General features: G+C 35.7%; 1 protein-coding gene and 1 pseudogene across 1 annotated transcript; both read right to left on the reverse strand.

The window, feature by feature from the left end:
• Positions 1 to 30,707: 30,707 nt before the first annotated feature.
• On the reverse strand, positions 30,708 to 88,771 carry RFX6 (regulatory factor X6). Its single transcript, XM_003938628.4, has 19 exons — positions 88,521 to 88,771; positions 88,058 to 88,214; positions 85,115 to 85,238; positions 83,183 to 83,244; positions 71,482 to 71,559; positions 70,338 to 70,365; positions 52,024 to 52,131; positions 46,473 to 46,550; positions 46,245 to 46,358; positions 44,486 to 44,535; positions 43,284 to 43,443; positions 42,248 to 42,392; positions 40,557 to 40,666; positions 39,487 to 39,604; positions 37,909 to 38,031; positions 37,042 to 37,248; positions 35,414 to 35,926; positions 34,019 to 34,231; positions 30,708 to 31,538 (listed from the first exon to the last, which is right to left on the reverse strand). The coding sequence occupies exons 1-19, from the start codon at positions 88,738 to 88,740 to the stop codon at positions 31,363 to 31,365; spliced, it is 2,784 nt and encodes a 927-aa protein (XP_003938677.1). The 5' UTR covers positions 88,741 to 88,771; the 3' UTR covers positions 30,708 to 31,362.
• Positions 88,772 to 108,194: 19,423 nt separating this feature from the next.
• Positions 108,195 to 109,519, reverse strand: LOC101030684 (26S proteasome regulatory subunit 4 pseudogene; annotated as a pseudogene).
• Positions 109,520 to 127,553: the final 18,034 nt, after the last annotated feature.

Below are 127,553 nucleotides of genomic sequence, written 5' to 3' on the forward strand. Positions count from 1 at the left end.
TTATTTTTAGAACAGGCCATCTATTTCTTTTTACTTTTCTCCACATTTTAAACTCAACATCAACCTTTCCAAGTTTTGTTGAATATGATTCTATACACTTCCTGCTGGAATGAGGCATTTTTTTCCTTTTGAGCAACATAAACAGATTAGAAATCACAAAACGCTTCTGATTTTAATTCCCTGCAGAGTTGCCAAAGAGTTGTTTTAAATTATTCTGGTGACATTTATTAAGATCAGAAGACTCAGAGATAAGACCATCAGAAATGTTTATTTTACTTAACTATTTAGAACCTCCCACACCTGCTTAGTCCAATGACCCAAACTATCTCGTAATTGCCTGTATTAAATGTTTAGTGGATGTGAGGCAAGAATATGCCACCTTAAGGAGAATGCATGCACTTTTCTTTTACATCAGTGTTCATGAATGGTTTTCATTCTATTTAATGGATAAATAAAATGATAAATAAATAAAATGAAAAAAATCACTAACTGGGTCATTTGATATAAAAGTATATTGTAATTAAGCATGTAGGGAAATTTTCACGAGGCACTCAAAGTGATTTTTCAGTATTATAAGTTTAATAAGAATTAGGGTTTAATCCACGAATAATTTTTGTATCCATCTACCTTCTATTTTGGAAAAAGATGATAATTTTTATTTAGAAAGCAAATAGCTTTTTTTCCTCGTGTGTTTCTAAAACATCTTTACAAACATCTGGCAATTGAACCATTTTCTCCTATGTCACTAATTTTCCTTTGGGTTTTAAGCAAAAACGGACAATTTAGTGTTTAGAAATCATATTTGCTAGCATAAAATTTCAGAATAATGTTCTTTTTAAATGAACTGAAAATGTATCCCTGTGTCAAATTCCTTTTTTGTGAATCGTTAATTTTTTCTTATCACTCATTTTTGCTGAAATTGAACCCTGTCTCATACTGTTGGTGTCCAGGTTCCAGGAGTAGACCCCGTCAGACTTGTGTCTGCACATGAGTATATTTCATAGTGAAATATATACACACGCATATGATTCTTCACCTTGAGATAATTCAACGAATAGAAACCCAGAATCGTGAGCTCTGTAGTTTACTAAAGCCCCATGGAAAGCTCTACTGCAGTAGCTATGCAAAGTTCTGGTTAAACATTGTCCCAGCGTTTGCACTGCTCCGTCTGTTGTTTTCACGCTAAAGACTCAGCCCAGGTTGGAGGCAGTATTGACTTTGTAATTAAACCATTTTACCTTCAGAATTTTGTAATCACTGCATTTAAAACCATCTGTTATAGTGAGAATGTAAACTATTTTTTCCTTCAAAGTACAGGGGAAAAAACTACAGTGGCCTTTTTTTTTTTTTTTTTCCTTAAACATCAGAGTTCTGATTTTTAGGGCCTTGATTTGTTTAACGTATTATTTAAAAAAAAAAAAAAAAGGAAAAGGAAAAAATTATCTCTGAGAGATGGAAAAGAAAAACTGTCATAGAATTCAAAATAAATGGAGGTGAAAGTGCCTTCTTACCTGCTGCTGTTTTTCAAAGGCACTTTGTTTCCTCTTGTACATGCAGAGTTATTATTAATTGATTGGAGAATGAATGTGATGTTAAAGGCAAGTTTTGGTTTGTGTGCATGTGTGTTTTGGTCAAAATGGATGTTTTATTGCTTACATAACAGGAAGGTTGGAAATGTGCATCCCCAGGCTAGTTCAGAAGCTCAATGCAATTAGTTAACTGGATTGCCTTCTCTAGAATTCTCTTGGCCTCTTCTTTATAGTCCCAAAATAGCTGCAGTAGTCCTATATGGTGTGTCCTGACATCAAACATACCAAGCAGGGTGGAAGGAAGGATAGGTCCTCTCTTCACCCATCTCTTTTTAAAAGGAACATTATTTCCTAGACACTGTCTAGCAGAGGTCTCTCTAAATTAGTCAGCACTGCGTAAAGACGGGTTTTTATTATACAGCTGAACTCATGGAGATAGAGAGTAGAAGGAGGGTTACCAGAGGCTAGGATAAGTAGTGGGGAGTGGTGAAGGGGAGATAGACATGGTTAATGGGTACAAAAAAAATAGCCTGAAAGAATTAATAAGACCCAGTATCTGATAGCACAACAGAGCAACTATAGTAAGATAGTTTAATTGCCCATTTAAAAATAACTAAAAGAGTATAATTGGATGGTAAATGCTTGAGGAGGTGGATACTCCATTGTGATTATTATGCATTGCATGCCTGTATCAAATATCTTATGATGTGATTATTATGCATTTATGCCTGTATCAAAATATCTTATGTACTCCATAAATATGTATATATAGTATGTTCCCACACTTTAAACTTATTTTTTAAAGAGACAAGTTTTCATATGACCCATGGTATTGGAAACATTTCTTGCTAACTTGTCTTGATGTTGTCAGGTATCAAAGAGTACTGTAGTGCATATTACAGAGCAGAGTCATGGAGAACAAGTAGCATGCTCAGGGAAAGGTAAAATGTTTTTGAAACAAGTGGCTTTTGAAGTATATTGACTTACATTGATGTAAAAACTGTAGGCCCTGCCTTTCATTCCCAGAAAGAAGAGGCAGAAGAGTTGCCAAATTTGCACCTGTTAAATCTTCTTAAAACACAGAATCAGTCCCATCACCCATCCACATGCTGTAGACATGGGGATGTAGAATGCTGAACTACCATAAATTGTACCTTTTGCATTTAGGGGATGCAGCAAAGAGTTTGAAAATATAAACTTTGGAGTTATACCAGGGCCCAAGTCATGGCCCTGCCACTTTTTAGTTCATGGACTTTGGGGAGTCACTTAATCTTCATAAGCTGAGGTCCCGTTATCTATAAGGTAGTGAAAATAAAATTATTTCCCTAGCAGGGTTGCTGTGTGTTCTTTATGAGATAATGTATTAAAGTAATTTGTACAGTTAAGAAGTATAACAAAACTTTTACTTCTATCACAATCAGTTGCTCTATCTGAAAACAAATTCTTGAGACATTTTATCTTTAAATCCAGTATAGTTCATCAATAAAAAATAACTGAATATGTGGTTTAATCGTGGATTTAAATCACTTCCTAGCTCTCTTTGGCTGACATCTATTATATTATACATGTCTATTCAGGTAGAGGAAAAAAACTGGGAAATCATTGCCAACTATCACAAAATTCATTATTAGTTAAAACGTTTTCTTTCTCTCTCTCTCTTTCTTTCTTTTTCTTTCTTCCTTTCCCTCCCTCCCTCCCTTCGTCTCTTCCTCCCTCCCTCTCTCCCTCCCTCTCTCCCTCCCTTCCTTCCTTGCTTCTTTCTCTTTTTTAAAAATAATTTGAAGACTTCGAGCAAAAGGTGAAATTCAGAGATTCCTCCAAAACAGCTCATGGAAAGCCAACAATAACTGACCATAAAACTGAATAGGATGTAATGGGGGTGAGGAGTAGAGAGGCCACAATGTCTATCTAAAGCAGAATTGTCACAGCTCAGAATGCAACCTTTATTCAAGGTGCCTAGCTTTAACTTTTAGCTTTCACTACCTACTAGCTATGGAGCCTGGGGAAACCTGTCTGTCTTCCATACACCGTTTCATCATCTGTAAAATGAAGATAGCAATAGCACTTACCTCATAAGGCTGATGGGAAGGTTTACTCTGGTAATATATATAGCACACTTAGCACAGTGCCTGGTGCATAGCCGACACATGTAGATTTATTATTTATTACAAGAGTTCTATAATTAATATATGATGACTGCTTATTGCATATTGGAATTCAAGAGAGGAGAGTTGCTATATGTTATGAAGGTACAGAAATAGTTAAAAGAGGCTGGACCCAGTGGCTCACACCTGTAATCCCAGCATTTTGGGAGGCCGAGGTGGGTGGATCAACTGAGGTTAGGAATTCAAGACCAGCCTGGCCAAAATGGTGAAACACCATCTCTACTAAAAATACAAAAATTAGCGAGGTTTGGTGGCAGGCACCTGTAATCTTAGCTGTTCAGGAGGCTGAGGCAGGAGAATTGCTTGAACGCGGGAGGTGGAGGTTGCAGTGAGCTGAGATCGCACCACTGCACTCCAGCTTGGGCAACAGAGCAAGACTCCTTTTCAAAAAGAAAACAAACAAACAAACAAAGAAATAGTTAAAAGCATCCAGTGTCTCCTACAACTTTACTGATCCTCTGCCAAACTCAAGGGTTTTTTTGTTTATCTTTTATGGAGTTAGTATGACCATATTAATAGAAACTAGTATTAAAACCATGTTTATGCTGGAAAACCCATAGGTAAACAATCAATTTTATCCTGTGTTGGAAGATGAAGAATAATTTACCTTGAAAAGCACACTGCTGGGTTCGTACAAGTTACTAAAAATGTATTCATGCAGTTGAGTTGCATCAGTGAGGTATGTTACCTTGAAACCATGGATATGACAGAATATTTATGAAGTGGTTCTGATTAAATTGATATGAAAAGGCAAACAAACACTTCATAAAGTTTCATCTTATTTATATTTAGGAAAACTATATGTATATATAATTTTATTTTTAATAAAATGAGCTTATAAGTGTTTATAATAATTCCAAAAATTCTGTATAAAAAGCATCATATAAACTCACAAATTAGGGACAAAGTAGGATATATAACTATCCTAATTGGTATACAATTTGTAGAAAATCAATAAAAAAATATAAAACATGTAGGCTTGAAAAGGGACTAAAGCTAGCATGAGAAAAAGAATTCCAAAGTAATGAAAATTATTTTGGCAATGCAGGTATTCCTATTCACTAGTTACACAATAACAAATTCTGCTGGGTGCTGTGGCTAACGCCTGTAATTCTATCTACTGGGAAGGCTAAGGCAAGAAGGTTGCTTGAGTCCAAGAGTTCAAGACCAGCTTGGGCAACACAGCAAGATCCCATCTGTACCAAAATAATAATTTTAAAAATCCTGCTTAACATTCCATAATCAATGACATGGGAGGTGAAAAGTCTTAAAATCCCTCAGGAGAAAAAACTGTGGCCAACCCAATTCATAGTTAAAAAGTCAACCTGACACTGGTCAGAAAGTTCTAAATATTCTTTTAGATGTTTATGTGAATGCATTAATAATATTCTATTATTAGCCTTTGTTCAGTTCAAGTAGTTTTCTTTCTCTTATCAGCATTGATAAGATGAAGTAAATCTGATGTAAGAGAAAGCATGGGAACGCATCATCTGTGCCTTCTCCTCTGCTGTGCTCATCTTGCCAGTCTGCTGGCTCACAAAGGCCCCAGCTTTGATGTCAGTCTGTTTGACAAAGCCAGTTGCAGATGCTCTTCATGGAGACAGCAGATTACAGACAATACCATGCTAAAGAAATGCTATCATCTAGCCATGTATACACTGAAAGCTATCTTAATGTATACATAGGATATGGTTCTTTCAAGAAGTCACAGAAATGAAGCAACTATGGAATGAATGAAAGACATCTATTTATCTAAGTTACAAAATCTCCCTGAGAAAGACCAAATTTATCAGCAACAGCGAAGTAACAATTGTATATGATGTGAAAGTCTTCTTGATTTCTGTTTCAGGTGTAGCTAGAGAGACTAATGATGCATTGCATCAGCTAAATATGCTCCACTTTCCCCCAAAACACTTTCAGCCTTTGAAGGTGAGCAAATATAATATAATAACATTGTTAACTTTCAGTGATGCAATACAAATCTTAAAAACACATTCTGACCTTTGCTATCCCTGTGACTGATGAAAGAGATTTTGATTTCACTTTTGTGAGTACCTATGGCCATTAATGCCATTTTAACAAATTTATCTTAATGTTTCTACTAGACACATATGGCTTCAGGTTACCGTGAAGTACAAAGTCTTTCTCTTTACAATTTGAAATTATACTATCAGAATTCCACAAATTACTTTGTGGATATCAGAATAATAGACTTTGAGTTTTATCCTCCTGTCTCTGTCGGGGAACCGAACAGTAGTCAAGTCTCTCTGCCTTGGCAGCCCTGGAAACATCAAATAAAATGACATTGCTGTCTAGTCACATTTTTTTCATGCTTAGACTTGAAAATCTGTCTTTGTCTCTTAAAGTTAATGAATAAAATGCAATCTCTTACTCAGGTTTACTTTCCTTTATAAACTAAAAGAAAATATACTTATCTTTGAGACCCACACAATCTCATACTCAGAGTGACATCATTCTAGGGCTGTCTTGAGGCTTCTCATGCCCTTTCATCATTTCAAACACTCTTCTTATCATTCAGACTTGAGAGCTTCCCACATTCCAAGTTTATTTATTTACCTCCATTAGATATAGTCTCCAAAACTCTTTAGTAGTCCAAATTAAACCGCTATGGTATTAATCCTGGTTTGGAAAAGTACAAATAGTCTGCTATATTTTGACTTTCATCTTGCATTCGGCAATTACAACAATAATTCTAAAATTGACTGAGTGTGTATCTGTCACCATTCAATATAGGTCTATCATATCCTGCTTCATTTAGAGCCAATAAAATGGGATAATGCAAAGAAGTTCCTTAAAAATAAGGTAAATATTCAGGTTAGATCTGTTCTCAGATCTGATTCACCAAATTCAAACAGAGCCTCCTCAGTAGCAGAATTCTCCAGAAAATACAGATTAGACCCTAGTCCCTAGCAAATTATCCAACACTGATTAGGATAGACACTGTAATTACACTTTAATTACCAACTCCTAATACAACTTACAAGACAAAATGTTTTAGTTTTTTTTTCAAATTATAATAGTAGTCAACAGAATTTAATGATTACAGGAAGTCATTACACAGAAAGTCCCCTGTAATTTTACCACCTCGGAAAATTATTATCAAAAATTTGAGACCAAATCACCCCCTCAACATATTCTTAATTAAATTTATCCCAAGGAAAAAAAGTACATACATTATTTTTAAGAAAATTATAATACCACATATTCTAATTTGTAATCTGTCTCCTCATAGTCTATGACATTTAAATATCTTTCTATGTGTTTCAGATGAGAACTCAGTTCTAAAATTCATTTTGGGAAAACAAAGAAAAACTCATACTCATATTTTGAAAGTTTGCTTTCAGAAATATCTTGTGTAAACCCAAACATCTACCAACCATAGTAAGCTCAAATGGAAAACAAGAAGATATTGTTGAGTATCTAATTATCTTTAAAGCATAGGGTCGGGAGCGGTGGCTCACGCCTGTAATCCCAGTACTTTGGGAGGCTGAGGGGGGCAGATCACGAGGTCAAGAGATCGAGACCATCCTGGACAACATGGTGAAACCCCGTCTCTAGTAAAAATACAAAAAAAAAAAAAAATTAGCTGGACATGGTAGTGCATGCCTGTAGTCCCAGCTACTCGGGAGGCTGAGGCAGAAGAATTGCTTGAACCAGAGAGGTGGAGGTTGCAGTGAGCCGAGATCGTGCCACTGCACTCCAGCTTGGCACCTGGCAACAGAGCGAGACTCTGTCTCAAAAAATAAATTTAAGGGAATGCTGGGAAGATGGCCGCCTAAGAACAGCTCAGGACTTCAGCTCCCAGTGAAAGTGCAGAGGGTGAGTGGACGCCGCATTTCCAGACGAACTCTTATTGCCCACAGACCAGGAGATACCCAGGCAGAGGGGTCGCCAGTGTCACAGTCCCAGCTGGTGCGGCTGTTTTGGCCCCCATGGGGCTGATTCCTCCCGCGCAGTTGCTGTGACCACGCCCTGTTGCTGCGGTTCTCCGTACAAAAGCCACTGGTCTGGGAGCCCTCTTAGCTGGCGATCAGAGCCCTGAGACGGCAGAGTTGCCCATTCATCTGAAATAGTGAGCCAGGCCAGGAGATTCCTAGGCAAAAAATCCACCAGGAGCCGGCGCCGCAGTTCGAGCCGACTCAGTGAGTCGCAGCACGGGAGATCCCAGCGCCTTTTCAACAAGTGACTGGAACGCGGGGTCGTTCAACGTAAAAGAAAAGACTGAGTCAGGGAGCCAGGTGATCAGGCTCGGTTGGTCCCAGCCCTCCACCCCCAACAACAACGAAAACAAAAACAGTAATTGGAAACCCTCTGGGTTGAACCCTACAAACCAAGCACAGCTGAACCAGGACAGTCGGGCTCGGTGGGGGAGGGGCTTCCCCCATTACTGAGACTCTCCACCGCTACAGAGGCAGGCCCCCGTTGCCAAGGCAACCCACCATTGCCAAGGCAACCTGCCACAACAGAGAGAGTCCGCCATAACAGAGACGGGGCCACCGTTGCAGAGACAGTTCTAACTACCCCCATATAAACAGGACTGCAGGGAAGAGTTCAGGGCAGCTGGGCAGAGCCCACAGCAGCTCAGCAAAGCCCCTGCGGGCAGACAGTGGCTAGGCATGCTGCTAGCTGGGCGGGTCAGACCTGAAAGAAAAATCAAAAAAGGCAGTAGTGCAACAGAAACTCGTAAAGTTCCAACTCCCTAGAACAGAGCACCTGGGAACAAAAAGTGCTTTATGAGTTCGGCTGCAGCAGACCTAAACATACCTGCCCAGCAGCTCTGAATGAACAACGGAGCTCACAACTCAGGACTTAAGCCCCAATAAAAGATAGACTGTCTCCTCAAGTAGCTCCCTGACCCCCATAGATCCAAAGACGTACCTCATAAAGGAGAGAACGGACTGACAGTAGGCGAACATCCTTCTGGGACAAAGATAGCAGAAGAGGAAACTGGCAGCAACCCTTACTGTTCTGCAGCTGCTGCAGGTGACCCCCAGGCAAGCAGGGCCTGGAGAGGACCTCAGCAGTCCTACAGCAGAGGGGCCAGACTGTTAGAAGGAAAGCTTAAAAAAAAAAAAAGAAGTAACTTCAGCATCCACGAACTAGAAGCTCACTCAGAGACCCAATCTGAAAGTCAGTAATTACAAAGACAACAGGTGGATAAACCCACAAAAATGGGAAGAAACCAGCGCAAAAAAGGATGAAAACTCCCGAAACCAGAACACCTCTCCCCCTAAAAGGGATCACAACTCCTCACCAGCAAGGGAACCAGACTGGATAGAGAAGGAGGGTGATGAAATTACAGAATCGGACTTCAGAAGGTGGGTAGTAAGAAACTACAGTGAGCTAAAAGAACATGTTCTAACCCAAAGTAAAGAAAATCGGAACCTTGAAAAAAGATTGGACGAACTGCTAACGAGAATGGACAGCATACACAGGATTATAAGTGAATTGATGGAGCTGAAAAACACAACACGAGAACTTCGTGAAGCATGCACAAGCTTCAACAGCCGAATTGACCAAGCAGAAGAAAGCATATCAGAGGTCGAAGATCAACTCAATGAAATAAAAAGAGAAGGCAAGAACAGAGAAAAAAGTGCAAAAAGGTATGAACAAAATCTTCAAGAAATGTGGGACTATGTGAAAAGACCCAATCTACATCTGATAGGTGTACCTGAATGTGATGAAGAGAATGAATCCAAGCTGGAAAATACTCTTCAGGATATTATCCAGGAAAACTTCCCCAACCTAGCAAGGCAGACCAATATTCAAATACAGGAAATACAGAGAACACCACAAAGATATTCCTCAAGAAGAGCAACCCCAAGGCACATAATCGTCAGATTCACCAGGGTTGAAATGAAAGAGAAAATGCTAAGGGCAGCCAGGGAGAAAGGTCGGGTTACCCACAAAGGGAAGCCCATTAGACTCACAGCAGATCTCTCAGCAGAAACCCTACAAGCCAGAAGATATTGGGGGCCAATATTCAACATCCTTATAGAAAAGAACTTTCAACCCAGAATCTCCTATCCAGCCAAACTAAGCTTCATAAGTGATGGAAAAATAAAATCCTTTGTGAACAAGCAAGCACTCAGAGATTTCATCACCACCAAACCTGCTCTACAAGAACTCCTGAAAGAGGCTCTACACATATAAAGGAACAACCAGTACCAGCCACTCCAAAAACACACCAAATGGTAAAAGAGCATCAACACAATCAAGAAGCTGCATCAACTAACCAACAAAACAGCCAGGTAGCATCAAAATGACAGCATCAAATTCACACATAACAATACTATCCCTAAATGTCAATGGACTAAATGCCCCAATCAAAAGACACAGACTGGCAAATTGGATAAAAAGACAAAACCCATCAGTGTGCTGTATCCAGGAAACCCATCTTACATGCAAAGATACATAAAGGCTCAAAATAAAGGGATGGAGGAAGATCTACCAAGCAAATGGAGAGCAAAAAAAAGCAGGAGTTGCAATTCTCATCTCTGATAAAATAGACTTTAAAGCAACAAAGATCAAAAGAGACAAAGAAAGATATTACATAATGGTAAAAGGATCACTGCAACAAGAAGAGCTAATGATCCTAAATATATATGCACCCAATATAGGAGCACCCAGATATATAAGGCAAGTTCTTAATGACCTACAAAGAGACTTAGACTCCCACACAATAATAGTGGGAGACTTTAACACCCCATTGTCAATATTAGACAGATCAACCAGACAGAAAATCAACAAGGATATCCAGGACCTGAACTCAGACCTGGAACGAGCAAACCTAATAGACATTTACAGAACTCTCCACCCCAAATCCACAGAATATATATTTCTTCTCAGCACCACATCACACCTACTCTAAAATTGACCACATAATTGGCAATAAATCACTCCTCAACAAATGCAAAAGAATGGAAATCATAACAAACAGTCTCTCAGACCACAGTGCAATCGAGTTAGAACTCAAAATGCAGAAACTAACACAACCGCACAGCTTCATGGAAACTGAACAACTTGCTCTTGAATGTTGACTGGATAAACAATGAAATGAAGGCAGAAATAAAGATGTTCTTTGAAACCAATGAGAAGGAAGACACAACATACCAGAATCTCTGGGGCACATTTAAAGCAGTCTCTAGAGGAAAATATATAGCAATGAGTGCCCACATGAGAAGAAAGGAGAGATCTACAATTGACACCCTATCATCAAAATTGAAAGAGCTAGAGGAGCAAGATCAAAAAAACTCAAAACCTAGCAGAAAACAGGAAATAACTAAGATCAGAGCAGAACTGAAGGAAATAGAGACACAAAAAACTCTTCAAAAAATCAATAAATCCAGGAGCTGGTTTTTTGAAAAGATCAACAAAATAGACAGACCACTAGCCAGATTAATAAAAAAGAAAAGAGAGAATAACCAAATTGATGCAATAAAAAAACGATAAAGGGGATATCACCACAGATTCCACAGAAATCCAAACCATCATCAGAGATTATTACAAACAACTCTATGCACATAAACTAGTAAACCTGGAAGAAATGGATAAATTCCTGGACACCTGCATCCTCCCAAGCCTAAACCTGGAAGAAGCCGAAACCCTGAATAGACCAATAACATGGTCTGAAGTTGAGGCAGCAATAAAGAGCCTACAACCCAAAAAAAGCCCAGGTCCAGATGGGTTCACAGCCGAATTCTACCAGACATACAAAGAGGAGCTGGTACCATTCCTTCTGAAACTATTCCAGACAATTCAAAAAGAGAGAATCCTTCCCAAATCATTTTACGAGACAAACATCATCCTGATACCAAAACCCGGCAGAGACTCAACAAGAAAAGAAAATTTCAGGCCAATATCCATGATGAACATAGATGCAAAAATCTTCAATAAAATACTGGCAAGCAGATTGCAACAGCATATCAAAAAGCTCATCCACCATGATCAAGTAGGATTCATCCCGGGGATGCAAGGCTGGTTCAGCATACGCAAGTCCATAAACGTAATTCACCACATAAACAGAACCAAAGAAAAAAACCACATGATTATCTCAATTGATGCAGAGAAGGCTTTTGACAAAATTCAACAACTCTTTATGCTAAAAACCCTCAATAAACTAGGTATTGACGGAACGTATCTCAAAACAATAAAAGCTATTTACGACAAACCAACAGCCAATATCATACTGAATGGGCAAAAACTGGAAGCATTCCCTCTGAAATCTGGCAATAGACAAGGATGCCCTCTCTCACCACTCCTATTCAATATAGTACTGGAAGTTCTAGCCAGAGCAATCAGGCAAGAAAAAGAAATTAAGGGTATCCAAATTGGAAAGGAGGAAATCAAATTGTCTCTATTTGCAGATGACATGATTGTATATCTGGAAGACCCCATCATCTCAGCCCAAAGTCTCCTGAAACTGATAAACAACTTCAGCAAAGTCTCAGGATACAAAATCAATGTGCAAAAATCACAAGCATTCCTATACACCAGTAATAGACTTAAAGAGAGCCAAATCAAGAACGAACTGCCATTGACAATTGCTACAAAGAGAATAAAATACCTAGGAATACAACTAACAAGGAACGTAAAGGACCTCTTCAAGGAGAACTACAAGCCATTGCTCAATGAAATAAGAGAGGATACAAACAGATGGAGAAACATTCCATGTTCATGGTTAGGAAGAATCAACATCGTGAAAATGTCCATACTGCCCAAAGTAATTTACAGATTCAACGCTATTCCCATCAAGCTACCAATGACCTTCTTCACAGAACTGGAAAAAAACACCTTAAACTTCATATGGAACCAAAAGAGAGCCCACATAGCCAAGTCAATTCTAAGCAAAAAGAACAAAGCAGGAGGCATCACACTACCGGACTTCAAACTATACTACAAGGCTGCAGTAATCAAAGCAGCATGGTACTGGTACCAAAACAGAGATATAGACCAATGGAACAGAACAGAGGCCTCAGAGGAAATACAACATACCCACAACCATCTGATCTTCGACAAACCTGACAAAAACAAGCAATGGGGAAAGGACTCCCTGTTTAATAAATGGTGTTGGGAAAACTGGCTAGCCATGTGCAGAAAGCAGAAACAGGACCCCTTCCTGACACCTTACACCAAAATTAACTTCAGATGGATTAAAGAATTAAACATCAGACCTAACACCATAAAAACCTTAGAAGAAAATCTAGGCAAAACCATTCAGGACATAGGTGTAGGCAAGGACTTCATGACCAAAACGCCAAAAGCAATGGCAACAAAAGCCAAAATAGACAAATGGGACCTAATCAAACTCCACAGCTTCTGCACGGCAAAAGAAACAGTCAGTAGAGTGAATCGGCAACCAACAGAATGGGAAAAAATTTTTGCAGTCTACCCATCTGACAAGGGGCTGATATCCAGAATTTACGAAGAACTAAAGCAGATCTACAAGAAAAAAACAAACAAGCCCATTCAAAAATGGGCGAAGGATATGAACAGATACTTTACAAAAGAAGACATACAGGAGGCCAACAAACATATGAAAAAATGCTCATCATCACTGGTCATCAGAGAAATGCAAATCAAAACCACATTGAGATACCATCTCACACTAGTTAGAATGGCAATCATTAATAAATCTGGAAACAACAGATGCTGGAGAGGATGTGGAGAAATAGGAACACTTTTACACTGTTGGTGGGAATGTAAATTAATTCAACCATTGTGGAAGACAGTGTGGCGATTCCTCAAGGACCTAAAAATAGAAATCCCATTTGACCCAGCAATCCCATTACTCGGTATATATCCAAAGGATTATAAATCATTCTACTACAAGGACACGTGCACACGAATGTTCATTGCAGCACTGTTTACAATAGCAAAGACCTGGAACCAACCCAAATGCCCAACGATGATAGACTAGATAGGGAAAATGTGGTACATATACACCATGGAATATTATGCAGCCATCAAAAACGATGAGTTCACGTCCTTTGTAGGGACATGGATGAACCTGGAAACCATCATTCTCAGCAAACTGACACAAGAGCAGAAAATCAAACACCGTATATTCTCACTCATAGGTAGGTGTTGAACAATGAGAACACATGGACACAGGGAGGGGAACACTACACACTGGGGTCCGTTGAGGGGAAATGGGGGAGGGACGGGGGAGTGGGGAGGTGAGAAGACATAGCATGGGGAGAAATGACAGATACAGGTGAGGGGACGGAAGACAGCAAACCACACTGCCATGTGTGTACCTATGCAACAATCTTGCATGTTCTTCACATGTACCCCAAAACCTAAAATGCAATAAAAAAAGAGAAATTAAAAAAAAAATTTTAATATAAAGAAATAAAAATAAAGCATAGCATTTTCCAAGTCTCAAAGAACATCAAGAAAGCCGTGCATTCTATCAGTACTACACCTGACCAGACAGCAGAGTGTTTGTATGGATCTCTGCATATCTGTATTCTCAAGATTTCAGTATGAAGTCATGAAGAATAATTGTTCTCTGGATCTCTTTCTATATCCATTCTTTTCACCCCTCACTCTTTTCTTCCTCATGCCTATCTTAACATCCAATTTTTTTTCTATGAACATATTGCTTGACTTTTTAATTCAGAAGTTTCAATTTGTTGCAAGAGATTATCATTTACTCTACAGCAAGAGTAAACAATTTATTGTGAGCTGTTTTCTTCCCATTTAAATATATTTTTTAATAAAGAACGTGGACACATGGAACATGCTTGCATTCAGATGATATGCAAATATCTATATTACTTAATATCTATCTTGTCTTAAGTCTTCCTTCAATTTCTCTGTCTTTCTCTCCCTTCTTTCTCTCACTGCAGTAACCAGGGCATAAGGGCAGCTGGAACATGTGGTCTTTTATTTGATCAAAGGTAATGATCAACCAAGCCAGAGGAAGGTAGGTCAGCTTTTCTAGTTCACCTGCTAAACAGAATCTTTTTACATTCTCTTCAGTTGTGAGTCCATCTGTGCCACCATCAATAAAAAAAAATCTACAGAAATAAAGGGACTAGTTAAAATAGGAACTGATCATTTAAAGTTGCTTTGAATATTGAATATGCATGTGTAAGAACTGCCATTCTGTGAATGGAAATGTGTGCTTAGCTCATTTCTTTTCATCTAAAGAGCCATAGATTGTCTTTATGTTGTTTGCTTATTTTTTATTTTCTTGTCCTACTACATTATCTTTGCCTTTTTACTTCTCTCTTCTATAAATTTTAAGAGAGAACACAAATCTCAATTTTATGCCAATGAACTTCAAAACATGCATTAATGCTTATATATATATAGTAATCATAGTTTCCAGCACAAGTGTTCATTTGTGAAGAAAAATGGCAAAGAAGGAAATTCATTTCAGGGTTCCACAGGTATTTGCTACACTAATATGCTTCTTTTTGTACCTGAAGAAAATTTTTATAGGGTCTCAGAGTCTCTATGAATCCTATTTTTCAAATACAAGTCATTCAAATGATGTTAAATACATCAGATCCAAGTTTCTGATGTGAAAACCTACAAACAGCACTGAACTTCCAGGTCATTTTGATGCTACAAACACCTTTCTTGCCCATGTCTCATTATTTGCACTGTTTGTGAGGCTCAAGACTCAGGTTTTAAATGTCAGTAATGCTCTCTGTACAGAAAAGTGCCAGAAAATAAAATGAAGCAAAGCTGCCAGTTTCTGTTGGTCCTAGAAACTATGGTCCCACCCCTCAGGATAAAGGTATAAGTCCCTAGTGCTTAACAATACTTATTGGGTGGTATTTTGATGGATCATTTCAGAAAAGACTTCTAGAATCACTGTTGAAAGGTAGTGATAGGTGGCTGTGGGGTGGGGGCAGAGGATAAAGAATTGTCGTTATCAGCCATAAACTTCAAGATGGAAACATGGGAAAAGACAAAAACGAAGTGATCTTTGATAGAAAGTGTGATTATTTGAAGAATGAGGAAAAGCCAGAACAGAGTAGTCTAAGGAAGTTGCATGTCCTTCTGACAAAGCTGTTTTCATGCAGTTTTCACATTGTGACCATTTTAAATTTCACATACATTAATGAAATTAAATGACAAAGCATTAAACGTTCAGCTTATTAAAACTATCATGTAATATCAGGACACTTTCATGCATTTCTAAACCTCACTTAGTCCTCCAGGTCACACCTGGGGGTGTAGGAATGAATCTGAGAGGTGGGCTGGGGGTGAGCAATGGAATAAGTGTATCTACTGTGCATTTCACTAGGTAGTTAAAAAGCCAAAAAATTAAGGTCTACCTTTAGACTAACCTAAATGTGTCTGCACCTTGTTATTGCTATAGCAGAACTTCCTGCTTCACCAGAAAAGTAATATATCTTTGTGTGTTCTCTGTATATGTGTGTATAGTATAGTGGCCTTAAACCTACTTTAATTCAATGCAGGCAGTCAGAAAATTTTATGAGATGTGTGCATAACTTGAATTTTGAAGAAATATGTGGCTATGTCACTTTAATAACAGGTCTTGCTTTTGGACAAGGTATACCAAATCAAAAGAGGGATACACAACTGATTAGGTCATTTGATTGCTGATGCAGCAATTTAGAAGTACACAACCAAACAGGGAAATAGTTCTGGTGTAGATTCTGCTTTCACTCACCAATCACCAAGGCTATCCCATTTTTCTTCTTGAAGAATTTTGAAGGAAAACTTGGAAGAATAAGGCTCATAAATGGATAAGTCATGTTTCAGATGCTGCCAAGGAATCTGATGGAATAGATGGTGAATAGCATGTGAATACAAAGTGCCATGGGAGGGCAGTGAGAAGATAAATAATTGCAAGTCCCACTGATGCAACTAAGGATACTTCTTCCTGTCTGTCACTCCATCCACTACCTCTATCTCTCTGCTACCTTCAATGACTTCCTCTGTAAGTTGTTTCTCTGTAGTTCATAAGCATGCTTAAATTTCTTCCAGTCAAATGAAATAAAACATCCCTCTCTTAACCCTGTAGCCCCATGTTCTCAAGTGCAAGAAGTTCAGAAAGGGTTTTTAATGAGTGTTCTATATTCATTTGTCTACCTTTTCTCACTTCCTATTTACCTTTATATTTGCATACATTTGGATTGAGTAATTCAAACTCACACAAACTGACTTTTGCTCAAAATGTCCTAGCAAAGCCCATTAATCATTATATTGCCAAGCCCAATAGATATTTTTCAAATCTTTTATGGATCATCTATGCTTTATTGCTATTGACCAGCATGTATTTTTGAAACTCTCTACATTGTTGAATTCAAGTCACAACTGTCCTCTTTTTCTTCTCCCAGTTCTGACCCTCAGTCTCTATAAGGATGCCTTTTCTGTGTCTCCTCTTTAAAGAGGGAAGTTTCTCAGGGATCTTCTTTTTTCCACTGCTCTGGCTAGTCCATGTACTCTTCCTAGGCAAAGAACTTTACAACTTTATCACTAATAGTTTTAACTAACACTTTATCTTAATGACCATCAAGTGAATACTTTCAGTCTTTATAGTTCCCCTGAGTTTCAGACTGGAAATAAGCCAGGCCAGGCATGACCTCAAGGAAACCACAAAACTGTATGAAATCATTATGTCTCTTGTCACTCGTCACTAGAATGCCTCCCACAGATGTACTACACTTCCTCCTGCAGTTCTTACTCAATTTTTGGCTTCACCACATACCTAGTCTCCAGATCAGCCCTTTCCTCTCCCATGTCTCTTGCTACCATTTCCCTCCAGCATTCAATTATCAAGTATTTTTTTAACCTACTAAATTCATCACAAAAGATGACACCTTAACCATCTTTTTTTTTTTTTTTTTTTTTTTTTTTTTTTGAGACGGAGTTTCGCTCTTGTTACCCAGGCTGGAGTGCAATGGCGCCATCTCGGCTCACAGCAACCTCCGCCTCCTGGGTTCAGGCAATTCTCCTGCCTCAGCCTCCTGAGTAGCTGGGATTACAGGCACGCGCCACCATGCCCAGCTAATTTTTTGTATTTTTAGTAGAGACGGGGTTTCACCATGTTGACCAGGATGGTCTCGATCTCTCGACCTCGTGATCCACCCGCCTCGGCCTCCCAAAGTGCTGGGATTACAGGCATGAGCCACCGCGCCCGGCCCCTTAACCATCTTTTATCTGCAATATTGCAGTACCATCATCACTAATTATAAACACTGTTATAGCCCAAGAAGTTCCAGACAATAAATACAGATTTTGTGTGTCACATAGGGTTTCCTCCCACGAGTTATTTGTACTTCAGCAGAAACACAAACACGAGAACCTACCTCAGAAAAAACAATTCAAGTAGGTTTTTCTGTGGATTTTCTCCTTAATATAACTTAGAAAAGTATTTGCTTGTTGGAGGTTATTTGCACTGACCTTGAGTGGAAATTTGGATTTTATACCTTGGGAAGGGATGTTGAAGATGTCTGAACCATTCCTTTTATCTAAGGGAATGCATGATAAATCTAGCTTTGAAAGCATAGAGCAGATAAGTTGCTAGGCTATTGAGAGGTGTGTTTACATGGAGAAATAATTTCAAAGGAGGAAGCCATGTGTTTATGCCTCATCAATATTAACTGAACTTGAAAGAATGAATTGTGACATTGCCATTGATAGTGGATCAAATCATGACCTCCATAGTGCCTGAATTTCACTAAGCATGGCTGCCTAATGGTATTTACCTTCATTTACATTTTACTTGCTCATGTTCTCCTCTGTGCATTGTGTTCATCATCTTTTACCTGCACTGTTGCCATATTGTCATGCATCTCCCTGTCTCCAAAGATATACCCATAGTTAATCTGAGTGCAAATGGATGTTCATCTTTCAAGTTTTTGTTTGTTTGTTTGTGTTTTAGAATTTAGGCCAGTAAGGTTTTTTGCTATACCTACCCTAAACTATATTACAAAAGCAGGTTCTCCTGACATTCATCATGAATAGAAATATATTAATAGAGTTGTTGTGAGGATTAAAAGAATACATCCATTGATCAATATGATTAATATTTTGGAAAGAATTTCCATTTAAGAATATTTAAACAACTTAATCATCCCCTAAGAATTTCACTTTGAACAGTTTTAGTGTGGCAACTCTTTTCCATGTCTCCAAAGTAGGCAGATAGAACTCACTGTTGGGATGTAGTCACACCCTAGGGATGCCAACTTCCAGATATGCTAATAGCTGGCCAGAGTGTTGTAGTGGTTTTGTCTCCTGGACATAATGCATGCTGAAAATACATGAAAATTTAGTTCATCATCTTGATGGCTCCTTATGTTAAAAAAAAAAAAAAAAACAGCTCTGTATATATGTTGGTGCTCAATAAATACAGTGCTGAGATTAAAGGATCTTCTAGACCATATTATTTCCAATGAACCAGGAAATCACTACATTTACATTTTTTTAAGTCTAGAAAACACTTAAATATCCAACAGTAGAGAATTGGTTGATTAAGTTATAAATATCCATATTTAGAAACCCTACACAGCTACCAACATTTTCTGTGAAAGGAAGTAGTTAACATAGAAAAAAAAGGTTCACATATAATGCATAAATGTAAATCAATATGCAAAGAATTATATTATTAAATCATATGTAACAGGCTTATACATGTATGTATGTAAAATTATGTTTTATCGTTTTTATTCGTGAGAGGTCAGTTTATGCATTTCTGAGCATCTTTTGCTTTTGTATTGTGGTTAGAAAAGAATATTTAGTTTGTCAAAGGAAAAACAGTCTTCTCCATCTTCTCTAACGAAACATTTTTACTGCCTAATTAGCCTCCCTGGAGATACAAATATTTGCTAATGAAAGTTAAATAATCCTTTAACTCTTAATAGCATATATTTTACTCCACTCACTGCTGTACTGTTCAACTAATATCAATGGGTAAATTGCGTTTGAATTTTTGAAACTGAATAGGATCTCTTTTCTTATGGATTATTTTTATTTTACCTTAATAAATAATTATGAAATATTTTAAGTTACCAAAAGTACATAGAAAAATATAATAGACATCAATGTATCCGTCATTGTACTTGAACAAATATGTAACATTTTGTCATATTTGCTTTGCATATTTTTAAAAATGAAACCAAGTCTTTCACATACAAACGGACCCTCGTCCAATCTCATCCCCCTGCCTCCTTTCCCAAAGTTAATCACTATACTGGAAATAATACATATACCTATACATACCTCCCAATCACATATTTATATTTTCACCATATATGTATATTTATAAATAATACTTTTATGGTTTTATTTTTTAATTTATGTAAATATTAGAGTTTATTCTTTAGAACTTGACTTCCATTCAATATAATCTTTTCAAAATTTATTCATAATATGTAGAGATTTCATTAATTTTGCCTCACATATAGAATTCCATTGTATGGATACTTACTCATTTTAAAAAATCCATCCATCTGTTGATGGTCATTTAAGATGTTCTAATTTTTTGCTATTATAAATAATGATACAATGAACATTCTATCATCTGTCTCCTTGAGCAAAAATAGAAGCATTTATTTAGGATATACACCTGGGTCAACTTTATCCCCCAAGGAAAGTTTTAGATTGGTAACTATGCCATGGCAAGTGCAGCCTCTGTAAGTTTCTGTACTTTGTGCAATTCTGGTCCTGTTAGATGACAATGGATGTTGTCCAGACTGTCTCTGGCCTCAAGATGTTAATAGTGACACCATCTTGAGAAATGAACCCAAAAGTGACTACTCTTATTCTGAGTTTAAAGGTGTTTACTTGCAATTTTAATTAATCACGTATTTATTGTAGGATTATATCAATAAACCTGATAATTTCCTTAACCATCTCAGAGCATACAGTCTAGTTCAGGATACAGAAAAATCGCATAAGTGCCATGTTGGGGAAGGACCTAATGGGAGCTTATGGGGGGGACACTAGCCTGGACTTTAGAGTTTAGGAGAGACTTCTTTGGGAAGAAGACACCTATATTGGAAGATTAAAACTCAGCCAAGCCCAAAAGGGGCAGAAGAGAGAGTTTATTACATTCATGTGTATTAACTTTCTTATCTCAGCCTTTGCCTTCTGTTAGATCTTGGTATGCCTTTATGTCATAGGGGTCTATCAAGGTAGTTCCTCAGCTTTTCAGTATCACTTTGTCGCACATTAAAGAGACTGAGAATTGAGCTAAAAACGTCCATTAAATAAAGTTTCTTTCAATGTTGTTTGTGTCAAATGCTAATGTCCTGAAATATTTTAAAGCCATTAAAGCTATTGATTTTTATAAGCAATCTTATCTCTATTGATCCTTTATCACTTATATTCCTACACTTTCTACTCTGACTACAAAACATAAAGGAAATCCCAGTACCTACAGTGATTATTTTTGCCATCTAAAAATTCTATAAGCCTTTCAATTGCAGACATAGTTCTCAAAAGCATATACATGATAATGATTAATACTAGCTCCAAGCAGGAAAAGTGAAAAAGCCTTAGACTCATGCAGAGGAGAGTGGGCCTTGTTCTAAGGACAGAGAGGAGCAGGTGAGGAATCTTCAGCAGAGGTGTAGTTTGTGTTTAAGAAAGATCTCTCCGGAAATGATGGAGAAACTGATTGAATTGGGCTACTACCATAATCCTGACAAGAGGAGTTTGCACTAGATTGTACATGAAGATAAAGAGAATGAGAGGGCTCAGGAACATAATTAGAAGAAAAAGACTGACCAGAAGAGGGGGTAATGAGGGAGAGTTTAGGATAATTCCCAGGTTTCTGGCTTTTGTAGAGCTGTAACAAAGAGAGAAAGACATGGTCAGAATGTAATGAGAATGAAGCAAATAGCTCCATATCTATACACACTGAGCCTCATGAGCCTGGGAGACATTTTGGGGGAGATTTTCAATTGACAGTTGGATATACAGCTTAGTGGCTTGGGAGACTGGCCTTTTGACTAGGGTAAAGGTTTTCCTTACAATAATAACGAAGGGATCAGAAAGCACCTTGTCCCTAAGCAATTATGAAGGCTTTAGAAATATGCAATTCATTAATAACACTTTATTATAAATTTAATAACATACTTATAGAACTGTTAATTTAAATGACTTTTAAGGAAGAAAAATTAATCCACGAAAAAATACTTTTTTTATAATAGAAATTTTCACAGACAAATTTCCTATTTTTATGACTTTATTGCAGGTCTATGAAAAGACAATTATCCTCCAAGAATTACTGATTAATAGAGAAAGAATTTATATGATTGTATGAAACCAGTAATACATGTATAAAAACAAATTGTTTTAAAATATTGTTTGTAATCTTATTTTCATATCTAACAATTCAGACCATATTGTTATCCCATGAGTATCACCTCTATGAAACCACATTGGAGTAGTTAATGATTTACTACATTTTCCTTTTTTTCCCTTTATTTTTATATAATAAATTCTTATTTAATTGGCACTGGCGTATGTTATCTTACTAGACAACTCTAGCAATAGAGCAATTTATGTTACACATAAAGACATAAAAGAAGAGTTCGCATTGCTTTTAATACTACTACTAATTTCATGGGATTTGAATAACAATAATGGTAATTAGCAACAGTTACTATTTATTGAGCCTGTACAACATGTCAAGAACCTTCGTGCTATATGGCTCAATTAATTCTCACAAAAACCTTCTGTGATAAATACTATTATTAAACCATTTTACAGATGAGAAAAACGGGTCTCTGAGAGGTTATCTAAATTGTCACACAACTAATGTGGTTAAAAACACAGATCTGTCTGACTCTGTGTTAAGAGTTTTAAAATGAAACATATTTGGTCTCTACTTTGAAATCATATTTTAGCTAATTCTGTCTTTATATTTTAGTAGAACTTGAATAGCCACTTACGCTATGACATAGAGGTAAGTGTGGGAATCTTGGAGAGATGTCTCTCCAGGGAAAGCTTGAGTCTTTCCCACATCATCCTGACACATCTTAGTGTCTGCTGCACCCCCATCTGACTCTAAAATCAATAGCCCAAGAAAAGCTATACTGGACTTTCATTAGGTCAAGCCATGTAGCACTGAAGCATGTACCAAAGATAAGCGATTCTTTCTGGTTTCTAGGGTTCGTTAGTTAGTTCTTGGCCACTGTTCCCTTATACTCCCTGGGGAACAACAGCATGTAAGAGAATCACTGATATGCTAAGGGGTTATCTTTCATCCAAGGTTCAATGTACCCTCAGAAGGCTTTGTTCTGCTGGTTTGATGTCCAAGTGTCTCCGATTCACCAGGCAACTGAATATCCCGCTTCCTAAAAAATGCTGACATCGGGTATCACCTTCAGGCACATTTTCTAGGTGAAGCTTCCTTTGGGGAGTAGAAAGTCAAAATGGGCGCAATACATTGTACAGGTGTCCAGACAATAAGAAATGAGTGGAAAACAGCGTGTGTGTGGCAGGGAGGAGTAGCACACAGTGCAAATATATTAATCCCATAATTCACAGGCAAGAAATGTTGCCATTTTTAATATAAAAATATTATATAAAAAGTTTCATTTTTTCATAGAGATCATGTGTAAAGCATTAATAAGCTAAAGTACACAAAGCCAAATGACAAAGCTTGATTAACAAACTACCCACAAAACTCACATTTGCCTCGGTGTGTTTAAAGATGCTTGCAGGCTGTAAATCTCTGACCCTCATTCTGACTATTGATTAGTAAGAACTCCACCCTTGTTTTTAACTAACAAAAACAATGGTCTCTCTTTACTTTAGAGCAGTTATCATGTTGGGTAGTTAATTTTTCACTTTTGTAAATGTGTTTCTCACCCAAATCTTACTTGGAGTCTCTACAACATCTCTTTTGAGAAAGGAGGTCAAGTCACCACATCACACTGAGAAATCTTGGGTTTGACCTCTTCACCTTTAGTTCTCTTCAATTTTAAGGTTAAAATCAATCATGCCAGAAATACAGGAAAACATCACTTAAAAGAATTCACATATTTTTCCCTTTTCTTGTTATCTAAGTGTATTTTTCAAGAAAGGATGTCTGGGATTAAGTCTGTGGGGGAAAATAATAGAAAATTCTGCTATAAATTGTTTATATTGGCTGAAATTATTTTTAAAAGAGATCCAATTTGAAACCTCCACCAAAAAAAAACTCATGAGATTAATTTTCTAGATTGTGTGTCTTCGGACACATAAAAAGGACTTACAAGCTGTTAAATAATTTTCAACTTTGACATCTAGGAGAGCAAGGGTGTTCTCATCATGAAAATGTTTCGGCATTTCAGAGTTTATAAAAATCTCAGTTAGGCACTCTTACCAGCCTCTTCTAATTATTTACAGATCTTCACAACCACACAAGTTTCTCCCATTTAACAATAAATCGCTAAGATCACTTTTTACTCATGCTTCTGATTTCAGATTGGCTATCACTTCTTCCAAGAAGCTTCCCTAGTCAGCTATCCCCACCCTGTATTCTGCCTTGCACACACCTCCATGAGCCTAACTCTTGCTATGATTTCTCTGACCAGCCTTCACTTTTCACACTTTCAATTAATTGTTTCTTAATTGTAATCAATTGTGTAAATATTTAGCTTAATGTCTGCCCTCCCTCATAACTATTAGCTTCATGAGGGGAGAATCTTGTCTGTTCTTGTTACCACCAGTGTGAGCAGACATATTCATTAAAATGTGGAATAAAAAGGACTATTTGTTAGAACTTTCAACACAATAATTTCTTAGCAAAACTTAACCAAGCCTGCAATCACTACAATGTTATCTCATTAGAAGAAAGCTCAAGCATTGGTTTTTCTAATTCTGTTGTTTATTCATTATTTTTTGAGACAGTTTCACTCTTGCCCAGGCTGGAGTGCAGTAGTACAATCCCGGCTCACTGCAACCTCTGCCTCCTGGGCTCAAGCAAAACTCCCACCTCAGCCTCCCAAGTAGCTGGGATTGCAGGTGCCACCGGGCCCAGCTAAGCTTTGTATTTTTAGTGGGGACCATGTTTCACCATGTTTGCCAGGCTGGTCTGGAACTCCTAACCTCAAGTCATCCACCTGCTTCAGCCTCCCAAAGTGCTAGAAGTACAGGTGTGAACAACCACACCTGGCTATTCAGTTCTGAGAGGGAGTCTTGCTCTGTCATCCAAGCTGGAGTGCCATGGCATAATGTTGGCTCACTGCAGCCTTGACCTCCTGGGCTCAAGTGATCATCCTGCCTCATCCTCCTAAGTAGCTCAACTACAGGTATGCATGTGGCCGTTTTTTTTTTGTTTGTTTGTTTGTTTTGAGACGGAGTTTCGCTCTTGTTACCCAGGCTGGAGTGCAATGGCGCGATCTCGGCTCACCGCAACCTCCGCCTCCTGGGCTCAGGCAATTCTCCTGCCTCAGCCTCCTAAGTAGCTGGGATTACAGGCACACAGCATGTGGCTGTTTTTTTTATTATTATTATTTTTTATAGAGACAAGGCCTCACCATGTTGTCCAGGCTGGTCTCAAACTCCTGGGCTCAAGTAATCCTCCTGCGTCACAATATGATGGGATTATAGGTATGAGCCACTGTGCCCAGCCTAATTCAGTTTTTTAAAAAGAAAGAAAATAATACTAAAGCAATTGATAGATTTTAAATATTGATATCAAATAAAATATTTGTAAATAGCAAAATAATGTTTTTAATAGAAACAAGAATCTAGAGTTATTTTACAGGTATCAGTCCAAAGCTTTCCATGCCATTGGATGGACATAAGTCTTCTACTACAACTTCATCATATCACAATTAAAAGATCAAAATAAGAAGGGGTCAATTTTATCCTCATAAACTTTGCATGAATGTTTTTGAAAATATAGATTTTTAAAGAGAGATTTGGGGAAAATCAGAGCTCTCTCCAGCTGGATAAGTTTCTTTACAAAAGGATTTTACTTCTTCTGGAAAATAAATTGTTTTTATAACAGAAAACATTTCTATGATGATATTATATAGCCAAGATCAGTAAAAAGCAAACTCTATTTATAGAATTTTGATATTAGAGAACTAATTAAAACCTTTTATCAGTAAGAACAGAGAGACCTTATTTTGTGGTTAAATGTCTCAATGTTGGTGAATAGATCATTTTTCAGAGTCTGCTTACAACTACCAATCTTTTCCAGCCATTGCTAATGCTTATAATAAAGGATAACTACTATTTATTTTCTTTTCATTTAATCAGTGTGCTTTTGGAACAGACAGGTTGTGTTCTCTGCCATTTACAAACTCAATTCAAGGATTTAATTTAAAATTCAATAATTGAATGAGACGGTATAATAACCTTTTGTATAAATTCATCATTTCTTATCTTTCCCAAAGAACAAAATGTGCTGTGTGCCATAATCACTACTGTTTACTTTTCTGGAAGGTTTTTGTATAAATTTCTGTATCTCACCCTGGATTGTAAATCCACCCTTAAAATATAGCATGAACAGTTTACTACTCCAGGCCTTATAAGTGCTCATAGCTGCTATTGTGACATTTGTATGGCAATTAATTTCACTCCCTGTTATAAAGAAACTTAAGTCCCTGTAATATCCCCTTCCAGATAGTTCAGACGTAACACTCTCAGTTGCCTCCTGCTTTTTAAAAAGGTTGGAACTTTGGGTGAGTGTTTCACAGTATGTATCTCAAAGCTTTTCTTTCCTTCCTGCCTCCGTCCCCTCCATTCCCCTCCCCTCCTCTCCACTCCCCTCCCTCCTTCTCTTGCCTCCTCTCTCCTCTCTCTCCTCTCCTCTTATCTCCTTTTTGGAGGGGTAAGGAATTAAAATGCATTACCTAGGCTGACTTTCAAGAATTGGCAGTATTTTTTGTCCTATTTTAATGGTTTGCATTTATGTGAAAAAATATTTTTTTGTTGAAAAATAAAATCAGTGAACCACTAATGTATTGTTTATCAAGATTTTCTGCAGAAGAGGAAACATACTGTGGTATACCTGGTAGTACAGTTAAAGCAGCTGTACTTTGAGTGACTATATGAAGATCACATCCACTTAAGGTTCCAGGGGCAAACTCAAGTGGACAAGAGAACTGGGCATTATCACTGGTCAAGATGTCACAGCTGCAGCTCTGGTTTCTACTGCAGGTCTGGGAACCTGTCATTTCAGTGTTCCGTTAGAGGGGGCCAACCATTGCTGCCCATGGCCCTACTCACAACTCAGCTTCTTTCTACCTCTGCTTTTCTCTGTCTTCCCCTCCCAGCCCTACTCTTCTGCCTGTTTATTTTCTCTAGGCTGTGTGTGTGAGTTTTGCAGTCACAGTTCCTAAGGATATTTTTCTTTATAATGATTTTTTTTATGTTCTGGGGTACATTTGCAGGATATACAGGTTTGCTACATAGGTAAACATGTACCATGGTAGTTTGCTGCACCTATCACGTAGGTATTAAGCCCAGCCTGCATTAGCTATTTTCCCTAATGCTCTCCCCTCCTTGCCCTCCATCAACAGGTCAGAGCAAGTGTTGTTCCCCTCCCTGTGTCCATGCGTTCTCATTGTTCAGTTCCCACTTATAAGTGAGAACATTCAGTGTGTGGTTTTCTCTTCCTGCATTAGTTTGCTACATGTAATGGCTTCCAGCTTCAATCATGTCCCTGCAAAGGACATTATCTCATTCCTTTTTATGGCTGCATAGTATTACATGGTGTATATGTACATTTTCTTCGACCACTCTCTCAGTGATGGGCATTTGGGTTGATTCCATGTCTTTGCTATTGTGAATAGTGCTGCAATGAACATAAGAATGCATGTATCTTTATAATAGAATGATTTATATTCCTTTGGCTATATACCCAGTAATAGGATTGCTGGGTCAAATGGTATTTCTGGTTCTATGTCTCTGAGGAATCACCACACTGTCTCCCACAATGGTCGAACTTCTCAACAGTATAAAAGCATTACTATTTTTCTGCAACCTTCATCAGCATCTGAGATTATCTGACTGGATTAGTTGGAGATTAGATAATATGAAGTGTCATTATTGGGCAAAGTTTTGTGGCAACCACCTCATAGCCTACTGGTCTGCCTTCATTTCCTTATACTAGAAGTTGGCTTTTGAGGTAGGATAATTCCTCATTGTGCAAATCTGACCCACACATTGCAGGACATTCACATCTGTCGTCCTGGCACTAAATGCCAGTGTGCCTTCCCTGTTTAGACATTGTCATAATCATCCCTTATTCGTTTCCAAAATAGACTCTGGGCATGTTAGACCTTCAGGGTCTCCTGGATTCTTCTTTGAAAGGGGAAAAAAGAGAAAGCCTTTTACATCACAACTATAATGGGAATTTAGCTTAAATTTTTCTTTAAACATTCTGACCTGAAAGCATACTTTGGAACATATAACTGAGGAGAGCTCTAATTTTTCTTAGTGCAATACTACTGCAGAGAGGAAAATAAACCAAGTCCATTGTGATATGTGATTCTATGTTAATAACATACCCGTGTTTTAAATTGTTGTAAAACAGGTTCTTGGTCTCTAAATTCTATTAAGAATCTACTGAAGCCAGGAGCAGTAGCTCATTCCTGTAATCCCAGAACTTTAGGAGGCTAAGGCAGGGGTTCACTTAAGCTCAGGAGTTTGGGGAGGATCATGTGAGGCCTAGAAATCCTATTTAGGCTGCAGTGAGCTGTGATCACCCACTGCACTCGAGCTGGGCAACAGTGAGACCCCGTCTTAAAAAAAAATTCCACTGACTTAATTGGAGCGTTTATCTGTCAGTAGGTCTGTAATCTATAGCAGCCACCACACCACAATGTAAGATTTGAAAAATACTACTCAAGAATTGAGTTATAGTACTGGTCAAGTGGCTTATCCCTGTAATCCCAGCACTTTGTGAGACAGGAGGATTGCTTGAGCCCAGGAGTTCAGGACCCATCTAGGTCACATAGAGATATCCCACCTCTACAAATATTGAAAAATAAAATAAAATTATTGAGTTATAAACCAAGCATTTTTTGAATTCTGATTTCTAACCTTGATATTGCATTTCACATAAGCATTAGCTGAAACAGGCCACTTTAAAATTGATACTTCACAACTTCTAAAAACTACTTGAGTAATAATGTACTTACTTTTGAAACAGGAACACTAAAACCTAGGCAAGATCCTTTAGCCATATTAAAATTAACAAGAATATCAGAAAACGCCTTGAACACCCAGGCTTGGATCTATGAAGGAAACCATTTTAAATGATGAGTGTAACTGAAGGGCAGAGAGTTATTACATTGTTCCATGCTCCTTCTGAGTAAAATTAAAGATACTGTCACCTTTAATTCATGCAGAACTAGCACTACCTCTCCAGAGGCATTTAAAAAAAAAAAGTGAGGTGTTTTTGGTTGTCACAATGACTGGGAAAAAGAGTTCTATTGAGATTAGTGTTTGAGAGCCAGGGATACTAAATCTTGTTCAATATGCAGAACATGAGATAAAAGAACAGTCCTGCCTGAAAGCCAATAGTGCCTGCATGAAGAAACACTGTTATGCATTTGGGGAAAAGAGCAAGTTAGTCATCTGTCTCTTGACACCAAGATTGAGCACCTCGTTATCAGCCAGGTGCAAATGAGACCCAGAGATGCTGTTCACATGTCTTGTAAGCTTCTCCCTGCTCTGGGTCATTATCTCTCATTTACAAAGAGGGTATCAACATATGGTAAATTATTTACACAGCAATACCTCACGAATAGGATAGAAATCCTTTGCAAACAGGGTTAGGGAAAATCTTTAAATATATTCTTTTGAAATGATGCTTTTTTCTCTCTCCCTGATCTCATTCCCTCTGCTTCCAAGTATTCTCTGTATTTAACCACTGGACATCTAGATGAGAGTAACAACCTCCAAATAGCTACTTTTTCAGGCTAATTTCTCCCCTATCCAATTCAGTCCCTCTCTCCAACTAGTGTTAGGCATTCCCTAAACATCGCTTTCCCCACGTTGCTTTTCTACTCAAAAATCTTCTAGGAGCTTCTATGTCATCTCACATTACACTTTCATTGTTATACCGAAATGTATAAGGTACAACAGTGTCTTTTCCGTCTTTGTATCTTCCATGTTGTTATATAACAAAGTGTCTGACACATAGATGCTGAATGTGTATTTACTTAATTACTACACATTAAAATCTTGGTTAACTTTCAAGACCTACAGCCAAATGTTTTTTAAAGCTGTTTTGTTTACTACTTAATTCCAAGTCTTTATTAATTTTCTCCTTTGTATTTCTATACTATTTCTAGAGCAAAGAATAGACTATTTAATTTGCTATTTTCATGACTTGTTACTGTTGCAATCTTTTTCTGCTCAATTAATTAGATTATAAACTGCATACTGTTGAACATAAAGCTAAGCAAATAGTAGCAACACTCCAACAGGTCCACAGATAATTGTTTATTGCTTGCTGAAAAGAATTCCACAGTTGTTTTTACCAAATTCCATCATAATGTATAATGAGTATTTGGGGCTTATAGGTCCTTTTATGATATACCTGGAGTTATAGTATAACCTAATCCTTAATACAAATAATATGAGGCTTGTCATAGACTATAGGAGAAGACTGTAGAGTTAACGGAAGTCTCCTACCACAGGCCAGGAACTTTACAACAGACCTTTCAGTGAAGAAATATGGAAAAGATAAAGAAGCAGAGCTAGAAAGATAGTGTTATCAAATTGTATTAATTTATATGTAATGAATCCTTCACTTCCGAATTAGCCTTTGCATCTAGCTAATCCCTGAACATTCATTTATTCTCAACGTACAAGAAAGTACTTGGTAAAATACTGCTTCTAAATCTGAACAGCTTCAAATGGTCCACAGTTCACAATTTCTTTATATTTATAGGTATAGATATGACATGCAAATGTTTTTACATAGTATTTAATCAAACACCTTTACTCCTTAATCTCATATCCAAAGGAGCTGAGATTAAAGAGTAAATCCCCAGCATTTTTCAGAAACAGTACCAGCCCCAAGAGCACGAAGCCTTTAAAAATATTTCCAAACATTATTTCTTTTATTCCTCTTAATCCTTTTTAAATAAAGAGGGGAAAGCACTTATCATCTCCATTCAGTTACACCAATTGGAATGCTGCTATGTGACAGAAATCATCACACTAATGCACAGGTATTGAAAGTCAAGCAACTTTGGTCTAGGCTGAATTGAATTAAGTCTTGACCTTGTAAACATTTCCATTGGAGGTAGAACATACACATTTGACTTTTTGTCAAATAGGGGGTAGTAAACAATGATTCTGAGATCCTAATAAATTAAAGGTATTGTAAAGACATTAAATATACTTTTTTAAAGAAACCAAAGACAAAAGGGCACACAGATGTTTAATAAATTAGAAAGTGAAATGTAAATCTTCATAGTTGAAATGTTTGCATCTTCAAATCTTCACTGGTTATATTTGATAATTTTTGAAACCATGATTAATAATGAGCTCACATTTTAAACTCTTAGTATGCATGGGAAACTCTGCAAGTATCTCCATTCACTATGGAGTTGTCCATAGTACTAATGACTTAAAAACAATGTCAGTCATTGCATATTCATTTTTCTTTACTCTCATGGAAGTCTGAATGAATAAGGATATTTGCACAGCAGAGATATTTTTTAAAGTTTCAGCACCCCTTCCACACTGGTGGTTTAAGTGCCTCCAGCTGCTGTTCCCATGAACACGGTGTTGATAGGTGGTAAAGAGGACACCATTTCTCTACCGCTTATTCCATGGGAGTCCAGGGTTTCTTGAGCTGGATACTGGTTGGAAGTTCCATACATACATTGGGATGAGGAAGAAGGAATTGGGTTTTGCAAACTGGAAGCTGTAAGGGAAAATATAATCAGCAATTGAAAATTTATTGACATTTTCTTTTCTCTGCAAATGCCATTCATTTTAGTTCTCTGTATTTATTTATGCACATAGCACACACACCTATTCTAAATTTGAGTTTGTATGGTTTACCAGAGCAATCATCTTTTCTTCCATTTTTTCCCCACTTGCTAGTCTCCCGGAAATTATTTCCTCTACATATTTCACAAAGAAAATTCAATTTCAACTTAAGTGATACCACCTAAAAATATACCCCAAGCTACCTCCTCTTTCCATCTGCACTTCCACAGTTGTAGTTCAAACCACTATCTTCTCTTTCCTCGACCAACACACCAGCCTCCTGACTGGTCCCATGATCTCCACCTTTGTCTCACCCACTCACCCTCCCGAGAGCAGCCAGAATGATGTTGCTGAAGTGTATATCAAACTTTCACTCATCTCAAATGCCAAAGTGGCTTCCCTTGGAATATGTTCCAAGCTTCTTACCTTATGTAGATGAGTCCCTGCCTTTTGATTTATTTGGCTCTACTCTCTCCTTCATTCAACTTGCTTAAAACACACTGGCCAGGTCTCTGCCCATTGATCTTTTAAAATTTATTCTGATTTCAGTGATTCTGCATCTACTGCTCTTCTGCCTGGAACTCCTCCCTCAGATCTTCACATCTCTGCCTCTTTCTCATCACTCAGCTTTCAACTCAAATGTTTCTGCCTCAGGATTCCTTTCTCAGCTATCCTACTGAAAGCAGCTCCTCCTTTACTGTCTGTCATTTTATCCTATTTAATCAAGTTCAGAGTACTTGGCATTATCTTTTTAAGGCATTTGCTCATGTATTTATTGCCTTACTGTCCCTCTACTAGAATGTAAACTTCTTACAGGTGAGAACTATGGCTTGATCACCACCATATCCTCACATCCAGAATGAAGGCTAGCTCCTAGTAGGGTCTCAATAAAATTCACTACCTGGCTCAATAGCTCTATTTCCCTCATATATGGTTGCTGCCTTCTAACTGCTGACATGACATGCTCTCTGCCACTAAGAACCAGGCTTTATAATTAAGAAAACCTACAGATGAACTCAGTTCTCCTTGCACTACTTACCTACTTATTCTATCCCCTCATTTTACCCTGCAGCACACTTTGCAATCTACTTGTTTAAGCCAGCTCTGATAAACTAAAGCTTAGAATCCACCCTACTCTTAACCTATGTTTCTTCAAAGCTTTCACTATCTCTTCAAGTAAACAGAACTAATAGTACCAATAGCAACGCAGTATATTTTAGTCCCATGGTGAGAAAACTTCCTGAAGTGGAATTTTCTGCTTCATTAGAGTAACCTAGAAGCAATGACCATTTGCAGATAGCAGGAGATGAGCTGCTAGATTCTGCTCAGGGAGCATGTGTGACAGTGACAGGAAGAGAAGGAGTACTTCCTATTGAATTATTGGAAAAGTACACTGAGTGAGAGAGATGGAATTGATTTCATTTTCCCTCAGGCTCTGGTTGTGTGTCAATGCCCTTTACTTTTGCTAGTCTGAAATCAATTTCATTGGAAGATTTTAACCATCTCATATAAACATTAACACTCTACCTTGATACTTAGTGAGTATATACTTGCCCTGTGAAACATTATTAGTAATTTTAGAAACTAAATATATAGTGACCAAATCTATGTTATTAGTAATAACATACTAATTAATTATTTATAGACTAAATGTATGTATAGATTTAGTTTTTACTCCATTTTCCACTCACTGATTTGTTGAGTTCCTACTATGTGGCAGACATTTTGCTAGGTGCTGATGATGCATCTAGCACAAGTTGCAGAATTTCCTCATAGATGAGGATTAAGGAAAGTAACCTGGTTGGAAGAAGATTCCAGGAGGCTTCATGGCAAGCACACCATTTTTCTTATTTTTACTTAAATGGTGTGTTAGAGACCAATAAAAATAGCAACATTTTCTAAAGAGGTGTTGAATCACATTTTACATAATGAGAAAGTGATAGTAGCACCCATCACAGGACACCAGCTGTTTTTTAAACATGGAGTGAATTTTGGATACTGATGGAGATCATGAGGCCCAAAGATGTTTATTGGCACTACAACTGGGTCCAACACTACTCAAGAGTGAGAAAAAGATATTATTGCTGCCCTTTCAAAACTTACAGTTTTTAGACTGCATTTGACAGGTCAGATTAATTTTTTGCATACTTAATAGATACCAGCTATTTTTTTTTGTAAAAAATAACAGATCTAGCAGTCGGTTTCATAATAGAGATATACAGAATAAGAAATGAAAAACTGTTATTAACTGTGTAGTCAGATGCAAAAAGTATAACTTTAGATCCAAAGTAATAAATCAACTGTGGGAACATGTTTGCTCAGTTCACCTCAGCATATCTCCCTCAAGTAATGCTGCATACCTGAGGTCAATGACTTCTTAAAATGTTTTCAAGAACTACTAAAATAATTCACCTAGGACTGGAGTTCGACATGCAACTGGAGATGATGTATCTGCATAAAACGAGCTGGTCTGTTTTCTACCACTGTCATCTAAAATGTTAAGTGGATCGTGGATGTCACTGTAGGGGGGCAGTGAGCGAACACTGCTGATGACAGAAACGTGCTGATTCACCATTGATCCGAGCCTATGAGACTCTGGGTAGTTTATGTTACTTCCATAGTATCCTGTAACAGAAAATGTTGAAAATTTGCTGTTAACTTATCACAAAGAACTTTCAAGGAAAAAAAAAAGTGACAAAATAATTAAGTGATGTCCTAAAGATATCAGACTGCAAGTATTACATGTGTCTCTACATAGGCTACAGAATTGGATTTGTGCTTGCCTATGGATAAGGTTTAATGTGCTGTTTTTTGTGTTTTTTAATACATAAGTGTTGTAGCATAATACATAATTTAATACATAAGAATTGTATTAACTTTAAGACCAGATTATACCTCTGTCAGATTTCCCTTATCTACATGAACAAGCTCTGCCTCTGAAGAAAGAAAAAAGCACTATTAGCCTGTCACAAAAAAATGCTACTTTCATGTATAGATGCATGATTTTTGGAGACAAAGCCTGGGCTACACTTAGGAGAAAGGCACCAAAGAAACCTACATGCAAAGCCTATTTTGGTGACTCAAGGTCACAGGTCTCCCTACTTCCCTTACCTTCCAATTTTTATTGGCCTAACTGTTCTGGCCCCAATCTTTAAAATCTGCTTTTAGTTAGCAGGAAGAAATATTATCCACTAAAAATGTTTTCAAAAGACGGAACATTCTTCTTTGGGGCTATTACGGTAGGTCTCAAACATATGACTTAACCTATTTTTTTTTAGCATGTGTGGTATTTAGGAGGGCAATTTTAGGACAGAGGTGGTGTCTCACGCCTTTAGAAGGCAACCTCAGCACTTTGGGAAGCCAAGGAGAGAAGACTGGTTAAGTAAGTAGTTTAAGACCAGCTTGGGCAAACATAGCAAGACTCTGTCTCTAGAAAAAAATTAAAATTTAGCCAGGAATGGTGGTACATGCTTGTAGTTCCAGCTACTTGGGAAGCTGAGATAGAAGGATTTCTTGAACTCAGTAGTTTGAGACTGCAGTGAATCATAATTCTGCCAATGCACTCCAGCCTGGGCTACAGAGCAAGACCCTGTCTCAAAAAATGAAGAAAGGCAACTTTAATAAAGCCACAAAAATTAGGAAATATATGTGTATGTAATAGAAATCATCTCCAAATATCTAAGACTCCGTGATCATTGGAAGCCATAAATGAAAGGACATGCTACTTAGCAGAGGTGGAACTCAATGTCTGATTTTACCTCATTGCCATCTCAAAAACTAGGAAAAATTCTTTTAAAATGTTAATACCATTTGGTGAATTAGGAGGCAGTGTTGCTCCTTGGCAGCTGGCAGCCCCTGTGTTGCTCAGGAAATTGAAGCTTCCCGTATTTAAAAACTGCATATTTTGTGAATCCTGGGCTTGCAGGGATGGGCCATAGCTGGATGGCGGCCGGGAGTTATATGGAGAGCCTGCACAACTGCCACTGAAGAATTCTCTTGAAAGCTGCTGTTCAGTCCAAGCCATGCATCGACCATGCTCGGTGTGATGAGGATAGAGTCCTGATGGCGGGTGGGGCTGTGCCCGAAACACAGTCTGGTAGTTAGAGCTGGTGCTATAAAAGTCATGGTTGGCTTGAGGGAGAGTAGGAAAAATGGGCTCTGGGTATGTGGAGCAGTGTGATGGAGCTGACAGTACTGGGCCCACACTTGGGGGTCTCCCTGCCATTGGTCCTTGGTTAATGACACTTCCTCGGCTTGTCATGGCTGGAGAAATGGGTGGTGTCATCAGATGACCAGTATTCTGTGAAAACTCCATTTGACCTAGAAAAAATTATCATAAATTCTTTTAGTGTCATATCACAGTAGATGGGCTCACGTCTTTAAACAATATTCAAAAGATATATTAATATATTGTTTTCCTCACATCTTTAAACAATATTCAAAAGATGTGTTAATATATCATTTTCCGTCTTGCTTCATTTCTACCCTCCAAAAACAACTAGACTGGAAAGTACCAAAAATCCAATAATTTTAAAAATATTATCACAACACACATATGTATCACAACAGTGGAGAGTTGGAGTTGTTGACTATAGAGGAGAGTCTGGCTTCATGGTTCCTCCACAGGTAGCATGGTGAGAGCATGGGTGTCTGCTGCTCATATTTCCCATTAATTAAAAATTGGCTGATTGTTAAACCATTTGATTTTTAGGGTAAAAAGAAAACATCACTAATGTCAAAATGGCCATGGCTTAGAAGCAGTCAATTCAAAATGTCATGCAAATACCTCTGAAAAGTAATGTGATTTATGAATGCCAAACTCTCTGGGCCTCCAGTGTTCCTTTGGTAGAATTGGACCCCTGAACTATAAGGCTCTTCTAGGTTTAAAATTCTGTAAATCAAATAAAGTAATGTATATAAAAAGATTTCAAAAAAGACACAAGGCAATAAGCAGATTTAAAATACTCCCAAGTAGCTTGTTCAAGCTGCCAAATATTCATTTTGACACAAAGAGAACCTTAAACCAAAAGGGAGAATTATTGTAATGATTATCCTAAAATGGCCAAATCCACTTTTTAATGGAGGAAAAATAAAGCCTCCTCAAAATCCAAAATTAAGCAACCCCTTTTTTTGAACTTCAAAGCATCTTAAGGATTTTATGTATACTTCATCTAATTATTTCTTCCACTTAATTAACTAATTATTCATACTTCTGAAATAACTTATGGAGTGTGTCAAAACATGGTACCTGTGTTTATAATAGTATTAGTATGGCTGAAAATCATAAAAATATTATAAATCTTTATTAAAACTCAGCTAAAATCATCCTTTTTTATTGTTGGAATTCCTGGAGTGGAGGTTATGAGTTTTAAGAAAAATGAAGGAATAGGCTTCTCTGAGATGTGTTGAAGTCTAAGCAGTTCTCTTTAGCATACTTGTGAGTGGCATGTTGTCTGTATTCCCAGCAGGCAACGGGTGCAGAGCAGGGCCTATGCCTCCAGGTTGACTGGATGGCAGAGGGAGATAGGTTGTCTCCACATGGCTTTCATTCTTTACAGGATCACTGGAAACCAAGCTCCCTTTATTACGGTTGGCCAGAAAGCATGAACTCGGAGAAGCAGTGAAGGCAGCTTTACTCGCATCTGGAAAAAGTTTTTTTAAATGGGAAATTTGAGATTGCTTTCTTTTCTCATATTCCTGTTAGATAAACCAAGTAAAAGAAAATGGAAATGATTCATTGTTGAGTATTTAATTGGGAAACTCCTAAGCAATGTTTTTCATGGGAAGTGAGGCTGGCAGAACTTTGCTCTTGGCAGTGATGCTGGGACTTTTTTAGCTGCATATTTGTGAATGTAGATGCAGATGAGGAGCATGAAATAATCTACTTTGGAGTGAAGTCTTCAAAATGCAGGTTGCCCCATCCCAAATAGATGTGTTTCCTTCCTTCTCTAAACTCCTATAGAACATATCTTTACACCACTTATCTATGTAGTATACCACATGTATCCTGAATTATAGTTATTTTTTGTATTATGGTCACTCTCCAACTTCACCTAAACTTCCAGAAATTAAGATTATCAATTTTGTATCCTTCAGAGTTTCCTGTAAAGTACTTTTGACTACTCTACATATCAATGAATGAAAGAAAAATAGTGCTCCAATAGTGTGAGCTTATGGTAAGAATTAGCAATGACATGTTTGAAGAAAAACTCTGAGATTATGACAAGCCTACTTAATATCTCCACTTACAAATTCTTGAACTTAAGATTTAAACAAAGAATATGCAAAACAAAATAAGTTACCTGAATTCTTCATGTACTTGTCCAGTAAATTCTGTAACTCCTGCTCTTTGTCATTATTAAACTGAGTCTCCATGGCCAAGAGAATATATTCATCGAGAAGCATTCGAATCAAATGAAAAGAACCTTGTTTATGGATGGAGAATGGGGAGAGGACAGTGTGAAATGTAAAAAAAAGGAGAGAAAGAGAAGGAAAAGGAAAGAGAAGTCAGTTATCTTTGTGACCATCTCGCAACACTTTACAAGGAGCAACTGAAATAAACAAATACTTGTTGGACTTTAAATGACCTGCTAAGACCAACATGCTTAACTTGGGTCTCTAATCTTTCTGTGTATTGCCTGCCCTGCTCACTGTGTATACTGTCCTGCCAGCTCTTTGGCCACTAATTACATCAAAGGAAAATACGGATGAAAGTGAGACATGCTTTATGCTTTAAGAGGGCACACATTGGAGTGTGATAAGCTTTAACTTGGGGAAAATGAGCTCTACTCTTCTCTATTTCTGTTTACTTTGTACTAAATAATTAGACAATGGCCAACATAGTCTGAAAAAAGGCAAATAAAGAGATGTCTTTCTAGTCTGAAACAAAATATTCTTAGATTTGGCAAAAACTAAAAGAGTAATTTTCAAGTGAAATATGTTCTGGAAAACCTAAAACTTCTTTTAAATATTCAATAGATTTCCAACAAAGGATTTTTTTTGTAGGAAGGCCAGGCATCAATGCTGTACATTTTACAAAACCTTAAATATGGACAATTCTATTTCAAATAATTGACAATGCATTTTGTTTATTCTTCAATAGAAGTTCACTGAATTTGTTTAATTCTATAGAACATTAAATAAAACAATTTAGTTAATTGTAATCTCTTTCATAATATAAAGATTTCCTGAAATGCAGCTACCAAATGCAAAGTTACTACCCATGAGTTTAACATTATAACTACAACAGAGGAATTTCTGGAATTTTAACAAAAAAGAAGGTATTCAATTTTTTAAAAAGCTAACTTGACCCTGTTTGTCTCCCAAGTCATATAGAACAGGAAAAATGGGTCAGAAACATGAGATTGTGTCTTCTAAGCTGCTTGTTGATTCCTGGAGTGCAGCTATATGTGTTTTCACAAAAGATGCAGAAATGTTCTATATTGCAATGAATAATAACTTTGGAAAATAATGTCTTCATTATTGTTGGTTTGTTTGTTTAACAGAAAAAATTTATCCAAGCACTGATGAAATGTAATGATAATAGCTTCTATGCATTAAGCATTTCCTGAGTGCTAGCCAATTTGTTTTTATATGCATCATCTCAACAAAGTACCTATACAACCTTTTGAAGAGAATATTCTTCCCCTTTTTCAATGAGCAGATTGGCCTGCCGCCAGAGAGAAGCAGTGTTAGGATTTAATCCTGCATATGGTCTGACTCGAAAACCCAGGCTCATAACTACCATTTTCTCATAGTTCAATATTCAGATACAGTTTAAGAAGTGACAATGTAACATGTTTAAAAGCTGATAGGAGATGTGACTGGGGAGCAAATGATATAATTCATTTAAGAAGAGTTTTATAAAGCACATATGTTACCAAAACTGGATGCGTTGTTCAAGGTGAGATTATGCATTACTCGAGCACCAAAAAAACTCCACTTTAACAGAAAGTCTTGAGCTCTCTTCTTTAATGACCTTCCATTTTGTTTGCTGGTCTAAAAGTAAAGAACAAAATAAAACTATAAAATCTGTCCTCTCATTACTGCATGAATCCTATGTTAGATCAAGAGGTAAATAGACTGTCTAACAAATGGACAGATGGCATGGCATTTATTTCATCAAATAAAACTATCTGTCCAGGGATTTTAATGCTAGCCTATCTTTGCTAATGTTTTAAGGGTAATACATCTTTATTCAACATGGCTTTGTTTCCTGATAGAGTTAGACAACAAAATGAAATAATTTTCAAAGTATTTTTATTTTTTAATTTTTCTTTGACAGAGCTTTAAAAAGAACAGAAGGTGAGGTGTGAAGGAAGGGCTGTATATTTTTGTGAATGATTAACTTTGACTTCTTTGGTACTGAATAATCATGTTTTCCTTCCAGAAGAAAAAAAGTCTCAAAAGTATAACTAGTTTCATTGATATGAAATGGTTAACACCAACTAGTGATGGATATATTTGTTCTAATTGCTTGTTTCATGATGGATGACTAGGTTAACCAAAGAAAATGAAGAAATCCCAGAGAAAACACAAAATATTGAGCTTTTGGAATTCAGAAATGCAAATGCTGAAAACCATGTTTTCTGTCAGCATTTATGAAATCTTCCTTTTTAGAAACGGGCCAGATAGTTCCAGTTTCTAAGTTTATCTTTATCTACTGATGTTACTCAGCTGTAACTTTATTGACTGATAGGGAAGGCAGGGCATCTTGTAGTCTTTGGGCAAAAAAGGAGAAATATAATGGAATCTATGTCCAATGCTCTCAAATCTCGACATATTTCTAATTTCAATAACTGGCTTACCTTATTTATACAGAATCAAAAGCTTTTCAAAGCCTTTACGCGCACAGCCTGTCACCCCTCTCCCCCTAGTCAAAAAATTATAGCCAGTTTAGCATTTACTCTTAACAAGAAATTTATTTCCTGGATCTGTCATTAAAAAGTACCTTAATAACTCTCTGTTCTACCACAGTATCCAGCCATTCAATAAAAGCCTCCACGGTGGCATTCTTCTTAAGGAGATCCTTCAGTTCTTGGAACACAGTGATAGAGTCATCTACCCAGGGGGAAAAAAAAAAAAGAAAAGAAAAGAAAGAAGAATATTTTACTCTACTTACAATCCAAGAGAAAACCTAAAAACTAGGAATTATCAATACTTTGATAGCATAGAAAGGAAAGACAGAAAAATGTGTGAAAAAAATTAATTTCATATCTCAAAAACAGTAACAAAAAATCCTTAATACTGTACTCTTCAATGTTTTTGTTTGTTTTTGAGACAGGATCTTGCTTTATTGCCTAGGCTGGAGTGCAATGACATGCATGACTTACTGCAGCCTCAAACTGGGCTCGAGTGATCCTCCTGCCTCAGTCTCCCAAGCAGCTGGGACTCCAGGCACTCACCAACAAGCCTGACTAAATTTTTTTTTTTAATTTGTAGAGATAGGCTCTTGCTACATTGCCCAGGCTGATCTTGAACTCTTGGGCTCAAGTGATCCTCCCACTTCAGCCTCTTGGAGTGTGCCCAAAATTTTAACAAGTGTATATATCTTGGTATATATTGAAATATAGGTTTAAATATTATATTTATATATATGCATATACTAGGAAAGATTAAGTTGTTAATGTAGTTGAATATTCACTTTGAGTCCGGTGTTTTCATTAAATGGAACAGATTAGTTAAAAGCTAATGAATGAACCTAAGCTTGGTGATTTCCTGCTTTCCAAAATATCCTTTATCTTTAGTAAAAGATAAGTTATTCACTACAGAATTCAGTTATTCACCTGAATAACCTTTATCATGTAATATTTAAAAGGACAGTTTAAGACTATCCTTTTACTAACAAGTTTAAGGTTTACTGAATCTCAAAAAGTAATACTATTTTATGTTAGGAAATAAAAAGTGGGGTTCAGATTGTTCCCCAGAGAGCAGTCCATAGTTTGTGTTCCAGTGTATAGGAGGCTGCAGATTTTGTCTTTTCAAAGACAGCGAGAGGAAAAAATAGTGGCTGTTATCCCTTAGTAATCAAGCCTAGCTGTCTAGCCACACATATTAGTTTGGTAAGCTCTGTCAGATGGTCCAAATCTGAGTAGAGAGTCTGCTTTGAAAACCCGCATTGTGCTGAGATACCATTTTGATATGTATTACATACCACAGGATGACAAGATTATAAAACACATGCAAATTTGTATACATGTAACGTAAAACTGAAAGAAAACTTACAAAACTCAAAACCATTTTGATTATTTTCAGATTATTTCCATTTCATTTATTTCTAGGTAATGAGATTATAGATGACTTTTTGTTTTCCTCTATATTTTCTGTATTTTCCACAATTAGTAATTATAATTATTTTTGATTAGAGGATAAATTTTTTAAATTAAAAATATTTTTATAAACCAGCTTATTTTATAATCAGATGTGATTTTTAGCCCAGAACACTTTTGACAATGCAGAGAAACATTTTTGGTTGTCTCTACTTGGGGGAAGCTGCTACTGTCATCTAATGGTTAGAGGTCAGGGTTGCTGTTAAACATCCTACAACACACTGGACAGGCTTCTCCAACAGAGTTACCCAGCTCAAGATGTCAATTTGCTGAGCTTGGGAAACCTTGTTCTAAACAAAGAGAATGGACTTACGTTCAGTGTAGATACCAGATTCAGTGTCCGTGCTGCCTGAAATAGTAAGAAGGGCTTGAGAGCCAATGCTGTTCAAGTCAACCCTTTCAATATCAGATACCATAGAATTAACCACATGCTGGTCAAAGAGGGCTGGTCTGGCAATCTGCATAGAGAAAGTAAAGAAGACACTATGCTGTATCATTTCTAATGTATCTAGAAGAAATTTTTTAGCTTTAAGAAAAAATAATTCCTTGGGAGGAATGTATCATAAATAACTTTTTTTAATTTTAAAGCTAAAAGCAGTAGCAGAGACTCATGATCATCTCTGTTAAAAGTTTGAAAAATATTTTAAACTTAAAAAACAAAAATGGATTTTCTTTGTCCATAATCACAAAATAAGAATTTTTACATGTTACACATCCTATCTGAAATTATCTCGTTTGTCTTTTAAAATTTAGAAGGCAAGAAAATTTCATAAAGCAAATAATCATTTTGAGGAAGGAGAAGTATATTTTAACAATACACAAATGCAGCGTTCTTAATTTATGAATTACTGTTGTTCTCCTTATTTAAGAGAGCCATGATTAGTAGGCATTTTTAAATGTGTTGAGTTTATGATTTCACAATATTTAATATCACATAGGTTCATTTCTTACAACCTTAATTTGTACCACTTAGATTCACATGGCAAATAAATGTGATTGCATTCAAGTTCTTTAAATTTCAAATAACAGAGAAGTTGCAAAGATAGTGCAGAGTATTTCCATATACTCTCCATCCAGCTTCTTATCATCTTCCATAACTATTGTATATGACCCAAATCAGGAAATGAACATTGGTACGATACTTTTAACTACAGACATAATTCAAATTTCGCCAGCTTTCCCACCAATATCCTTTTTCTTTTATAGCATTCGCTTTTTGGTCTCATATTGCATTTAATTGTTGTCTACTTAGCTTCCTTCAATCTATGAAAGTTCTTCAATCTGTCCTTATCAGAAGATTTATTTTTTATTTGGTGACTCAAATGCTGTCAGCTTAGCAACCAACATACCTGAGCAAGATGTAAGAAAGACGTTTGTCGTTTCAGAGAAGACACAAATCTTCGCACAATAGGTATTTTCTTGTCAGTCAGCGCTTCTGGCAAGTTTTCCAAGGATGAAACAACCCACTGTTCCCAATTTTTAGCAAAATTTCTTATGTCTGCTAATAAGCTACAAAGAAAGCTATGTGTTAAATACTTCATTGTTAAAAAATGCATTAAACAATTATATTTTAATTGAGGTATGCTATTATTCTATGATTTCAAGAGCAGTACTTTTGAAGTCAGACAACCTAGGTCTACCATTTATCGTATTTTCTTATGATATATTTTTAAATGCTTGTGGCTATGGAGTAGGCGTATATATTTATGGGGTACATGAGATGTTTGTTATCATCTTGGTCAAAACACTCAAGCTTTTCAAACCCCACTTCAAATACCCAATTCAGAGTACAGAATAGATATACTTAAAGACTGCAATTGATAATTACAAGATATTATTAACCAGTCTTATACCAAATATTATATAAATAAAATAATATAGAGGAAAAAGTAAATAAAAAGTAAAATTTGTTTTATAAAGCAATATCTATTTATGGAGCACCAACTATGTCCAGTCCTATATGAATTTGTACTCCCAAAATACTAAAATAAATTTTATTAGTTAATTAGACTTTGTTTTTGGAGAAAAAATTGGCTTTTTTTTTCAGAATTCTATTGTTCTTACATTGGAAAGTTTTTTTGAAAAATCTTCAGGTATTGTTTCAATAAACTATTTGAGATTTTATTCCGTTGTTAAAAGAAGGCAATAATTTTATCATACCACTTTCCGATTTTGCAATTAAGACTAAAGTTAATAATAAAATATAATAATTTCTCCTATAGTTTTTATTATTGTGGTTATTTTCCATCAATTATCTTTTTTATCATAATCAAGCTAGTTTCCATTAAAACATTTCTTGAAGGTCAAAGGTGCTTAATTATCTATTTTTCACTTTAGCAGCTCTCAAAGGTATTGAAGGATTGTTTCATCCATTTTGTTTATTGAGGCCCAACTATAAGACACATCTCTTCTATCAAATACAGAGGGACAAAAGTAGAAAAATAGACTTCCTGATAAATGAATAAATGGCTACTTAATATTTTCTTATAGTATAACATACAAAGTTAAATCCTATACTAGAAAATGTTCATGTTTTATTAACTAAACGTACCTTTCAGGCATTTCTTGCATTGTTGCAGGAATGAGTACATCTGTAAGAACCTTAATCATAGGAAAAGAGGTTAATACAAAGCTTTACTTACTATTTCTATAGAAAGACATATTATTGCTGGACTACTTTTTATTCCTAGCTTGCTAGAGAATCATATGTTAACTCCTGAGAGTTATAATTTTATCTCTAAAATGAATGTATGTATGAGTTGTGAGTATGACAATAAAACAAGAAATAGTATTGTATATGTATGTGTTCAGTATGTTAATTACCAATAGATTGGTCCATTGTAATCATATACTGTTTTATGATGAAAAGTTAACCACTTTCAGAGGTAAGAGGAAGATTTTGCAGAACTGCATTTCACACTGTTCTACTTACAGAGCTCACTGTGACTCTCCAGGTCCACCATGAGGAGGAGAAACCAGGTTCATTTAAAAATACTTTAAAAGTCAGGATTTAGTGTTAGACTAAAAAACATATATGATTTAGAGGGAAAAGTATGTTTTAAAATTATTTCTTGGACAAGCTGAATGATGGTCCAAAAAGCTTTTCTCTGATGGAAACGTGTGCGTGAGCCCAGGTCTTTTCTTATACTCACTCATGGAGCTGTTTCCTCTCCTGGTTTGGGAGCTTTGTCTAATGTTAAGCAATACAGACAATTCATGCAAATTAAACCATTTTTCTCTAAATGGTGGCATTCATATTCAATCCAGAAAAAAAAAAAAAAAAAAAAAAAAAGAAGATAATCCTTATTCTCCTTTGAACCTTCTTCAACTTTAACTTGAAGTAAAGGCAGAAAATATATTGTATTTTATTCCTTCTTTCTTCCATCCTGTGATGAGGAAGTACTAGACAGAGGATTAAAATGTGAGCTCTCTTATTCAAGCTGTCTCATTAGTTCTTGGTCTGCATAGGGGTTTGTGGACTTAATTTACCTGTAAATAGTTTCTGCTTTACTTTTCTGCAAAGCTGAGAATCTGATAGTGACAACTAACTTAGAAGGATTTTATTTCCTAAATGTTTAACAGGGTCCAGCTTGGGTTTTCTTACCAACTCAGATTATTTTTTAAAAGGAAAGCTTTTGTTTTTCCTTACGATAAGTTAACAGATAAATGTAAGCAAACTCACTTTGAAGTACATACGTTGCAATATAGTTTTATCCGTCAGCTTAGACCTTGTAGCCGCCAGAGAAGAGACTGTCAGGAATTAGTCTCTTTCTGTCTCCCATTAAATGTTTGGCTAGAAGGACAATCCATTTGTCTTTATTTAGGATGTCTTCAATATCCTTCTGTAGATACTTATGAACTCTTATTTGGTTTGAGAATAGATTTAGACATTAATGCATTAAAGTCAGAGGTTTTTGAGATTTTCAAGTTATTAATCTCAGGAGGGTGCCTAACTCTGCTTTTTGCCAAAACACTGGCATTGTGGGAAATAAATCCATTGCATTATTTTAATATGAAAACATCTTAGAGACTTAATAAAATTTAACTAAGTTTTCACATATTCATAACTGTATCACATATAGATTCATTATTAGCTGTAAAAAGAAATTGTTTCACTTAACATAAACTACAATTAAAACATATACACTATTAAATATGCACTGTCAAATTGCTTGCTTTCTCATCAGAAAAAAATTGATAGTGTATCTCCACTATGAATAACACATTTACTGAAAATATATGACAAGAATTTAGATAGAATGCTATGTAAAGAAATAAATGGATTATTTAAAGACATCCAAAGTGCTTACCTTATATAGAATTGAGTCACAAACACAGAAAATATCAATGATAACAGGATTTTCAAGTAGGGGAAGAAGATGGTCAGGCATTCCTTGCCAAAAGTGTAATAAAAAATGCTGGATCTAGTTGCAGAGTAAAAAGTATGTTAAGATTTTTTTCTTTAACATGAACTTGTTAAGAACAGAACATGAAAGTATGTATAATAGGGTCAACAAAGCATTCTTTGTTATTCTTACCTCTTCAAAGTTTCCATTAATTGCATTGTCCAGGATACACTGGCAGTGAGTTTTGTACATCATTATGAGTGTATCAACCTATTTCGAGGAAGAAAAAGCTTAACCAAAGCAACATTTTAACACTGCCTTTACTTGTTAACTTGTTCAACACACACTTTTTTAAAGATCCTATTATTATCAAGCAGTATGCTCAATGCTAAAGACTCAAATATTAAGGCAAAATCCTTATTTCAAGGACCTTACTGCCTTTGAAGGAAGAAAAGCAAACAAGTGGACAACTACAGTCTAGTATGATAAGAACAATGAAAAAGGTAATTGTTCTACTATGGGCCAAAATAACATCCTAGTTTTATGCCTACTAAAAAATTAAATTTTTAAATGAATTTTTTTAATTTAATTTTTGGGTAAATAAACAAAGTAGTAAAAGTAGTAAAAATGATTTGGGTGAATAAACATAAAGTAGTAAAATACAGCAAATCTTCATACAGTTTTCTGAAGTGAATGCTTGGAGCAGTATGGCATAATGGTTTCCAATTTTGGTTCTGGAGTCAGCTCAACCTGGGTGCCACCTTCACTGCACTACTTACCAGGTATGAGTGCAAAAGTTGCTTTGTCTCTGATCCTCAAGCTTTTTAAGTAGGTAGTAATAACATATTATATGGTGTTAAGAAAATAAAATAAAATAAGATGTGATACATATGGAACAGTGCCTGGCACCCAGTAAGACCATACTAAACATTATCTGGAATTAGTAATAAAAATGATGCATTTTCCCAAAAAAAAGTTCGAACATTGAATGTCTGTTATGAAAAGTCTCTATTTCCAAGTTACCATGGATATTTGCATAGCATAGTTTAAAAAGTTTTAAGCATATTCTAAAATTTGCAATGGGTAATATTCTGGCAACTTAATGACATTCAAACTAAAACTTTTATTTTACGTGCTAGAAATTTCCCTACCTGTTGCCGGTTACATGTTCTATGTGAAAAGAAACAATGTTTAGAGGTTCAGTGTGTGAGCTTTGCTTTCAGATTACCTGGATTTCAATCTCAGCTCTAATTTGACACTTACTAGTTATTACTAGTTATATAACATTAGGCATGCTACTTGATATTTATGTGCTTTAATTTCCTCATGTCTAAAATTGACATGATAATAACAGTAGCTATAAAATAGGTTGCTAGGAAGACTAAATGAATTAACAAATATAAAGTGTTTGGAATAATCCATAATACATATTAAGAAATTGATGGATGGCAGCTATTTTGATTCCAATAGCGTCTAGAGCAGTGGTGGTGATGGAGGTGTCCTATCCTAACCCTTTGCATTTCCCTTTATTCCTATAACCCAATGCACATATCTTTGTGGTTTAGCTTACAGCAGTATAACAATGACATGAACATTACTGATCCATTTGGAGGACCTGTGCTGACTATAGAATACCTCTAGCAGGATATGTCACCATCAATGTAAATGAGACTTACTCTATACTTCAGGCAATGCTATTATATTTTCAGATTACTCCAAGTCGTATTTTTAAAATGAGGATGAGTATGACATGAAAGATGGAAGTGAAGTCTTGTTGTCAAAAATTAACCCTTTCTGTATACATCAAAAAAAAGGCGATATCAATATATCAAGGAGAGATATCTGCTCTTCCATGTTTATGGCAGCACTATTCACATTAGCCAACATATGGAATCAACCTAAGTGCTCATCAATGGATGAATGGAAAAAGAAAACGTGGCATATACACAAAGGAATATTATTCATTCATAAAAAATAAAATCCTCTCATTTTCAGCAACATGGATGGAACTGGAGGACATTATGTTAAGTAAAATAAGCCAAGCATAGAAAGACAAATATCACATGCTCTCACTCATATGTGGGACCTAAACAAGTGGATCTTATGAAGGTAGAGAGTAGACTCATGGTTACCAGAGGTCAGGAAGAGGAGGGGGAGAGGAAAATAAATACAAATTGATTAATGGGTACAAATATACAGTTTCATAGAAGAAATAAGATCTAGTGTTTGATAGATCGATAGGATGATAATAGCTTACAATAATCTATCACATATTCAAAGTAATTAGAAGAGAACAATTCAAATGTTCCTAGCAAAAATAAAAGACAAATATTTAAGGTGATCAAAAACCCATTTACGCTGATTTATCCATACAAATTATATGAGCATATTAAATTATCACATGTGCCCCAAACTATGTACATCTATTCTGTATCAATTAATTCATTTAAAATTAGTCCTTTGAGTCCTGAAATCTATTAAAGTAGAAGTAAGCCTTTATCTTCACAAGTCTTTCTGTTGTTATAAAATTTGTTGCTTTATATACAAATCATCAAAAATTTTTAATCTTTTTTTTATTATTATACTTTAAGTTCTAGGGTACATGTGCAGAAAGTGCAGGTTTGTTACACAGGTATACACAAATGGTGGTTTGCTGCACACATCAACCCATCATCTACATTAGCTCTTTCTCCTAATGCTATCCCTCCTGTTGCTCTCCACCCCCAGCAGGCCCCCATGTGTGACGTCCCCCTCCCTCTGTCCATGTGTTCTCATTGTTCAGCTCCCACTTATGAGTGAGAACATGCAGTGTTTGGTTTTCTTTTCTTGTGTTAGTTTGCTGAGAATGATAGTTTCCAGCTTCATCCATGTCCCTCCTGCAAAGGACATGAACTCATCCTTTATTATGGCTGTATAGTATTCCATGGTGTATATGTGCCACATTTGCTTTATCCAGTCTGTCACTGACGGGCATTTGGGTTGGTTTCAAGTCTTTGTGCCACAATAAACATACAAGTCCATATGTCTTTATAGTAGAATGACTTATAATCCTTTGGGTATATACCAAGTAATGGGATTGCTGGGTCAAATGGTATTTCTAGTTCTAGATCCTTGAGAAATTGCCACATTCTATTCCACAATAGTTGAACTAACTTCATTTGTTTATTTAATACTTACATAGTCTTAGGGCAATAAATTTTAGTTCTATTGTACTTTGCATTCTTTGTAAACAAAATCTTAGTCAATTTTCTGAGAATAGGCATTGTATTAGAGAGGGCAGGAGCAGAGACAATCTTAGCTCCACTAAAGACAGTGAGCACATTGTGGGGGAGACAATTGCCTCGAGAGACACTACAAGTAGCAGGCCCCAGGATTCAGTCAATACCTTTACGGGGGTTAGCTTTTCACTGGGCAGTGTCTATTCCTTCTGTCTTAAAGAAGCAGGTGCTGGCTGGGCACGATGGCTCACGCCTGTAATCCCAATACTTTGGGAGGCCAAGGCAGGTGGATCACTTGAGGTCAGGAGTTTGAGACCAGCCTGGTCAATGTGAAGAAATCCTGTCTCTACTAAAAACACAAAAATTAGCCAGTCATGATGGCAGGCACCTATAATCCCAGCTACAGAGGCTGAAGCAGGAGAATCACTTAACCTCTGGAGGCAAAGGTTGCCGTGAGCCAAGATCACGCTGCTGCACTCTAGCCTGGGCAACAAAGTGAGACTCTTCTCAAAAGAAGAAAAAAAACAAGTGCTTTACGTGCTTAATTTTAGTCCCACCACACTTTCTAGGAACTGACAAATTACTTGAAAAACTTGGCTAGTGGCAAAGAAGGTGAAAGAGCTAAATTGTCCTCAAAGAAGGGTGTCAGTCCCTGGCTTTCATGATGGAGTCCACTGGGAACGAACTTAGAAACCAAGAGTTATGAAAGCACCTTGATACCTGAGTGATAAATGATCTACAGACCAGTCTTTCAAATTGGCAGGTATGAACTTCCTTGAAGGACAGGAGAGAAACTGAAGTAAACTATTGGAGCCTGTTTTTTACTTCTCCTTTCTTCTTTGTTGCTCCCCTTTTTGGTACCCCCACCACCACCACCACCAGGTATATTTAAACCATAAACATCTTCACGATAAGTTTGCATGAAAGCAATCCTCTCCACAAAAGTAACCCAATAATACCCTCCCTCAAAAGACTGAGATCCCCCTGATTTCCACAGGAATCCTCACAAACTGCCACATGTTAACATTCACTGGGGGGTTCTCAAATATGAAGTCATCACATCACACATTACATCTACAAGGTAAAAATTATGTAATAACCTTGAGAAATGTAATGGGAGAGACCAGTGAGAAGTGAACATAGTTCGAGAGACTCCCTTGGATTTGGCATCTGAGAATTACCTTCAATACTTTGCTCATTCTTTTTTTAAGGATATGTTTTCCTTTTTTTATTCAACTTTTATTTTAGATTTAGAGGGTACATATGCATGTTTGTTACGTAAGTACACTGAGAGATGCTGAGGTTTGGAATACAAATGATTACCCAGATACTGAGCATAGTACCCAATAGTTTGTCAACCCATTTCCCCCTCCCCCTTCCCCAGCAGTAGTCCCCAGTGTCTACTGTTGCCATTTTATGACTAGAAATACCCAATGTTTAGCTCTCAATTATATGTGAGAACATGCAGTATTTAGTTTTCTTCTCCTGCATTAATTTGCTCATGTTAATTGCCTCCAGCCGCATCCACATTGCTGCAAGACATGATTTCACTCTTTTTAAAGAATGTTTTGCCTATTCGTAACTAACAGAGTATGAGTGTCATCAAAAATGAACCCTGTAAGTTACTATGCATCTCTACTTATATGCCAATAAATTTTTTTAAAATCAATCTACTATCTTGACTTTCTTTCTACAAAAAGCCCATTACTAAAGTAATGCATCTGGACATTAGTTAATCAAATTCCTCTATCTTTGCACCTCAGAAATATGAACTGACTGAATATACTATAAAAGACATCTTCTTCAAATGCTAATGAAATATATACTTTGGTTGAAACAAAAATGTATAAATAATTATGCTGTAATTTAATAATGATCCCTCCTACAAAACAGCCAACAGATCCCCAACAAATGATTCTAGAAGAACAGAAATAGAAGATTTAGCTTACACACTGTTACATAAACCTTGAAAAGTCATATTGAGAATTATTTATAAACTGAATCCCAATGAAAAGGATTCTTTCTTAACATTGAAAAATGCAAATGTAAGAGAACATAGAATTTTAGAATTAAGGAAAGTTTGTGCTCACCTAGCATAGTCCTTGCATTCATCTAGATACCTCCCCCTCAGTGCTAGGAACAGAGTCTGTCCTAGAAAAGTGCTTGATGACTACTTACTTAAATAAAATGAAGATAATTGAAAACATAAAACTTTTAGTTGAGGACAGCATAAGTGACAGACACATTCTATGATTTTCTTCCTCAGTAGAGCTTTAAATAAAAAATAGTGTTTAGTCTTTTAAGGTTTATTTTACCACCCTCTAATTACACACTATCATGGAGATGGTAAATAATTAATTGAAAGTGTTAATGTTAACAAAAGTTTGTCCCTCCTATAAATCAGTCAATTATGTTTAATTATGCAGATTTCTTATTGCTTCCTGCAGTGCCTTGAAATTCCCAGCAAACTGACATATGGAGCCAACATATCAGAAAATCAATAGAGAAATATCTGCAATTGATACCTTGTCCTTAGAAATGCATCCTTGGTATACAAGGTGTTGAGCGCTGGGGAATTCTGGAAGAAGTGTTCCAGTTTTTGAGCTAAGCGAATATTTACGAGTGAAGCCACCCTGTAATTTAGAAAAATGAAAACAAATACATCGTTATCAACTATATGCCTCCAAAATACTATTCTAGTAAAATACAAATCCATAAAATTTCATTCTTCATCACCCTGTAAACCATGAGGAATTAGGAGATTTGAGTAGACTGTTTAGATTGCATAACTGAATAAACTAGACATGTCAGCCAAATGGCTTTCAAACCTTCAATAAATAGTTCCATAGTTAGGATATTTTTCTTATCAGTTTGAATTTTAGTTTTGAATATTTGTCAGTTTTCACAACTTTAAAAATTTAAGTACACATTTGCTAATGGCATACATTTAGGAAGATCTGCCTTTGGAACTATTGAAATTATTTTACTTATAAGAGGATCAGGAATTGTCAAATTCAATCTCCTTCTTCACAAATTAAGTAAATGAGATGATTAAAAGTAAATTAATTTATTCAGTCTCAGAGGTAATTACTAGCATAATTTTCATTGGAGTCTATCTTTTGATTCTCAAGCTAATTCACTGGACTCTTCCACATCAAGGTTCCTCTACCCTAAATTCAGGTGTGTGTTATTCATTCACATCTCTTGGGGAAAGCATACCTCTAGCCATTTTCAGAAATTTAGAAAAGTGACAAATGACTTATAATGCTACTGTGCTAGTTTACTTAAAGAAACCCATATGGAAAGAACAAATGCATATTCACGACAGAACTGGAGCCTCAGCAAATCTGTCTCCCAGGACATAACTGATTGTTTCTCCACTCCAAACAAAATTTTAGCAAACTGGGTTGTAATCAAAAGTTTGGAGAAAGAATGAAATTATGAATATAACAAAGGGCACGAGGTGTCCTTGACAAGGGAAAATTTTTGTTCTTTCTCACGATTTTCTCGCCTTTATTTCTAGACTGCATTTCTTTATCACTGTCACATTAAAGATGTTTAGTAGACAAAAACTTAAGTACTGTCATAGATAGGTTGGGTTCCCATCCTGTCTTTCTAGAATGTATGATGGTAGAGCCAAAGAAACTGGGAGGATTTTGAGTCCTTAAACACCAGATATTTTAGAAGCCCTGATTTCTTGTTGACTTATTTAATATAAGATTTAAACAAGGTTTATATTTAAAATATAGTAGAAATTTATTTTTTAATTAGGTTTAAATTTTTAGCTTTATTAATCTCTTTTCAAGTATAGTTATTCTTAATTTGTTTTAATTAATAACTATTACTTAATAATTATCATAAACTTATATAATAGCACAGTTAATCCCAATCCACTCTATTTATTAATCTATCTGAATTTAAGAAATGCTTCAAAGACTTTCAATGCTTTGGGCTTTCCATTTATGAGTACCAATTACCATTGTACTGTCAAAGATTATCAATAAATACAGAAAAAAATGTAGAATACAAGAAAATAAATAATTTGATCTTTAGAGGAAGGAAGTTATATGACAAAATATAAAACTAACACTTGTTGGATAAGCATAATAAAAATTAACCTAAATCTTAATTTTAGAAAGGTTTGTACTTTTCACATATTTTTTTTCTCTTGTGTGGAAAGTCATGTTTATTCTTCCCAATGTGTGATTTGGTGATATGTGAAAAGAGAAACAAAGAAATATAAACCCCTCAAAATGACAATACATAGTATTATATTAAATTGAAGTTAGGAATAAAAGAATAGTCTTATTTCCATTAAGAATATATAATTAGTAATCAAAAATCTTTTTACAAAGAAAAAAATAGGCTCAAAATATTTTAACAAGTGATCTTTTATCAAGCATCCAAAAAACAGACAAGTTCACGCTTAATAGATTTTTTTCTGATGATAGCAAAAAAGGATAACTTTCCAATTCACTTGAAAATATATATGTCAAAGCTAAATAAGAACAGAAAAAGAAAAATTATGTTTCAATCTCACTTATCACTACACTTAAAACAGTATTAAACAAAATACTAACAAACAAAATTCAGTACTGTATAAGATGATCATGCTTGTTAGGTTTAAATTCATCATATTAACAACAAATAGAGAAAATGATGTATATTATACAATCATTTCAAATGATGCAGAAAAAAAAGTTTGTTTAAAATGTAACTACCATTCATTACTCTCTCTCTCTCTCTCTCTCTCTCTCTCTCTCTGTGTGTGTGTGTGTGTGTGTGTGTGTGTGTGTGTGTGTGCATGCTAGAAACAGAAGAAAACATAATTATTATACAAAGACTATCAGAAGCCCACACAAATGTCTTATTTAGTGGTAAAATACTATAAAAAATTCCCTTGAAAATCACAAGCAAGATAAAGTTGCCTGCTGTCACCTTTTTTACTCAACACTATACCAGTTTTTATAACCAGAATAATAATAAACTCAAAAAAGTAATAAAAGATTAAGTACTGAAAAGGAAGAGACAATATTAGCATTATTTGCCACTGATGTAATTGATTTCATTGAAAAGCTAAAACAAATTACACAAAAATTATGATGAACAATAAAGATTTTTTAGCAAAATTGCTGAATAAAACATCAATTTAAAAGTCAATTGCAACAATATGGATAAAACTAGAAAACATTATGGTAAGTGAAATAAGCCAGACACAGAAAAACAAATATCACATGTTCTCACTCATATACAGGAGATTAAAAAAATTGATCACATGAGGTTAGAGAATAGAATAGTAGTTACAAGATGCTGGGAAGTGTAGTGGGTAATGGGGAATAATGAGGAGTTGATTAATGGTAATTATTTTAAATGTAAATGAATCAAACTCTCCAATCAAAAGATAGATATTGGCAGAATGAAGTTAGACAAAATAGCCTCTAAATTTAAAAAAATTGTATGTGAGACAAAGAAGGACATTATATATTAATAAAAATTCAATAAAGCAAAAAAGATCTAACAATCATAATCCTTTATGTACCTAATAACAGATAGGTACAGGTAACAGATAATAACAGATAATCAAAATATATGAAGAAAAATTGACAAAATTAAAGGGAGAAATGAAAAGTTTCACAACAATATTGAAGACTTCAATACCTCATTCTTATTAATGGACAGAACAACCAGGCAGAAGATAAGTAAGAATATAGAGGATGTAACGGCACAATAAACCAACTAGATTGACCAAACATATGCAGAATACTCTACCCAACAACATGATACACATTCTTCTCAAGGGCACATGGGACATCTTCCAGGGTAGACCATATACTAGGCCACAAGCTAAGTCTCAATGAATTCAAAGAGACAGATGTCATACAATGTATCTTCTTCAACCAACAAAGGATGAACTTGGAAATAAATAATAGCAAAAAACTGGAAAATTTACATATTTGTGGTAATTAACCAACACACTCAAAGTAATGCCCCAGAGTTGGCTTCACCAGTGAATTTTACTAAACATTTAAAAAGGAACTAACATCAATATATCTCAAAGTTTTCCAAGGAATTGAAGAGGAAGGAGTACTTTGTAACTTATTCTATAAGACCAATAATGAACTGATACCAAAGTTTGACAGAGACATTGTAAAGCAAGAAAACTACAGATCAATATCCCTTATGAACTTTGATGCAAAAACTCTCCACAAAATATTAGTAAGCCAAATTCCACACCTTAATAATAGGATTATACATCAAAGTGAGATTTATTTCTGGAAAGCAAGGATAGTTCAATATATAAAAATCAATAAATGCATTACATCGCATTTATGGAATTTTAAAAATGATAATCTCATTAGATATAGAAAAAGTATTTGAAAAAATTCCACATCCTTTCATTATAATAATACTCAACAAAGTAGCCATATAGGAAAACCACCTCAACATAATAAAATTCTTTATGAAAAACCCATACTTCATATGAGTTTTTCAAACAACCCAAAAGTTGTTTATGAAAACATCATACTTAATGGTAAAAGACTGAAAGATTTTCCTCTGAAATGAGGAACAAAGCAAGGATGTTTGCTTTCATCACTTCTACTCAACATGATACTGAAAGTCTTAGCCACAGTAGTTAGGCAAAAAGAAAGGTATCCAAAACAAAAAGGCACAAGTAAAAAAATCTCTGTTCATAGCTGATATAATCATATATGTACAAAACCCTAAAAATTACACACACAACACACACACACAACACACACACACGCACGCACACAAACTAATAAATGGATTCAACAAAGTAGCAGGATTCAAAGCCAGCATGCAAAAATTAGTTGCAGTTCTATTCACTAATAATGAATAGCCTGAAAAAAAAATCAAGAAAACAATTTCATCTACAATAGCATCAAAAAGAATAAAATACTTAAAAACTAATTTAACCAAGGAAGTGAAAGACTTGTACAATGAAAACTACAAAAAAAAGAGCTGAAAGAAATAAAAGAAGACATAAATAAATAAAAGGACATTCTATGCTCATGGATTAGAATTAATATTTGAAATAGCAATACTGCCTAGAGGGATACAATGCAAAATCCTAGTGACAGTTTTTCAGAAACAAAAAAATCCATCCTAAAAAATCTCTATGGAATCTCAAGGGACCCTAGGTAGCCAAACAATCTTGAAAAAGAAGACCAAAATCATAGAAGACTTCATGATTTCAAATGTACTATAAGTTTACAGTAATCAAAATAATATGGTCCTGTCATGAAGACAGACACATAGACCAATTGAATAGAACAGAGAGGCCGGTAGTAAACCCTTACACATATGGTAAACTAATTTTTGATAGGGATGCCAAAACCTTTCAATAGGGAAAGGACAGTCCTATCAGCAAAAGTGCTGTGAAAACTGGATGTCCACATTCAAAGGAATAAAATCAGATCTTTACCTAACACCATATATAGAAATTAACCCAAAATGAGTCAAATATCTTTGTAGGAGCTAAAACTATAAAAATTTTGGAAGGAAACAGAGTGAAAGATTCATGACATGTGATTTGGCAAAACATTTTTATATGTGACATTAAAACACAGGCAACAACAAAACATAGATAAATTGTACTTCATAGAAGTGAAAGACTTGCTCATAAGTTATATATATATACATATAACTGTATATGACACTATGATCAGAGTAGAAAGGCAATATATGGAATGAGAGAAAATATTTGCAAATCATGTTTCATAAGGAATTAATATGCAAAATATATTGAGAACTCCTAAAACTTAAAACATAAAAATAAACAATATGATTCATATTGGGCAAAGGACTTGATATACACTTCTACAGAGAAAATGTATGAATGGCTAGTAAATTCATTAAAAGATGCTCAATGTTACAATAATTAAGGAAATGTGAATCAAACCCTGATTGAGATACCACATCACACCCACTGGGATGGCTGCTATTGACACATAAACATACAAACACACACAGCAAAAATAACAAGTGTCAAGGATGTGAAAGAATTGGAATCCTTGTTCATTGTCGGGGAGAATGTAAAATAGTACAGCTGCTATGTAAAACAGTTTGGTGGTCCCCCAAAATTAAAAATAGAATTACTATATAACCCAGTAATTCTACTTCTGGGTATATACCTAAAAGAATTATAGGAGGATCTCAGAGATATTTATACATCCACATTGACAGCGGCATTAGTCACTATAGCTTAAATGTAGAAGTAACACACATGTCCATCAACAGATGCCTGGATTGCAAAATATGTAGGTACTGTACATACATACGATGAAATATCATTCAGCCTTAAAAGAGAAGGGTGTTCTGACATATGGTACAACATGGATGAACCTTGGGGCCATTATGGTAAATGAAATAAGTCAGTCACCAGAAGACAAATACTGTATGGTTTCACTTAAAGAGGAACTTAGAGTATTAAAAATCACAGAGACAGGAAGTAGAATGGTAGTGACCAGGGACTTGGTAGAAGGAAGATGGAGAGTTATTGTTCAATGAATATAGAGTTTCAGTCTTGTAAAATGAAAGAGTTCTGAGAGTGGATGGTGGTGATGGTTACACAATGATACCAATGTACTTAATACCACAAAACTGGCACCCTCAAAAATGACTGAGAAAGTATATTTTATATGTAGTTTACCACAATAAAAAATAAAAACAAAAACCAATTACAAATGAAATAACTCAAATGTCCAGAGCAACTTGATGCTTTCAAAGTAATTTATAGAGAATATTGTTATAATCTTGTAATATGTGCATTTTTAAAAAAGATATAAAAAGCATTAACTGTAAAATAAAAATTATCTTCATCAAAAGATTCAATAGATTATTGAGTCATACCACTAACAGGAAGAAGTTATTTACAACACATAACTTACAGAATATTAGTATCCAGAATATATTAAAAAAACCTCTTAAGCATTAAAATTTCAACATAAAAAATTATGTGATCTGAACAAACATCTCACAGAAGAGAATTGGCCAGTAAAAATCCAAAAATGTATTCTAGCTCATTGATTGTTAAAAACAATTTTCAAGTAAAAACTAGACACCATTTTACACCCACAAGACTGGCAAAAACTAAAATGTCATTTAATACTAAGCATAAGAATAAGGTACAAAAGTAACTATCACACACAGCTGGAGACACAGAAGTTGATACAACCACTCAGGAAAATAATTTTGCCTTTACTAGTAAAGTTAAAGATGAGTATATTTTAGGACCTGGAATTCTACTCCTATAGATGTGTACCTGGAGAATTGTTTGTGTCAATATTGTTTTTCAGGCAAAAAAAAAAAAAAATCCCATCCACAATGGAATGAATAAATGCATGGTGATAGTTCCCTACAAGGGAATATTATACTGCAGTACAAATAAATTAGAACTTCAAGTATCAGCATTAAAGAATCACAAAACCTAACATTGAATGAAAACAGAAAATCACAGGGAAAACAAGGAAACTATTTTTGTGTAGGATACAACTGGGCAAATAATAAACAACACATTGTTGAGAGATTTATTTGTAAGTGGTAAACTTTAGGGAAAAAACAGTGAGTAACACCGTATTGAAGAGAGTGGTAACTTTTGATGCGTAGGAATGAAAAAGTGATTGAAGTGGGTGCACAGTGGAATTCTCTCTTTTAAGTTATGAGAAAGGGCTTGAGTTTTCATAGTATGATTATTTTTAAAATCTATGCATGTGCTATGTGTTTGAGAGGGTATGAGTGTTATGAATAATACATTTCTCAGTAAAAAAAAAAGTTAGCATGCTAAAGAAACACATATTAAGAAACAAAGTATATAACTTTTATTCAAATACCTTTTTAAAATTCTCATAATGGTAAATAATCATTTTGTGAAATCAAAACTAGCAATACGCACAGCATCAAGAGGCAAAAGAGCAAAAAAAAAAAAAAAAAAAAAAAAAAACCTTAAAATTAATTTTGTTTTGGATATGTTAGTAACTGGGTACAAAGATGATATAAGTTCCATAAATCAAACAATATCCAGTAAGTGTAACACAAAAAGAAAGGAAGGAGTGATCATCTTTAAAATAGTAAAATATACTCATTTTAATTCCACTAATATGTTTGCGATTACAATTGTATTGAAAGAGGTGCCAGATCATAGGCCAGCTACAGAGATCTGGGTTTGTTTTTTTCCTTCCTCAGCTGATGACTTTGGTACTCTTGGGTGAACTATTAAGAACCGTATTTCTAAAAGAAAACAAGAAGGACCATACAGAAAAGAAACAAATATGACTAGAAAGCAAGAGGGTCTGATTTATGAGGAAAGATTAAAGGAGTTAAGCTGCACAGCTTGGCTGAGTGATGACAAAGGAGAGTATGATAACAGTCTACAAATATTTGAGAAGCATATACCAAGGAGAGAGGATTTGATATTTATCTTAGTACAAAGTTGTTCAACTGACTGTGAATGGTTGATGTTAAGGAGAAGAAAACTCAGGCTATCAAGGAAACTTCCTGGTAGAAATGTAGGAAATCAATGGACCTATTCCCTAAGAAATAATGTCAACTTCGTTAGCTGCTTGAAACAAAAATTTCGCCCACACTAGAAGATTCAAGGGAAAAGAAAAGCTTTCTTTGATGGGAGAAAATATTATAATTAAGTTTTGTTCATTTGTTTTATTCCTGTGAATTAACAGATTCCCAGACAATCTCTAAGACATTTCTGAAATTTAAACCACTCTATTTATGAATAAGACATTTAAAACAATGAAAATTATTTCTACTAAGTAGTAATCACTCTTACCACCCTTTTCCTGTTTTTCTAATTTGCTTTTGTTGGTGGTGGTTTTGTTTGCTTTTATAATTTGAACTATTTAAAACTTTTTAAGAGATATAGAGAAAAAATAATAAAATACCCACTTACCAACCTGATTAAGACATGAGACACTTCCAATACTAAAGCAACCTTGCCTAATCTTGTTCCCTTCTTCCCCAACAAGAAATAATGTTCTGGGCTTGGTGTAGATCGTTTCTACTCAAACATTAAAAAAAGTACCTAGTTTGCAAATGTTCTTAATATTACACTGTTCTTTAAAACTGGTATCCTTACAGTATGTATCCCTCTACTTTCAATGTGCTTTTTTCACTCAACTTTAGGTTTTTGAGATAACATTAGTTGGATTTTTTTTTTTTTTTTTTTTTTTTGAGACAGTCTTGCTCTGTCCTCCAGGCTGGAGTACAATGGTGCAATCTTGGTTCACTGCAACCTCTGCCTCCAGGGTTCAAGCAATTCTCCTGCCTCAGCCTCCTGTGTATCTGGGATTACGGGCACTTGCTACCATGCCCAGATAATTTTTGTATTTTTTAGTAGAGACAGAGTTTTGCCATGTTGGCCAGGCTGGTCTCGAACTCCTGACCTCAGGTGATCCACCTGCCTTGGCCTCCCAAAAAGCTGGAATTGCACAGATGAGCCACCACACCCAGCCCTAATTTGATTATTATAACCATTGTTCATTTGCTTGTACCCAAAGCAGTATAGTACTCCACTGTATAAATGTATAAAAACTTATTTCCCATTATACCATAATAAACGTTTAGATTATTTTTTAGTATTCTGCAATTATAAACTATGTTGCAGTGAACATCCTCATACACATCTCCTTATGCACAATGTGAAGATTTCTTTAGGAATTCAGTCATAAAGTGTGTAAATCTTTCAACTTCACTAGATATTGTCCTTTCTACTCTATATGAGAGTTCCTTTGGTCCATATTCCTATCAACAATGTGTCTTTAGACATTTTAACTGTTGCCAGCATAATATTTGTGAGACAACCACACATTAAGGTTTTAATTTTCATTTCCCTCACTAATATTTAGATTGAGCACTTTTGATTGGCAAGGAATGGTATTCAACATATGTGGCAGACACCGGTCAACCACAATGTCAACTAGCACTATTATTCATTCTTTGTTTACCCTGAATTAATTGCTTGTTCATATAATTTGCTATATTTCTGTTGGGCTGCCTTTCATTATTGACTTGAATTCTATACATGATCTGTATCAGTGCTGTCCAATAGAACTTTCTGTTACAATGAAAATGTTCTGTATCTTTCCTGTCCAATACAGTAGCCACTAGCCACATATGACTCTTAAGCACTTGGTAGCTAATGTGACTGAAAACCTAAATTTTTTATTTTACTTGTTACATGTGGCTAGTGGCTACCATATTTTACAACATAGTTGTAGATATTAATTCTCTGTCATACCGTACTTCTCAACTTACAGTTGGGTTGCATCCCAATAAAACTATTGCAATTGGAAAATAATGTAAGTCAAAAATTCATTTAATATACCTAACTCACTGAACATTATAGCTTAGCCTAGCCTACCTTAAAAGTGCTTGGAACATTTACATTAGCTTACAGTAGGGCAAAATCACCTAACACAAAGCTTATTTTATAATGAAGTATTAAATAACTCAGGTAATTTATTAAACACTGTATTGAAAGTGAGAAGCAGAATGGTTGTATGGGTACTCAGAGAACAGTCTATACTGAATGCATATCCCTTTCACACTATCTTTTTTTTTTTGCATTTTAGGTTTTGGGGTACATATGAATAACATGCAAGATTGTTGCATAGGTACACACATGGCAGTGTGATTTGCTGCCTTCCTCCCGTTCACCTACATCTGGCATTTCTCCCCATGCTATCTCTCCCCACCTCCCCACCCCCTCGTATCTCCCCCATTTCCCCCCAACAGACCCCAGTGTGTAGTGCTCCCCTCCCTGTGTCCATGTGTTCTCATTGTTCAACACCCGCCTATGAGTGAGAACATGCACTGTTTGATTTTCTGTTCTTGTGACACCATCTTAAAGTCAAAAAATTGTAAGTCAAACCATTTTAAGCCAGGGACCATTTGCATATAATTTATAAATATCCAGTTATGTTTTACATATTTTACATATATTTGCTTTTACGTCCTTTTTTCATAATTAACACTTCTCTATATCATTAGCAGAGCCTTTTAATAAATAATATTTAGCCACACAAAAGTACAATAAATTATGTAATCATTTCTTTGATATTAGTCACTTAAATTGCATACAGCTTCTTACTATAGTCAATAAAAATTTTATGCATAATTTTCTGTCTGCATTTTCATAGTGAAATACTATGAAATATTTCATAGTGAAATAAAAATAAATTCAAGGCCGGACATGGTGGCTCACGCTGGTAATCCCTTTGGAAGACCAAGGTGGGCAGATCACCTGAGGTCAGTAGTTCAAGATCAACCTGGCCAACATGGCAAAACCCCGTCTCTACTAAAAATACAAATATTAGCCAGGTGTGGTAGTACACGCCTATAATCCCAGCTACTCAGGAGGCTAAGGCATGAGAATCATTTGAGCCCCTGAGGTGCAGGTTGCAATGAGCCAAGATCACACCACTGCACTCCAACCTGGTCAACAGAGCAAGACTCCATCTCAAAAAAAAAAAAAAAAAAAAAAGAGAGAGAGAGAAAAATTCATACAAAATACATACAAAACCAGAATTAGTAGGAAAAAGGTGAAAATACTTTAAAGACTCTTGATGCAGATCTTCCAACCATTTTCCAAAAATTCATTCTGCCTTCAGTAAGATATGAGTTTATCTCATCCTACCTTCACCAACTTCACAATAATTTTTAAATATTTAACAGTTTCATATCATAAAATGTTATCTTAATTTTTGTTTATTTGGTAGTCCTTTTTTCATTCATTTATTAGCTTTTTCTTTCTCATGTGAATCATCTATTCACATCTTCTACTATTTATTGTGGTCTTCACATTTTTTGTATAAATTATAGGATTTTTATGTACTATGGATATAATTTTATTGTCATATTTGCCAAAGATATTTCCCTCAGTTCTTCGTTTGACTCCAAATTTTATGTATGATGCTTTTGATATGAAGAAATTTTCAAGTTCTGTGTTTTTCTTTTTTCTATGAAATTTCTTAAATTGCTTTTTTTTTTCTTTTATTGCATTTTAGGTTTTGGGGTACATGTGAAGAACATGCAAGATTGTTGCATAGGTACACACATGGCAATGTGGTTTGCTGCCTTCCGTCCCCTCACCTGTATCTGTCATTTCTCCCCATGCTATCTCTTCCCACCTCCCCACCCCCGTCCCTCCCCCATTTCCCCCCAACGGACCCCAGTGTGTAGTGCTCCCCTCCCTGTGTCCATGTGTTCTCCTTGTTCAACACCCGCCTATGAGTGAGAATATACGGTGTTTGATTTTCTGCTCTTGTGTCAGTTTGCTGAGAATGATGGTTTCCAGGTTCATCCATGTCCCCACAAAGGACGTGAACTCATCGTTTTTGATGGCTGCGTAATATTCCATGGTGTATATGTACCACATTTTCCCTATCCAGTCTATCGTCATTGGGCATTTGGGTTGGTTCCAGGTCTTTGCTATTGTAAACAGTGCTGCAATGAACATTCGTGTGCACGTGTCCTTGTAGTAGAATGATTTATAATCCTTTGGATATATACCCAGTAATGGGATTGCTGGGTCAAATGGGATTTCTATTTTTAGGTCCTTGAGGAATCGCCACACTGTCTTCCACAATGGTTGAATTAATTTACATTCCCACCAACAGTGTAAAAGTGTTCCTATTTCTCCACATCCTCTCCAGCATCTGTTGTTTCCCGATTTTTTAATGATTGCCATTCTAACAGGTGTGAGATGGTATCTCAATGTGGTTTTGATTTGCATTTCTCTGATGACCAGTGATGATGAGCATTTTTTCATATGTTTGTTGGCCTCCTGTATGTCTTCTTTTGTAAAGTATCTGTTCATATCCTTCGCCCATTTTTGAATGGGCTTGTTTGTTTTTTTCTTGTAGATCTGCTTTAGTTCTTTGTAAATTCTGGGTATCAGCCCCTTGTCAGATGGGTAGACTGCAAAATTTTTTCCCATTCTGTTGGTTGCCGATTCACTCTACTGACTGTTTCTTTTGCCGTGCAGAAGCCGTGGAGTTTGATTAGGTCCCATTTGTCTATTTTGTCTTTTGTTGCCATTGCTTTTGGCGTTTTGGTCATGAAGTCCTTGCCTACACCTATGTCCTGAATGGTTTTGCCTAGATTTTCTTCTAGGGTTTTTATGGTGTTAGGTCTGATGTCTAGGTATTGACGGAAGGTATCTCTGTTTTATTGTTTTATAAAAGCTATTTACGACAAACCAACAGCCAATATCATACTGAATGGGCAAAAACTGGAAGCATTGCCTTTGAAATCTGGCACTAGACAAGGATGCCCTCTCTCACCACTCCTATTCAATATAGTACTGGAAGTTCTAGCCAGAGCAATCAGGCAAGAAAAAGAAATAAAGAGTATCCAAATTGGAAAGGAGGAAATCAAATTGTCTCTATTTGCAGATGACATGATTGTATATCTGGAAGACCCCATCATCTCAGCCCAAAAGCTCCTAAAACTGATAAACAACTTCAGCAAAGTCTCAGGATACAAAATCAATGTGCAAAAATCACAAGCATTCCTAAACACCAGTAATAGACTTAAAGAGAGCCAAATCAAGAACGAACTGCCATTGACAATTGCTACAAAGAGAATAAAATACCTAGGAATACAACTAACAAGGAACGTAAAGGACCTCTTCAAGGAGAACTACAAGCCATTGCTCAACGAAATAAGAGAGGATACAAACAGATGGAGAAACATTCCATGTTCATGGTTAGGAAGAATCAACATCGTGAAAATGGCCATACTGCCCAAAGTAATTTACAGATTCAACGCTATTCCCATCAAGCTACCAATGACCTTCTTCACAGAACTGGAAAAAAACACCTTAAACTTCATATGGAACCAAAAGAGAGCCCGCATAGCCAAGTCAATTCTAAGCAAAAAGAACAAAGCAGGAGGCATCACACTACCGGACTTCAAACTATACTACAAGGCTACAGTAATCAAAGCAGCATGGTACTGGTACCAAAACAGAGATGTAGACCAATGGAACAGAACAGAGGCCTCAGAGGAAATACAACATACCCACAACCATCTGATCTTCGACAAACCTGACAAAAACAAGCAATGGGGAAAGGACTCCCTGTTTAACAAATGGTGTTGAGAAAACTGGCTAGCCATGTGCAGAAAGCAGAAACAGGACCCCTTCCTGACACCTTACACCAAAATTAACTCTAGATGGATTAAAGTCTTAAACTGCTTTTATACTTAGAAAGTGAATAATGCCTTCCAGAAGTGGGGTAGATAAATATATTTCCTCCTAAGTATTCTTTTTATATTTAATTGTTTATATGAAATTCACATAAGTTGTGAGATATAGAATTCTTTTTCAAAATAGTCTTTTGCTAACATTATCCCCTGAAGATTTTTATTTAGATAGTACTCCATCTTCCTCCAAAAGGGACATGGAATAACATTTTCTTCTTTCATTTGTTGTTAAGATCTCTTTGGTCATAAACTAAATCCTTATATATACTAGGGTCTTTTGTCAGTTACCTAATCTCTGCTGCAGATTTTTTCTAGCTAAAGTTAGGTCATATCATAATGTAATAATATTTTGATATCTGGCAGACAAATCCCCTTTTCACTCTTCTTGTTTACATTTCTCTTAACTCTTACTTCCTGTATATTCTTCTAGATTAAGCTCATAACCATATTCATCTCTAAAAATTAATTACCCACTCAAATTTTCATTAGAATATAAAATATCTAAATTAATTCAGGAAGAATTGGAAAATTTATAATATGTAGCATTCCTATCTAGGCGTGTGGTATGTCATTTCATTTGTAATATTTTTATACCTGTATTTTTTTCCCAAATAGGCAGTATGCTTCTCTTATTATAACTGTTTCTGAATATTTGCATCTCTTTTGGTTCATGCCATTTAAATTTTACAATCTTCTACCTTTCTTGTCTTCCACAAAGACTGTTTTTACCTATCTCAATAAATCTGTGAGAAAATTAAGTCCTACAGAAAATGATTTGAACAACCATTTTGTAAATACTCTCAAGGACGGTAATTAACCAATACCATTCTAAATACTCATGCATAAAAGAATTTATTCCTTGTATTCAGTGGATGTCTTAGGGCATTAGAGTTACATTCTCTCTGGGAAATCTGGTTGAGAATAGCTAGGAGTTTCTTTTAAGTTCCTCAAACTCCTACTTTCTTTCCATAATTTTTGCCACAGCATATGACCTATACTCCCATTCCTGAGAGAAACGCAAAACTACCAAACAGAAGCCATCTCAACTTCCTGCCACAGAAATCTACAAGCCTACTTGCATCTGGACTTACCCTTTTCTCTTTCTAGTTTTAGTGGAAGAACTGCTCCTTTTCTCTAGGGCCAATTCCTCTACTCTGACCTCCTCAGTGACCTTGTGCTCTCAACTTTCCCTTCTTTAATATTTTCAGTCTTCACTCTTTACTGAATCCGTTTAATTAGCATTAGACATTAGTCTAATCATCCTTCAAAACTAAATTGCGAAAAATTAGCTGGGTGTGGTGATGTGTGCCTGTAGTCCCAGCTACTTGGGAAGCTGAGATGGGAGGATCACTTGAGCCTGGGAGTTTGAGGCTGCAGTGAGTCAAGACTGTGCCACTGCACTCCTGCCTGGGTGACAGAGTGAGACCCTGTCTCAAAAACAAAAACAAAACCCCAATTCCCAAGTCCTTTTCCAGCCATCATCCTGAACTTGACTAAACGTTCTTCATTCATTGCCACTTTCCATGCATTTCACACGTCAAACCCCAGCTCACCACTGAAGGCTCTCCCTGAAGTCATTAGTTAATCCCGCTTAACTAATTCCATGGATCCTTTCCAGTCCCTATCTTGATGACCTTTCAGCACCATTTGAGCATTCCCTTCAGTAGGGAGCATTCCCTTCTTTCTCCTGACTCCCGTGACACTGAATTCTCCTCCTTCTCTTCTTACCTCTCTAGACTCTCCTCTGTTATTTCACTGACTCTCTTCCTCTCTCTCACTTTTCACAGCTTGTCTTCTCATTCATTTTCTCCCTAGGTATTTGTATCTATTACCATGGTTTCAATCACCATCAGACTAAATCCTGAAGTCTTCTTTTCCAATCACATATATCTAATTGCCCACTGCAAATTTATGTTAAGTGTTTCACAGACACATCAAATACGACAAGTCCCAAATTGAACCCATTATCTTTTTACTCTTTCTACATGCTTCTCCTTCAGTGATTCCCAACTAAAATCAGTTACTTCTCTCCATCCCAAGGGCTATTATTCTAGTCCAGATCTTCTCTTTTACAGACTATCCAGATAGCCTCCAGGGGAGCTACCAGTTTCTGCCTTACACTCTTCTAAAATATTCTCCATATCATGGTCAGAACAAGTTTTATAAAACACAAATCTGATGGCATAATTCCTCTTTAGTGGCTTCCTTTTACAGAATTTCTAACCTAATGTGACTACACACAATCTAGCCTCTACCTATTATATTACCCTCTACCTCATTCTAAACTAGAGCTATGCAGAATTTTTTATTTTTTCTAGAACATGATGCACCTCTTGCTTGCCTTCACATATGCCAGTGGCTGATGTTTGGCAATGCCAGAGACATCTGGTTGTCATGACAAGGGAGTGGGGGTCTCCTACTAGAATCTAATGGGTAGAGGCCAGAGATGTTGTGATGCTACTAAGCATCCTACAATGTACTTGATAACTTCCATAAACATTATTATCGGAACGAAAATTTTCATGATATGGAGGCTGGGAAACCCCGACCTATGCTATTCCATCTGTCTTTACCACTCTTCTTCCCTCTTCCCTTACTCCACTCCTCCTCCGAACTGCGACCATATTCTCAGTTATTTTCTTAATACCACTTGCTATGAAGAATGTCCTTAACCCCCTAAACCTAATTACCCCCATGACACCCTTTAGAATTTCTTATAATTACTTATTCAAGGTATGCTTTCCTGCTGTACTGTTACGCTCTGGAAGGGCAGGACCAAATCTGTTCATTCACCATTTTGTCCCCTGTTACCTGTAATACCATACATCTGTTAGTTAATATCTTGACCATGAGTTTTAAAAAAATAGAATCTTACTCTGACTTCTTAAAAAGCAAATACATCTCTCAGCCTCATTTTTCTTAGCTATAAATAGCTGACACCATACCTCACAGTTATGAATGTTCAGTTGCACTGAAAGTCTTGTGTCGGAGCACACCAACGATGGTTGGTCATCCTAAATACAATTTTTTTTTTTTTGAGACAGGGTCTCACTCTGTTGCCTAGGTGGCAAAATCATGGCTCACTGCAACCTTCCCACCTCTTGGGCTAAAGTGATTCTGCTGCCTCAGCTTCCTGCATAGCTGGGATTACAGATGTGCATCACCATGCCCAACTAATTTTTTGTATTTTTAGGAGAGATAGGGTTTTTCTACATTGGCCAGGCTGGTCTCGAAGTCCTGGCCTCAAGTCATCCACCCACCTCAGCCTCCCAAAGAAAATAATTTTTTTAATTTCAATTTTGTTATGAAAATATTTTATTATCATTTTAAAAGTATTTAGAGTAGTTCTGAGCCTTTATAAAACTCTTGGTTGTGTCAATTCCTATAATCATTGAAGTAATGATACACTATTATTGCCTTCAGGTATTCACAGAAAATGGTTAGGCTTAACCGAATATTTTATTTTATTTTAATTTTACTAACAAAATCTATGACAGTATTTGTAGTGTTCTCTTCTAAAGAGGAAAAAGTAGACTTGAGAAATATTTTTCTTTTATTCCACGAAACGAGGCTTGCCATTTATTGGCTGAGGTCTTGCTAATACAACCAACCTCATCAAATTAGTAGAAAGAACACCTGAGAGAAATTACTTAAATTCTCTATTGATATAAACTTTGCTCAACCAAAGTGTATTTCTAAGTCACCATTTTTGCAGTTTCACAATTGTTTACTTAATAAAGGGCTATCATTTCATTGATAAAAAGAGCAATCTGTAGAGTTTTTATTATGTAATTAGCTATTAACTGTATTAAAAGCACTGGTAGAAAGAAATTGGCCATTTAGAGAGTTGGGGGCCTTGTATTATTTTTTAAGATAATATGCTTGGATCATTTCACCAAACTAATGGAGTTACACTTTACCTCAGGTCCAGATTTACTACACAACACATTGTCATGTGCCCTTAGCTCAGCAGCACCTCTTCTTAATGATTAGTTAACTTGAGGATAATGAGGGCCTTATCATGTGTCTAATTAGCCATGCAGTCCCTAATGGTAGTCTAACTCATTTAGATAAAATCTGTTCTTGAAGGAGGGGGTGGAGAGGAAGCTTAGGGAGAAAGATTATGTATGTGTACGTGTGTGTGTGTGTGTGTGTGTGTGTGTTTACACACAGTAGTAAAACAAACCATACTGTAGCATAGCATTTGGGCTGCTTGAAAACTAGTAAATGTTTTGTCTAAATGGATACAGTCCAAAGACCAATTTTTTCCATATCCTCAGCTTAAGCTTTTTGTTTAAGTGAAAATTTTTTGATCAATGATAGTCTTTTTGTTTTTTACTATCTTGTATCTGATATTAGGTGAAGATAACCAAAAATGTTTCTCTCCTAAGTTAACTGAAAGTTGTTTGATAGATCCACACAAAGATTCATTTGTTGTCTCAAATCTAATTGAGCTGTATCTGTAGTCCTCAGTTAGTCAAGGGATTCCTAATAAATAGCATTTATTTCTACATGTGCCAAAGGGAATATTCAACATGTATTGCTCAGCTTGTAAGACATATAGCAGATGTAAAATAGAGATGAAAAGAATTCTTACCTCATTCTTTAGCTTGCTTCCAGAAAACCTTTAAAAAAAATAGTACATTTTCCATTAGTTCAAACAAAATTACTGTTATAGCATTCAATGATATGTAGACAACCTAAAGAAGCAGTAATTTCATACCATGATTAGGGAAATAATCTGGAGAAACTTGTTTTTTTTAAAGAACTCAATCATCTTTCTCAACTTACTAAAAAAAAAAAAAACATTTTTTCTTTAGGAAAAAAGTAAAATGAAGAGTATTTAAAGAAGTGAGGTGAGATTTGAGACAAGCAAATGACACTCACTATTAAACATTTGTGTGTGTTCTAGTCTATATTTACATTTTATAGTGGGTTGGTGGCTAGTAAGCAGCTTTCTATTCCTTGTAATATCTAAATTTATCTTAGTATGACTCAGTGACTAAAATTTTTTTCCACAAGATACTTTACTTTTTAAAATAATTTCTTCTTTTAAGAGCTAAGAGCAGTTCTTGATAAATCATAGCATAAGGCAATCTCAGATGCAGATTTAATTATTCAGAGTTTCAGTTCAAAAAACGAATGATGTGTTATCACTGGTTTCATTAGATGTAACCTCACTTACTAATATGCCTCTGATAGTTAACAGTGGCTTATAGCAATGTGTTGTTTATCTTCATTCATGTTTACCTTTCATAGAAACCCAAACAGGTCAGTAGTTTCACCTTAGTAAGGTAAAACGATGGTCAAAGTATATGTCATTAGAGATTATTATAATAAACTTTTATCTTGGTAAGGTACTAGTCAAGTATAAAGATTTTTAAAACAGGTTGTCTCAGAAAGAACTACATTTACATTTAATCTCTTTATTTTATTGAATCCAACCTGAAAATAGACTTTGCTTTATGAGTAAATGCTAATTTAAAAGCAATTCTGCTCCTTGATCTCTCCTCTTCCTCTCTCTGGAACACCTAGTTCACCATTAATTTCTCATTAATTATGACAAGTTTTATAATTTGCCCAGTAATCTAGATGATATAATTATCCATACAAAGTGGACATTAAGATATGTTAGTTAAATGGAAACATTTTGATAAGCAAAATTAAGAAGTCATTTTATTAGATATGTATCATGCATAAAGAAATGCAGAGAATTTGTTTTGAAGATGGTATAACTCTACCTTGTCAAGCCCTTTCCAGAATAAACAGAGTGGTAATATGCACTGCTCTCTTTGATGCCAATCCCATAGTAATGATACCTAGAGCAAAGATAGGAACCAGCTCTGTGTTAATGAAGGAAATTTTTGAAGGGGAAAAAGAGACTAAGGTATAACTGAAGTAACTGTGAATAAGAACTGCAAACCCTAATGACATTTCTTTTCTGACATTTTTCAGGTAGGTAGCCTCTTAAGGTGCTACATCCCTCTTTGATGGCCACTACTCCTACTTTTTGTTGTTATATCTGGCTCCAGGCTTGAAAAAAGATAGAATTGCCTACTGATAATCCTCTTATATCCCCTAAAACATAAGGTTCCAAATCCCAAAAACATATAAATATAGGCATTAGCTCTATGTATTGTATGTATTTACAAATTGAGTGATTCAACATGAATTTAGTCAATTGGACAAGAAAATCTATGGTTTTCTTTACCATATATCTATTGGATGGAAAAAAAGTATGACATGTGTGAGGAAGATCAATCTCATGCATGGGAATATATATGAGGCATGTGACCCTTTACACATTATTTTACTCATGAGGAATCAAAAGTCCAATTCACTATAATTTTTACTTCAGACTTTCATGCAACAGTAGGGAGAAGGCTATGTTGCAAATTGATGAAAATGACATGCAGAAAATAACAGTCCCATAGATAATTTGTTATAAATATGTCAATGGATCCTGAGCCACAATGTAAGTATAGCAACTCATTGATTCTCAAATTATAGCTCATTCTCCTAATCCATAAACTCTTGACATATTACACACCCATATACAAACACTACAAATATTATACACACGCTAGTGGAATAGTGGGCATTTAGTGATAGCGAGTCCTCTAGCGTCTGCGTTTTGTGGTCAGTCCCACTCTCTGCCATCTGTCCCCCATGAAGTACCACTACCTACTGTTTACCAACTCCTTCAATTTGCATTCATCTAAGATCAGGAAAGGAATGAAAAAAAGAGAATGAGGAGATTTCCAGCAGGCTCCAGCCTAACTATATTTTAAAATGTCATTTCGAACATCACCATCTGAGTTTAAAGTGGATCCTTTAAACCGAGAACCCACCATCTGAATTTAAACTTAGATCCTTTATTAAATAATAATAATGAATAATAATATTAAACAATAATAATAAACTTACAGAAACTTTAAACAATAAAGGATCTAAGTTACAAGGCCCCATCTCTGGCCTCAGCAATAAAGAACTTCTTAGCCAAGAGGTTCCACTCCTAAACGTTTTCAGGATCCAGGACAGGAGTGCAAATGGAATCATACATACCATATGAATAACTATTTGGAATAGCTATTTGAAAACTATAAATTGAGCTAAGAAAAATATTCCTGTCCTTTTACATTGACAATTTACTTCCATAATTATCTGGTAGGTAAATATGAACTTAGCATTCTTAGACTCCTGGAGTTCCATATGGGAACATGGTGGTGGGGGGAAGGTCCAACTCCACCCCATTTCTCAGCACTGGCTCCTTTATTCGCTGTGAGGGAACTGCACTGCACATCCAAGATCCAGCCACATCTTCATCAACCACAAACAGTTACCCCCTGGCCACACCTCAATCTAGGATTATGAACACTAGTAGAGCAGTGTGGTCTTCTGAGGATGGACTTGGGACATGCCCAATACAGGCACAAGACGTGGGTCTGGGGCTGTTGGACAGGGAATTCCAGGGCCCCAGGGACCCAGAAGTGGGATGTGTTTTTTGGATGGACACATTCACTCAGGCCATGAACTCCTGCCTCATGGGAGGGTAGCAGCTGGAGGAGAGCCAGAATGAGCCCTCCAAAGTGGGAGGCCCAGAGATGGCTTCTCTCCTCTCAGGTGCTAAAGGAAGGATTGTGGCAGTAAACTTAACTCTATTGATTCAAAGTCATTTGAGATGAAGGAAAAAGGATTTTTAAACATCAAAACAACAACAGCAAAAACAAATACTATAACAAATGTTCTCAGAAAGAGTTCTTGTGTTTGGGAAACAATAATATATGGTGATCAAGGTAAATGAAGATATTTTATAATTCTGGCAGACTGGGAAGATGTTTTCAAGTCCTCAATTTTGATAGACGTATAATTATAGTCTGTTAACCTGAACAAAGGAGCCTCATAACTGTTTGTTTCTGCAGTACAGAAAAAGAAATCCTATGACAGATGAAGAAAAAGAACCTCTAAGGTATATTGGAACAAAGGGAGAAATGAAGGAAACTGGAAACTTCAAGATATTGAACTGAGTTATGTCTCTAATTAGAAATGAAAAGAAATAAGCTTATTTAAGTCATAAAGACTTTACTAAAGGAGCTATATTAATATAGATAAGGGGAATATTTAAAAGCATGAAAGAATTATCAGATTTAGATGATAGCCATTTATAGTAGTAGGATTAGTTAATAAGCCAGAGTCTGAAATAAGTACTAATATTTCTTTTGCTAGATTTTAAAACTAAGATACCAAAGGAAATGTTTATATATTAGAAGAAATAAATCAAGTAATGATTCAAAACAAAGAGATCCATTGGAATGGAAAGACATTATAATTTCATGTTCTTTTTGCAAAGCTTGCTGTTTGTACCATAAGCTTTACAGTTTAAATAACTCCATTTTAGCAACTTGCTAAAGCAATACATGCTAAACATTGCCTTAAAAAATGATAAGCTTCTTTTATTATAACTTCAGTTTTCTTGTTTCTCATCTCTAATCCTTTTTTCAGTATGGTAAAACGATTTGCCAGGCAGATTGAGAAGAAACTACAGTGTCTTCACAGGTGGTAGACAAAAATCACAAGACAAGTCAAAGGGATGACCATGAGTTCAGTAAATATTTGTGTAGATACTGTGTCCTGACCACTGTGCTAGTTGTCAGTACAATGATGAACAAAACAGACATTGAAAATCTGATCAGGAATATTCATGTTTCCAATTCCTCCCTAGCCTACGGCCTCCTGATGCCTGCTGTCATGAAAAAGTGACTGCACTGACCCGCATTGAGGCACATTTTACTTGCAGTTTTTAAAACCACCTGATACTCACTTTTTTTTTAATTGTAACATTTTAAGACCAAATAAACTCCAACTACTATGGCTGTGTACTTATGAATTTTAAGGATAGAATGTTTTTATTATGCAATTTATTTTTTTCTTATTGTTATTAATGACTGTATTGTTTGGCCCCCTTATTCCCATCCCAGTCATTAGGACAGGATATCTTTACAAACAGAAGTATTTAATGCCTCCACCTACTTCCAAAATATTTCTATACCTAAAGTCATGATTTTATATATACCAAAAAAGGGACTTTTTGATTAATGTATGTATTTTATATATAATTCAAATGTAAACAACACCATAAACCCACACACAGACACCTGAGGAAAATGAGTTGGTCAGCTACATTTAGCTCTACAAGAGAAAAACAACATGTCCTTTTCTTATTAGCAATGCCTTAGATTTTAGATATGTTCATGTAGCTGACCATAGTCTATCAACACAGACTTATATATGTGCCAGAAGATAGGGAACCAGGGAGAGTGCACTCCCTTTTTTTTTTTCCTACATGTGTTCAGTGCTTACTGTGTGCTAGGTGCTGAGGATTCAAAGAGAGGCAGAGAGAGTCTCTAGAGGAGTTGAGAGTCTTGTGTGGGAAAAATAATGCAAAGAGAGAATTGCAATACCAAATTAATATCTGCTACAAATGAAGCAGGTGATAGTGAGTCATGATAGAAATAGTTACCATTTATTAAGCATCTATTACGTGCCAATAATTGTATGTGTATATGATCTCAACTTTTCACTGCAGCCTGCAAGTAGAGCATTATCCCCATTCCAAAACAGACATTGAAAAAGTATGTGATTTGTTTAAAAATGTTATGGGTTTGAAGGCAAAATTTAAACACATGGGTCCACAGACCATATTGCCTCCACATCTGATATACAAAAGATATCTCTCTTTTGTATCTCCATTTTATTTACAATTAGAAAGTCCTAGTGAAATATAGTTCAAATATGTCTGCATTCATGCACACACACTCTTTATTCAAGTTTGATGGAAGTAATATAAGCATGATAACTAACATGAATTATTAAGACCTGCACCACTGATCTGGATGCTTCATATTTGGCATTCCACATATAAACTCCTACAATGTAAGCGTCCTATAGTAGGAAATTAATAAACATCTGTTAGATAAATGAATGAATAAGATGAAAAAACTTAAAAATAACAATGTGTCACAAAATCGTAAAAAAGAATTTGCCAATTAAGAGAATGCATGTAGTATCATATACTTAAACATATCACCACAATTTAAAATTTGGTAGAAATTAAAGAATCTCTTATCTAACATGATGTAAGGAAGTCTACTAACTCCTTTAACCCTATCACATCTAAAAACTTAACTATTATTATCAGGATGACTTGCTCTTCATTAATAGCTTCCCATATCCATGGTGGTGCCTTTGGTTTGTTGAACTCTCCATTGGGAATGCCCTTCTTCCATCAGGTCCTTGTTTCTTAATCATGCTTTAAAGCATATTCTTAACACATGAAGCTTCGCCTGACATCTCAGGCAAAACTCCTGAACTCCCCACCTCTCTTGATCATTTACTGTACATAGCTTTGCCCTGTATCATTGGCATTTGTGTATATGGCTTACCTCCCATACTAAACCCTAAGAAAAAGAGGACAAAAATTTTATCTTTCTCTTCACTGTATTCCACATTAAAAATTACTGTGAAGAAAAATCCTCATACATTTATTGGTTAAATTAATATGTTCTTCTAGGAATTTAGAAACCAGTAAAACAAATTTCCTTAAAGCTGATGGTTTTCAATAACCACCTTCTGACACTGCATTTCCAGGTCATCAGTAAAACACTGGCATTGAACAAAAGTTGCATACCTAAACAATATATAAAGGGAATGAAATTGGTATACTTTGGTGCAAAGACTGTTGCTAGCAATACAAACCTCAGTATTTTGCAATGGCCGCTTTAATGCTTTAGTACATTTTGTACCCAGTTTCTTCTGGAGCTTACAAAATAACCTTTCCCCTTTCATCTTCCTTTTGGTCTAACTAGGTACATGTTGTCATCTGAGTGATTTAGTGGCTCTGAGAACAGAGAAGAGATATAAATGAGCAGCTTTCTGTCTTCCTAGCCACTAAAGATAAACCTCATAAAACTGGGGAGAGAGAGTTCATGCAAAGTGTACATAAATTTTTCATCTCACTTGCAATATTTTATAGCATTATTTTGTGGTTAATAGACGACCCTAAAATAAATATTGCTAGGGAGTATTTACCATGCATGCGGTGATATAGCAAGAAGATATGCTGATGTACATTAAGTAAAAAGTGAGGTTTGTCTTCCATTCAACTGTGGAAGAAATAGTTGTTTTAACATATATACTACTACCTGATGCTTATCCTCTAGGTTACTCTGAATAAAGATTCCCAAACATTTCACAGTGCTTTCTCCATATATGATTTTTATCCATTTCTATTAAAGAAGATATATGATAAATGCTCAAACATCCTGGGGATGACTAGCTAATTTCTCTAAGAAAATGTGTCATGAAAGCAGCTTCTATAATTATCTAAGAAAATTGTGTTTATTTATTAGCAACTTTCCTCAATCTTATGTCAAATGACAGATCTGATTTAAAATTTATGAAAAAGGAAGAATGCTTGTGCCCACATTTTAATGTGAACATGTTATAAAATGTAACAGACTTTTAATAGGACAAATGAAATTATTGCTGTTCTTTTTTACTACTAAAATAATTTCTTTGTGTCTAATATTTTTCTTCATTTGCTGAGCAATTTGTAACTGCATCTATATTTCTTCTTTCCCATTTCAGTCTTTATATAGAATTCCTGAAACATATGTTCCCACTGAGCTAGTAGCCCTGATGTTAGTTTACACTACACAAATGATAACTGATAAGGAAATGATGGGATTAAGCTGTTCAGGGACTTGCAATAACTTGCTATGATAAGAGCAGCTGCCATATCAGTTTTATTAACCCACTAAATCACTACTAATAAATAAGATAATAGCTTTTGTCCATCATGTCTGAAAACCAAGATTTGGCTGATCAAAGTCTACAAAAAATTAAAATGTAACTTAAAATCAAACAGGCTACCATGTGTGTAAAATCTATCTGTGGGCTCAATTACGTTCTCCCTTACTTAGCCAAGTCATTCTGAGCAAGGTAGGATACAAGGTTTTTGCTTATTATTGTATCCAAGGACCTAGTTAGCAAAAAGCCCCTCAGTAAAATGCTTGTTAAATAATTAAGATGAATAGCGAAAGTTCTTTGCCAGCAGGCACCCTATTTTACAATTTTCTGCATCTCAAAAACTCTTTAGCATCACGCTTTGTGCATCAATGTCAGTAGGAATGGACTGATTATTCTCAATGCATTTATAACCATAAAATATGTAAGAATTATTCTTTATTATTGTACTTATAGAACTTTGTTTCATTTTTTATTTATTCAAAACTTAAATTTAAAAATATTACAGAGAATAAAATCAGGTGTATACTTTTGCATTGGTAGTAAGCCTAAAGGGAAGAAAAGAAGAAACATGAAAGTGAAGTCGATTTTTATCTTAGTACTGAGAATGTACATTGTCTGCTGTTGTGGTTGCTGGTTTTCTTGGCTGGCAGGGAATGGTAAGCATGAAGGAACTGGATAGAGAGCTGAGCTGCTAACGTGCCTGCAAATTGACTGGCTTTGCCCCCAAAGCACACTTGTTAGGTGCTCTAGAGTGAGGCTTCCTGACCCCTCATGTTTATCTTTAGAGATTTTTTTTTTCCATAACCAACAGCAGCAGTGGCCTCCTATGTGGAACATTGAACTTGTCACCAGAAACAAATTATTCCATTTTTAATTTTTCCTAATTTTGACACTGGCTGAAATCTGAGCCTACGTAGTGATCTTATCTGTTTAGATTTTTTTGTTTTAATATATCTGTTTTAAATATTTTATCTCTTCTGTTCAATTGAATAAATTTTGATCTCATTTTACATAGTCAAAATTTTTTATCTTTCACTTTTCAGTGAGGAAAAAAAGTAGCACCATCACAAATGTAAGAGTTGTGAAGACATCACTGTAATGAATAACCATTTATTTCAAAACTTAGGAAAATAGAACTTGAAAATAGACACTATATTCATTCATCATTTTTAGACCCTACTAATCATCTCTTTGTCACATAGATTAGTGTTTTCCAAACTTTGGGTTTTATATAAGGACCAGTAACATTTGGAGAGTGAACCTCATTGCTTCATGAACCTCAAAGACATCTAAGAACAATTTTTCAAAAGAGGGTGATACCTCATACCCAGAGTACAAGAAAACCTTTTGAGTTAATCATAATCTAAAATAAATTCTGTCTGATAGTCCCTGGTGAGATGACTGGACATACTCTAGCTAACCTATAATAATTTGGCAAAAACTGAGAACTCATTTTTCAAGCAATCATCATCAGAACAGTTATACAATATTTATATATATTAATATACAATCCAAGTAAGTTAAAATAAATACATTTATTTATATTTTTAAATAACCCAATGAATATTTAGTAACACTATGTTAAAAGTACTCTTTTAAACACCACAATAACAATAAAATACATCTTGCAAAATTTCTAGTAAAATTGGGAGTAATTATGATTCCCTGATTTTCTAAGGTATACTTACTTTATATTTCTGTCTTTCATTCAATTGTTCATACTTCCACAGACATAAAAATATTTTTTATATAATGTAAGTTTATGAAATAATAAACAGCCATTAGAAATGGTTGCAAAGCCGGGCGCAGTGGCTCACGCCTGTAATCCCAGCACTTTGGGAGGCCGAGGCGGGTGGATCACGAGGTCAAGAGATCGAGACCATCCTGGTCAACATGGTGAAACCCCGTCTCTACTAAAAATACAAAAAATTAGCTGGGCATGGTGGTGCGTGCCTGTAATCCCAGCTACTCAGGAGGCTGAGGCAGGAGAATTGCCTGAACCCGGGAGGCCGAGGTTGTGGTGAGCCGAGATTGCGCCATTGCACTCCAGCCTGGGTAACAAGAGCGAGACTCTGTCTCAAAAAAAAAAAAAAAGAAAGAAAAAGAAATGGTTGCAAAGATAATATGCTAACAGAGGAACATTTAGGACTAAAATTAAAAGGCAGAAAATAACATTGTGTTTGTTTTATTTGCTACAAATTTGCTGTTAGATAAAACATGAATGTCTCTAAATAAAATGCCTTATGATTGAGGCTTTGTAAAGTGTTATTTGCTCTCTGAAGAAGAATCTAATATATTAATAAAATTTAAGAACTGTTAGACCTGTAAAACACAAAACTTAGTAAAACTTATGTGTCAAAAATCAAACATTCAATTAAACAATTGTCTGTTGATACAATTGATATTGGAAGAAAAATAGTAGGCTTCCCTTCTTTTACTAGTGGATAAAGTATAAATTTTAGAGTCAGATAAACTTTTATTCAAATGCCAACATTATTACTGTGTATTATCTGTTTGGCCTTGGGCAAGCCAATAACTTTGGAAATGCAATTTCCTCATTTGTAATACAGTAATTCCTATCTTCTATCATTATCACAAGGATTAAAGATGAGTGCATGTATCTGTGTGTGTGTGTGTGTAGTACTCAATAAATAATAACTTTTAATTGTATTGCTGAATTTTTTTACATATTGAGTCATTAATTTTTTATTATTAAGGATAGTGGGGTTGAAAGCATATTCACTCCTATGTCCATTCCTATACTTTATCTCATTTAACTCTCACAACAATCCTGTAAGATATTGTATACCCACTTGACTGATGAAAAGCTAACTAACCCTACAATAAATCACCAGCTGGAAAGCTGATGTCACACAGCTATACATGGAAACATCAGATTCATGTTTAAAGATGCCTAACTTTAAACCCTATGTCCCTAACCATTGCATACTGCCTTTTGATATTCTGTCTTCCCAGATAAAAGCTAAGGATATTTCTTAGAAATAAAGGCAGGAAAAATACCTAGCTAAGAATAATTATATTTTAAAATTACTGTTTAGAAGATACACAAACTACATTTTGCTATATTTTTCACTATATGTAGTTTATGGAAAATTATTTTTTCTCTATGATATAAAAATATTTTTTTAAAAGTCATGTCATAAAAATCAAATGGCACATCAGCACAGCAGAAAAAAATTCAAATTGTGAAGGCTTTGCTCTTGGGCACATTCATGGCTCTTAGATTCAATAAATTGCCAGAAGTCACTCCATGTTGTTACATCAACCTAAGTAGTAGAGCCCCACTGTGACACAATGGGCAAGGTTAATGATTCACCTCTAATCCTAAAGGCTCCTTCTAGGATTAATTGACTTTCCCTGCAGCCTGTCAGCCCACCCTCTTGTAGATCCTGTCAAGAGGGTTTCTCTTCATTGCTTTGCCTCTTTTCCCTCTATCTATTTACTTTAAACCCTATCTGATCTTTCCTCCACCTACACAATTCAGTAGTAATCAATTCAGTAGAATCCAGTTAAATTGATTGAACTTTGAAATAAAGTTGACTTGATTAGAAGGAAAGAACCAATTTTGCCTTTTTCGATTTGGCAATTTATTTCTCTTTCCCAGGCCACAATAATGTTAACATTAATTGCAATCAATTAAATAAGTATTAATTGATAATCTATTATGTATCGGCCAACAGAAAAGATATAAAAGTGAATGAGACAAAGTTTCTGTCCTCAAAATACATATATCTGTTTAGAGGAATAGATAAGTTAATTTTACATTAAGATAGGTTCCAACAAACTGCTATAAGGGTGCAGAGAAGGAGCCTATAATAAATCAATAGATTAAGAAAAGATCTAAAGGAAGAGGCTCAAGACACAGTCCTTGAAATGGGTAAAATTTCAACATCCATATAGGGGAAAAGGTATTCTCCTGGGAGAAGACAGCATAAACTTGAACAAAAGACTGACAGTTGGAGTCAATCAAACGTTACTGGGATGAGTATTTGGTGAGCACATAGGCTACATGCTAAAAAGTGAGAAATAGGTGGCATGGTAAAATGAACTGAGACTAAATCATAACGGGCCTTGAATGTCAAGTTGAGGAAAGTTTGTCTTTAATAGTAGAAATTACAAGCCAGTGGAAGTTTTGAACATGGAAGAGATATGATTGAATCTGAACTTTAAAAGGTCAGTTTGGAAAAACTGCATGAATGGGCAAGAAAGACAGAGTCAAGGCCAGGCTGTGAAAGTAGCAACGAGGAGAGGCATATTCAGAAGAATTCCAAAAGTAAGACCTATTTTTTGGCGAGTGTCTAAAGCGAAGTATCCAATAAGGCAATAAAGCCGCTGGCCATATGTGAGTGTAAGCAAATGAAACGTGGCTAGTCTAAACTGACATGTGATATAAGTGTAAAATACACACTAGATTTCAAAACCATAGTATAAAAAACTGTAAAGGTATTGATTAATAATTTTTATATTGATTCCATAGTGAGATAATGTTTTGGATAAATTGGATTAAATAAAACATCAAAATTGATTTCGCTTGTTCCTTTTTACTTTTTAAATGTGACTTCCAGAAATTTTTGAATTAAATATGTGGCCACATTATACTTTTATTGTACAGTGCTGGATGTGATGTCAGGGCAGAAGGAGGCAGTAGACAAACCAGAAAAAGAGTAGTAGAAGAAGGACGAGGGCCTGGATAGTACTGTGACAGAGAAGCTACAGAGGACGTTTTCTCTACCTATTTATTTTAAGCGGGCATTATCAGTTGATTCAAATGCTAGGCAGGAGCCAAGGCAGATGAGTAACGGTAAAAACTAGTCATTGGATTTTTGCCATGGTAGAGAAATGGACTAGGCCAGAGGTAGGGGAAGCAACAACTAGAGCAATCATGAAGGTTGGAGCTTTTTTCTTTCTCAGCATAAAGGAGATCTGGGCATGCTTATAGGCAGAAGGAAAGGAGAAACTGAAAACACAGCACATAGAGAAAATAGCTGTTGAATGGGAAACTGTACCTGGGAGTTCTCCAGAGACTGCCACGACGTAAAAGAAAATTTAAAGATACAAAGAGGGGGAATGTGTGACTGCTTATTTTATGTTTATATTTATGTTAAGAAATAACCAAACAGGCCATTTGTGCATGTCATTTGTCTTGAAAAGAAAAGGAGTTATCAATAAATTATTGTCTGGGAAAGAAAACTAGAGGAAGAATCTGAAACATGCTAAGGCACTTCCTTCCTACTCAAATCTCTATACCCCCTGGTTTGGGCCTTGCTCTTTGGGAACATTGTGGAATCTACTTGGTTCACTATAGTTAATTCTCATACATTCCTCCTTCGTGACACTGGTGCCTTCAGTAATAGCTTTAAGATTGTGAAAATGACTCATTTAAATTATTTCAGCAGAAATAATAATATATTATGATTTTCATATATAAAATTTGCTTTTTAAAAATTATTCTAAAATTTACTTTTTTTTTCTAGTTCTCACAGTTGGTAAAAGTCAGCTTCATCAAGAGAATATCTCGTTCTCTTTGTACTGACAAAGACAATACTTATTTTACCTTTGTGTCAATCCTCACGCACAAGAGCAGAATCTGATTTATATTCATTGATATCTTACTTTGAATGACCTCTTGTTCCAAGCCGCCTTGTTGTTAGGAGGGGAAACTTCTGGCGAATTGTCTAAAAAGAAAGACAATCACTTTAGGTTTTAGGAAGTATATGGTCCTATTACAAGCCACTCGTAGACAATTGCTTGGGGAAAGTAAACGTTGAACTCTGAATGAACTGTGGGTGAACACTTAGTCTGGAAAAAGTAATACCTTACACATACTGATAAGCAACGTATCAGCAGAGGCAGGGAGGTACTTTTTTGGATGAAGGGTTCTACTGACCTGGTCTCAACTTCAAAGGCAAAGCATACCAATATCTGCTTTTGCTTGATGGTACTATCAAAGAAATTATTACTTCATGTATGTATGAAGTGAGAAGATTTGAGTCTCTTCCTAATAATTCCATTCAGAGATACCCACAGTTAAAAACCTATTCCCAACCCCAAAAGGACATATAAAACTTTCTCTGCCTTACTGTATCTCCATTGTAATGTTATAAAATTTTTGTTTTGTATCTTCCTTTCTCTAAATTTGCTAAAAATAGGATCTGATTGAAAATTTCAAAAAGTCTTTTACATAGAACAATTTTAACCTCAATCTTTGAAGACCCATACATGAACTTCAGAGAGCTCCATGGCAAATTATGTATGTGTTAATTTCTTGGAGGATGGGTCTATAGTTTTACCAGATTTTCAAGGTGCTTCAGGACTGCCAAACAGAACTGTTCCCAGAAGGTGGACTCACAAAATGGTAATGTTATTATGGATATTAGAAGTTGTCTGATCCAAAATCTTCATTTAATAGAATAAGTAAACTGAATTTTAAAGAGATTAAGTGCTTTTCAGAAGGTATCACAATAAATTGGTCCAGTCTAGGCTAGAACCTAGATTACCTGATTACAATGTATAATATCACACTCTCTCTGTAAATAGTTAGGTTTTCAAAATAAATAAATAATTTATTATTATTATTATTTTGAGACAGAGTTTCACTCTTGTTGCCCAGGCTGGAGTGCAATGGCATGATCTTGGCTCACTGCAACCTCCGCCTCCTGGATTCAAGCAATTCTCCTGCCTCAGCCTCCAAAGTAGCTGGGATCACAGGCATCAGCCACCAAACCTGGCTAATTTTGTATAAATTATTAATTTTTAATGAGAAGCTGGAGCATAGTGTTCATTATTTTCTGGACAATGAGTCCTTCTACAGGTTGGAGTCTGGATTTCAATTTGTATAAGGTGCAATATTTGAGACTCAAGCTTCCTAAAATATTTATGGGATATCCTAGGTTCTCAAACACAGCATGACATAACTCTTAGGAACAAGACTTTCTTAAGAGATTAATTTTGATTCTCAAAACGACGCCTTTCTATATATATAAGTATAGTAATGTCAGTTATACAGATTCCCATCCTAACTATACAGGTTGGACACAAAGAAATACTTTTAAATGAGAGAATTCTAATCCATTCCATCATAAAATCTTAACGTTTGGGATGTAAACAGAGGAAATGGAGAATTAGGAGAACTTTTAATACATGTAAAAACCTATTAAAAACTCATATATTTGAACTAGCTAAATAATAAGGATAACCACTAGCCACTAATTGCATTATCAAGAGACTTATCACTCCATTTAATTTTGCTTCTTAACACTGGCCATACTATGTACTTTAATGCATCCCTCTTTGAAGGGAAATGCTACTGTTTAAACAAAGCTTGCTTTCAATTTGCATTAGATCTTCTAATAGTTAGGGTTCTGATATTCAAAATCAAGTTATAAAGATATATCACTTCCAAACAGAGTCCTTAAGACAATTTATGCCTGCAAAACAGATGTCTCAGTAGTCTCTAAGAGAACTTACACAGATGAATTTGTTTTTATGCTATCTGCCTGACATGACTTTAGTTATAAGTCACTATAGCCAATACGAGTCATTTACCTTTCCAAAGGTGGCTGCACAGGCTGGCTCTAATTTCTCTTTCCTACAGAAATCTAAGTAGTGTGCATAAAGAATGCACCGTGGTAAGCAAACTCCTTCACATACAATGTAATTCTCTTCAAGCCTAAGAAAAAGGAACAAAAATTAGATCAAATCTTTTCTTTATTTCTCTTTTTCCTTCTGCTTTTTCATTGATTTGTTACCTATTTTGAATATGGACTCTATGCAAATGAGATAATGAGTAGACATAAGTAGACTTCTTTTATTCTGGATTTTTTTTTAAATCCAATTACGAGGAATAATGTTAGAAGAACAAGAACCCCACTGAAAAATCCGCTAGTGCAGTTAAAATATCATGAGTAACATAAAACCATGCCTGGTCCACATCACAAATATTAGGTCTTCTTTATAAACCTCATGGGTCATCATGATTTGCTTTGTGACATATAAATATGAATGGTGAAACTGAAGATGATGGGTATTTTAAAAAAAAAACATTCTCAGCCCTAATGGGCTGCCAAGCTTCAGGCTGGCAAACGCCTACATTCTGTCACTTTCATTCAAAACCCAGTTCTGAGCCCTGAATAGTTAAGGAAGGACAATGATGTATTTATTTGCAAAACACATGAGGAAAAACTCACTTTACTTAAATCTGAAATGACACTGCTATATTTCTATTCCTATACTTTTTACTACTGTGATCAGTACTATAGTTATCTAAAACATCCTATACACTTAAAAGATAATGTAATTCTCTATAGGTATCTCCAAACATAACATATAAAACTTTGACTTTATGTTATCAAAATAATTATATAACCTTTAAAAATCTGGAGTAATTCCATTTAATTTGCAACTAAGTACAACTTATATATGTGATAAATACATATTTGTGTTACAACTTTCTGTAGAGAAATGTAGAAATTAAACTTTTAAATTCCATTCCCAGTTTTCCTAACAGTTCAGTAGGTGATTTTGACTAAAATTTACTTATATCAATTTTATGTATAGTAAGATAACATTTATTATAATGCAGAAGTGATGTAATATAGAGTCTGTAGATTAAAATCGGATGAAGCCCTTCAAAGACTTGATTTAGAATATCCTAATGTGTACAAGATGATGACTATAGAGGGCATACTCTGAACAGGTAAAATATCAGTCTCCCACACATTTTTTACGAAGATAAAATAAAAACCGAAAACTAAGATCTAGTGTTTCAAAATATGAAATCAATATATGTACATAAAATCAGTTGACATACTGTAGTTGATAGTGAAAACTGGAATTAATCAGTCAGCTTTTTCACTTTGATTTTCAGTTCTAGTTTTTAGCAGCCCTGAAATAATCTATAACCTTAAAAAAATTCTCAAAATATGAATAACTCAGTTTTTTAAAATGTATAACATTCCATTTTTAGAACAGAATGTGAAAAATTCAAACAAAAAAGATGTTTTATAATTTCAAAAGTTTGAAATTGTTATGAAGAACAGTTATTATCTATTAAAAATTATATTTTAATTACATGCACACAATGGTCACATTTCATCTTTCTATTTTGATATTGTTGTAGTAGACGTTGTCTTTGTCTTCAAAACACTGAATCATCCTAGACATAAGTATGATGTTCATTTGAGATATAACTTTTTTCTTTAATCTTTACTTATACATATTTATGTATACATTTATTCATAAAAGAAACATGTATTTTCCACACATTCCAATTTAAATAGAAGAAATGAGAATAATCATTCGAAAGAGCTCAGTAATATATCTGAAATCAAAACACTTTTGCCCCAGTTATGCTGCTGCAAATAGTTGTATCCTAAATATCCCAGATAATTAACTCAATTACTTAACTGCTCTAATATTTATCCTAAATATCCCAGATAATTAACTCAATTACTTAACTGCTCTAATATGTTCTTAACAGTAACCCGGACATCAGCTTCAATAGTTAAACTCCAAATTTAGATGAATATTTGGCTCATATTTCAAATATTTGAAAGAGTTCAAGTATATAATCACAAAAAACTACCATATATAAATTGTAATTTAATGTTTAAATAAATAATAAAATTAAAATTTACAAGTTCTTTATATTGTATTTTTCTAAGGCTCCTTAGATCATACTTTACATAAAATTAGGTTATTTATCTAATTAGTCAATACGTAGTCCTTTCTATTAGTTTGTTTGTTTTTTACTTGGAACTTGTGAGGAAATTTATACTCCTATTTCTTCCTACTGTGTAGGGAAGTTTAATATAATGTTTTTACTTTGGAGCCTTTTTTCTTTTAGATAGATATTACAAAATGTTCACTCTGTGGAAATCCTACTGATAAATTTTTCGTTTTAAAATGTTTTCCACAAAATCCAATTTGTAATATTTTATTACTATAAATCATATGTGACAGATGCTATAAAATAGTTTAACATCTTTTTAGGTTTGTAGTGATATCTTAACTGATTTTTCTGTCTTCTGCTTCAAACACATTTCATCTTACAGAGTATACACCACTTTAAATTTGCCCTCTTATGAATAAAGGCAGTGTTAAGATTCTCATTTTAAGTTGTTTTTAAGAATCATATTTTATAAACTCAAAAACTATCAAATAGCAAATATGTAAGGACTGAACGGATTGTGTTTTGAGCCAATACGTAGTAAAAACATTCATTAATGCTTACATTTGAAGAAAATACGGTTTTAGTCAATAAGGAACAACGTAATGTGGTTTTTATATGTATTGCAAATTCATCAGTACTTGTCTATGTCTCTATACTAAACATTCAGTGAAAAAATAATTCTGTGTTAAATTCTAATTAGTTTTTTAAACTTTCCCAAAAAGTTTGAGGCAGAGTAAATTGTAAAAAACAAACATCCTGAAGACGCTGGCAGTTAAAACGTCAACAGGTGCTTCAGTGAACCCTGCGGCGAGTCTCACCACTGCAGCGTGAGCTGTGTCTGCTTCTTTTTATCCTTCACGATCTGCGTGATGCTCTTCTTCTGAGACAGGTATTGATCCGCTGCTTTGGTTTTGCTGTCCCGGTTGTCGGCATCCTCTTCTTCAGAGGAAAAGTTATCATTGTTTAAGTGCATTTCTGGTTGCCAGTTGAAGGGATGATAAAGAAAAACAGAATATAAAATTAACTAAGTAGCCTCTTAAGTGTACCTAACTTCAAAGGAGTAGCCTACTGGGGTGGGGCGGGGGGTAGGAGAGGGGAGCTTTGCGAAATCCCTTAGAGTTGACAGTCTCTACTTGACATTTTGCTGAGGAAATACAAAGATTTGGACAAGAACATTCTCCATCTGCCTTATGTTTGTTTGCGATGCGTTATTATTATTGGGTGCCTTCCTAGAATACATCCTCGTTCCCTTCCCAGCCCTGGATGGGGCAGAGCACTCACCTGATTTCACCGCCCCCGGCAGCTCCGGGTCTTCTCCTTTCTCCCCGCGGCCCTGCTCTCCCCCCGGCTGCGCTCCTGCCGCCAGGTACACTCTCTCCTCCGTATAGACTAGCAAGCCCTTGCCCAGGAGCTGCACACAGTCTTCCTGGATCCCCGGGGACAGTTGGGGCGAAGGCTGCGCCTGCAGGAAGGTGTCTTCCAGCTCCGGGACCTTGGCCATCCTCCTGGCCGCCGGACACCTACGAGCGCGCGCCCGGCGGGTTCCCTAGCGGAGCCTCAGCCCGGGGCGGGGCGGGGCGGGGCCGGCACCGGGGGCCGCAGGGGCGGGGAAGGAGGCTTCAGGCTCCGGGGCGCCCTGGCTCTGCGGAGAACGGACGCCGCGCACCAGTCAGCTCCGGCCGCCCTGGGACCGCGATGGGCCGCGGTGGGACAGCGTTTTTCCACCTGTCTGCGGTCCCGGCAGATGCTCCCTCCGAACTCACTTTCTCACCTGCGCCCATCACGCCGTGGTCACCCACAGCTTCCCCCTCCCTTCAGTTCTCTCAACCTGCACTGGCCGGAGAACAGTTTTCACACTCAGAGATCCCAGAAAGATCCCGGGAAGCCTCCCTCTCCGCTGCAAGGAAAATGCAGCTGTAACTGGCCCCATCCCTACTTTCAAGGTACACTTTTGGGGCACCTGGCCTAGCAGCCTGGACTCTGCACGCCAGGGACAGGGGGAAAGTACCCCGGAGTACCGCTCAGTCTTTGCCTAGCAGGCACCGGGCTTTTTACACCGGGAACCATCCGAGGGATTGATGAGGGCTCTTTTCAGCGCTTGAGGAAAGATCCCATCTCGTCACACACTGCCCTGCTCGAGGGCCCACAGTAGCTCGTACTCCTGGGTCCCGCAGCCCTGGTGGACTTGACCTCAACCCTGAGGAAAGAATCTTTCTCTCCCATTTACCGTATTTTATAATTTAAAGGTGTCCCTGAGAATTAATAATCTCATATCTTGCATTAGTGCAACGAACGTTTAAATAAAATTGCGACAATCTTCCAACCCAAAATGGCAATTTCACAGGGGCAAACTATAATCTGTGCCCTCTTTAGGTAGGAGCGGTCACTGGAGACTTGGGGTTGATGTTACGTGACTGCCAGGTCATCCTCCCTTTCTTCCACCCTCTGTTGTTCTGACAAATACACTCGGTGTCTTTATATGCCCAGTGCTCTCCAAGAAAAGCAAGGATTCTGCCTTGGCTCACGTTCCTTCATCACAGCCTACAGGCTGTCATCTGTCTTGCAGCGTTAGAGAGAGAAATCAGCCTTTAACTTTGACAATATTAAACTACATTACATTGAAATTTAACGCAGAAAAAACAAAATGGGCTCCAAGGTGGTGGGTGGCTGAAGGGTGAATTATAGGAAGGAGTGATACAGCCTAAATAATACAGCAAAAGTAGCTACAATTATGAGTAGATTTGAATCTCCCTCATTTTCAGCACCACTTGGGAAAGGCTGCAACCGTTTTTCAAAGGTTTCACCTTACCTGGCACCTCCAGCAGCTGGATCCAGGATGGGGCTAGCCACCCATCCACACTCCTAACGCTCTGCAGGTATACCCCTCCACTGCCTCAGGACATCTTTGCCAGTTTTCCCTACCTAGTCCTCTAAAAGCCTCAGAGCCTGCTCAGACCAGAGGGCTTAACTGTACAGCACTAAAGTTTAGAATGTTCCCCCTTTACTGAGATACCCTCAGATTCATTCTGTAAAGGGAGTCCTAGTGATTAACTCTGTTTACTTATATGAACTGATCAGAAGAAAAATATTCAGGAAAATTGCTAGAATTTATTTTTTAAAATACTGACCACACAATATCTCGTGTGTGTGTGTGTGTGTGTGTGTGTGTGTGTGTGTGTGTGTATTTAAGTCATACAGACACTACATGAAAATCTGGCAATTGTCAATTGAACAGATCGATGGAAAGGAAAACCAAGATCAGTTAAGACCCTAAGTGAACTTTTTGCCTTAATTTTAAGTAAATCTGTTTGCCTAATAAAACAATGTGAAAGTTCTTTGTACTTCTACTCAAAAATAGGAAGTCTAAATAGGCCTATCACAAGTAAATAAATTTCATTAGTAACCCAAATCTTCCAACATAAAAAAGCCCAGGATGAGATGGCTTCATGAATGATTTATACCAAACATTTAAACAGAAGAATCAATCCCAGTCCTTCTCAAACGCATGGTATGCAGTGAAAGCAGAGGAGGGGAAATGTTGTCAATATCCTCATTTGCTAATTGTAATTATTATAATTAATCTGAGCTCATGAGATTAGTGTTTTAGAAAACCATTAGTGATAAACAACTCATAAAGTCCTAGGCAGGAAAATAGTTAAAAATAAATAATGATCTTTAAAATAGTGATGTGTAAGATTTTTGTTTTTTATATACTCTTCAAGAAATTTTTGTAAGCTATCAATTCTTTCCCAGGGGGCAAAAGTGCTCATGAACACAGTGATGTACAAAATTCTGCATACGGTTTGATAGATTCTAAGTAAAGAATACCTGAAAAGGTTTATTCTGTTTTAAGGGTGGGGGGAACACATGGTGTCTGAAAGAGAAGATTCTTAGAAGTTCCCAAATTATAGTGTCTTCATGATTGGAGGTACAAGAATAAAGGGGAAAGCAAACGGGTTTGGAGTCAGGTACATTTGCACTCATTCTCTTTGTCTTTCTGGGCACTTAACCTTTCTGTGCCTGATTCCTTCTCTCAAAATTGGAAAAAACAGTACACATCCGTAGCAGATTTTGTGGGTGTTCTGCTCAGATCCCCTTGGATTCCTTCCACATTTTCTGAGCACCCCTCAACCAGTATCTGCCTCCTTTGGTTTCCAGTACTAGACCCAAGACCACCACCTGAGAGCTCCTGGGACTTTTCTTTGGAAGCCCTCAGCTACCAGACCACCATTGCCCATAGGCGGAGAGGCTTGGTGCCCCTGAGTAGCACTTAGCCAATGAATGATGGTTAGGAACATTTACCTCATGTCATATAAATCTGAGGTACAACCTACAATCCAGAGCTCTTCTATGGGATCAGGCTGAAACCATCTCCCACTAGATCATTCCTAGAATCCCATCCACATTTAGCTTCTTCCCTCCTGTCCTGCTACCCCTACTCCCTTTCCTGTTTCTCCTGACAACTTTCTTTAAATCACTTTTGTAGAAAAATATGTGACTTAGGTCCTGCTGACATAAGACATCACATTATAGAGTTGATATAAACATCAAATAAACGTTATAAAGAAGAAGCTAGTATAGTGCCTGAAACCAAGTAAGCCTTCACTAAAACATATCTAATCTTTTCATTCTAAAACTTTAGATCTTTTTTAGCTCACATAAGCAAGGGGAAAAAATCCTTCTCTCATTGGAGAAGAATTTTGAGAAACATCCTTCTCCTTGCCTAGATTATTTCTGGGCATAGAGTTACCTGGAGTAATCATATACTATGAAATTTTCTTCTGTGAAAGTACAGTCTCTCCTAATTTGTTTTTCTGTTTACCAAAATTTTATAATAAATACAGCAAGTACTTTGCTTTCTGTTAATGAATTTCATTTTGCTTCTTTCAAATAAAAGTAAAGTGAGGTTATGAACCTAACAACAGAGCCCCAAAATACATGAAGCAACAAGTACTTCTGTTTTGTGACAAAGTACAAACACCATTCAATGGAAAAAGATATATAGCCTTTTCAATTAGATAACCACATCTGAAAGAACAAATTTGGAACACTACTTCACACTATATACAAAAATTTAAATGGTTCAAAGACCTAAATATAAGAACTTAAACTGTACAACTCCTACCAAAAAACCTTGGTATAAGTCTTCATCACCTGGAATTAGGCAAAGGTTTATTAAATATGATACAAAAAATACAAGCAAAAGAAAAAAATGGATAAACTTAACTCCACCAAAATGCATGCATCAAAAAACACTACCAAGAAAATTAAAAAGACAACTCACAATTGAAAAATATTTGAAAATCATCTATCAGAATATATCAAGAACTCTTACAACTCAAAAATCAAAAGACAACAGCCCAGTTTAAAAGTATGTAAAAGATTTAAATACAGATTTCTCCAGATAAGATATTTAAATGGCTACTAAGCACATAAAATGCTCAATATCATTTACATTAGGAAAATGCAAATCAAAACCACAGTAAGATCTCACTTCACACCCACTATAATTTTTTTTTTTAATGATAGTGACGTTGTAGAGAAACTGGGACCTTCATACATTGCTGGTAGGAATGTAAAATGATACAAGAGTTGCGGAAAAGTTTTGCAATTTTTCAAAAAGTTGAACATACGATCCAGTAGTTCTGTTCCTAGGTAGATACTCAAGAGAATTGAAGCATAAGTTCATACACAAGAGCTTGTGTAAAAATGTTTATAGCAACATTATACATAAAACTAAAAAAGTCAATACAACCCAAATGTTCACTAGCTGTTCTATACATAAACACAGTGTGGTATATCCATACAAGGGAATATTATACGGTCATTAAAAAACAGTGAAGCCTATGCTGGTGGATTGCTTGAGCCGAGGAGTTCAATACCAGCCTGGGAAACATGTTGAAACCCCATCTCTACTGAAAAGTACAAAAATTAGCTGGGCATGGTGGCACACGCCTGTAATCCCAGCTACTCAGGTGGCTGAGCCAAGATTGCAGCCACTGTACTCCAGCCTGGGTGACAAAGTGAGACCCTGTCTCAAAAGTAAATAAATAAATAAAACAAAACAGTGAACCAGTGATACATACTACAATATGTATGAACTTGAAAACATCATGCCAAGCGAAATAAGCCAGATATAAAAGGCTCCATATCGTATGATCCATTTACATGTAATGTCCAGAATAACCATCCATAAAGATGGAAAGTTGATTAATGGGTTTTCCAGGGGCTAGACGTAGGGAAAATGAGGTGTGACTCCCTAATGCATATGGGGTTTCTTTGTTGGATGACAAAAATGTTCTGGATAGTGATGATGGTTGTACAATATTGTAACTATACTAAAAGCCACTGAACTGTACACTTCGAGATGGTTAAAATGATGACTTCTATGTGAATTTTACTTCAACAAAGTAAAAGTTTTTTAGTAAGAAAGGTCAGATTTATTTATTTACTTATTTATTTATTTATTTATTTTGGCAACAAAGTCTCATTCTGTTGCCCAGGCAGGAGGGCAGTGGCAAGATCTTGGCTCACTGCAACCTCTGCTTCCTGGGTTCAAGAATTCTCCTGCTTTAGCCTGCTGAGTAGCTGAAACTACAGGCACACACAACCACACCTGGCTAACTTTTGTATTTTTAGTAGTGATGAGGTTTCACCATGTTGGCCAGGCTGGTCTTGACCTCCTGACTTCAGGTGATCCACCCACCTCAGCCTCCCAAAGAGCTGGGATTACAGGTGCTACACCTGGCCACATTATTTTAAAAATTAAGAATCTGCTATATTCTTACCAGGTAAGAATTACTACTTAGTCCAAGACTTTGCTGTGGAAGAAGTTTATAAAATTTGGACAAATTTCCTAGGCATGTTCTTAAAATGTGAGCTATCAGTTTTACTGTTGTCCTATAAACATTAACAGATTAGGCCTCCATTCCTTCCTCAAGTCTGATTTCTTCTTCCTTCAATCTTGATTGTGCCCTATATTTTTCCCTATTGCATGTAGGATAATAGAGATGTAACAGGAAATGTAAAATGAAGAGGAGAGATGGAAAAAAGGAAGACTCAATAAACGGCTGAGAGGATTGAGGGAGTCAATTTAAAAAGAGAGAAAGATAAAATATATTCAGCTGGATATGATTTAAGAGACCAAGTTTATGGGTCCAGCTTCCATGTGGGCAAAACCATTCTTTATCCATAACTGCCTACCAATGTAAAAGATAAATTAATTTGGAGAAAGTCCAGGAGAGGAATTCCAGTTTATCAGGGATCAGGGTCCGAAAGGGAGTATGTGGTTGGAAATGGGGAGAGTGACAGGTACTAATGTTATTGAAAGGAAGAATCAGTATTGCCTGGTGACAAATGGGGAGGTCGTGCATGGAAAGAAAGTTATTTCCTAGATTGAAATCTTTAGGAAGTATTAACAAAAAAAAAAAAAAAAAAAAGCACTTTCTATGTAATTGGTTGTTTGTTTTAACTTAATATCAGAACTCACTGTCATCACTGATAAACACAATTGTCAATTTCATGGACAATTATCTCTTCTATCACCATCACTCAAAGATAGACATGTCTTTTAAGTCCAAGACAGGAACTTCAGCTTGAATTGGGGCCCAGAGCTGGAAATTCAACCCTGGACCAGATCAGAAGTATCTTTAACGAGAATGTGTGCTGCTGAGACCCGTTTAGGTGTGTAAACATTTCCTTAGATTTTCGTTAGGGCTGTGATGAGATATTCTTCTTCCCTTGTACCTCTTCATACAATAAACCTTAGTGTGCAACAGATTCAAATAAGTTCATTTTTTTTTTTTTTTTTTTTTTTGATACGGAGTTTCACTCTTGTTACCCAGGCTGGAGTGCAATGGCACAATCTCAGCTCACCGCAACCTCCGCCTCCTGGGTTCAGGCAATTCTCCTGCCTCAGCCTCCTGAGTAGCTGGGATTACAGGCACGCACCACCATGCCCAGATAATTTTTTGTATTTTTAGTAGAGACAGGGTTTCACCATGTTGACCAGGATGGTCTTGATCTCTTGACCTCGTGATCCACCTGCCTCGGCCTCCCAAAGTGCTGGGATTACAGGCTTGAGCCACCACACCCAGCCTCAAATAGGTTCATTTCTTATTTGATATGTGAGTTTGAAAAATAAAAATGTCTGGATATAGAGTATAAAGGTGCCTATTACATTACTGTCTTTTTAAAAAAGTTATTTCAAAATAAAATTTTTAAAGCTGAGTTTTAATTGTTCATAAAAGTTAACCTATGCTTATTTGTAAATAGAAGAGATTTATATAATTCTAGGGATGCAAATATAAGCATAAAATATGTTAAAGCTTGAGAAATATGTTTATTATATTGTTACAGTTAAAATGTAGATAAAGTACATTTAAAATATCTCAATATTCACTTCTTTAGTTAAATTACTCTGTGTTTTATTGGATTATTTTGTTAAACCTTACCATCCAATGTCTTCAATAACCTTTGTTCTTCACATATAAACAACTTACATTTCCTTTCATTTCCTATAAAAGATAGTCTAATGCTCTTTTTAAGATTAATGTAAAACTACTTGTTTGTTTGCAATAGTGAAGAAAGAAAATAGATTATATTAGTCAGTGTACAAAAGTAAATAATTTACTGCTCTATGTGTATTTAAGAACTGCTCCTTACATACTGTGGTAATAAGTACACATAGCAAATGGCCAAAATATAAGTTGCAAGTCAAATTAAATACTAAATGTGTATGTTAAACAGCAGCTGGCACATAGTGGATATCTACTGAATATTTGCTACAAAAGTGAATGGAAATTGATGGCACTCTTCATCCTTTCATCCATCAAAAATGATTTATTATGACCTGGTGATTCAAATATAAATAAGACACTTTACCTCATTTTCAATACTCAGTCTAATAGAGGAGACTGATATATCAGAATACAACATGTTAAATACAACATGGTGAAATGTACAAAGTGTTCTTGGAACACAGAAGCAAGGGTTCATGAAGGGCAGGCAGAAAGCTTCACGGAGAAGGTAACATTTAATCAGCCTTGAAGGATTTGTTTGCATTCACAGGTGGAACTATGGGAAAAACACATTTCACACAGAGAGAATAGAATGTACAGAGGCCCAGAGGCAAGAAAGAGTACAGCTGGTTGGAGGAATCAGTATTTGGGTCCAGTTAGAGAAAAGGATCATCATGAGACATGAAAGATCATGAGTTAAGGTCAGATCTTGAGAGCGCTTGATCAAGCTAAGAAACGTATACAATTTTATTATAACTGACAATAACAAATCACTGAGGGGTTTTAGGAAGAAAAATATCACAAAAAGTAAGTGGATTGTGGTGGAGGAAAGTTAGGAAGACCAAGTGATAAAACGAAGGCTTGGACTAGGCTATAACAGTGAAGCTACAAAAGGAGTGATTCAAGAACATTCTGAGGATATACACAGGGTGATTGTGGTCGATTGTTATAGTATTGGCCCCTAATGATCCATGCATCTTCTGTCTGTGCTTTTGAGTAATGCCCTCTTATCTTGCCTCTGAATTTGGCTGTTAGCAACCAGACAAGCAGCAGTTTGGAAAGAACTTAAGCATTGAGATTTCACTTCTGTTGCTGATGCTGGATACCTTGAGACTGTCACCAGGAGACTAAGACTAGCCTAGCTTGTTGTAGACATGTTAAGCCCATTATTTCAGTTGATCTCCAGTTGATCTGACAAGCTATTAATAACTGCTAGCCAGAACCCACTGCCAGACATGTATGTGATGTAAGCAAAGCCATTTTTAAATAACCGATATCTACCTGAACTGCCAGTTGACTACAGCCTCAGGAGTGAGCCTTGGTGAAGCCCAACCAAACCTGGCCTAAATTGGTGCCTGATACAATTATGTCCTAATATATATGGCTTAAAGCCACTAAAATTTGAAGTGATTTGTTACACAGCAAAAACTGATACAGTAACAGATTAGCTTTTGCTTTGCATGTCACAACAAGTTGATTGAACGTTAGAGATGATGAAGTAGCAGCTAGTGGGAGAAGCTGTTTGGAGAGTAAGTGTGAGGCCATTTTTCATTTTTTGCTTTTGAGGGTGTTTTGTTTGCTTTTTATTTTTTTAAAGAAGAAGAGGAACACAAAGGCAAGAAAGATTTTGAATAATAAAACTTACTTCAAACAGATCATATAAAGCTCAAATGCCCTAATATACACAAATACACTAAATAAAAAATAATTGTTACCTTATAAGTCTGTGTACATGTAAATTATATGTACTTCATTTTCTATTTTACTTTTTGTAGAACTCACACAAGTGAACATACACATACAGACATATACACATGTCCTATTTTGGGAAGAAATAACTTGGGTGCCGTATTATACTCTAAAGTTTCTGGTCATAGGTAGAATGCAATTTTTTCAAGATCTCTCCTTCTACCCCAAAATCCAGAGAATTATACAGCTTCTTTGAAATGAAGTGTCTACAAAAAGACAAACTCTACTGGTGTAAACAGACTAAGATATTCCAAGTGTGAACCCTAAACCCTCTTAATAAATTAAGTTTGTCTGAGGGCTAGCCATACTCTACTTTGAATTTTTCAGTTAAAATATTCTATTTACCACACATTTTTCTAGTAGTTTTGGGGTTGAAGTATCCATTATTTCAGAAAATAAATCATGTAACAAGTTATGACATTTTATCAGGCATTTAATTTCAAAACATAATGTGCAGTCTGTAAGACAAAGAAAATTAACTTCTTGTCTTATCAGTGCTCATTTGAGATGAATGGGGAAAATCAGAATGCTTTTCAGCCCTAATATTCCTATAGCAGGGCAAATAATTAAGATTAAATGTCTTATAAGTATGAATTTTTAGTAATGTTTTATCTGCTGTCATAAACAATACAAAAGCAATTAAATCATCTGAAATTTAGGGCAGCACACATGATTTATCACAAATTTGTTCTTAATTTTTTTGTAATCAATAGCTGACTTCAAACCTGTTTTTCTTCTCAATGTACTTCTCTTTCATTGCTTAGTTGTGAAAGGTACTCTAAGTTGTTCCTTTACTTAGAATACCTACTCCATTAATATTTAGGATTGTAGCTTTTCGTTTTCTTAGCCTTATAATTTTTTGCATGTTATAAAATTATATGTGAATATGCTGACTTTAATCAGTTTGTTGGTATACAACAATAATGTCTAATAATCATTAGAAATTTTGATGACATACACTGCTTTTAAAATACAATATTGAAATCAATAACTCTTTTCAGAACTCACGTAATTTCCTCAAGCTAAACAAATTAGTTTTGTTTAAATTACTAGTTTTGTACTGTGTCACTGAATGGAATGACTATGTCTATTAACTCAAGGCTGTGGTTCCAAGACTGTGTGTACAATGTATTTATTCCTCATTCCTCACTCTGTTTGAAAGCTTTTGAGCCCAATATATCATCTCTACTGAACCATTTATCAAATGGAAGAACTGAGTAAATGTTGTTCTTTTCATAGCATTATTTTGGGTGCCTGGAGTGGAAAAATAACAATAGAATAACATAATAAGTAAACATTAGGTCAATAGAAGAGGTGGTTGGCTATACCTAACCCAAGGATTAGAGCAGTACTTTTTGAAGCTGAGTCATTTGCATCAGAACTACCTGGAGCGATTGTGAAATATGCAGGTTCCAACCTCAGAAGCAGTTCATCAAATACGTGAAATGAATATTAGCAATACAGTATCTTATTTTATAAATTTCTCACATTTGGACAAGGAAAATTTGAGACTCCATCTCAAAAAAAAAAAAAGAAGAAAGCAGAAGAAGAAAAGAAAAACAAACATGCATTCCAGGTAAAAAAATAAAATAAAGATGATGTCAGTGAAACAGAGAAGGCAAAAGATAGCTTTGACACTAAATTTTACAAAATCAAAATCACTAAAAATACTGTGTATTAGTCTGTTTTCACACTGCTAATAAAGGCATACCCAAGACTGGATGATTTATAAAGGAAAGAAGTTTAATTGACTCACAGTTCAGCATGGCTGGAGAGGCCTCAGGAAACTTACAGTCATGGTGGAAGGAGAAGCAAACACATCTTTCTTCACATGGCAGCAGGAAGAAGTGCCAAACAAAGGGGGGAAAGCCCCTTATAAAATCATAAGATCTCATGAGAACTCACTGACTATCATGAGAACAGCATGGGGGTAACTGCCTCCATGATTCAATTACCTGCCACTGTTCCCTCCCATGATATGTGGAGATTATGGGAACTACAATTCCAGATGAGATTTGTGCGAGGACATGACCAAGCCATATCACCAAGAAATTAATATTTTTAATAAAATTGCCTCTTAATTATTTTCCTAAATCCTGAAGTACTAAAAGTATGGGTTTCCATATATAACTCAAATTATGATGAATTTTAGCAATATGTCTCTCAGTATTAATTGGATGCATCAAAATATTACAAAATAAATCAGAAAACATATAACTTTGAAAATCATATGTCAACTTTTTAAAAAATTAAACGGCACACAGAGCTAAAAGTAAACTGTAATGACATTTACACTAACATGGGAAGCAAATAATTACATTTGATTACACATTTTAGGTTGACCTATTTGTAATTTCTATTTGCTCACATTTTCAGAAACTTAAATCACTGACAAGTAGGAAAACATAAAATCAAATGTAAAACCAAAGTACATAGTAAGTCTATTCACAAACTTGCAGTAAATGTAAACTAAGCTTCAATTGTATGAAGTGAACCACTTCATCCTTAAAGCTTACTTATTATCACTACTGATTTATTACTTAAATCACATAAAATATATGACTGATTATCTGTTTATAACCATGAGTTAGTTCTGAAGGAACCCATGAGAGACAGCTATATGCCAATTGGTATCTCTAGATATAATAGGTAAATTATCAAGGTTACATGATTTACTGGTTGATCATATAAGGAAAGTTAAACTAATGGAAAATTACCCTATGATGAGTTTCCATTAAAACTCTATGTATTACCATCTGCCTTCAACACTCACTACTAGAAGTAAAAGGAATGAGGAAAACCATAACAAAATAAGGAAACTGTAATGATTGACGCAGGAAGTGATTAAGGTAAAAATGAGGATTTTAGTAGAGACATGATCATGGTAAGGACAATTTCTGTTTTGATCCTGTTCCAGTGTATTGATAATTTCAAGCCTATGAAGATAAAAAGTAATTCTGTACTGCCAACAATAGTCATATGTTAGAATTCCAATAATTTCGTCATCCATCTTGATGTGAATAAATCCAAATGGTTTAAGCCAGAGTAATTACTTATCATGAAAGCTTGTGGAAATAGGAATCCATGTCATATATAATAAAATTCTGAGTTTTAGAATTATGATTGTAAAATGCCCTTTTCAAACTCGTGACCTTCCCGTATTTTATTAAAATCATTCCATCAGGAAATGGAAAAATATGATGTCTTCATTGCTTCATTCAGTAATCAGCAGGCATGATGTGCTCCTTGGGTGAGTAACTTTGTAGAAAACCCCAGAGGAAATAAAGCTCTCTCTCTGTCAGGGACACTTTAACACTTGCAGTGAAAGGACACATGCAGACTTGCTGAGGAAGTAGGCGGCCTCATCTCACCAAAACAAGCAATCTCTTCTGTACGGTGGCTTCACGATATCCAAAGAGACCTGGAAACTCATATTTACCTGTGTGTAGTCCTGTGGTCCAGCAGGAAAACAAGAAATGTTCATGCAAATATGGAAAAGGAGAGAAAAGTAAATGGAAAAACAAAAACTAAGCATCTGATATATATGAATGCAAATTCAAGTCCCAGAGGATATAACCAAGACAAAACTGAAAAAAAGTAGAATTCAGCATAATTGGAAAAAACAGACTGTGGGATAAAAGCACATTGAATCTTATGACAGCTAGAATAGAGATGTAAGTTCTTCAGTAATGAAAGAATAAATACAAAGCATTTATCAACTTCTATGTCATTAATAGTATGTAACACTTTCCTCATAACTGGTGCTCAATATTGAATATAGGAATTAATGACCCTATTCAGTTTTAATAATAATATATCGCATGTGAAACATTTATTGTGTGCTAAGTACTATGTTAAGTATTTTAAATCTTAGGGTTTTTTTGTTCTCACTGATTCTATGAGGTAGTTGTGGATATGACCCTTTTACTGATGAAGAAACTGATACTCCAAAAATTTAAGTAACTTGCCCAGGTTTTCATGATTAGGAAAAACAGTCAACACCAAACCCAGTCTTGCTTGATTTATAGATGTTTTTAATCAATGTGATGTACTGACTGTAATAAACAACAAAATTAATAATTAATATGCATTGCAATTAATACGTGCTTAGGCATGACTACACTAAAACACTTCATTAATTAATCTGACATTTGCATCTATACATAGAATCACCATGAAAGAAACTATTATACAAAATATTAATATTAGTGAAGATTTTTAGGGTTTTTTTGCGACTCAATGCATAAGAAGTATTGCCATTGGCAATATGATATTCTGAAATGGTAAACAAATCTTGCTAAAGTTACATTCAAAATAAAATATAATCTTTCCTCAATTTAAATAGTAGTTGCATCCTGAATTAATCTGTTATTGCATGCTATAAAGAAATGCCTGAAACTGAGTAATTTATACAAAATTTATACAAAAAAAAAAAGAGAGAGATTAATGCAAAAAAAAAGAGAGATTTAATTGGCTCGTGGTTCCACAGTCTGTATAGGAAGCACAGCCACATCTGCTTCTGGGGAGGTCTCAGGAAGCTTCCAATCATGGTGGAAGGCAAAGAGGGAGCAGGCACATCACATGGTGAGAACAGGAACAAGGGAGAGTAAGGGATGAGTGGCCACACACTTTTAAACAGCCAGATCTCATAAGAACTCACTTACTATGGCAGAGACAGCACCAAGCTATGAGAGATCCACCCTCCTAACCAAACACCTCCAACCAGACCCCCACCTCCCGAACTGAGAATTACAATTCAACATGAGATTTGGGCGGGAACAAATATACAAACGATAACACATTTCTAAAAAGGTTATTATATATTATAACCATACCAAAAATTTATTTGTGCTTATATGTAAAATAGCTTTTAGGCTTACAGAATTATACACCTACCTGATGTAGGGTGGGCTATATAAAAGTCATGCAAAATGCATTTGTGGAATATCTTTGTAGGATGTTAAATATCTTGGTCCCACCAACTAAATACTGATGGCATCTCTCCTCCCAATCCTAACGAAAACCAAAAATGCCACTGATAGTGACACACATTGCTCCCAATGAAAACCATTCATTCAAACCTTTAAACAAGATTCACTAATATAAACAAAAATAGTATATTAATTCAACTACACACATTAAATGCATGTAAATTTTAAACATTTAAACTAGGCTCTGTGGCAATTTCAGGAACTGGGGAATATTTGGATTAAGAGAATGAGACTAGCCAGGAATAAAATACTCATATGGAAAATGTAAAAACCAACAGGAAAAAGGGGATGTAAATACAGGATAAACCTTGTCTAGAAGTAACCAACAGGAAACTAACACAAGAGAGAAACCAGAGTATACACCCTTTCTCCCTCACGGAGTGTGTCTGCCATTGCTGCATTTCCTCCCAGGATTCAGCTCCTGGCAGGCAGCCCTCTCTCCATGGGCCCAGTTTCCACCATAAGGCATGGCTCCAGCCTCTGTGACATTATCTTCTCCTTTGGTTCTTCAACCCTTGAAGACAATAGTAACTTCTTGCTGTTGCTGTTCTCTAAGTTAATTTGCCATTCTATTTGTCTTTGTAACACTTCCAGTATATAATTTATATACTTTATAATTATTATAATTTATAATTATTTTAATTTATAATTCATTATAATTTATTCCCTATATTAAATTTCCTCTTTGAATCTACCTAGCATTGGTTAATTTTTCTGACTAGTCTCTGATAGACAGGTTCTTGATAACAAGAAAAATTAGTCCTGTGTCTTAATAAAAATCGTAAAGAAATTATATTAGTCAGTACATCTATCAGTAAGTATGTATTTAGCAAATACTCTGTACCTACTAAGGTGAATTTGCTATTATTACAACAGAATTTATTTACTCAGCCTGGTTCAAATGAAGTATACACTCTACTAAGCCATGACATGAAAGCAATATGGTGTAAAAGTTGAGTAAGGTTTTTGTTTTTAGGTAGACTTGAATGATAATCCACAATCTACCGATGAGTACCCAAGTGACTTTGTTCACATGTTTTAATCTCTCTAAGCCTCATTTTTCTCTTCTGAAAAATGGAGATCATGGTAATAATATTTGATTTGAATAACAAATTGCATAATGTATGTATAGCATCCCCATAGTGCTTGGCTCTAAGATTTCATGGGGAAAAAATCAGTAAAGTAAGGAAATTTAATTCTAGAAAAGTAGACTTTAAGAAAAGATGCCCCTAACCCCTTAATGAGATAATTAACGGAAGTTTAGCTTTACGAACAGTTGCATATTTTCCTTATTTAAAAAGGGCAAGAAAAATAAATCTGGCCTGCAGAATATCAGCCCTTTAGATTGAAGGGCTTTCAGAAGAATAACCCCTTAACTATATTAAGGTTCTGATACACTTTTGCATATCCTTATAGTTAAACAAATTTATGATTACAATTTAGGTGTTTTCTTAATACTTTACTAGGTAGATTAGCTGTTTATTTTACTTGGGATTAATTATTCAGTTTACTCTGTGTTGTCAAGGAAGAAAGGAACGTAAGAAAAATGGGGCAGGAAAGCCAAACAACACCCATAGTTCTCTTTCTTCTTTTTTTGCACAAGAATGTACACATCAAGAAAACGTCCTAATTCAGGGAATAAGGCAATGGAAGGGTGGGTACTATAATTCTTCCTTGATTATCAGATTTTCCAACTATTCTCTTCATGAAAAGAATAACAACAGACTAAAATGAATAAATATAGAATAACATCAAAAACTAAAATTCAAATAGGAAGAACTTATTCCAGAGATGATGAATTATGTAATTCAAACAAACCTTTTCACTGAGAACAAGCAGAAAAGCTAAAACAAGACAAAACAAAATTTTTAAAGCTTTAGAAAAATCTCTTTAAACGCATTGGAGAGCTTACAATATAGTGAAGATTATTTGAATAAGATTCAAGGGAAGAAGCAACACAGAGAAGAAAGCACAGCTTTTAGAGCTGCTGCTTCCCCATGAATGCCTAATGGTTGAAGAAGAGATGTCTCACAGGCTGAGAAGCTGAATAATGTACTGACAGAATCACAAAATTAAATGGACACAAACTAAAGTTCAGACCCTACTGAACAAGGAAGTTCCTGACAAAGAGGCTTATTGTGACACAGTAGAAGATCCATTTCCCCTAAAGAAAGGGTAAACTGAAAATAGACTGGCCTCAGAAGAAACTGAAGGTCAATTTCAAATACTCTCAATCATAAATTTGAATTATTTGAATTGCTGCTATTTACCTCTACCCAACTACCAAAGACAGTTAAATCCCTTCTGGAGGAATAAAACATTACCCTAGGCCTCAATTATTTCTAAATAAAATTTTCTTATACAATAACTGGCATTCCAACAAAAAAATCTGGATACAACAAGAAAATAAGAAAGTATAATTTGAAAAACCACAAGAAACAAGGCAACTGAAACAAGTTCACAGAATTTGCAGAGAGTTATCTGACACATAAAAGGACCATATTTAACACATTTAATAAGTAAAATACAAGATTGCTAACTTTTTAAATATATTTTATTGCGTTTTAGGTTTGGGGGTACATGTGAAGAACATGCAAGATTGTTGCATAGCTACATACATAGCAATGCAGTTTGCTGCCTTCCTCCCCAACACCTATATTTGGCATTTCTCCCCATGTTATCCCTCCCCAACTCCCCACCCCCCACTGTCTCTCCCCTAGTTCCCCCACACAGACCCTAGTGAGTGATGCTCCCTCCCTGTGTCCATGTGTTCTCATTGTTCAACACCCACCTATGAGTGAGAACATGCGGTGTTTGATTTTCTCTTCTTGTGTCAGCTTGCTGAGAATGATGGTTTCCAGGCTCACCTATGTCCCTGCAAAAGACACAAACTCATCGTTTTTTATGGCTGCATAGTATTCCATGATGTATATGTGCCACATTTTTCCTGTCCAGTCTATCATCGATGGGCATTTGGGTTGTTTCCGAGTCTTCACTATTGTAAACAGTGCTGCAATGAACATACTTGTGCATGTGTCTTTATAATAGAACGATTTATAATCGATAACGGGAATATTGCCACCAATTCCACAGAAATACAAACTATCATCAGAGATTACTACCAACAACTCTATGTACACAAACCAGTAAATCTGGAAGAAATTGATAAATTCCTGGACACTTGCACCCTCCTGAGACTAAACCAGGAAAGAGTTGAAACTTTGAATAGACAAATAACAAGGGCTGAAGTTGAGGCAGCAATTAATACCCTAACAACCAAAAAAAGTCCAGGTCCAGATGAGTTCACAGCCAAATTCTACCTGATGTGCAAAGGGGAGCTGGTAAACCACATGATTATCTCAATAGATGCAGAGAAGGCCTTCGACAAAATTCAACAGCCCTTTATGCTAAAAATGCTCAATAAACTAGGTATCAACATAATGTAGCACCAAATAATCAAAGCTATTTATGAGAAACCCACAGCCAATATCATACTGAATGGGAAAAGTCAGAAGTATTCCCTTTGAAATCTGGCACTACACAAGGATGCCCTCTCTCACCACTCCTTTTCAATATAGTATTAGGAGTTCTAGTCAGAGCAATCAGGCAAGAAAAAGAAGTAAGGGGTATTCAATTAGGAAAGGAGGAAATCAAATTTTCTCTGTTTGCTGATAAAATGATTGTATATATAGAAGACCCCATCTTCTCAGCCCAAAATCTCCTGAAACTGATAAGCAACTTCAGCAAAGTCTCAGGATACAAAATCAATGTGCAGAAATCACAAGCATTCCTATACACCAATAACAGACTTCAGGAGAGCCAAATCAAGAGCAAACTCCCATTCACAATTGCTACAAAGAGAATAAAATACCTAGGAATACAACTAACAAAGGATGTAAAGGACCTCTTCAAGGAGAACTACAAACCACTCCTCACGGAAATAAGAGAGGACACAAACAGATGGGAAAACATTCCATGCTCATGGTTAGGAAGAATCAATATCGAGAAAATGGCCATAATGCCCAAAGTAATTTATAGATTCAACATCATTCCCATCAAGCTACCAGTGACCTTCTTCACAGAACTGGAGAAAACCACTTTAAACTTTATATGGAATCAAAAGGGAGCCCGCATAGCCAAGACAATCCTAAACAAAAAGAACAAAGCTGGAGGCATCCTGTTACCTGACTTCAAACTATACTACAGGTATCAGACTTAGAAGAGGAATAGCGGGAGGCCAGGGTAATAGTGTTAATGAAGATCATCAGTGCAGGCCTCATTGAGAAGGTGACATTTGAACAAATAACTAAAGGAAGGTCAAGGAGTTCACCAAGTGGCTATGTAGAGAAGCACAGAGTGCTAGAAAATGGAATATATTATTTCAAGTTACCAGTAGGTGGGGATGTTGAATAATATTTTTCTAGATTGTCACAAGCCTTGTTCCTAACAAGAACAAAAAGTGGGCATATGAGCAAACATCTGTCCTATTATATAATCTCTTTTTTAATAGAAAATTTTTTCAAATATCATAAATAACTTTTTAAATGTTTCAGAATAACTGTAAAAAGGATTGAATTCAGCCTAGAATGTGAACTCTAGAACTTTTGAAGAGAGGTCCTCTTAACACAGAGGGTCAACACGTCAGCATTTTGCTGCTGGGCTGCTTAGGAGGCTTTAAATCTCATCTAAAGTTTTGACCCAATGCTTTCAGAGTGAACTATAGATTATAAATGATGAATAAGTGTCTGTGTCTGACCCACATGCTTCAAATATGAGGAAGAGCCTGATTCTCCTTATTCTCCTACTATTAATAAAGTTATTAAGCAACTACTGATGGATACCTGGTGCTAAAATATGTGCTTTCCAAACTAGGCCTCACTTAATCTTCATAGCATCTCTAGAAGGTCAGCATTATCAACTGTATTTCACAGATAAGGGAACTAACAAATTAAGTTACTTGACTATGTTTATTTGAGTACTAAGTGATAAAGAAGAGAATTTGAGCCCTGCCTTGGGTAACTCATGTTTTGATGTTCATCTGCCTAATATCAAACTTCATTTTCTAAGTTTAAAAAGAGGAACTAACTTTAAAATGTGCATTGCTGGTCATATCTCTGTTTAAGGTATCCAACTGATGGCCAGTGTATATTTTTTCCTAGGAGTCAATCCTAACTCAGGAGCCTAGGGATCAGGTGAAACCAGCAAATATCTCCCTCGGTGCCAAAACTATAGCATTTGCTCACCGCTCTTGAAATGCAGCTTCAGTCTCATTGTGGAGTTTTGCTAGCATTTATGAAAGTTACCAGTTTAGCAATAAAAGAACAATGTTTTCCTAACTTATCTGTGAAGGTATGTTCTTAGACAAGTCATTTTCATCTAATGATACACTGTTTTTCCTCCGCTCTTTGGGGAATAACAATGGAGAGGCATCTGAGAAAACAAGATACAGAGTGCCAGAAAATATTCTTTTTTTTTTTTTATGTGAAAGAGCACGCTTTATTGAGAAGCAGACTGCTGCACAGTGACTGACAGATGAAGGCCACCCAATGGGCACTTACACATCGTACTCCAAAAGACACAGGATGTTTTGCTAATAAAAACCAATGGGAACAGGGATTCCTCTGGGCAACTCCCCCAACCTCATCCCTTTCAGGGATGGAGAAATCTACCATTTTCCTGATGGCAGCTGTGGTTCACTAGAGATAGAGCCCCTCGGGGGTGCCTTCCTGTTTCTTATAAAGAACATTTTCTTTAGATTTTTGAAGTCTTCATTTGTTACTTTCATTCTACATTCTCTTAAGGCCATCAGACCACCAGCTTCTGTACAGATTGCCTTGATGTCAGCACCACAGAGGTCATCTTTAGCCATGATCAAGTCGTCCAGGGTTACATCGTCGGCCAGCGTCATCCTGCTTGTGTGAATCTGAAAGATGCGCTTCTTAGTCTTTTCATCAGGCAGGGGGGACTTGATCTTCCTGTCAATGTGGCTTGGTCTGATAAGTGCTGGATCCAAAGTTTCTATTCGATTTGTGGCCATGATAACGTTCACATCTCCCCTAGAACCAAATCCATCCAGTTGGTTCAACAGTTCCAACATTGTTCGCTGACTTTCTCTCTCATCACCAGAATTTGAGTCCTATCTTTTTGTCCCAATGGTGTCAATTTCACAATAAACACAATGGACGCTGCATGTTCTTCAGCAACTCAAAACAGTTCCCGTACGAGTTTGGAGCCATCACCTAGGTACTTCTGAATAAGTTCAGAGCCAACCACTCTCAAGACAGTGGCTGAGGTTTGGTTTGCTACTGCTTTGGCTAATAAGGTTTTACCTGTGCCAGGTGGACCACAGAGAATGACACCCTTAGGAGGCTTTATACCCATCTCTTCATAATATTCAGGGTGGGTGAGAGGAAGCTCCACAGATTCCTTAATTTCCGGAATTTGGTTGTCCAAGCCCCCAATATCGGCATAGGTCTCCTGGGGGGCCTTTTTCACCTTCATCACTGTGACCAGAAGATCCGTGTCATCCATCAGCACCCCTATCATGGCATGCACCTTGTGGTTGAGCAGGACTGAGCAGCCAAGTTCCAGCAGATCCTTGTCTACAAATGACAGAATGCTGATGTAGTGTTCTGAGCCCACAGATGTAGACACGATGGCATGATTGTCATCGATGATCTCTTCCAAGGTTCCTACTGACATCGGGGTGCCCCTCAGATCATCCACTTTTGATCTTTCCACCTCTTGCTTTTCTTCTAATGGTTTCATTTGTTCCTGATTTCTAATGAATTCTTCCTCCATGAGAAGATAGTCTTTAATTCTCTTTAATTTCAGTAATTTTAACCGGCACTGAGTGTGAGGTGTCACCAGTGGCAATTTGCTGGCAGCATCTGGTCCCTTTGTTTTCTTCTTCTCTTTCCTCACTCTAGTTGGTACAGGAGGTTCATATTTCTTTTTCTTGTCCTTGTCATCCTTCCTGCCACCTCCAGGACCATGACCACCACTCTGACTTTGACGCATCTTGCCTTGGCCACTGGAGCTGAAAATATTCTTAATACATGTGTCTAACAAAGACCATGTAACCAAAATTATAAAAATTTCTTTGAAGTAGACAAGAAAAAGAGACAAACTCTGTTTTTAAGTATAAAAACACTAAAAAGGGACTTCATGAAAAATATTTCCAAATGGCTAATCAGCATTTAGAAAGTTGTTCAATACTTGTTCACCAGTAAAATGCACATTAAATTTATGAAACATCCACTAAAATGGCTAAAATAAAAAAGATGATGATACCAAGAACTAAAAAGGAAAAGAAACAATTGGAACTCTCATACATTACTAGACAGAGTGAAAATTTATACAACTATGTGGAAAACCAATTAGCACTTTCTTCTAAAGCTAAACATACATTTACCTTTTGACCCATCAATTAAATTTCACTCCTCAATAATATATTTTAAAAATACATATATGTTTACCAAAATATATTACAAGAATATTCATAGAAGGATTACTTGTAGTATCCCAAACTAGGAGCAATCCAAATATCAGCCAATAGTAGAATGGATTAATTAATGAGCTATATTTTTACAATGGAATTCCATACAGCACTAAAAAAAATTAATTACTGTTTATATGATGAAATGGATAAACCTCACAGGCATATTGCTAAGCAAAAGAAACAGGACACTGTATGAGACTATTTATATGTAATTTAAATTCAGATAAAACTCTATGTGATACAAGTCAGAAGTGTAGCTATCCTTACTAGAAGGTAATGACTGGCAGTAGGCATAGGGAGCTTCTAAAGTGATGGCAATATTCTGTATCTTGATCTGAGTGTAGGTATACATATGCTTAATTAGTAAAAATTAATCAAGGTATTGTGCTGTTACCTGTGCATATATCACACTACAATAAAATAGTAAATAAATACATCCTCAATACAGCACAACATAGTAAAAATAGAGAATAAGATGAATGGAAAACATGAAATGTAACCTGAGAAAAACACTGTTTAACTACAAAGAAACCAGAGAGACTAATGGTAACCTTCCCTCCAAAATGCAATTGATAGCTCCAAACCAACAGGATAAAAGTGAAAAAATAAGGAAAACTTTATCATTTCAGTATGAGGCAGTAAAGGACAGGGGCAAGCAAAGGAAAAAAATAGTAAGCTGAATCACAAAAGAAGAGATGGAAGTAATTTCAAATGTCATAGGAATCACACTACAGATAAATGGATTAATTTACCTATTGAAATCAGGTAATTTTGAAATCAGGTGGATTTTTTTTTAACTCTAGCTATATTCTGCTTACAAGACAATCCTAAAACAAAATGGAACATAAAAGTCAAAAAGTATAGAGAAATACATACGAGGTAAGTACTAGCCAAAAGAAAGCTAGCAGTATAATTTTAGTATCAGACAAAATAGAATTTAAGACAAAACATGTTACTAGAGATAAAATGAAAAACCCACAAAGAGAATACAACTATCATAAACATGTGTATGTACACCTAGTAATGTAGCTTGAAATGTGTACAGCAAAACAGGCTGAATTTCAAAATGACATTAACAAATATCCATTAGTGGATGGCTTTATTTTAACATAGTTTTTATACATATGATATACCTGCATAAATGGAAATAAATTGTAAGTGCACAGTTCAATTAATTTTCACTTAAATTCTGTAACACCCAGATTGAGAAACAGATCACCAGCATGCCAGAATCTCCTTACTCCCCTTCCAGTTACCAGGACTCAAGAGTAAACATTATCTCAAATTCTAACACTACAGGATGATTTTGATTGCTTTTTAACTTTATATAAGTTGAATAATATACTAAGCATTCTTTTGTGTTTAGATTCTTTCTTTCTTGTTGCATGTAGATAGAGTTCGTATGGGTGAATTTACCAAAACTTGTGTTTACATTCTACTGTTGATGGACATTGCAGTTGTTTCTAGTTTTTGCATCTCACAAATGGAGCTACTATTAAGATTCTTATAAGTGCCTTTTGGTGAAGTTACATCTACATTTCTGCCAGAAGGATTTCCTAGGAATGAAATTTCTGGGTAATATGTGTATGCATGTGTTTAACTTTAGTACATACTGGCAAACAGCTTTGTAATGTTTTAGTAATTTATATTTCCCCCAGTAGTGAATGAGAAGTCTGTCTGTTTTGAATCCTTACCAACAATTAGTTTTTCTTTCTTTCTTTTACTTCCTTCCTCCCTCTTCCTTCCTTCCTTCCTTCCTTCCTTCCTTCCTTTCTTACTTCCTTTTTTCCTTTTTTGGAGACGGAGTCTCACTCTGTCACCCAGGCTGGAGTGCAGTGGCATAATTTCAGTTCAGCAACCTCTGCCTCCCGGGTTCAAGTGATTCTCCTGCCTTAGGCTCCCAAAGTGCTGGGATTACAGGCATGAGCCACCACACCAGGCCCAATACTTTTTCATTTTAACCATTCTGAAGCAAGCACTGGTATTTGTTGTTTTAACTTTTATTTCATTAAATAAAGTTACACCTTTTTTCTTTTTTTTCTTTTTTTAATTCTACTTCAGGTTCTGCAGTACATGTGCAGATCATGCAGGATTGTTGCATAGGTACATACATGCCAATGTGGTTTGTTGCCTCCATCCCCCCCATCACCTATATCTGGCATTTCCCCCCATGTTATCCTCTCCCTATACCCCCGCTGTTCCTCCCCTGCCCCCAAAAAGACCCCACTGTGTGATACTCCCCTCCCTGTGTCCATGTGTTCTCATTGTTCAACACCTGCCTATGAATGAGAACAAGTGGTGTTTGATTTTCTGTTCTTGTGTCAGTTTGCTGAGAATGATGGTCTCCAGATTCATCCATGTCCCTACAAAGGATGCGACCTCACTGTTTTTTATGGCTGCATAGTATTCCATGATGTACGTGTGCCACATTTTCTTTGTCCAATCTATCATCAATGGGCATTTGGGTTGTTTCCAAGTCTTTGCTATTGTAAATAGTGCTGCAATGAACATACTTGTGCATGTGTTTTCATAATAGAATGATTTATATTTCTAGGTCCTTGAGGAAGCGCCACACTGTCTTCCACAATGGTCGAACTAATTTACACTCCCACCAACAGTGTAAAAGTGTTCCTATTTCTCCACATCCTCTCCAGCATTTGTTTTCTCCAGATTTTTTAATGATCACCTTTCTAACTGGCATGAGGTGGCATCTCAATGTGGCTTTGATTGGCATTTCTCTAATAACCAGTGATGATTAGCATTTTTTCATATGTTTGTTGGCCTCATATATGTCTTCTTTTGAAAAGTATCTGTTCATAGCTTTCACTCACTTTTGGATGGGTTTGTTTGTTTGTTTCTTGTAAATCTGTTTTAGTTCTTTGTAGATTCTGGATGTCAGCCCTTTGTCGGATGGGTAGATTGCAAAGATGTTTTCCCATTCTATTGGTTGCCAGTTTCTCTAATGATTGTTTCTTTTGTTGTGCAGAAGCTCTGAAGTTTAATTAGGTCCCATTTGTCTATTTTGGCTTGTGTTGCCAATGTATTTGGTGTTTTAGTCATGAAGTGCTTGACTATGCCTGTGTCTTGAATAGTTTTGCTTAGGTTTTCTTCTAGAGTTTTTATGGTGTTAGGCCTTATGTTTAAGTCTTTAATCCATCCGGAGTTGATTTTAGTGTAAGGTGTCAGGAAGGGATCCAGTTTCTGCTTTCTGCACATGGCTAGCCAGTCTTCCCAACACCATTTTTTTTTTTTTTTTTTTTAAGATGGAGTTTCGCTCTTGTTACCCAGGCTGGAGTGCAATGGCGCGATCTCGGCTCACCGCAACCTCCGCCTCCCGGATTCAGGCAATTCTCCTGCCTCAGCCTCCTGAGTAGCTGGGATTACAGGCACGTGCCACCATGCCCAGCTAATTTTTTGTATTTTTAGTAGAGACAGGGTTTCACCATGTTGACCAGGATGGTCTTGATCTCTCGACCTCGTGATCCACCCGCCTCGGCCTCCCAAAGTGCTGGGATTACAAGCTTGAGCCACCGCGCCGGCCCCAACACCATTTATTAAGCAGAGAATCCTTTTCCCATTACTTGTTTTTGTCTGGTTTGTCAAAGATCAGATGGTTGTAGATGTGTGGTGTTGCCTCCAAGGCCTCTGTTCTGTTCCATTGGTCTATATGTCTGTTTTGGTACCAGTATCATGCTGTTTTGAATACTGTAGACTTGTAATATAGTTTGAAGTCAGGTAGCATAATGCCTCTGACTTTGTTCTTTTTGCTTAAGATTGTCTTGGCTATTCGGGCTCTCTTTCGTTTCCATATGAAGTTTAAGGTGGTTTTTCCAGTTCTGTGAAGAAGGTCATTGGTAGCTTAATGGGGATAGCGTTGAATCTATAAATTACTTTGGGCAGTATGGCCATTTTCATGATATTAATTTTTCCTAACCATGAGCATGGAATGTTTCTTCATCTGTTTGTGTCCTCTCTTATTTCCTTGAGCAGTGGTTTGTCGTTCTCCTTGAAGAAGTTCTTTACATCCTTTGTTAGTTGTATTCCTAGATATTTTGTTCTCTTTGTAGCAATTGTGAATGGGAGTTTGCTCTTGATATGGCTCTCTTGAAGAGTTATTGGTGTATAGGAATGCTTGTGATTTCTGCACATTGATTTTGTATCCTGAGACTTTGCTGCAGTTGCTTATCAGTTTAAGGACATTTAGGGCTGAGATGATAGGGTTTTCTAAATATACAATCATGTCATCTGGAAATAGAAATAATTTGACTCCTCCTTTCCTAATTACCTGTCCTCTTATGTAAAATGTCTTTTGTCCATTTTTCTACCGGATTGTCTGCTTTTTTTCCTTATAGATTTGTAAGAGTTTTTAAAACTTTTATTCTAAATAGGAATACTTTGTAGGCTATACCTACCCATGGGAGATTGATAGCTCATGCAAGAGAGCTAAAACAGTAAGAATAAATAATATTTAGGAGCATCATGATATGTATTTTTAATTCTGACGAATAGAGAATTTATATCCTTTTTAAGCATACATAGGCTGTTCATAAAAATTGACCATGTCACAAAGAAAGACTTAATAATAGCTGAAAAATCAGCATTATACAGTACTGATTTATACTTATTAACAGTATATAATGAGATCAGATCATATTTTCTAGCTATTAAAATATAAATCAGCAATAAAATACCAATTTTTTTTAAATGCCTCCTTAGTGCCCTGTAATAAATAGCTGAAAAAGTTGAAGCTACTTTGGAAATTGGGAGTATAAAAGGTTTATCCTTCATGATTATGGCTCTGTGAAAGGAAGCATGTGGGAAGAACAAAAGTAACTAGTGAAAAATCAGTGGCAGCACTTTCCATTTTCCAGGTTTGGGAAATGCTGCAGGCTATATCTCTCTCGGCTGAATAAAGGCTGTGAGAGTGCCAGAGAAAATAAATAAATAAATAAATAATCTGACTACTGTACTTAATTCAATCCAGTGTTTCACAGTTTATTCATCATAAAAAGCCTTTTATCAAAGGACAACTATTAACATCTTACAGAACGGTTTGGAAAAACTAACCTAGAGATTTTAATTCTTTGTCTCTTCCTCTTGTAGCTCACATAAAATGCTTTATTTTATTTTCCTGGTACCCATACTAGGACGTCATCAGAAGACTTTTGCTCCCATTCTATTATGCTTTGACTCTGTAACTCATTAATGTTTTGTTTTTCTTATATCTCCTGGAGGATTTTTAAAGTGGAGTTAGGAGGACTGTTTGGTTTTTTGTTTTTTGGTTTCTTGTTTTGGGTTTTTATTTTTTTTTTTGGTTTTTTTTTTTTTTTTTTTTTTTTTTTTTTTTGCTTACTTTACGATCACAAGAAAATGCTTTCACCATCTTTTGTTTACTAAAGCAAAGTCTAATGGTTTTCAACTATGAAAGTTAAATGTAAAAATACACTAAAAGATAACAAAGTTCAAAAGTTGGAAAATGATAACTACTACTCTTTTCCTGTTTTTTTTCCATTACTGTCATTGAAGAGGAATAAGGAAAACCTTTGATCATCTGTGTTTTCCATGATACGTATTTTCTGTTATTAGATAAACACAAAAACCAAACTATGAAGTTCAAACCAAATGTTTCAACCACACCTCATTAAAAACAGTATTTACATACTTAGTAGGAGAAAAGAAAAACAATTTGCATTTTATCTTTCATCTTATTTTATCTTAATATTCTAGAATAATATAATTGAGAAATGGTATAAAAATTGAAAAATAGTAAATAGTTTTTTTGAAATTATATATACTTCAAATTACGGTCTACATGGCCAATTAATTTGACTTCCTGAATCTGCTCCAGAATCCTTAGTGTATCTCTAAATGGAAATTAAGAAAAAAAAAAAATATATATATATATATATATATGATACTTATTAGTATCTTTTACTTATTTATATGTGGTAACAATACAAACATTATTACTATACATTATGTTATTAGGAATTAAATTTAATGAATTTCAGAATTATTTATGTTCATTGATTCACTCCACAAATGTTTATGATGAGCCTTCTATATGACAGTGTCTGATTTAGCCACTCAGGTGACAATGTTGGGAGGAAGAAAAAAAAAAAAGAGACACAAATTCCTGCCCTCAGATAATTAAAATATTCGATGGTACATTCTTGTTTAATATTGGAGAAATTATAAAGGTAGAAAATTCAAAACCTACACTCTTTTCTTTTTTCTTCTTCTGCTTTTCTTTCCTCCTATTTCGTTGCTTTCCTCCTTCTTTTTCTTTGTAGAATCTTTATCTCTATTCTAATGCACTGGTTAGAGATATTCAATCATAAAATGATGACTAAAAAATTTTTAAATAGTTCTAAATGCTTACAGAGCTCAATATGTCAAAACTTTTGAAGACCCTTAAGCTGTCAAAACTGTAATAGTCATTTAAAAAAGTTCTGTGAACATTTTAGTATTGTGTATTATTTAAGAGAGGATATAACTGTTAATCATTCCATTCTCCATTTCTGAAATCAAAATTGTATTATTTAATTTCCACTAATTTACCTCAAAGGGTATAAATAACCATGAGAGTCACATTGGCTAAACAGGATATACAAGAAAGAATCTCACCATAAGTTTGTCTAGTGGTTTTTTTAAAAATATACTCCTAGGATGTATGATAAATTCACCCATAAGCTCCATTAACTCTATTCTCTAGGCAGCCATATGAAGTCATCTAGCACAGAAGTCAATGTGACATTCATGACTCCAGTGTCTCTTGGACATTAAGAAAGAGCTATGGGGTATAAAAGATAAAAACCAAGTCTCTGGATTCAGATAGATGTGGATCCGAATCTCAGCTGCAGCATTTAGGACATACCATTCTCAGCAAACTACAAAATCCCTTTCAGCCTAGGATTTCTCTTATTCAAAATGCACTTGTTAATAGAACCTACCTTTTGGATTTTTAGCATAGTGATTGAAATTTAATATTGTTCATTCTTTGTTATTGGCAAACAATTAGAGTTAGATGTCTGAATAGCTGAATAGGTTCACCTTTGGAATATTTCAATTGTTACAACATTAATCTGATAAACCCACAGTGACTCAAGCATCAGTCTGGAGATGGCCATTTAAATGATTAACAAACATTTACTTTATCCCCCACTACTTTACCAGAACTGTTCTTGTCAAGGTCATCAATGTCCTGAACATTGCTAAATCCAATGCTCAATTTTCAGTCCTCATCTTATTTCACCTAAACAGCATTTGACAATGTAGATCAATCCTAAAAACTCTTCTTTACCTCCTGAGTCTTCTCCTACCTCACTGGTCGCTTCTGCTCATTATTCTGCCTTTTCTATCCTCTGACAATGAAATGTCTCAGGAGTCAGTCTTTACTCTTTAACATATTCACTAATATTTGATGACAAGATCTCTTCTAGTTCTATGGCCTTAACATCATGTACATGATGATGACTTTTCATATTATATTTCTCACATGAACATCACTTCTGAACATTGCACTCATATATTCTATTGCCTTGACACATTCATTTAAAAATGAATTATAGATATTTCAAACCGAAAAATCAATGTTGAAATTCTGGTATTTCTCACTCTAAATCTGCTACTCCTACATTCTTATTCTTCTACAGTAATTGCAACTTGGGACTTTCAGTTGGTCCGAATGAGAATTTGTAGTCATGCTTGACTCCTCTTTTTTTCTTATATCCTATGTGCATTATGTCAGCAAATCCTGTTGGCTCCATTTTTAAAAATATATCCAGAATTTGCCTACTTCTCACTTCCTTTACTACTACCAGCCTTATCAGAGCCAGCATCATCTTGCCTGAATTATTGCAAGAGTTACCAAGTAGCCTGCAATCTATTCTCAACAGAGACAAAATGATCCTTTAAAAATCTAAATCAGAATAATCACTCTACTAGTCAAAACCTTCCAGTGACTTCCAACATCAGAGTAAAAACCAAAGTCCTGAAAAAGCCCTCGCGATATGGCTGTCAGTTCTTTAACATTTCTTAAACTATGCTCCCCTTGCTCCCTTTACTCCAAAGCACCAGCCCCTGTGCTATTCTGCTGTGCTTTCTCTTCAGACCACTGCCTCACCTCTGCCTGGATCACTTTTGCGTCTCACATGCACATGCTTCCCTCCCTCGCCTTCTCTAAGTCTTTGCTTACATAATATCTTCTTCTTAACAAGGCCTTTACTGACCAACTTGCATGACTAAAATTTCAGCCCTACTCTAGAACTTTCTATGCCCTTCACTGCTTTATTTTTTTCAAAATTGTCATGTATGTACCTATGCAACAATCTTGCATGTTCTTCACATGTACCCCAAAACCTAAAATGCAATAAAATATATATTTTAAAAATCTTCCTAATATCTAAGATATTATAAGACATAGATTTTTGCCATTGCCTGACTTTTCTATTAGAATGTGAACTTTACAAGTTTTTTCCCACCCAATTTTGTTCACTTCTGTTTCTGTAGCACTAAGAACAATGCCTAAGACACAGTAGACACTCAGTTAAGTATTTGATGAATAAATGAATATACCATAGCCATCGTTTAATATGCCTTTTCAACAAGAAAAGAAAGCATCTATAGGCAGATGAAAAGTAACTTTGATCAACTGCCAGGTAATTATCTGAGGCTAATTCAGATAAAGAAAGCAATTCTCAAAATAGAATTGCTGATATAAATGATCCAGTATAGTTCTCTCTATATTTTCCTAAAGCACTGAATTACTACGTAATCAGTTTACCTCCAACTGTGCTACGAGAAATTTGATAATAGCACAAGTATATCTATGATTCAACTTCATTTCTTGTTTCCAACTTACATTTTCTGCTTTACCGATTTAAAGGATTGTACACGTTTATTTCTACAGTATTTGAGGACAAATCAATGGGTTCGGTTAAACAAAACTACTGTTGATTGAAGAATCTAATCAAGCAGAATTCTATACAGCAGCCTTAGGTAAATTTGATATCTTTTTAAATTAGTTATCTGTTACACTATCTTTTCTAATCAGATTAGAGTGGGGTTTTTACCTGCTTTTTTTAAAGAGTTCTATTATCTCTTTCTACAAGTAAGCTTTTGAAGGAAACTCTCAATGATGGCTTGTCAACTGAAGTAGCTAGATCGTCAATAATTCACCAACCTGGTCTAACCACAGTTGTCTGCCTTTGATTAAGGGATTAAAACTGTTGATTGTCTGAAATCTCAAGGAAGAGGACCTGATTTTGTCTCTCACACAGTGTCCTATTGCCCACTCAAAATTATCAACCTCTTATTTTTCCTTAAGTAGAACTCTATAATGACATGTACTCCTATACCAAAGCAATCTCTTACAATCTTTTCACTGATAGGCTATGAAAAAATTTCTGAATCTGTTGTCTAATTACTTTTCATTTCAGTTGGCCTGTTTCTTGCTACTGAGCAGAGCCTAAAATGGCATGTGTAGCACGTATAAAAGGTTATTTATCCTTAAAACATAAACATGCCACACTCACAACATGAACTGTGAACCTGATGGATGATGGGATATGTCTGTTGAAACAAGTATCAAGTAAGTAGTAGGAAGTCTTTCGGGCTTATAATTAGGCAGGTGCTGACTATATTGTCACCTCTGAAAGCAGGTGTTACCAATTCCCCAAACAAATCCTCATTCTGACAACACAAACTGGAGAAAACCAATGTGAACTTGGAGTTTCTGCTCTTAGCTTCTGAGTGGTCCTCTCCAACATTCAGCTTTTAGAGCTGTTCCAGGTATTGCAGATTTCCTGAAGCTACATCCACCCAGCTAAGAAGAGCAGTCTAAGCTGTGATCACCCATGTGTGTGCTATTTTAATGTACTCAGTCATTAATCTAACAACTAGTCATTGAACGTCTACCATTCATAGGTTCTGTTTAAGATCCTGGATATATTTTAGTAAATATATGCATATAATCTCTGTCCTTATAGAGTTTTAAAATAGTAGAGAAGGTAGACAATATGCAAAAGACTAACAAGGGACAGACATTGATAAATGCTGTGAAGAAACTGAGCAAGATTTCTGAGGAAGTCATGTTGAAGCCAAAATCAAACACAAGAAGGCTGAAAATACTTTAGTATTTGCAGGATTAAAAAATATCTTTATGTGTCCTCAACTTTCAGTCCAACACGGTAATCTGGGTTTCTTGCCAATTTAAGCATTTGTTGTATGTGGAATGTTCTATTACAGATTGTGGGGATCTAGGGGCACAGTTAGTGATTCCTGAAGAAAGTTTATTTTATGTATTCTATATTATTTATTTACTACATGAAAAAGACAGCTAAGTTACTTGTTGACTTGGACTATGTGCATATATATATATATATCAGAAAACTAACTGAAAAGTGAGAAATTCAATCAGCTAATTTTTCTATCAATGGCACTACAATTAGTGATTTGGCAGATTTACTTTTCATTGAATTTATCATTTAGCTTGATATCAAAATGGCTTTTAAGCTTACACAACTTACTATACAGAAAGACTAAAAGCTTTTGGTATTTTTTAATGACTCCACTGAAAATACAGTTGCAATATGAGGGATTCACTCAATACCCAAAAAAAGATGAGGTAATAATTAAACGTTAAGTAGATATTTTGGGATTTGGGGGTTGGAGGAAGGTTACTATTTTACAATCAGTGCTGTGTTGTATGAAAGAAGTAATTTTTATGACTGGTACTGTAATATCAGGGCTAACAGAGGAGATGGTGGAATACTATGTTGCCATTCTATATGAGACAATAAAAGACTGAACTAGATGGTGTCCTAAAAGATTAGAGCTCTTCCCTGAAATGAGGGAAACATATATGTTTATATTAAATATATACAGTTAACCCTTGGGCAGTGCAGGGGTTAGAGGCACTGCACCTTCCCTGTACAGTCAAAGTACTCCAGAACTTACCTGCTAATAGGCTGTTGTTGACCAGAAGCCTTACCAATAACATAAGCAATTGATTAATACATATTTTATATGTTATATGTATAATGTGCTGTATTTTTACAATAAAGTAAATAAAATGTTAATAAAGTAAATAAGAATATTTACAATAAAGTAAGTAAATAAGTAAAGTAATAAAGTAAATAAGTAAAGTAAATAAGAATATTTACAATAAAGTAAATAAAGAAAATGTTATTAGGAAAATCATAAGGAAGAAAAAATATATTTCTGTTTATTAAGTGGAAATGGATCATCATAAAGGCCTTCATTCTTGCCATCTTCACTTTGAGTAAGGGGTTGGTCTTACTGTCTCAGGGGTGGCAGAGGCAGAAGAAAACTCATGTATAACTGGATCCATGTAGTTAAAACCTGTGTTGTTCAAGGGCTAAATAAATATATATATATATATATATATATACACACACATACACACACCTACACACACCTATATCTTCAATTTACAATAAAAAAAGTATTTTAACAAAATTCATTTTTGTATGATTGTTAGAAAATAATTTTTTGTTGCAGCACTATTCACAGTAACAAAGATGTGGAATCAACCCAAATGTCCATCAATGATAGACTGCACAAAGAAAATTTGATACATATGCACCATGAAATACTATGCAGCCATAAAAAGGAATAAGATCATGTTATTTGCAGAGGCATGGATGGAGCTGGAAGCCATTATCCTCAGCAAACTAACACAGGAACAAGAAACCAAACACTGCATGTTCCCACTTATAAGTGGGAGCTAAACAATGAGAACACATGGACACAGAAAGGGGAACAAAACACACTGGGACCTATGGGGGAATAGGGGAGGGAGAGCATCAGGATGAAGAGTTAATGCATGCAGAGCTTAATACTTAGGTGATGGGTTGATAGGTGCAGCAAACCACAATGGCACACATTTACCTGTGTAACAAACCTGCACGTCCTGCACATGTATCCTAGAACTTAAAATTAAGTTTTAATTTTAAAACTTAAATGAAATTAAAATTTAAAATATAGTAAATAGCTTTGAAAAGTGAACACGGCCTCTTCTGTGCTAATAAAAACCCTAGAGATTATTACTACTGCTTAACTTCACCAGAAAATTGCCATCTTCACTATTTCATGATAAGGTAAGCAGATCTGGTCTTAGGGTGGTGATCTAGCTGAGTTCTACACTTGGATGGATGAGAAGTGATTTGTGGACAATAATACATTGTTAACAATCTTTTCGCTAAGGGTGTTAAATGGTTATGTGTATCAGGCATATGAAGTTGTTGATGGGAGATTAGTGATGATTATTTGAGTTACAAACAGGTAACAACAAAGGATCATTATCTCAGAAAACATTCCTGTGTTTCCTGGGAAGCAGGGCCCAAATCTGTTCTAATAGATTTGACAGTGTTCTAATAGAACAGACAGTGGTTCTTCACGTTTCTGGGGCCAAATGACCCTTCAATAATCTGATGACAGCACTGAATGTTCTCCCCAGAAAAGTCTACTATGTATCTTCACTAAGAACTTTTTATACAATTTCAAAAGATTCACAGACTCTCGTGAAGTCCATCCATAGACCTCCTAGGGTCCCCTAAGTCAGATAAAATCCTCTATGCTTCCCACTAAAGAAAATTAATTACCTAATGTTAAAACTACATATTAAATAAAAATGCTTGGGGAGATTTTAATTACAGACAAGGGTACAGCAGGAGAAGAAAATGGAGTGGGATGAAGTAGAACGTTGCAGTAATCAAGGATAGTTCAATATTAAATAGTACAGTGACGGAATACTAAGCCAGGTGGGTAAGTACAGGGAAACAGCGTGCGTGGTGAGAGAAAGAATGCAAGAGGACCAAAATCTGACTTGGTTATTTTATGACCTTGTTAAGAACCGATCTTTCTTTTGTGATATATTTGGAATTCAGCTAAATGAAATAACTTTCTTAGTTATGCACCCAGCGGAGCCCAGTGGGGATTTAGGCCTTTTCTTTGTAATTTTACCTCTAGAAGAGGTTTTATTGAACTCTTTATTTAAGGTGTAGTGATATCCTTCTAGCATTCAAAGCTTACTAAGCAATATGAATTCTTATTTTTATTTTCTTGGGTAAATGATAATAGCAACACACTGTAAAAGCTATTGATCATATCGAGTGAGAACTATAGCTACTATAAGTTTATTGATTATTTGTTAAGATGATCAAACTGAGAAATATATTTGTAATGTAAATAAATGCATACATATACAAGTAATAAGATTATAATAATATGTAATTGCAAAATATTTAAAGAGTATTCAAACTCACATATGTTTGTTAAACTTTCTGGACAACTGAAGTTTAGTGGTTTGTGTCCTAATAAAAAAGCCTGCCATTTGAACTATGAGATATACAAAAAAGCGTTAAACTTTTATCTCAGTATTCTAAAAGCTTTGATATAGTTGAAGAGGTAATAGTAAGCACGTGAAAAATTAGAAAATAATGGGAAGATTAAATAAACTTGTAAGCTATTAGCACAAGAGAGCCCAGTTAAACGTGTCCAATCACGGGATTCATAGCTCAGTGCTTACGGCTGTATTCTTACGAATGCAATCTCTCCTGTCGTGACTTCTTGATGAGGAATTATTGTGAAAGAGAAGTACACCACAAGCAGAAAAAAAAAAAAATGCATTCAAATTCAATGTTGATGAAGTTATATGTATAATTGTGCTTTGAAAACCTGCTTGTTTTAAATATATTTTTGTTCATGCCGCCCTGGAAAAAAATGCCACCCAGGTCTATCTGCTTCCAAAGGTTTGATCCCTTTCTGCGACGATGCTGCATTTTACAGGGCAAAGGGCATTTTAGAACTTTTGTTTTATCTTCAGTGGCTCCTTTAAAGACAGTTCTTCAAACTTAGAATATATTCATCAAAATTTTAAAGTGTGCTTTGTTTTTACATTTTGCAGATTACAAAGACCTTAAGTCAGGCGTCCCCAAACTTTTTACACAGGGGGCCAGTTCACTGTCCCTCAGACCATTGGAGGGCTGCCACATACTGTGCTCCTCTCACTGACCACCAATGAAAGAGGTGCCCCTTCCCGAAGTGCGGCGGGGGGCCGGATAAATGGCCTCAGGGGGCCGCAGTTTGGGGACGCCTGCCCTAAGTATTGTTAAATTGAAAAAAAAATAAAAAAGACATTGAAGTAGATTGACAATATGGAATGATGGGTCAGAAGTCATTCTTAAGTTCTGTTTATTTTGCCCCTAGGCTGTAGATACTGGCATCTACCCTCATAACATTGGTGTTAGCTTCTTTCCTTCCAGAGGCCACACTCTAACCGGTTCCATCAGGCTGGCTCTGTGTGCAGCAGCATGGTCAGCTGCCTGCCTAGTGTGAACCAAAGATCCCCTGTGAGCCCCTGTGACACTCTACCTCCCTTGACTCCTCTTGCAAACAACTGAAATTGCATTGTCTTAAATTTATTCCTTTAATCTTGAAGACATTTCTGTTTTAAAAGTTTTATTGCAGATGCAAATAGCACTGAAAATAATTTTGTAGTGTCACTGTTAGGATGAAACTCAATGAAGTATGAAAGACTGGTGTGCAATTGAGGAGGCTGAGTGGGAAGCTGGGATAACAGGAGAGAAAACTAAAATGTTAAAATAAAATAAGGCACGTGTCAAACCTCACTTCAGGGCTTTCTTGAGTGCGAATGTGGTATTTCCTGCCCCTACTCCTGGAGAATCATTTCCATCTGGATCCAATCTTCACCTCAGCCTTTCATCACTGGAGAAGCCATCCCAACTTCAGTGCTACAAACTCATCATTTTAGAATAAAGTATCTTTAATCATTGATTGTATTTTCCTACTATGCTTATCCAACCAGGATAATGGTATCATTCTGAACATTACTTGGGGAGTGATTTCTATTTTTTTTTTTTTTTTTGAGATGGACTTTTGCTCTTGTTACCCAGACTGGAGAGCAATGGCGCGATCTCGGCTCACCGCAACCTCCGCCTTCTGGGTTCAGGCAATTCTCCTGCCTCAGCCTCCTGAGTAGCTGGGATTACAGGCACGCGCCACCATGCCCAGCTAATTTTTTGCACCTTTAGTAGAGACGGGGTTTCACCATGTTGACCAGGATGGTCTCGATCTCTTGACCTCGTGATCCACCCGCCTCGGCCTCCCAAAGTGCTGGGATTACAGGCTTGAGCCACCGCGCCCGGCCAGGGAGTGATTTCATACTTCCCTCTAGGTCATTTTAATCAGACACCCCTCCACATAAGGTTAGTTACAAAGAAATATAAAATCTTGAGATCAAAAGGAGTAATAAGCTAGTCCCACCAGTAATTCATATCTCAAAATTTTTAAGAGGTTTTACCCTCAGGAAATAGTTACTTAACATAAGAATCATAATCTTTTGGAATAGAAGTAGTTATTACTGTCATTTATAAGGGTTCTTAGATAGAAAAAAAAATGTACTAACTGTACTGAAAGTTCTATTCCTCATAATAGAAACTACAGTAGTGACAATACTGTTTTTAGTGGAATTCTAAAGTAAATAACATATTCTATATCTTCCTTCAAGTTTAACTCAAAAGTGGATTTGCATTCCAATGTGAAAACAACCAGCTAATAGAACAATTACAAAAGTCATTTCTATCATGCATTCAATGCTTGAGAAAAATCTTTGAACAATGATTTAGCCAGCTGTAGAAGGCACTACAAATTTGGCCAGGTGCAGTGGCTCATGCCTGTACTCCCAGCACTCTGGGAGGCTGAGGTGGGCAGACTACCTGAGGTCAGAAGTTCAAGACCAGCCTGGTCAACATAGTAAAATCTTGTTTCTACTAAAAATACAAAAAATTAGCAAGACATGGTGGTGCATGCTCATAATCTTAGCTAGTTTGGAGGGTGAGGCAGGAAAATCACTTGAACCCAGAAAGCAGAGGTTTCAGTAAGCCAAGATTGTGCCATTGCACTCCAGCCTGAGCAACATGAGCAAAATTCTGTCAAAAAAAAAAAAAAAGGGAAAAGAAAAGAAAAAAGGCACTACAAATTTAGGAAATGATAACTTCTAGTTTGGGGAAGGGAAAGAGGAAAGGAAACTAATTTTCAGTGCTTACTAGAGTATAGGAGCTTTGCACATCAAACCAGCTCATCTCACAACATATTTGTTAGAGTATCTTAACTCTTTTATAGATAAGAAAATTATTTTTCAAAGAATTAAAGTAACTCATTCAGCATCACATCGCTAAGCAGTGGGCAGAGCCATCCAGGTCTATCTGCTTCCAAAGTTTGATCCCTTTCTGCCACATGATACAGCATTTTATGGGGCAAAGGGCTTTTTAGATCTTTTGTTTTCTTATCTTCAGAGGCTTCTTTAAAGACAGCTCTTCAAACTTAGATTATATTCATCAAAATTTAAAAATGTGCTTTATCTTTACATTTCACAGATTACAAAGACCCTAAATATTGTTAAATTGCAACCTAAAAGGCATTATTGGTATAAGTTTTGTTATTGATTTTTCAAATATATGTCATCTGAACAATGTATCTTCAGAGTCACTCTGAGTTGCTTAACACTTACTACAATTTTGTTGGGAATGATCTGGATTTCTCATTTTTTAGTTTAGTTGTCCCAAAATCATTTTTGAACTTGTAGTTACATAGGACCTTTGAGGTTATCTGGGCAAAGTAACTAAATTCATGAAAATATAAATCCGTCCTATACCAATAAATAATAAGATTAAGATGAGTAAAATGTAATGGCTAAACATTTCAAGGGTCTTCAAACTCATGTATGTTTGTTAAATTTTCTGGGTAACTGAAGTTAACTGGTTTTCATCCTATTAGAAAATTTCACCATTAGTAAAAATGGTAAGACTTAAGAAAACATTTGAAGCTGTGTGATGAGCTGTGACTTCACTCCTCAGTTTGCATAACCCCACAGGACCATGGAATCTAAGGTTAATTTGGATAATGAGAAAAATGCTGCAGTGGCCATTGTACTCTTTTATGTTTTGAAATTTCTTTAAATGTATCTGCTACCCACCAAACAAACTGGATGTATTGGATTTGAAACTGTTTGCCCATGAGATATTCATTTTTAATAAAATATTTTTAAAAGATTAATATTATGAAATAAATTTTAAAACTAAAATTTTTCTTAATGGTGCCTACATGATTGAGGTTTCTCTATCCTCTATTAAATTCCAAAAGGTACCAGTCAAATTACATTAGTTCAAATTCCTAAGTCTTTAAGAATATGTAGCCTGAAGTTAGTCCCAAATGTATGAAAATACGGGACCCACAATAGTGAAAATGTTAATGATCTATGAACAGACCTTTCTTGTTCAAAGCAAAATACTGTGTCAGACAAGTTTCATCTTGTTTTTAGTTATACTCATCTTCACAAAAGCTACTTATTTCTAAGACAGGGAAAGTGGAAATGACAAATATCTAATATCTAAGTGACAAATACCTAAATTTAACTGAATTTCAGTTTTTAAATAGAGCTTTTCAGGAAAAATAAAAGCAGGATTTTTTTTTCTAAACAGCTGATAAACTATATTGCATTATTTGTGTT

This window comes from Saimiri boliviensis, chromosome 4, assembly GCF_048565385.1.
Source record: "Saimiri boliviensis isolate mSaiBol1 chromosome 4, mSaiBol1.pri, whole genome shotgun sequence".
Lineage (NCBI taxonomy): Eukaryota > Metazoa > Chordata > Mammalia > Primates > Cebidae > Saimiri > Saimiri boliviensis.

What these genes read in the sequence shown, in the direction of transcription:
- RFX6 (XM_003938628.4), bottom strand. Translation starts at nt 88,740, where the DNA reads ATGGCCAAGGTCCCGGAGCTGGAAGACACCTTCCTGCAGGCGCAGCCT. An exon ending in GTGACTCAATTCTATATAAG is followed by an intron (nt 44,536 to 46,244) that starts GTAAGCACTTTG and finishes CCTATGATTAAG; the next exon opens with GTTCTTACAGATGTACTCAT. An exon ending in CAAGTACATGAAGAATTCAG is followed by an intron (nt 37,249 to 37,908) that starts GTAACTTATTTT and finishes AACTTTTTCCAG; the next exon opens with ATGCGAGTAAAGCTGCCTTC.